This window comes from Semicossyphus pulcher, unplaced genomic scaffold (genome assembly GCF_022749685.1).
Source record: "Semicossyphus pulcher isolate SPU_LCO1_2020_fin unplaced genomic scaffold, fSemPul1.0.p SCAF_14, whole genome shotgun sequence".
Lineage (NCBI taxonomy): Eukaryota > Metazoa > Chordata > Actinopteri > Labriformes > Labridae > Semicossyphus > Semicossyphus pulcher.
The window spans coordinates 12,236,991-12,354,629 of NW_027211648.1; the positions used below are offsets into that span (position 1 = coordinate 12,236,991).

At 42.2% G+C, this 117,639-nt stretch overlaps 10 protein-coding genes across 13 annotated transcripts; 5 read left to right on the forward strand and 5 right to left on the reverse strand.

Moving 5' to 3' along the window:
• Window positions 1-5,510: 5,510 nt before the first annotated feature.
• Window positions 5,511-7,861, forward strand: LOC138591716 (uncharacterized). The gene is made up of 3 exons (XM_069662387.1): window positions 5,511-6,232; window positions 6,351-6,406; window positions 6,815-7,861. Exons 1-3 carry the CDS (start codon window positions 5,732-5,734, stop codon window positions 6,915-6,917), a joined length of 660 nt encoding a protein of 219 aa, XP_069518488.1. The 5' UTR covers window positions 5,511-5,731; the 3' UTR covers window positions 6,918-7,861.
• A 14,591-nt stretch (window positions 7,862-22,452) lies between these two features.
• Window positions 22,453-29,313, reverse strand: LOC138591481 (kelch domain-containing protein 1-like). The gene is made up of 14 exons (XM_069662096.1): window positions 29,228-29,313; window positions 28,754-28,867; window positions 27,155-27,225; window positions 26,767-26,884; window positions 26,165-26,277; window positions 25,311-25,398; window positions 25,101-25,184; window positions 24,942-25,022; window positions 24,754-24,812; window positions 24,535-24,644; window positions 24,375-24,447; window positions 24,181-24,265; window positions 23,208-23,260; window positions 22,453-22,805 (listed from the first exon to the last, which is right to left on the reverse strand). The coding sequence occupies exons 2-14, from the start codon at window positions 28,859-28,861 to the stop codon at window positions 22,667-22,669; spliced, it is 1,182 nt and encodes a 393-aa protein (XP_069518197.1). The 5' UTR covers window positions 28,862-28,867; window positions 29,228-29,313; the 3' UTR covers window positions 22,453-22,666.
• Window positions 29,314-30,206: 893 nt separating this feature from the next.
• Window positions 30,207-35,736, forward strand: pole2 (polymerase (DNA directed), epsilon 2). Its single transcript, XM_069662130.1, has 19 exons — window positions 30,207-30,288; window positions 30,794-30,894; window positions 31,020-31,095; window positions 31,271-31,348; window positions 32,104-32,197; window positions 32,298-32,372; window positions 32,474-32,557; window positions 32,639-32,695; window positions 32,798-32,846; window positions 33,216-33,288; window positions 33,895-34,067; window positions 34,169-34,258; window positions 34,343-34,397; window positions 34,501-34,560; window positions 34,652-34,729; window positions 34,846-34,954; window positions 35,089-35,265; window positions 35,419-35,486; window positions 35,595-35,736. Exons 1-19 carry the CDS (start codon window positions 30,218-30,220, stop codon window positions 35,611-35,613), a joined length of 1,587 nt encoding a protein of 528 aa, XP_069518231.1. The 5' UTR covers window positions 30,207-30,217; the 3' UTR covers window positions 35,614-35,736.
• Window positions 35,737-36,771: 1,035 nt separating this feature from the next.
• klhdc2 (kelch domain containing 2) lies at window positions 36,772-42,367 on the forward strand. The gene is made up of 14 exons (XM_069661408.1): window positions 36,772-36,832; window positions 37,473-37,791; window positions 37,885-37,964; window positions 38,058-38,175; window positions 38,302-38,414; window positions 38,931-39,015; window positions 39,122-39,205; window positions 39,404-39,484; window positions 39,667-39,725; window positions 39,896-40,005; window positions 40,095-40,167; window positions 40,776-40,863; window positions 40,957-41,009; window positions 41,093-42,367. The coding sequence occupies exons 2-14, from the start codon at window positions 37,507-37,509 to the stop codon at window positions 41,214-41,216; spliced, it is 1,353 nt and encodes a 450-aa protein (XP_069517509.1). The 5' UTR covers window positions 36,772-36,832; window positions 37,473-37,506; the 3' UTR covers window positions 41,217-42,367.
• A 31-nt stretch (window positions 42,368-42,398) lies between these two features.
• On the reverse strand, window positions 42,399-54,179 carry LOC138590960 (ribosome quality control complex subunit NEMF). Its single transcript, XM_069661409.1, has 31 exons — window positions 54,036-54,179; window positions 53,853-53,921; window positions 51,765-51,867; window positions 51,321-51,446; window positions 51,079-51,227; window positions 50,902-50,969; window positions 50,612-50,775; window positions 50,454-50,524; window positions 50,274-50,349; window positions 50,060-50,200; window positions 49,699-49,907; window positions 48,764-48,937; window positions 48,614-48,677; window positions 48,402-48,490; window positions 48,197-48,300; window positions 48,054-48,116; window positions 47,840-47,952; window positions 46,714-46,771; window positions 46,566-46,624; window positions 46,368-46,488; window positions 46,054-46,291; window positions 45,925-45,967; window positions 45,792-45,841; window positions 45,509-45,650; window positions 44,056-44,133; window positions 43,751-43,969; window positions 43,534-43,569; window positions 43,292-43,398; window positions 43,169-43,212; window positions 42,990-43,069; window positions 42,399-42,693 (listed from the first exon to the last, which is right to left on the reverse strand). The coding sequence occupies exons 1-31, from the start codon at window positions 54,092-54,094 to the stop codon at window positions 42,616-42,618; spliced, it is 3,195 nt and encodes a 1,064-aa protein (XP_069517510.1). The 5' UTR covers window positions 54,095-54,179; the 3' UTR covers window positions 42,399-42,615.
• Window positions 54,180-54,385: 206 nt separating this feature from the next.
• Window positions 54,386-60,657, forward strand: LOC138590963 (MAPK/MAK/MRK overlapping kinase-like). 2 transcript variants are annotated; one of them, XM_069661414.1, is made up of 12 exons: window positions 54,386-54,632; window positions 56,071-56,185; window positions 56,595-56,684; window positions 56,778-56,848; window positions 56,940-57,018; window positions 57,093-57,141; window positions 57,238-57,416; window positions 57,564-57,665; window positions 57,776-57,949; window positions 58,081-58,240; window positions 58,321-58,518; window positions 58,778-60,657. In XM_069661414.1, the coding sequence occupies exons 1-12, from the start codon at window positions 54,449-54,451 to the stop codon at window positions 58,853-58,855; spliced, it is 1,479 nt and encodes a 492-aa protein (XP_069517515.1). In that variant the 5' UTR covers window positions 54,386-54,448; the 3' UTR covers window positions 58,856-60,657. The 2 variants fall into 2 exon arrangements, with proteins under 2 accessions (XP_069517515.1, XP_069517514.1); XM_069661413.1 differs by having other exon boundaries at window positions 58,321-60,657.
• A 277-nt stretch (window positions 60,658-60,934) lies between these two features.
• Window positions 60,935-67,001, reverse strand: wdr20a (WD repeat domain 20a). The gene is made up of 4 exons (XM_069661412.1): window positions 66,738-67,001; window positions 64,560-64,742; window positions 62,734-64,074; window positions 60,935-61,756 (listed from the first exon to the last, which is right to left on the reverse strand). The coding sequence occupies exons 1-4, from the start codon at window positions 66,999-67,001 to the stop codon at window positions 61,703-61,705; spliced, it is 1,842 nt and encodes a 613-aa protein (XP_069517513.1). The 3' UTR covers window positions 60,935-61,702.
• Window positions 67,002-70,268: 3,267 nt separating this feature from the next.
• dync1h1 (dynein, cytoplasmic 1, heavy chain 1) lies at window positions 70,269-97,274 on the reverse strand. Its single transcript, XM_069662145.1, has 78 exons — window positions 96,985-97,274; window positions 95,770-95,857; window positions 95,433-95,606; window positions 95,063-95,318; window positions 94,768-94,954; window positions 94,407-94,678; window positions 94,076-94,303; window positions 93,324-93,977; window positions 92,789-93,211; window positions 92,516-92,695; window positions 92,272-92,421; window positions 92,002-92,148; window positions 91,771-91,911; window positions 91,444-91,620; window positions 91,156-91,266; window positions 90,899-91,018; window positions 90,556-90,795; window positions 90,275-90,430; window positions 90,048-90,161; window positions 89,841-89,951; window positions 89,540-89,749; window positions 89,297-89,443; window positions 89,047-89,213; window positions 88,777-88,950; window positions 88,331-88,685; window positions 88,043-88,237; window positions 87,671-87,953; window positions 87,472-87,572; window positions 87,184-87,343; window positions 86,852-87,092; window positions 86,580-86,763; window positions 86,265-86,477; window positions 85,905-86,143; window positions 85,656-85,812; window positions 85,348-85,572; window positions 85,023-85,253; window positions 84,779-84,919; window positions 84,401-84,634; window positions 84,022-84,228; window positions 83,800-83,921; window positions 83,535-83,700; window positions 83,267-83,430; window positions 82,995-83,124; window positions 82,747-82,880; window positions 82,547-82,661; window positions 82,295-82,456; window positions 81,986-82,200; window positions 81,701-81,905; window positions 81,410-81,583; window positions 81,205-81,324; window positions 80,284-80,404; window positions 79,867-80,062; window positions 79,074-79,191; window positions 78,045-78,260; window positions 77,747-77,959; window positions 77,423-77,550; window positions 77,171-77,324; window positions 76,915-77,061; window positions 76,636-76,786; window positions 76,254-76,507; window positions 76,027-76,161; window positions 75,842-75,936; window positions 75,577-75,751; window positions 75,382-75,457; window positions 75,104-75,264; window positions 74,910-75,021; window positions 74,506-74,566; window positions 74,298-74,421; window positions 74,109-74,222; window positions 73,827-73,997; window positions 73,486-73,703; window positions 73,274-73,377; window positions 72,048-72,256; window positions 71,691-71,844; window positions 71,415-71,557; window positions 71,159-71,327; window positions 70,893-71,017; window positions 70,269-70,733 (listed from the first exon to the last, which is right to left on the reverse strand). The coding sequence occupies exons 1-78, from the start codon at window positions 97,232-97,234 to the stop codon at window positions 70,605-70,607; spliced, it is 13,923 nt and encodes a 4,640-aa protein (XP_069518246.1). The 5' UTR covers window positions 97,235-97,274; the 3' UTR covers window positions 70,269-70,604.
• Window positions 97,275-98,059: 785 nt separating this feature from the next.
• Window positions 98,060-102,779, reverse strand: tmem30b (transmembrane protein 30B). Of its 2 annotated transcripts, none has more exons than XM_069662435.1 (8): window positions 102,728-102,779; window positions 101,828-102,027; window positions 101,436-101,543; window positions 101,211-101,318; window positions 100,896-100,983; window positions 100,673-100,810; window positions 100,232-100,438; window positions 98,060-99,190 (listed from the first exon to the last, which is right to left on the reverse strand). In XM_069662435.1, the coding sequence occupies exons 2-8, from the start codon at window positions 102,014-102,016 to the stop codon at window positions 99,012-99,014; spliced, it is 1,017 nt and encodes a 338-aa protein (XP_069518536.1). In that variant the 5' UTR covers window positions 102,017-102,027; window positions 102,728-102,779; the 3' UTR covers window positions 98,060-99,011. The 2 variants fall into 2 exon arrangements, with proteins under 2 accessions (XP_069518536.1, XP_069518535.1); XM_069662434.1 differs by lacking the exon at window positions 102,728-102,779 and adding an exon at window positions 102,478-102,713.
• A 135-nt stretch (window positions 102,780-102,914) lies between these two features.
• On the forward strand, window positions 102,915-115,684 carry kdm1a (lysine (K)-specific demethylase 1a). Of its 2 annotated transcripts, XM_069662231.1 has the most exons (22): window positions 102,915-102,965; window positions 103,720-103,756; window positions 104,309-104,599; window positions 104,915-105,080; window positions 105,376-105,509; window positions 105,612-105,690; window positions 105,802-105,894; window positions 106,014-106,120; window positions 106,410-106,491; window positions 106,847-106,941; window positions 107,878-107,895; window positions 108,012-108,154; window positions 108,260-108,350; window positions 109,457-109,591; window positions 111,139-111,212; window positions 111,725-111,836; window positions 112,004-112,136; window positions 112,249-112,436; window positions 113,327-113,441; window positions 113,545-113,672; window positions 114,181-114,327; window positions 114,667-115,684. In XM_069662231.1, exons 2-22 carry the CDS (start codon window positions 103,727-103,729, stop codon window positions 114,865-114,867), a joined length of 2,562 nt encoding a protein of 853 aa, XP_069518332.1. In that variant the 5' UTR covers window positions 102,915-102,965; window positions 103,720-103,726; the 3' UTR covers window positions 114,868-115,684. The 2 variants fall into 2 exon arrangements, with proteins under 2 accessions (XP_069518332.1, XP_069518333.1); XM_069662232.1 differs by lacking the exon at window positions 103,720-103,756.
• The last annotated feature ends 1,955 nt before the right edge of the window (window positions 115,685-117,639 follow it).

Genomic DNA, 117,639 nt, shown 5'->3' on the forward strand with positions numbered 1-117,639 from the left:
GCGTCATTGGAGGTCCAATATGCTCCATGATCCACCATTGGGTTGTGGCAACTCTCTCTCTATGGCTCTGAAAGTGCCGTCACTCACTCACTCACTCAGTTACTCAGTCAGTCACATACAGACCCGTGTACATGGCTGACCCTGGCGGTCAGCCAAAAATAGCCCATACATTCACCAACCACTACTCCTAATTAAAATCGTCGTAGTTATAAAAGTCAAGTACTTGTAATTTGCCTTAAACATGAGAAGTGGAAGTTAATGATTCTCAGGAAATTTTTCATCAAGATAAATTACAATCACTCATCCACAATGCTAGAATATAGTATTACGACCATGTGTGTATGTCTATCTCTCCCTCAGCTAAAGTCACAATTTTTTACAACCCTTATACGGCTCTCAGTGGCGATATTTTACCCCTTTAATTCTTCATATCCACACTTCAAGGTTTGAAGGACTCCTTGTTAACAATCAACCGTCTCTTTTTGACATGCTGTCTGAGGATGTATCTTAAAATGTTAGGGAAAATGTTTAAGAAACAGCACTAAACAAATGGTTTTTTAAAACAATGTGTTGAGAAAGCAGAACTATGTTAGCACCAGCCTGAGAGCAAACAGGTAAAATGAGCCTGAAAGAGAGAATTATAACGCCATATAAGTGAAGGAGAAGTTGATTAAATAGAATTGCCCTGAACAGACCGGACACCTCCAATCTCACACATTAGGATGCTGACAAACAAGCCAAGTATAATGCAAGGATTGATTGCTGCGAGTTCCTCTCCAAATGAAGCTTCTTACCTGGTAGGTAATTAGGAAGTGAGCAGATGCTGGTATCGAGTGCTTTGAGCGCCTGAGAGAGGCAGTAATTGTTTTCTGTTGATTACATGGCCCTTTGACAGAAAAGTGGGTCACAGCATGTAGTGACCACAGGCTGGGACGAGAAGACCTCCCAGTAAAAAGAGCAACAGCCAACACATGAGCATGACAAGGTGTGGGGAAGTGGGGAATTCACTGGGAAGGTGAGGGCAATCAGGCACAGGTGAGACTAATCAAGGAACAGGTGAAAACAAAAAGGGCGGGCACACAATCATACGAGCGGGAAACACACAAAGACAGGAGGTAAAGCAACATACACGAGAGGGACGGGTGAATGAATAAAACAGGAAAAGATAACTGAACACTTCAAACAAATCCAATACTTAACAGGGATGACACATGAAAGTAATTGCCTCTGTATAGGTGTATTTATAGCAAGTACCAGCTATTTGTTATTTTAGCTTTTCTCTGTTTTTGTTTCTTTTAAAATGCTCTTACAGCCCCGTGAACACGACCTGCTCAACATCAAACAGGAGACAGATAAAACTTTGCTGCTAGCTAGTTAAACATCAGAGCGTTCAGCCGCTGAAGAATCGGATATCTTCCTCAGGACTTGATAGACAGTGTTAAAGAGAGATAATATTGTATTAACACTGTCAGATGGTCAGAAACACAACTCTAAATGAACGCCAATGTTGCTGCATAACTGCAAGATGTGTGTAGAAGAAACTGATGGCTAACAAGTTAATCAACTTTAAACGTGATGATTGACTCTGCTGCCCCCAAGTGGCCAAAAATATATCTATTGCAGGTTTATAGTGACGCCTTTAAAGTAATAATCTGGAAGATTTTCATTTAAATAAATGTCTGTTAAGTCACTATCTATCGCCAAATGAGGTAACACAATGGTGATTGAGCCTATGGCCCACTCATGAAAGCCTTTGCATTTGCAGTATTATGGATTGGGTGTCTTGACGAAAAAATCACAAGCAGCGCCCAGTTAGCGACGTGTTTTCCATCACCCAGCAGTGGTTGGTCTGCCGGAGATGATAGGCAGAGCTAAGCGGCTGCTTTTCCGGTCTCTGCAAGTGTTAGCGAGTAAACAGTAATCTACTATGGCTGAACAAACAAAGAAAAGATCAATGACTACAGATACAACTTCAAAAATAAGTGAAAATCCAAAGAAAAAGAAACAAATTTCGACGCTCAGATGAAGGCAAACAGTCTAAAAAGGAAAGCGACCGTTGGTGAGGAATATCAAGAGTTAAAACCGGAGCCAACCGTGAACGTCACACACGCAACACTGTCTGGATATCTGGGAAGAGTGCTCCTTTATCGCCATGGGTGCCACCAAAGAGAACGGAACTGAGATGTTGGAGATGACCACTTTAAAGTGAAAATTAGTAACTTGCAAGAGAAAATATACCAATCTCCCTTTTGCAATTTTAATAGCACACACCTTTGCTCATTTAATACAGTCTCTGTCTCCTTTGTTACATCGTGATCAGTACTTTATCGTGGCTAATTTCCACGATGGAAATTTTAATTAAAACTAGAACTTTTGCTTTTGCTGTACAACAGACTGAGGCAGGTCGCTTTATGATTCCTTCTTACCTCTGTTACTGTCACTGTAGATGCCAGTTTTGGTCATAATGTCATCGAGCAAAAGTTGCATCTTTCTTTCCTAAAATGTGTGCTTTTGTGTTTGTCTTCCCTTGATTGCCAGTCCTCTTTGGCTTTTAATGGTTAACATATTCTTTCTTATAGTTCATTGTTGTAATGAATTATTTTGACCACAACAATTCAGATTATTATTTTACATACTGTACACTGTGTATTTTTAGTATTCAGAATACTGAGAAATACTATATTTTGACTTTTTTTTTTACAGTTGAAATGTTTCCTGCTTTGCAGAACATGGCCTGCACGTTAAACCTGAGGAACAAAGTGTGAGCTACAGTTGCCCTGTGCAATGACCCTTCAGTCACTGTCAGGATTCAGTAGTGCTTTTGTTGAATGCTGGCTCCATCTACTGGTTACAACCGTACCACTCCTTTTACATGTGCTGCTTTTGTAAAATGAACCAAATCATGAGATCTTTACAAAGGCTGCCGCCTCATCTTTTACAGCAAACTGTCAAAGAGAAATACACTAGGTACGTCAGGTTTGAGGTGAGCAGTGAAAAGATTTCCCACAGACCTTTTCCAGAGGTCAAGAGTTCATCATGGTGACGCACTTTCAACGTCAACACACCAGCAGGAGCCTTCATTTACATTTAGTAATGGAGCAGATTAAGAGGGATAGCTGAAAGACAAACAGGGCTGCTCCTGGTTCTCGTTACTATAGTTGAGCTCCTCTCGGCTGCGTTGACTGTTACCATGACAACCTTATGTCACCATGTCAGAGTTACAATATAACTCTGTTGAAGCTTTGCTCATCTGTTCAGTTGATTACGTGTGAGCTGCTTCGCGATGGATCTCCTGTCTTGAGTGTCTTATTGGACAACATGTCTCTTTTGGACTGATTATGTACATTTAAAATACTGTAAAGAGAAGGAATACGGCTGACTTGTGTTCTTAAGATAAATGTTATGTAAGAATATTTAATTTTGTGGGACAATAAATATAGATTCCTTCTAAAATTGTGAATCTGTCTTTGTGTTTTCCAGTCTTGAGTTTTGTCTGAGTGAAGCCTAATGATAACTTTTAAATGCTATAACAAACAGGAAAGCCTCAGAATAACAGCACAACAGGAAGCAGTGTGTGTACATCTTGTTGTGTAGCTCCTCTTCACCCTGTCATGTCCATGTTTATGTACCTGGTGGACTCAGAGGCCCAGACAGTTTTACTGGAATGCCTATCAGCAGGCAGCTGGCTTGTTAAATACTCTCTAGAGTTTTGCTTGCGCCAGACATATGGCACAAACGTTTCTTTGCCTCAAACATGACAACAATAGTGATGTTTGTTGCCCTTCAAATGGAGCAGTTGAGTCATAGTAATTAAAACTTCTCACACATGCTCTCCTGCTGTTGGAAGGGAACAAAGGTCCTTTGAGTGCACAGGCAGCTCAATGATCTTCAGATGTCTGGAAATCATTTCGTTTCACATATTTTTTAAGAGGATTTGATACACAGAGAGATGTAGAATTCAAAAGAAGAGTTTCCTTCTCGACTTGTAAGTCTCCATGTCGCAGGAGGAATATTGTTGGATCTCGGTGAAGTCAGAGAAGCCACAGCTATGCAGCGAGCTGGGCCTTGGCCTCCGTCTTGCGGTGGATCCTCCCCCCCTTGTCTGGAAGCTGTTGAGTTTTTCTCCAGATGTGGCCGCCTGACTTTTTTTAATGATACACTGGTGCAGGCAGGAGAACAGCAGAAATGGAGGTCGCAGAAAAACAACACAAACACGACTGTATGAAAAGCTTGTTTGTGTACTTTTGGGCCCTATCTTAAAAGAGGACTTCTTCTTTCAGTAAAGTCGTTTTTAATGACTGATAGGGCTTTTGCAGAGGAAAGACATACAGTATACATTTGTTGCACAATCACAAGAATGTTCCAGATTTAGTCTGAAGCTCTTTTCCCTGTCAGGCATTCTCTGAGAAGACCATCACATCTTCAAAAACCCTAAAACAGAGAAACACAGGAGAATCAGGATGTTGCATAGTGCTACTTTTTAACATTTTCAGCTTAAACATCCTACTTAGTAACATTTCAGTGAAGCACTCTTGTTTATCTTTCCCAAACATTTTAAATATGTTCCCTAAAAAATAAAGAAGTAAAGAAGGAATTTCCTCCTGTGGACATCTGGGACCTGCAGGCTGACTTCTTCTCTCCTCTGTCACGTTCACAGTTTGGAAAATGCCAGTTGCTTAAACAGCAGGTGTCTTTGACTTGGTCATCCTCCAGAGAGAACAGGTTGCACAGCTGTCTGGCACACACACATATGAGCACACACAAGCAAAAAAAGAAAAAGGAGAGAAAACGAGGCTCTTAATGAAAGATAGCAAACAACTTCTTTACTCGGCTGAACTCTGGGTTCTTGTCCGACAGCTCTGGCAGGGAGATGCTCCCGCTGGGTCTTTTGTATGTGCAAGTGGACCAAACAAAAGCTTAGTGAGGAATCTCTGGGAAGCCCAAGCTGTTGGAAAGGAATGCCCTTTCTCTCTTCTGGCCCGCTGCTCGAGTCCTAATCAGTCAGTGGAGGGGCTGGCTGTGTTGGGGGCCTCCGAGGCCCGCAGGCAGACAGGGACTCACTCACTCCTGACCTCACTTGCCTCAATAAAATCTATTAGCTGAACACAGACTAGCAAAAGGCGGCTGATGTGCTACAGATAAATCAAGGTAATTGGCCCTGTTAGGCTTTTCATGGTCATACTGTCCAAGTCCTTATGTAATCTCTGTGTCATCAAGGGAGTTACTTTACATGTATGTGAAGAAGTAGTTTCTTTTTTGATAATAAAGTGTTTAAATACTGTGACAAATACAGAAAAGTCAGCAGAGATTGAGTTTAAAAAGTATACGGGGTTTTTTTGCACATAAGGATTAATGGAAACATGAAGGGAGTGTGTTTGCCTCTATAAGAAGGCGGAGTTTTCTCCCAGGGGTCCTGAGCCAAACTGGTGTTATGTAACTGATCCTCATCCTGATGTGCAGTCAAACGAATGTGAAAACAAGCAGCGGGTCTGCAGTTTGGTCTAACTTCATCGGTGCGTCTGCAGATTTTTAGAAAGTTGGTATTTGGAGCTGGACTTTAGTCAAAGAACTGTCCTACACGCGTAAAACTAATTTAAAAGTGACATTAAAGACTGCCAACGATCTGGTCTTTGTTGGTTAATGTTCAACTCTGGAAGAAAGGAAGAAACGCCGGTGTGCAAGGAGGACATTTGGAAATGGGATTTAACATTTAGGTTTTAAAAGTACGGATATGGGCAGCGGGACAAGCCGAGGCAAGAGAGTTGCACCTGCGTGTGTCAGCGAGGTAAACGTGATCAAAACAGCCGGCACTTCACCCAAACAGGACAGCCGTCCCTTCAAGCCTCTCAAAATCCATGCAATTTTGCGCAACGCGCGCAACCGTGCGCAACCGGACAGCCACAGCGAGGGGCACGACTCTGACTTTTCCAGGGAGGACGATGACATCGATGCAGAGCTGGACACAGTTCTTGCGGAGTACGAGGAGCGGGACAGAGCGTCTGTGAAGAAAAACCCTCCCAAGAAGGCTGTCATCCGGTCCAAAACATACGGACTGTGTAACTTTAGTCAGGATGATGAAGAGGAGTTCAGCTCAGCTCCTCGGCCACGCGCGTCAGGAACAGACGAGGGGCCACGTTGCTCACACGGTGGATCGAGAGACGTAAACAAGAGGAGCAATAATGCTTTCATAAACTTTAAAAAACACACACCTGCGTCCCCAAATCAGCAAAATGTAAGCTCATTTATATTTCTTTTATTCAATGATTATATTTGCACAAGACAAGAATTATCTGCCAGTTTTTAACAGTGTTTCTTTTTGCTCTGGTTTATGTCCCCGGTCATCTTCTCAGGGCTTTTTGACAAGAGGGGCTCTGTTGGAAGCTGTCCCCACATCAGGACAACAATCGTAAGTAAACAACACTCATAAATATTTGATTTCCGAGCTCAGTGGAGTAGTAAAAGCCCGAGGAGAGCCAGATCCAATTCTCTTTTGAGAGATCGAAATACCAGCCCATTATTCTCAGGGCAGATCAGATTAGTCAGACGTCTGCAAGCAGGCCAGAAACAAACAAGTGTGCCTTGTTGCTGCCTTGTAGGAGTAGAGTGTGAAACCGGAAGCAGCTAAGAGTATGCTACATATTTTCATAACATGCCTTAAGCACAAAAATAAATGTTTTCCAATGTCAAATGTATTGTCAGTAAAGCAATAATATTTTTTTTGGTGTGGTTGTGGGTTAATTTATTCAAAACTTACTTAAAACATAAAATCACTTATACTTCCTGTTTTCTGTTACCTTGTTTCTCCTTTCCCCAGAACGTTTGGCAGCTGCCACAGCTCTTCTCTCACCATGCCAGTCATCCTGTACGATGGATCAGAAGAAGAGCTGATGGACACTATTGAGAGAGACTTTAGCTGACCCCAGCTGGGGATGCTGCTGCAAAGCTGCTGTCGTCTGACGCTACCTTTATATGAAGCATCGGCTTGCAGAAAACATTTTAAAAATAGAAAGGTAACCAGGGTTTCTCTTGACAATTTCCTGCTTTTAAGGAAGGCTTTTTTAGCTATATTTAAGCAGATTTTCCTGGATAAATTCAATGTTGTTTGCGTTGAACTGAAACTCCTGCACTCCAAGCCTTTGCATTTATCCAAGTCTTATTTAACAACATGAAGTAGTGTAATTGCAGAGTTATAACACCAACTTGAACAGGTGCCAGGAGGTTCTCCTTTACAGAGCAGATCTGTGAACTGACAGAGCCTCCTTGGTTTGTTATCTGCAGCGGTTAGGTGTCACTGTCACCTGGTCGATGCTGCCGACCTCCTGCTGAGCACACACACATACTTATTTGTCAATTATTACTTACTTTAACTTGTCTGTTAATAGGTTAAGAAGAGAACACAGACATTTCTACAGTTGCTTAAGCTCAGCAAGGCACATTCTTGAGGCTATAATATATGCAAAGAAAACATTTTCCACCAGGCATTCTGTGTGTGCAGCACAGAGTGGAGTTTTCTTTAAAGTGGTGTGCCAGCAAAGGTACGAGCAGGGATGTTTATTTAAGATTTCCTTCCTCACCACAGTTCCTGCATTTACTTCTCCGCCCTTAAGAAGAAGGAATGTGTGGTAACAGAGACTTTCATTCAGCCAGGCTCTGTCTGACCCAGCAGCTGCGTCTGAGCCTCGTTCAAACATAAAGGCCTGCTGCCCCCTAGTGGTGGAACGCAGTTATTGTGCATGTGAGCACAAGCTTGAACACTCATGTAAATACAGTATGTGGCAACAAAGTGCACTTATTAACAAAAAGTCATTTTCAAATGTAGAGGCAGGGTTTTGTAATTGTGTTTTATATTGCAAATTAAAATGTGCTGTTGCTTATTGACTTTTTATGGCCTTTTCATTTCTAGCACTGATTATTATTATATTATTTTTTGCATTGAAATTATGTGTCTTAACTTTTTGCCTCTGAATTCAACTCTTGTAATTTCAAAGCCTCAAATGGAACCAACATCCATGCAATTTGTTAGTTTGCTTTTGGATATACCGGCCATTTGAGTCTGTGCTTGATAAGTGTGGTTGTAAGTGCGCCTCAGAATCAGAATCAAGTTTATTGCCAAGTAGGTTTACACATACAAGGAATTGGACTTTGTGTTTAGGTGCAGGACAATAAACACAAGTAGAAAGAAAATAAGTGAAAGGCTATTTAACAGTAGTACTCCTGCTGTCAGTGAACTCAAGTAGAATAAGCAAAATTGACTATAAGAATAAGATATAAAAAAGCAATATGATACAAAATATGTACACCAGGTGTTATTAAAGAGCTGTAAGATATGCAGGTCTGTGCAAGATGATGATGCAAATGTTTATACAATTAAAAACAGTGCATGGAAACATACAGTGTGTAGTCCAGTGTGTGTTAATGGGCCACATAAATCTGAATTCAAGACTTAACATTAATGCGATGTTAAGTGAGGATGCAAGTCATAAAGGCTGTGTCTGGGTTGAGAGGGGTCAGCCACGATCTTACCTGCACGCCTCAGGGCCCTGGTGGTGTACAGGTCCTCCCTCTCTGCAGTTTGAGTTTGAGACAACTTTATTTATCCCAGAGGGCAATTCAGTTTTACAGCCTACAGAGTCACATAAAAACAAAACAATCTCAGCAGCATTCAGAAAACAACATAAACAACAACGTGTCAGTGACAACAGGTCAAGGATTGTGAACCAGAGCATGGCTGCAGACACACAGGTTGCTCAGAACAGTTTAAAACATAACACAAGTTTACGGGAACATTCCAAACGTCAATTACTGCTGTCAGCATTTAGCAGCCTGAAAGCGGAAGGGATAATGGAGTATCTGTTTGTTCCCCTAGGTGGGGCAAGATTGTGCCTCCCTGCGGGCATTAAAGAGAATTGAGATGACAGAATGTGGTCCGAGTGACTATGATGCTTTTGACTTTCTGGAGCACACGTTTCTTCCAGAGGAAACTCATTTAGTCATTTAGCTGGACTCGAGCAATCTTGGAGCAGGCTTTAACAATATCATTCATACTGTTCTTGTCCTTCCCAGACAACCCACTAAACCAGCAGGTAAAATAAAAGGTTAAAAGACTTTCAATAAAAGAAAAGGTTAAAAGCTAAATAATCTCAGAGACACTAAAAGAGTTCAGCTTCTGCATCCGATGAAGTCTTTGTTGTCAATGTAGCAGTGTGAATGATTCCACTTGCCATCACTTATCTTAACATACTGTCATTTGACACTAATTGTCTTTATTTTGTCAATACTGTGTTTTATGTTTTCCTAGTTTTCCACTGGGACTGGTATTTTGTGTTTCATGAGCGCACTCAAATGGGGCCCCTGCAGACTTGAGGGGTGCGCCCCTTGTGCTGTTGCCAGTCTGCTGTATCCTGTCCCAATGGTAGGTTGTTCCTAATAAGCTCCGCTAAAAGCATGCTTAAATCAGTATGCTTTTCTTTTAAAAGTGCTACATTTTCTCTTGTTATGTTTAAGAGTATCCCCAAATTAAATGTGTCATTATTTTGTGACGATATTTATGTGTTGCAGATTAATTTAAGTCCACCACGTTGTACTTGCCAGCTTGATTGTATCTGTATCTCAACCCTTACCTGAATGTAACATTTCGAAGTAAGTCATTGAGTCTGCAGTAGGAGATAAAAATAACATATCACATATCACTTAAAGATATTTTTCACAACCTGGGGCTCTCTGCATCAGCTGTGTGCTTGGCCAGCAAGTGGTATTTTAGACTTGACGTACTCCGGTGGTAACTCCGTTCATATCGACAGTAAATACAAATAACTTTTGTCTTGTCTAGAGAACCATCTAGCGGGGCTTTGAGGCTCAACTTGCCATTAAAAAGACCCTATTCTTTATCCATTTCTGCTCGAGGAAGTTTGTGTCTGCCTGCTAACAACAACATTACTGCTGCATTGCTTCCTGATTTGACAAATTATGGGGTGGGCAGAGGGTCGTGATAATAGAATGCGCGTGCATTAATTGCGCGTCAAAAATAAATAGTGGCGTTAAAGGGAATGTGTGTTAATGCGTTATTAACATGCTAACTTTGCCAGCCCTAATACTTATATACATCCACGTTTGACTCTGTGTTTTCACCAAACTTCAGAGAGTCAAACACTGTTCCTAGATACTTGTATGTATCTACTGAGAACGCAGCTAAAAACAACTAAAAACGCCTAGGTAGACTGCAGAGCAGGTGATACGCTGCAGCCTGCCCTTGTTCTTGGCAGTGGCAGCAGTATACCAGACGGTGATGGAGCAAGTAAGGATGGGCTCAATGATGGCGGTGTAGAAGTGCACCATCATTGTCTTTGGCAGGTTAAACTTCTTCAGCTGCTGCAGGAAGCACATCCTCTGCTGTCCCTTTTTGATGAGGGAGCCGAAGTTCAGCTCCCATTTGAGGTCCTGGCTGATGATGGTCCCCAGGGAGCAGAAAGACTCCAGAGTGGAAACAGTGGAGTCACTGATAGTGATGGGGGGTGGGTGTGGCTGCATTCCTCCTTAAAATCCACAACCATTTCCACTGTCTTTGGAGTATTAAGCTCTAGGTTGTTGTCAGCACACCAGGTCACCATATGGTCAATCTCCCACCTGTAGTGGTTATGTTAGCTAGGTCTATCTTACGACAAGAGCCAGCTATCAGCCAACATGACAATATTGCATTGGCTGCTAGCTAGCCATTCACTAAATACTAAATTAATGTTTATTAATCCATTCTCCATACCTCCATTCTAACTTTCAGTTATGTGTAGAATCAGTGTGTTATTCAGAACTATGTCTCATGAATATATATGATACTATCTATGCAATCTGTTGCAGAAGCTTGTTATTGCAGACAGCCAACATTAGCTAGCTTTGGTGAGTTGATTAAATATCAGCTTGTTATCCTATCTCTCCCAGACCATCTGAAGTATTCCTTTTTCCAGTACAGTCATTTCGCATTTTAACTGTGCAATACTACAGAAGATTCAAAAGTCCACACAATCCCCTCAGGAAATGGTCTCCAGTAAGCTCAATGGATAGAGCACCTCTCCCTCGCATCAGATATTGCTGGATTGATTCCTCTGAACCTCTGGCAACATTTCCAATTTCACCAGTGTCATGTATGAATACAATTATGCACAACTGAAATTATTTCAAACCACCAAATGAGGAACCTAAGGCAGGGCAAGCAGATAGCTAAATAGATAGAGCGCCTGACCCTTGAGTCAAAGGGCACATTAAGACCCGGGTTTGAATCCGACCACTGCCAACATTTCCCATTCCACCATAATTATTTAACAATACAATTATGCACAATTGAAATGGTTGCAAAACTCCAAATGAACCCATTGAGGCAGCGCAAGCAGATAGCTCAATGGGTAGAGCGCCTGCCCCGTGTATCAAAGCATGTGTTTGCACCCTCGTTCAAATGCAACCCTGGGCAAAACAAATAACAATATGGTTGGTGCATTTCTTTAAGTTATCATAATATGATGGAAATGAGATATACTTGAACAAATAAGTACTGCACAGAAACAGGGCAGGGGTGGTTATCAAATTCAGATTTTAGGGCGATTTTTGGTCAGTTTCTGACTTCAGTTTTTGACCCCGATTTTTCACAACATTGCCCGCCTCGCGGGGCTCCTCGTTCCGCGGGCGCATGGTTCTCAAATTCAGATTTCAGGTCGATTTCAGACTTCAGTTTTTGACCCCGATTTTTCACGTCAGGGCCGGGGGGTGGTTCTCAAATTTAGATTTCAGGTCAATTTCAGACTTCAGTTTTTGACCCCGATTTTTCACGATAGGGCCGGGTTGGTTCTCAAATTCAGATTTCAGGTCGAATTTTGGTAATTTCCTGACTTCAGTTTTTGACCCTGTTTTTTGACCACAGGGGGGGTGGTTACTCACATTCAGATTTCAGGTTGATTTCTGACTTCAGTTTTTGACCCCGATTTTTCACGACAGTGCCGGGTTGGTTCTCAAATTCAGATTTCAGGTCGAATTTTGGTAATTTCCTGACTTCAGTTTTTGACCCTGTTTTTTGACCACAGGGGGGGTGGTTACTCACATTCAGATTTCAGGTTGATTTCTGACTTCAGTTTTTGACCCCGATTTTTCACGACAGTGCCGGGGTGGTTCTCAAATACAGATTTCAGGTCGATTTTTGGTAATTTTCTGACTTCAGTTTTTGACTCTGTTTTTTGACCACAGGGGGGGTGGTTACTCACATTCAGATTTCAGGTTGATTTCTGACTTCAGTTTTTGACCCCGATTTTTCACGACAGGGGGGGTGGTTACTCAAATTCAGATTTCAGGTCGATTTCTGACTTCAGTTTTTGACCCCGATTTTTGAGGACAGGGGGGGTGGTCTCAAATACAGATTTCAGGTCTATTTTTGGTAAATTTCGGACTTCAGTTTTTGACCCTGTTTTTTGACGACGGGGGGATGGGGTGGTTTCTCAAATTCAGATTTCAGGTCGATTTCTGACTTCAGTTTTTGACCCCGATTTTTCACGACAGGGCCAGGGTGGTTCTCAAATACAGATTTCAGGTTGATTTTTGGTAATTTTCTGACTTCAGTTTTTGACCCTGTTTTTTGACGACAGGGGGGATGGGGTGGTTTCTCAAATTCAGATTTCAGGTCGATTTCTGACTTCAGTTTTTGACCCCGATTTTTCACGAGAGGGCCGAGGTGGTTCTCAAATTCAGATTTCAGGTCGATTTCTGACTTCAGTTTTTGACCCCGATTTTTGAGGACGGGGCCGGGGTGGTTCTCAAATACAGATTTCAGGTCGATTTTTGGTAATTTTCTGACTTCAGTTTTTGACCCTGTTTTTTGACGACGGGGGGGGTGGTTCTCAAATTCAGATTTCAGGTCGATTTCTGACTTCAGTTTTTGACCCTAATTTTTCACGACAGGGCCGGGGTGGTTCTCAAATACAGATTTCAGGTCGATTTTTGGTAATTTTCTGACTTCACTTTTTTAACCTGTTTTTCACGACAGGGCCGGGGTGGTTCTCAAATTGAGATTTCAGGTCGATTTCTGACTTCAGTTTTTGATCCCGATTTTTGAGGACAGGGCCGGGGTGGTTCTCAAATACAGATTTCAGGTCGATTTTTGGTAATTTTCTGACTTCAGTTTTTGACCCTGTTTTTTGACGACAGGGGGGGTGGTTTCTCAAATTCAGATTTCAGGTCGATTTCTGACTTCAGTTTTTGACCCAGAGTGTTCCCGACAGGGCCGGGGTGGTTCTCAAATTCAGATTTCAGGTCGATTTCTGACTTCAGTTTTTGACCCCGATTTTTGAGGACGGGGCCGGGGTGGTTCTCAAATACAGATTTCAGGTCGATTTTTTGTAATTTTCTGACTTCAGTTTTTGACCCCGATTTTTCACGAGAAGGCCGAGGTGGTTCTCAAATTCAGATTTCAGGTCGATTTCTGACTTCAGTTTTTGACCCCGATTTTTGAGGACATGGGGGTGGTTCTCAAATTCAGATTTCAGGTTGATTTCTGACTTCAGTTTTTGACCCAGAGTGTTCCCGACAGGGCCGGGGTGGTTCTCAAATTCAGATTTCAGGTCGATTTCTGACTTCAGTTTTTGACCCCGATTTTTGAGGACGGGGCCGGGGTGGTTCTCAAATACAGATTTCAGGTCGATTTTTTGTAATTTTCTGACTTCAGTTTTTGACCCCGATTTTTCACGAGAAGGCCGAGGTGGTTCTCAAATTCAGATTTCAGGTCGATTTCTGACTTCAGTTTTTGACCCCGATTTTTGAGGACAGGGGGGTGGTTCTCAAATTCAGATTTCAGGTCGATTTCTGACTTCAGTTTTTGACCCCAATATTTCACGAGAGGGCCAGGGTGGTTCTCAAATTCAGATTTCAGGTAGAATTTTGTTCGATTTCAGACTTGAGTTTTTGACCCGGATTTTTCACGACAGGGCCGGGGTGGTTCTCAAATTGAGATTTCAGGTCGATTTCTGACTTCAGTTTTTGACCCCGATTTTTGAGGACAGGGCCGGGGTGGTTCTCAAATACAGATTTCAGGTCGATTTTTGGTAATTTCCTGACTTCAGTTTTTGACCCTGTTTTTTGACGACAGGGGGGGTGGTTACTCACATTCAGATTTCAGGTCGATTTCTGACTTCAGTTTTTGACCCCGATTTTTGAGGACAGGGGGGGTGGTTCTCAAATACAGATTTCAGGTTGATTTTTGGTAATTTCCTGACTTCAGTTTTTGACCCTGTTTTTTGACGACAGGGGGGGTGGTTTCTCAAATTCAGATTTCAGGTCGATTTCTGACTTCAGTTTTTGACCCTGATTGTTCCCGACAGGGCCGGGGGTGGTTCTCAAATTCAGATTTCAGGTCGATTTCTGACTTCAGTTTTTGACCCTGTTTTTTGACGACAGGGGGGGTGGTTACTCAAATTCAGATTTCAGGTCGATTTCTGACTTCAGTTTTTGACCCCGATATTTGATGACAGGGCCGGGGTGGTTCTCAAATACAGATTTCAGGTCGATTTTTGGTAATTTTCTGACTTCAGTTTTTGACCCTGTTTTTTGACGACAGGGGGGGTGGTTCTCAAATTCAGATTTCAGGTCGATTTTTGGTAATTTTCTGACTTCACTTTTTGACCCTATTTTTTGACCACAGGGGGGGTGGTTACTCAAATTCAGATTTCAGGTCGATTTCTGACTTCAGTTTTTGACCCCGATATTTCACGACAGGGCCAGGGTGGTTCTCAAATACAGATTTCAGGTCGATTTTTGGTAATTTTCTGACTTCAGTTTTTGACCCTGTTTTTTGACGACAGGGGGGGTGGTTCTCAAATTCAGATTTCAGGTCGATTTTTGGTAATTTTCTGACTTCACTTTTTGACCCTATTTTTTGACGACAGGGGGGGTGGTTACTCAAATTCAGATTTCAGGTCGATTTCTGACTTCAGTTTTTGACCCCGATATTTCACGACAGGGCCAGGGTGGTTCTCAAATACAGATTTCAGGTCGATTTTTGGTAATTTTCTGACTTCAGTTTTTGACCCTGTTTTTTGACGACAGGGGGGGTGGTTTCTCACATTCAGATTTCAGGTCGATTTCTGACTTCAGTTTTTGACCCTGTTTTTTGACGACAGGGGGGTGGTTCTCAAATACAGATTTCAGGTCGATTTCTGACTTCAGTTTTTGACCCCGGTATTTCACGACAGGACCGGGGAGGTTCTCAAATACAGATCTCAGGTCGATTTTTGGTAATTTTCTGACTTCACTTTTTGACCCTGTTTTTTGACGACGGGGGGGGTGGTTCTCAAATTGAGATTTCAGGTCGATTTCTGACTTCAGTTTTTGACCCCGATTTTTGAGGACAGGGCCAGGGTGGTTCTCAAATACAGATTTCTGGTCGATTTTTGGTAATTTTCTGACTTCAGTTTTTGACCCTGTTTTTTGACGACAGGGGGGGGGTTACTCAAATTCAGATTTCAGGTCGATTTCTGACTTCAGTTTTTGACCCTGTTTTTTGACGACAGGGGGGGTGGTTCTCAAATTCAGATTTCAGGTCGATTTCTGACTTAAGTTTTTCAACCCGATTTTTGAGGACAGGGCCGGGTTGGTTCTCAAATACAGATTTCAGGTCGATTTTTGGTAATTTTCTGACTTCAGTTTTTGACCCTGTTTTTTGACGACGGGGGGGTGGTTTCTCAAATTCAGATTTCAGGTCGATTTCTGACTTCAGTTTTTGACCCCGACTTTTCACAACAGGGGGGGTGGTTTCTCAAACTCAGATTTCAGGTCGATTTCTGACTTCAGTTTTTGACCCTGTTTTTTGACGACAGGGGGGGTGGTTACTCAAATTCAGATTTCAGGTCGATTTCTGACTTCAGTTTTTGACCCCGATTTTTGAGGACAGGGCCGGGGTGGTTCTCACATTCAGATTTCAGGTCGATTTTTGGTAATTTTCTGACTTCAGTTTTTGACCCTGTTTTTTGACGACGGGGGGGTGGTTTCTCAAATTCAGATTTCAGGTCGATTTCTGACTTCAGTTTTTGACCCCGATATTTCACGACAGGGCCGGGGTGGTTCTCACATTCAGATTTCAGGTCGATTTTTGGTCATTTTCTGACTTCAGTGTTTGACCCTGTTTTTTGACGACAGGGGGGGTGGTTTCTCAAATTCAGATTTCAGGTTGATTTCTGACTTCAGTTTTTGACCCCGATTTTTCACGACAGGGCCGGGGTGTTTCTCAACCCTGCCTGTTCAGCCACCGTGTACAGAAGCTTAATGTAATAATGTAAAGATGCAACAAACCAACTATAACTCTCAACACGTCTAAAGGTTGGCTAAGCTATACCTGACTGATCAGCCAATTCCCTTTGGAAGGTGCTGGGTGCCAGAAATCCCGGTGTCATCAAGACACTCCGAGTCAGAGGTGCTAACCATTAAACCAGCCTGCTGCCCTGGAGTGTTTACACGGTTGGCTATATCAACCTTTCATCCCATAGTAATGACACAGTGAGACTGACACAGCGTGATTTCTTTGAGTGTTTCTTGCCAAGGCTGGACCCATCACATCACACAGATCTAAAAGAATGGTTCTGACTTCAGTCTTTGACCCCGATTTTTGAGGACAGGGCCAGGGTGGTTCTCAAATACAGATTTCAGTTCTATTTTTGGTAAATTTTGGACTTCAGTTTTTGACCCTGTTTTTTGACGACAGGGCCGGGTGGTTCTCACATTCAGATTTCAGGTCGATTTCTGACTTCAGTTTTTGACCCTGATTTTTCACGACAGGGCCGGGTGGTTCTCACATTCAGATTTCAGGTCGATTTCTGACTTCAGTTTTTGACCCTGATTTTTCACGACAGGGCCGGGTGGTTCTCACATTCAGATTTCAGGTTGTTTTTTGGTCATTTTCCGACTTCAGTTTTTGACCCTGTTTTTTGACGACAGGGGGGGTGGTTTCTCAAATTCAGATTTCAGGTCGATTTCTGACTTCAGTTTTTGACCCTGATTTTTCACGACAGGGCCGGGTGGTTCTCACATTCAGATTTCAGGTCGATTTTTGGTAATTTTCTGACTTCAGTTTTTGACTCTGTTTTTTGACGACAGGGGGGGTGGTTACTCAAATTGAGATTTCAGGTCGATTTCTGACTTCAGTTTTTGACCCTGATTCTTCACGACAGGGCCGGGGTGGTTCTCAATTACAGATTTCAGGTCGATTTTTGGTAATTTTCTGACTTAAGTTTTTGACCCTGTTTTTTGACGACGGGGGGGTGGTTCTCAAATACAGATTTCAGGTCCATTTCTGGTAAATTTCGGACTTCAGTTTTTGACCCTGTTTTTTGACGACGGGGGGGTGGTTACTCAAATTCAGATTTCAGGTCGATTTCTGACTTCAGTTTTTGAATCCGATTTTTGAGGACAGGGCCGGGGTGGTTCTCAAATACAGATTTCAGGTCTATTTTTGGTAATTTTCTGACTTCAGTTTTTGACCCTGTTTTTTGACGACAGGGGGGGTGGTTACTCAAATTCAGATTTCAGGTCGATTTCTGACTTCAGTTTTTGACCCCGATTTTTCACGACAGGGCCGGGGTGGTTCTCAAATTGAGATTTCAGGTCGATTTCTGACTTCAGTTTTTGACCCCGATTTTTCACGACAGGGCCGGGGTGTTTCTCAACCCTGCCTGTTCAGCCACCGTGTACAGAAGCTTAATGTAATAATATAAAGATGCAACAAACCAACTATAACTCTCAACACGTCTAAAGGTTGGCTAAGCTATACCTGACTGATCAGCCAATTCCCTTTGGAAGGTGCTGGGTGCCAGAAATCCCGGTGTCATCAAGACACTCCGAGTCAGAGGTGCTAACCATTAAACCAGCCTGCTGCCCTGGAGTGTTTACACGGTTGGCTATATCAACCTTTCATCCCATAGTAATGACACAGTGAGACTGACACAGCGTGATTTCTTCGAGTGTTTCTTGCCAAGGCTGGACCCATCGCATCACACAGATCTAAAAGAATGGTTCTGACTTCAGTCTTTGACCCCGATTTTTGAGGACAGGGCCAGGGTGGTACTCAAATACAGATTTCAGTTCTATTTTTGGTAAATTTTGGACTTCAGTTTTTGACCCTGTTTTTTGACGACAGGGCCGGGTGGTTCTCACATTCAGATTTCAGGTCGTTTTTTGGTAATTTTCTGACTTCAGTTTTTGACCCTGTTTTTTGACGACAGGGGGGTGGTTACTCAAATTCACATTTCAGGTTGATTTCTGACTTCAGTTTTTGACCCCGATATTTCATGACAGGGCCGGGGTGGTTCTCACATTCAGATTTCAGGTCGATTTTTGGTCATTTTCTGACTTCAGTTTTTGACCCTGTTTTTTGACGACAGGGGGGGTGGTTTCTCAAATTCAGATTTCAGGTCGATTTCTGACTTCAGTTTTTGACCCCGATTTTTCACGACAGGGCCGGGGTGTTTCTCAACCCTGCCTGTTCAGCCACCGTGTACAGAAGCTTAATGTAATAATATAAAGATGCAACAAACCAACTATAACTCTCAACACGTCTAAAGGTTGGCTAAGCTATACCTGACTGATCAGCCAATTCCCTTTGGAAGGTGCTGGGTGCCAGAAATCCCGGTGTCATCAAGACACTCCGAGTCAGAGGTGCTAACCATTAAACCAGCCTGCTGCCCTGGAGTGTTTACACGGTTGGCTATATCAACCTTTCATCCCATAGTAATGACACAGTGAGACTGACACAGCGTGATTTCTTCGAGTGTTTCTTGCCAAGGCTGGACCCATCGCATCACACAGATCTAAAAGAATGGTTCTGACTTCAGTCTTTGACCCCGATTTTTGAGGACAGGGCCAGGGTGGTACTCAAATACAGATTTCAGTTCTATTTTTGGTAAATTTTGGACTTCAGTTTTTGACCCTGTTTTTTGACGACAGGGCCGGGTGGTTCTCACATTCAGATTTCAGGTCGTTTTTTGGTAATTTTCTGACTTCAGTTTTTGACCCTGTTTTTTGACGACAGGGGGGTGGTTACTCAAATTCACATTTCAGGTTGATTTCTGACTTCAGTTTTTGACCCCGATATTTCATGACAGGGCCGGGGTGGTTCTCACATTCAGATTTCAGGTCGATTTTTGGTCATTTTCTGACTTCAGTTTTTGACCCTGTTTTTTGACGACAGGGGGGGTGGTTTCTCAAATTCAGATTTCAGGTCGATTTCTGACTTCAGTTTTTGACCCCGATTTTTCACGACAGGGCCGGGGTGTTTCTCAACCCTGCCTGTTCAGCCACCGTGTACAGAAGCTTAATGTAATAATATAAAGATGCAACAAACCAACTATAACTCTCAACACGTCTAAAGGTTGGCTAAGCTATACCTGACTGATCAGCCAATTCCCTTTGGAAGGTGCTGGGTGCCAGAAATCCCAGTGTCATCAAGACACTCCGAGTCAGAGGTGCTAACCATTAAACCAGCCTGCTGCCCTGGAGTGTTTACACGGTTGGCTATATCAACCTTTCATCCCATAGTAATGACACAGTGAGACTGACACAGCGTGATTTCTTCGAGTGTTTCTTGCCAAGGCTGGACCCATCACATCACACAGATCTAAAAGAATGGTTCTGACTTCAGTCTTTGACCCCGATTTTTGAGGACAGGGCCAGGGTGGTACTCAAATACAGATTTCAGTTCTATTTTTGGTAAATTTTGGACTTCAGTTTTTGACCCTGGTTTTTGACGACAGGGCCGGGTGGTTCTCACATTCAGATTTCAGGTCGCTTTTTGGTAATTTTCCGACTTCAGTTTTTGACCCTGCTTTTTGACGACAGGGGGGGTGGTTTCTCAAATTCAGATTTCAGGTCGATTTCTGACTTCAGTTTTTGACCCCGATATTTCACGACAGGGCCGGGTGGTTCTCACATTCAGATTTCAGGTCGATTTTTGGTCATTTTCTGACTTCAGTTTTTGACCCTGCTTTTTGACCACAGGGGGGGTGGTTTTTCACATTCAGATTTTAGGTCGATTTTTGGTAATTTTCTGACTTCAGTTTTTGACCCTGGTTTTTGACGACGGGGGGGTGGTTTCTCAAATACAGATTTCAGGTCGATTTTTGGTAATTTTCTGACTTCAGTGTTTGACCCTGTTTTTTGACGACAGGGGGGGTGGTTTCTCAAATTCAGATTTCAGGTCGATTTCTGACTTCAGTTTTTGACCCCGATTTTTCACGACAGGGCCGGGGTGTTTCTCAACCCTGCCTGTTCAGCCACCGTGTACAGAAGCTTAATGTAATAATGTAAAGATGCAACAAACCAACTATAACTCTCAACACGTCTAAAGGTTGGCTAAGCTATACCTGACTGATCAGCCAATTCCCTTTGGAAGGTGCTGGGTGCCAGAAATCCCAGTGTCATCAAGACACTCCGAGTCAGAGGTGCTAACCATTAAACCAGCCTGCTGCCCTGGAGTGTTTACACGGTTGGCTATATCAACCTTTCATCCCATAGTAATGACACAGTGAGACTGACACAGCGTGATTTCTTCGAGTGTTTCTTGCCAAGGCTGGACCCATCACATCACACAGATCTAAAAGAATGGTGCGTGGAAGTCGGAACTGGTTCATAAGCCACTTATCATCATTGGCCAGTAAATCATGCTGGTCTCTGAAAAATTCTCCCCCTCCATATTCTTCCCTTTGCTACATCTTCTAGTAGTGCCAAATCAGCCATTGTGTGTTGTGCATTGTGATGCATGCCTCTTTGTACCCATCCATTTGTTTGTGTTTGAGCTAGGTGTAGGAATTGCGCTGATTGTAAATGAAAGCCCCCAAATACAGGACTTCCATACATTAAAGTGTAGACTGGAAAAGTGTAGCAGAATTCTACTTTTCATTAATTCACAAATCCAATGTTTGTTACGATGCATGTTGTTTGTTTGTTTGTTTACCAGAGAAAGAATTAAAACAATATCTGATGACCCATGCTGACGTTGAATAGCATCAAACAAGCGATATAACAAATGAGTTATGTCTATAGTCTCCACTAGTACGTTCACAGTCCTTACCATTGCTCTGTGTCTTGTAGAGCTCTGGCCAGGGCAGACAGAGAGCAGTTGCTTGGCAAAAAATGGCAATATCCTGCAGCAAAATTCAGAACCCAAGCTTCAAGGTCCCCAGTCATCTCCATGGCAGCTCTGGCCAGCTGCCCACCTGCACGCACTCAACCTAACTATTGCTCAAGCTGTCTCTTAATACTTTTTCTCTTCTCTGAGCAGGTCAAAATACCCCTGGGAGTAGAATTTTAGAGAGGAAGATGGAGCAACCACAGCCTCACACAGTATAAACATAGTTTATAAGTTAATTCAAACTCCAGCTGACCAGTTAATGTTTTTCTTTTACATTGCAGTTACTGATATTTGAGATTTATCATGTTCTTTTAAGAAAACAAAAGCAGAGACGTCACATTCAGTGATAGCGATCAGTGATATGGCGAGTGTAGGATCCACTATTATAAAGCAAACTGTTTCTCACAATGGGCCTCATTCACTAATATCTGCGCAGAAATGTTCTTAGTACTTGCAGTATATTAAAGTACTTGCGCAAAATCACCGTCGGATTTATGACACGTGCGTACCGGCCAATTTTGTTCTCACCACCGTGCGTATGTTAGTAAATCAGAACATTTCTAAATTGACAGGCGCGTGTCCGCGATCTGCAATCAGCATACTGCCACGCCTCTATTTCTCTATATAAGGACATCTGTTTGGTGCCACATGGAGAGAGCGGTGTTACGGAGAAGCTGAAAGAACGTGAAAGATGGCCTCAAAAGGTAAAAAGAAAAATTTCACATCAGCAGAAATAGAAACAATTGTAACAAAAGTGTTACATTTCAATATGAACATTTTCATATGGTCTACTCTATTGTAAACTTAATAAACTAACTCAACTGCTATAATTGAAGATTTTAATTATATGACAATAAAATATGAGGATGACACGGCATTTACGTTTGGTCCATACATTAGTAAATTCAATTATTGTCTATTAAAGCCTTTTTTTCAATAAATGAAGTTTTAATATAGTATGCATGTAGTTAAAAGGGTGTGTGTTAACATTTCCTAGGACATTTCTTTCATCGTTTGTGCGTACACATGGTCTGAGGGAGTTCTACATTTGTTCGCAGAGTACGAAGAAATTTAGGTAAGAACAAATTGATGAATCCCAGATTTGTGCGTCAAACGTGCGTACGCACAGTTCAAGCACAGATTCGTGCGTACGTGCTGTTTGTAAATGAGGCCCAATGTCTCATACCTGTAGTTTCTGGGACAAAATGAATGTGCGTGTTTAAAATACCTTTCTAGTCTCATAATCAACATCAGACAAAAAAGTGTTAATATGCCATTTAATCACCACAATCATTAAAGTAACAGCTTGTAGTGTGTTTCAGCAGGCATTCTGTACAAATAAAACTTGAGTCTGTAAAACCATAAAATATAAGACCATAAAATATTTCACACATTATATATGTCAAACATAAAAAAACGCTGCCCCATAGTGTGTCTGAGATGTTCACACTGAAGGCAGTACAGTACTTTGATAAAACAGTATATGACAATAATTTGTTTTTGATTATAGAACTCTTTAAACTACTAATTTGGCTTCTTTGAAGGCCGGTAGAAAGACATCCTCCTCTCTACTGCCGTCAGTAGTTTGGGCGGCTGGAAAGGCAGCTGATTTCTGAGCACTTCAGAGTTCCTCACATTCTTTGCAATGTAATCCACACAGATCCTATCAGAAGAAAAGTCTGTGATTATTTTTCAGTTCTATTTTTGGGAAAGGGTAACATAAGCAAAGATATTTTTTAATCTGCCATAACAAGAAGAGCGCAGGATACACTGAACACATTAATGACAGCCTTTATCAGTGAGCCAGCACATTTGAATGCTATGCAGCCATCATTCGGTGCTGTTTTTAAAGCTGGGGTAGGCAACTCAGCAGAAAGCAACAAGAATAAGCTTGATCACATGCATAGTACTTAGACTGTCAGAGTTATTGATCTATTGATTACTGTCAGGACGTTTTCTATAAATGTAACAGAAATGCTTCCACGCTTATTCAACTGTTGACAAGCTTGTTGTGTGAAGCGCTAATTCATCTATTAAGTTACTTGTTATCTCTGTAAGTATTTACCTGAATAGAGGATATGGCTGCGTCTGGAAAACAAGCGCATCATTGCTGTGACCCTGAAAAGAAAATTTGCAGTTTGTAAAGGTCACTTTAGACGTTTTCTTTTGAGCATCAGATACGTTAACTCAAAGACGAGCATCCCTTATTCCTTCTTGCTCATTGTTTGGATTAAAGTAACTACTGTGAAATAAGCACACATACTGCTGATTAGTTTTGTGTGCCGCATACTTAAAATGTAATATCATGCAGGTTTTCTCTCATGTGTTATTCACTACTCTTTAGTAGAGGAAAGGGGACTTAATATCCTCTAGATAACTTTTTTATGGAGTTGAGAATCTTAACTTGTCTCTTAACATGGTTTAAGAGATCTTCCTGTTTCATGTACATTCAGGAGACTTTTAGTTTTTTTAAAGGGCCAGTTGGCCGACTTTCAACCTCAGTCGTATCATGCTATTAAGGGGAGCTAATGCCATTATGGTAGAAAAAAATACAATTCCGCTCTGTGCTTTTGGAAGACGCTATCCGCTTCTCCAATGGGCCCTGGAAAACCTCCACCAGACATCAGATGTTGCTGCATTAATTTGTCAGGATTGCTGCTGCGTTACAACAGTAAAGGGGGGGATGCACTTGATAACTGTAGACACTAGGTGGCAGCAGAGCGCTTGAATACTGATGACAGGATTTTCCTATATACCCCCTTTGACCACAATGCGGTCAGTAATGGCAGAGTGGCGTTGTCCGTATTTCCAGAGCTTGCTAAACTACACTTCCTTAATCTAGGACACCCACTCCAGCGGACAACTTTCTCCACAGTTATGGCGCCAATTTCAAATATTATTGCTTCTATCGATTACAGAGAACACCAGCTTTCACTGACAGTGGCTTTTTCCAGGGGCCCATTGCTCCTTTAAGTGAAAGATTTGTAATCTTAGAGTAGTCTTTTTTTCAGCCTCTAAAGTGTCTCTGCAATACTCACGGTGTCAACAAGGAGGATGTAGTCACAACTTCCACCAAACACAATCACATCAGAGTCTTTTGCTGGACAAGCGGTGTGCCATAACCTTGAGCATGAAAAAAAAAATGCTATTTAGAATTTTCACTTCTTCTAATCAGAACTCCAAAGCCTGAAACGTTCGGCTAAATATTTTGCAAACATCCACAAGTTGATACCTTGGCTTTGTCTTAAAGGGATGCTCCACTTCTCTCCACGTCTTTGTTTCAACATCAAGCAACCACCCGTCACCTGATTAAGAAAAAAAATATGGCATTGAACTATTAAAGAACATGACCAAAGCTGCAAGGAGAATAAAAGTAAAGAGTATTTTCTTACTCATCGGTTTACAGTCTACGCTAAGACCTCCAAACAGGAACAAGCTGTTGTCTGATACTTCAGTGAGTGTGTGCCATGATCTGCCCACTGGACCAGGGGACACTGGGACTCTGAAAGACAGAGTTGTCAAAAAGAAACCAGGAAAAAAGATTAGACCCATGGACTATATTTCTACACATTGAGAAAAGACAAATGACTTCCACAGATTTTAAGATTTACATTTCCGACCACATCAGTGATTCAAGGTCAAGGCAGAGAATGTCATTCGTCCTGGTTTCCTGCATAGAAAACAAGAGGAGAAAAAGTTACGAAAGGAACAAACTTTGTTTTGTTTGCTTTTGTCTTCCTGTTATCTACTTGTGAATCCGCTTATATAAAAAGTCCAGAAAAGCCCGTAGAGCTCTCACCATGACTCTTCCTCCACAAATGTATCCTCTACGTCCGCATGTAGCGCTGGCGTGAGCGGCCCTGGGGGCGGGAGCACGACCCTGCACACAGAAACCATCACTGTAAAATCATATGGGGGTTTTAATTAAGTGTATAAAAGTATGTTATATTTGGCTTACATGAGTCTGTGGTTGACTCCAGCTGGAATGCATGGGGTCAAATATGTGAACCTCGTTGTTCCATCCCCAGAAGATTCCTTCCACCTGAAAACAACAACAAACAAATTGAACTAAATATGTGTAACCGATGACTGTTTAGTAAATATCTTTGTTGCCTAAGCTGCATTAATGGAGACCTCATTTAGATTTATAATCAACAAAATGCATTACTGATGATGATTCGTCCACAATGAAGCTTCTGTTCCTGCTATCCACATCAGACTGTAGCTTGTGGCCATATCCTCCAAAGTAGATGATCCTGGCCAACATCAAACAAAGATTATCACAATTAATTCATGTCTCGCAAGTTGCAGATTATGGATTTAATTTGCAATAGACTGACAAAACTCACAAACAATGAGCTCTTATTTCTATTTAATCATGTAATCAGACACGTGCTTTCATTTGAGGGTGGATTTTTAGCAGTTGTCAAACAGAAGGTGAAAATCGAAACTTAAAGTCGAGCATAAACGGCATTTCGAGAGTATCTAGCTTCCGTATCGTGACGCATTTCCGAGTGAAACAGGATGTGCAGGCGGGACATATCATTAGAGGGATTTGATTTGACTGTTGAGAAGTGGGCGTAGACAGACGTTCTCCACAGCGCAGTAGCTAGCTAACTGACCGAACGTTCTTGGTGCCCTGCGGCTAAATGTTGCAGATTGATTGACAGGTGGATGTCATGATATTATTGGTTGAAATTGGTTGGTCCTAGCTTACGTAAGCATACGTGATATTTTGTTTTACAGGAAGAAAAAATGATCAGATTTTGATATAAGAATACGAAGAAATGGATTTTCTGTATTTTTTTGGCCTATATTGTCAAATAGATGCAAAATATTACCGGGGATGTGATCTAAAAGGATTAAAATGACATTTTTCATTTCACCTCGACTTTAATGATATATTTAAATGTTTAGTCATACCATTGTCAGCATGTGAAAGAAAAAAAGCAAAGAAGAACCAGTAATAATAAAGTTAAAGCTACAAATTGCAGTTTTTAAGTGCAGGAAAAAGCTACTCACCTTCCTTTGTAAACCCAGCAGGACAGTTTGTCTCGCGGTGACGGAGCAGAGGCGATCTCATTCACAATCTTCCTCCATGTGTATTTACCGTCTGTCAGGTTGACACAATAGATCTGTTTGAAGTCAAACACTGATCATTTCTTCATGTCAACTTTGTTCAACTCTTAATTTGACCTCAGGGTGCGTTCACACTGATCCCCTATGTCCATTCAGTTTTATTTGTTGCCTTTTTTTAATAAGCAATGTCCATTGCTTTTAAATGGTGGTGATGCATCTGCCTTTTTTAGAGGCAATCTTGATTGTCGCAAAAATTTAGGTAGTCAAAGGTAGACATTGATGCAGCTGTTGGAAATGTTTAATAATTTGTTGCAATGCATGCTGCTGCAACATCTGTATATTTTAAATTTTAACAACAACAGAGGAAAAAAAACAACTCAAAGATTTAAATAATGGATCAGTGTGCCCACACCCTTACAGCAGATTTGACATATACTTTAGTGTGAAAAAATGTGTTTAACTATACAAAAGTCAATCCAAAAACTTGATGTAGGACCAGAATTAAGGTGTCATAAACCGTGTGGATCATGAGTTTTCAGCCTCACCTCATTGGACTGTCCATAGTCATCACAACCTCCAAATATGTACATGTGTCCATCCAGGGAGCAGCCGCAGGTCCCAGACATCGGGGGAGGGACTTCCCCCGGCATGTGAAACACTTTCCTTAAAAAAAAACAGGGTTTTTAAAAATGTGAATAAACAACTTAAATTCCGTCATGATATATTTTACATTGACGACAAGACGGCAAAAGCTCCACAGTCCAAACATGTAGGACAAATATGACACGACTGGACTGTTAAAATCTGTAAACGCTTGACAGTTATTAGAAAGCAGGAGAAAAATTAAGATAGAAAGTGCAAATTCAAAACATGCATCATTCATCTTTGTTTTGTCAACAAACAGGCATAATTTAAATGAATCAATATTCTTACCATAAACCTTGTTCTAAGTCATACACCCAGATTTCATCATTGGGTAGGAAAACTTCATCATCACCAACTGACTGCAGAAAATACAACATGTCTATTACTATGAAAGAATGTGTACAAGGTATATTTCTTGTGTTTGTCATTGCTATGGAAAATGTCACACCAGCAATCATTTTAATGAACGTCAATTACATCATAGTTTTGCATAGTAAAACATTGTTTAAAAAATACACATAACTATTGTCTGCAGGATGTACTAAAAGTATACAATGTAAGTTCTCGTTATGGCACAATGGCTTCAGAAGATTATATTATAGTGATGGCAACTAGATTATTATTGATGTTGTAGTCTCCAGTCATTTTTTCAAGTCAAGTCAAGTCACTTTTTTTCCACCCATGATACAGCACCTGTACCTGTAGTATCCAGTCTTCATAAAGAGAAAAGACAAGGTATTGGTAGCTCTTCTGATAGTGATATTATTGGCCAATTTATATAACCTGTTCAAAAAGTATGACAATTAATTTTATCTGTATTATCTTGGCACAGACGCAGCCATGATGATGGTCTGCTCTGAGACCGTATTGATTAGTAATGAGTACGACTGATGAGGCTTCTCTTTGGGGAAAAAACATCAGGTAGCGGGGGGGCTTTGATGTTGCATGTTGCCATAGCGAGGAGTTTTACTGACAGCCAGTCATTCAATCATGACAATCACATACCGAGGAGCTTTATGAGTCGTCCAATTATGATTCCCAGTTTGCGCTGCATACAAACTTGATAGTTAGACAGAAACATGACAACATTGAATTATATCATTTTATATTTAACAGCTAACATTCAAACTTCTGAACACATGCAAGTCATCCGAGTCATCATGCCTCAAGTCAAGTCAAGTCTCAAGTCATTAACTTGCAAGTCCAAGTTGAGTCTCAAGTCATTTATTTTTTGTCAAGTCACAAGTCATCAAAACAGTGACTTGAGTCGACTCGAAATGTTGTAGCCAGTTGAGGTGTATAATTATGTTTACTGTACTTATTTTTTTTACTACCATATGTTGAGTAGTAAAATGTTCAAAAATGTTAAACAAAAATAATTGTCAGATAAATGTAGTGGATTAGAAAGTGCAATATTTCGCTAAATGTAATATAAAATATTAATATCTACGTACAAGTACATGTCTGTGCCCCTGCTTTGCATGTTTTAGTAACATTGTCTAATAATGCAGCACAATGTAGTATCATATAGTCAATATATTCATTAACATCATTATCTTTTGTTTTGTTGCAAATCCTGTATAACGAACCTCTGTGTTATGTTTAACTATAATAACTTTGTATTTTAAATTTTATAGTATGTTTTTAAGTTTGTTACGGTGACTACAGATGAAAAATAGCCTCTTGGCTAACTCTGGCACATTTAACTATTATAATTATAATAATGTATTAGTTTAGTATAAACAAAAAAAATTAACATTGCTTTAGCTACTACAGTACTTGAGTAATTACTGGTTTGTCATACAGTGTTGGACGCCGAAACTTGTGTCACAGACACACTGAAGACATGTTGAAAAACTCGTTTTTTTCTATATTTGTTTTTCTCACCATGTAACCCCCCCACACATACAGCAGGTTGTCCTCCACCACAGCCGTGTGTCCGCTCCTCTCCCTGGCCACCAGCTCCGAGTACTGCCTCTCAAAAGCGGAATCCATGGCTGACTGATATAAATAGAAAAAGGAAGACGTGCCTTTGAGCCTAAAATTAACAAATCTGTCTAAAAATGTCACCTACACTCTCAGCTTTAGTCTGGCTTTTAAACCTAGTAAAGGATGTCAACTTAACTCATATACGCATGACAGCAGTGCTGACACAAAAAAGCCTTTCAGTCCTTGGTGTTTTTACCATACGCTTAAAATACAAATCAGTAAATAACACGGTTTTTTTCATAACAAATTAGAAGTCTACGTTATACAAGGAGGGCTAACGTTACATAGTAGCTGCTGAAACAATTAACAAACGGTGTCAACAACACAGACACGTTTTAAAAAGATGTTCAGTTAATCACTTAAAATACTCACATGCTACAGCACAATTCACGATGTTCTCATGTTGTGGACATCAAAACAGAGCGGCCAAAAACGTCCCGTTCCTGTGTCATAATCACAGTTGCAACAGCTGCAAAATAAAATACAACTTCCGGTCCCTTCCTTTTGTCAAATAAAATACCCCATTTAACACTGTATGGAGACAAATTGCTTTTCTATAAATACATACTTATTATATGCGCTATTATTACTGAGTAATATTATAAATTCCATATTCAATTTTTTACTCACAATAATAGAGTTTATTGCAGGACATTTTTTTATTTCATGTAGTCTTGATTGATAGAAAAATAGTATGAATTACAAGATGTCATGACAAAAGTCATTAACAAAAACTGTGTTAAATATATAGTGGATAACTGAAATAAACACTACTGTAGTTGAATAAAGATAGCCTGCAATCAAATTTGTCATTGTTAAAATAAATGATGTGTTTATAACGTTTTGTAATACAAATGCTGTAAATAATAAAGGTTCGTGATATTTTTGATGTTGTATGACGTTTCTCAGTGGTAAATGTTTGTTTTTGCCACGGCAACATTATCGTATTACGACTTTTTTTCTTCTTCTCTGAAACAGGCAAAAACTTTCTCATTTGCTATTTATTCATTCACACATATATTCTTTACAGTCAACTCACTTATGGCAGAAGATGGTAAGCAAGTGCAAAATAAATATATATTTAATATATATATATATATATTTCACCTCACTGATTTAAAATACAGTAACATCTAAAAGTATACAGCTCTGAAACATAGTACTACTACAGAATTATAATAATAAACAAATTTAAGTAATTTAAGACATTAACATTTCCTAGATTAAAAAAAGGGTTTGCGTCTGTGACGTTTTCTTTGTTTTTGTCGGATGTATCGTAGCGCGTGAATCTTCAGCGGAAGTGATGCAATACAAGCGGAAGTGGGTATTTAGCGCCAAGTCTTGAGTTGGACAGTATCAGTCATGGATGTAGCTCGCAAAATAAAGACAAAAGTATCCGCTGGCTTCAAGATGCGGGGGCTGATACTACGGCCGTATGTATTTTAATAATGGTTAAACGTTGTGAAAACGTTTTTACTTATGTTGTGACGGTACTAACTTTCTCGCAGCTAAGTGCTAACGTTAACACAGTAACTGCATTATCTGTCACCCATTGACTGTATAAACTGGAGTTGGTCGATACTTTGTGATTCATTTTATACAATTTGAAACAGGAAATAAGATGTAATTACGTGTTTGTCTATGTAATATGTGGTTCGTGATGTATAACTTAGTTGCTGAACTCTTTTGCTTTCATCACATAAACAACGGACACCTCAACTCCAGTTGATATTTACACTTAAAGTTACAGTACATATCTTTTGTATACTTCCGCTGACAACCCAACACCTTAAGTGGTCCAGCAACAATTGTATCTGTATTGTTATAGTTAAAAAGCAGCAGTATTGTTATTGTTATTATAGTTAAAAAAGCTTTTTTTTGCATCTGTACGAGAAGACACATTAACAACCTATGCATGTCTGTCGTTTTGTGATCCAGTGAAGCCAGTAAATACTTGGTGGAGGTGCTTGAGTCTGTCAATGCTTCTGAACTTGATGACATTATTGAAAGGGTCCTGGATGCAGTGGAAAAGCAACCATGTAAGTACAGCACAACCAGTCTCTGTAGATCACTGTCTGGGTAGTGTACAATCAGCTGTGTAAAGCATTTGTATTTCTCTTAAGTGTGTTTGCAGGTTCTGACCCTAGTTTGTGTTTCCCTGCAGTGTCCTCTAGCATGATAGAGCTGACTGTGGTGGAAAGTGCTGTGCAGGATTGCACGCAGTCTTGTGATGAAACCATGTTAGTGTTTTTTTTGTTATTATTATTCCAATATGTTGTGTTTTAATTGTACTCTGAATACCTAAAATTAAACACTGATTTCTTTTAAATCATTACTTTTCTGCCAATGCACCAGTGTTAGCTTTACAGTTATATTGAATATTTTACTAATAACAGTTGTTTAAATATCTTCCAGAGATAATGTTTTCAACATCATTGGAGCCTTTGATGTGCCCAGATACATTTACAGTGTTGAACGGAAGAAATTTGTTCCGTAAGTATCAGTATAGTGACAGTTGTCATGGCAACTGAAAATCATTCCTCTCTAGGATCGGTGAGAATGGGTATTCAAATGCCACTCAGCACAATATTCCATTTGCTAAGTCAAATTTATTGCTGGCAAACAAGGGCCGTCCCTTAATGACTAAAGACTAACAGTTTAATCCCCTTCTTATAGCATTTTGAGGCAGTGGACATTAGGATTTTGACCAAACAACAGGATGCACATTATCACTCTCAAGATGTAATTTCAGCACTAGTGATTAGCCGGTGATTTAACTTTTCTTATCATACATCATTCTGCTCACATCCTGTGTATGTCACATGCTTATCGTCCTTAATCTCATCTCTTTGTTACAATATACAATGTAGCACTCACACAAAGGAAGCGGTTTCAATCCCCCATCCAGGCTAAACTTCTTTACAATTAACTGTCTTACTTACCATTAACTTACAACATAAACAAGGAATTGCAATTCTGAACACATCTCCTCAATAGTTAGGAATCAATTCTCAGCAAAGACAAGATCATATTGACACATGGTCATAGATCAAAAGTCATGTTTGATCACAGGAATTTCCCTCATACACTTTTTTTCTCCTTTGTGTCAAAATGAACCCGAAATATTTTCAAAAAGGATTGCTTTGGTGTCACAGAAATCTTACCTTTTGAGGCTGGTGTTGTACCTAAATAAATACTTACATGTACTGCTTGCAAAGTTTTAAAATTAGTTTTTGCGCTTTCTTCAGTATTAGTATGACGAGCCATTCAGCACCCAGCCTGTGTGGTTTGGCAAAAGACAAAGCTGAACTCTTCAGAGAGCGCTACACCATCTTACAACAGGTCAGTAACTCTGTTCATTATAGTAAAACTAACCCACTCATTTGCAGTATCTAGTCTGGGAGGCTTGCATGTTGTATTCATACAGACATATCTTATTTAGCGCACGCATCGCCATGAGCTCTTCACTCCACCTGCAATAGGAACTGCTGTTGAAGAGGGTCAAAACAAATTTCAGGTAACAAATCTTAAACGTCATTAAGGACCACCTTCATTACTACACAGCTGCTTTTATAGTTGGAGATCAACTATAAGGTTGTTATTGTCTATCTCTTTTAGCTCAAGACAATTGAAGCCCTGCTGGGTAGCACAGCTAAACTGGGAGAGGTGATTGTACTGGGGATGGTGACACAACTGAAAGAGGTTAGTTGTAGTGATAAACAGTTTTTTCACAAAAATGTATATTTCAAAATCGTTTCTGAATCATTTATTCATTTTCTTAAGGGTAAATATTACCTGGAGGACCTGACTGGAACAGTACAGCTGGACATGTCCAAAGCAATATCCTTTCATAGCTTTGTTGGAGCTGCTCAACAAAACGACTTAATATTGTACAATATCTTGTTGCTTATAAATATTGGCATTCCTTTACTGAGTTTTCACCAGTTTCATAATGGCCTGTACACAGAATCCTGCTTTGTACTAGCAGAGGGTAAGAAAACCATACCTCTTATCTCTGATGATTTAGCCCTGTACATGCTTAAGTGGTGATTTTTACTACTTTCTTTAACAGTCATACGTATCACTTACTTTAAATATTTGCCCTGGGAAATGTAAACAAAGGCAGCATGCAGTTAACTGCTTCGCCAGCAGTTTCAGGAATTAAAAATAACTATATAGAAATAATCAAACTTGTCGCTGATGGTCTGGTTTGCTTTCGTAGGTCATATAGAGTAATCAGAATACATTTCAGCCTGTTTCATAACCAGTGAAAAACTCCTCACAGGAGCTTTAAGAATAAAACAAAAATGTTTTTATTACAATCCCCCACGAGAATGTAAGTTTTGTCCTTTTTTCACAGGTTGGTACGAGGACTCGGTTTTCCATGTCAATGGCTTTGGGTTTCCACCAACAGAGCCGTCATCAGGCACAAGGTTAGTGGACTGAAGGAAAAGTGTTGGGATAAACTGTCGTTGATTGACAGACAGTGAGGTGTCAGTGTTGCAATACACTGTAAGCAACCTGACATTAATTGTTGGGGTACTTCTGTAGCTTTTGACATGTTAAAGAAACAGAAAAGGTCATTGCCATATATTCCTTAGTAAAGTTATTAAGTCAGATATCTTTGCCATTATAGCCCTGTGATTGACTGGCCATCAGTCCAGGGTGTACCCCAACTCTTGGCCAATGACGACTGGGATAGGCTCCAGCCCCCCTGCGAGCCTGAACAGGATAAGCGGTATAGATAATGGATGGATGGATCTTTGCCATTATGAACTACAGAGACACAGACTTGCAAACATGATCAACGTTTCTCCAATTACAATATAATATGTATTCATTTAAGAATATATTGTATTTAGTTTAGCATTAAGTTACCTTTTATAGGACACAGCATGAAGGACAGTTTCATATGAAAGAGTAAGTGGTTCCACGGGCACAGCTATAATTTCAATAATCCTCAGTATCGTGCACTATAATATGAACTCCATTGATACTTTTCCTGCACCCTAACATTTTGATCCTTGCTTTTTCGCCAGGGCATACTACGGCGATCTGAACTTCTTTGGCGGTCCGTCCACCACCTCGGTGAAGGCCTCAGCCAAGCTGAAGCAGCTGGAGGAGGAGAATGAGGATGCCATGTTTGTTATTGTTTCTGATGTGTGGCTGGACAACGTTGAAGTGATGGAAAAGATCAACTTAATGTTCTCAGGTCCAGTAAAGCGTTATAGTCTTGGAATTCACAAGGCGAGAATATTCAGTTTATGAGACAAATATAAGATTCAGCTCACCTTGTTTTTATTTTTTTTGCAGGCTATGCTTCAATGCCTCCGACATGTTTCATTTTTTGTGGTAACTTCTCTTCCGCACCCTATGGAAAAACTCAAATCAAATCACTCAAAGGTGAGCCCTCATCACTTTTAACGTACTGATTTTAACATGTAAATAGACCACATTTCAGAAGCTAATTAATGAATCTCTTTTTAGAGTCTTTGAAGGCTCTTGCTGATGCCATATGTGCATACCCCAGCATTCACAGCAGGTAAGATCAAACACAGTTGTGACACTAGTCTTTTCTGCTTTTTTCTATGTAACAATTCAAGTTTCAAGTATTTTATTCTAACATGTCCACCCCACACCTGCAGCAGTCGCTTTGTGTTTGTTCCTGGCCCTGAAGACCCTGGTCCAGGCACCATCCTGCCACGGTAAGCCTTCAGAGACATCTTCTATTAAACAGCATTATGTGTGTTATATTAAGCTGTTTAGAAAGACGTGAATGCTTATGTTTCCCCCCAGACCTCCCTTGGCAGACCACATCACAGAGGAGTTCAGACAGAGGGTGCCATTTTCTGTGTTCACTACTAACCCATGCAGGTAAAACATTAGGCTTTTTTTTGTATAAAAATGCTTGTGATGTAGAGTGATCAAGGTGTTCATCATTGTAACCAAGGATTATTTGTAAGCCTAAAGTGCAATGTTTCTCTTGCCAGGATCCAGTACTGCAGCCAGGAGATCGTCATTATCAGGGAAGACCTGGTCAACAAGATGTGCAGGAACTGCGTCAGGTTACCCAATAACAATCTTGACATTCCAAACCATGTGAGTTTGAGCTTCTGTGGACAGAATGTCATACTTATGGGAAACTCCTGTCATTAAAAAGTACTTTTAGTTTCTAATACAATTCTGATAAACTACAAATTGAAATGCCTGTCCTTTCCTCCACCTTTCCCCAGTTTGTAAAGACCATCCTGTCCCAGGGTCACTTGACTCCACTGCCTCTGTTTGTCAGTCCTGTATTCTGGGCATACGACTACGCCCTGCGTGTCTACCCCGTCCCTGATGTCATCGTCTTTGCAGACAAATACGACCCCTTCAGCATCACAAACACAGATTGCCTCTGTGTCAACCCGGTAAGAAACAAACTAAATCAAAGCAAAGGTGTTAAAAATTATCAAAAATAATAAACTGCGTTTAACCAGCTGTTCTTGGAAGATATAGCATAGACTTGACTCAATATGTACTCATGGGGTATATATTAATTTGTATATAATTTATTTCTGCAGGGCTCTTTCCCCAAAAGCGGCTTCACATTTAAAGTGTACTACCCATCCAACAGAACTGTTGAGGACAGGTAAGATATGTTCTTGAGGTTTCACTTTTCTCTCCATGTCATCCACCACAGATAACTACAGTATCACTTATATTAATACTGATCATTTGTGTTCTCATGTATTTACAGCAAACTTCAAGGACTCTAAAGAAAATCATGGATTAAGAATGAGTCATTTTGTACATTTCCTTTGTATGATAGTGTATGCTTAAAATGAATTAGTAATCAAACCACTGTAATGTTTTAATTTGTATGTATCTATATCTATGTTCTGGCCAGGCTAATAAAGGTTTTATTCTGCGTATTGAGCATTCCTGTATCTTTGTGAATGGACGTGTAATAGTTGGCTCAAGTTCCAGGCTTCTAGTTTCAGTTCTATGGTTTTCAATATCTTTTTTTTTTTTTACCAAATTGCAATGAAAGAGTGCAGAACTAGGATTTTTATAATTTATATTTGTAGGGATGCACAATATCATCGGCATGTTATCGGTATCTGCAGATTATGGCTTGATAATGACATATCGGCATCGGCAGATATGTCATCTTTCTGCTGATATATAAAATAAATAAATAAGATAAAACAACACTTTAATCATGCCTAAATGCTTAATTCCCCAAAAAAGCTTGAAGTAATGCTACAACATTAACTGCACGAGTGTGTCTTCCATCAAGCGTGAACAGGGGTGCAAGATATCTGCAGTATGGCAGTTAAAGTTTCCAGAACGGACAGCAAGGTCGCTATTTGCAATGGTTGCTCAGCATCGGTCATGCAAGGAGGTGCCAAATCTCATTAATTCAACACTACAAATTTAATCACCCATCTCAAGAATCTGCCAGTGGGCCACTACAATAAGAGTAGGCATGATATCAATTCCACTACAGGGGAGACTTGGTGGTCTCTTCAATTAGGTGGAAAAAAACATGCCTAATATATCGGTATCAAAATCGGCAAAAAGGGTTAAAATATCGGCATAAATTTCCAATATCGTGCATCCCTACATATTTTCAAATATCGGATAATTACTCCATATTGGATGAAAGCTGTTTAAAAAGTATGAATATTTTCTTTGAACGTAACTGGTGTCGCCTGAGAATATTTTTTGGGGGCACTAAATGGATGACTAGTGGATGGATGGAATAGTGTATGTTTGTCTTATATGAGAGTTGACAACCTGCGAGGTCTTCAAAACCACCTAGAAGAACATAAAAGTGAAAAATCATGGTTCTTTCTTTCATTCTTACCTTATCAAGATGGCGGATTTAAGAAGTCAACAACTTCCGGCCGTGCCCCCAGAATGCTTGTGATGACCTTCCATAAATGGCGTACTACTTTTGAAATTTGCAGAAAACAACAAACCTCTTAAAAGGTAAGTTCAACGACAGAGACAAATCAATTTTAGCAAGGACTGTAGGTTAGCTTCGACACAAATATGGCTGATATATATATATACATATTGTAAAAATTGTTAGACAAACGGTTTGCAACGTTCGCTAACTGCCATAGGAACACCAACCGACGAACAGCTGTTATGCCCTCGATAGCTTGGTGACATGCCTGCCTATTAATGTAGAGTATTTAAACCAATACACCAGTTTATTCCCGCCTGTAACAAATATTCTATGTAAGAACAAAGCTAAGCTAGCAGCTAACGTTGAGTTAGTAACCTTAGTAGTTAAGCTATCAAAGTAGGTCAGCAGTAATTGTGCTGCAAGCTAACGCTATCGGGTCTGAATTTAACGTTCACTACTCTCGCTAGTAAAGTGACGTTGACGAAAAGTTGTAGGGAATGTATGCATCTAACTAACGTTATGTAGTAACTTTTCTGTATCTTAAAATGTTTTGTTTTGTGTCCTATTCTTTTGTTACTTCCTGAAATCAATTTCTTACATCCGGTGTTTTGGTCGTGGGTTGTTTTTCCTCCCTATTTTTAGATGATTGGGGGAAACAAATCAGTTAACAGAATAATCCTATCAGCTTTAACCTAGCTAGATAATTTCTCTTTCTAGCTCAGTGCCCTGAAAGGAGACAAGAGACACTGTCATGGCAGAGAGAGGGGAAGAGATGGAGGAAGGCATGGGAGATGTCCCAGCTGGACAGGATGACAATGACTCAGACGGAGATGAAGATGACGGACTGTTTGCATGGATGGTAAACGATGACATGGATGAGGACGAGGACGATGATGTAGAGGAGGAGGAGGTGGAAGATGAACAGCCTTTGGACACTGAAGCATCCGAGTCGTTTGAGTTGGACTCCCCTGCTGAGCGCAGTGGTCATATAGCAGTAATTGACAGAAACATCATGTATGTGTGGGGTGGATACAAGGTAAGGAGTTTTTTAGGTGTAGGCTGTAAAAGTTTCCATTTTATGATCTCTATGGAACTCCTTTAAATTACATTTATCCTCTCTCTGTACAAGAATGCTCAAAACCACGGATTCTTTGACTTATATCTGCCAAGAAATGAGATATGGACGTACAACATGGAGTCAGGAGTATGGTAATAACTTATATTTCAGTTGTATTTTGATACCAGCACTATTTTGATTTGCTTTCAAACAATGTAGATATATAAGAGTTCAAATGTTCACAGGACAAAGCATGTAACTGGAGGAAACCTGCACACATCCATGTCAGGCAGCTGTGGGGTGTGTGTTGATGGAATCCTCTACCTATTTGGAGGTCATCATGCCAGGGGAAACACAAACAGGGTACAGTTTTTGTGCTAAATCCAGCTTAACACACACTGTGTTTAAAATGAATGCATCATGTTTAAACATAAGACCTTGAGGTGGTGAATCCTGCTGAATTCTTGTATACTGCACTGTGCTTTGCAGATCTACCGGCTGCCCCTGAGAGCCCCCAGTCTCGTTTGGGAGGAAATGAGGGATCTTAAAGGACTGCCTCCATCCTGCAAGGACAAGCTAGGGTGCTGGGTTCAGAAGAACAGGTAAATGAAGACTGTGTTTTAATTCCTGGATTTTGATTTTAAGTTAACATTGGTGTGCTAACTAAATATAGAAATTGCAATGTATAATACAATTGATTTTCACTTGATGTGCTTGGGAAAGTGGTAGAATGGTAATGATGTCAGTCTTTATTAATTTACCCTCCCAGATCCCCAATAGGGAGCTGCAAGATCCCAATTCAAAAAGCTGTTTTTCAATATGATTATGTGGCTAATTAGTCCATGAGCCAGGGGGTTGGTCGTGCCAATTTGGAGGGACAATGTCTCATAGTGATTTTTTTGAAATAATGACAACATAATGAAACTTGGCCTGAAATTATTGTGTCTTAAATGAACTGAAGCTTGTTTCTTGAATGTTCTGTTCTGGCACACTTCAGAACGAATGTTGAGGTGGCAGTAAAGAAAGTCACCAATGTCATCTTGTAAACCATAATTGGGCTGATTAATATACAACAATAGAAGAATAAGAGTAATCACACATTGATATTGTTTCCACAGACTTATATTCTTTGGAGGTTATGGCTACGCTGCACAAGGATGTCATCGAGGGACTTTTGAATATGATGAATCGTCCTCCCTTGTGGTCTGTAAACCAAAATTCTACCATCTGTGATCAGCATCTTTAATTATGTATTATTTTGTTTTAGTTAAAAATAAATATATTTGTCTTTGTTCTTTTGCTGCCGCAGTGGGACAGTCCTGGGCGAGGCTGGAACAACCATATCCATATCCTTGATCTTGAAACATCCACATGGAGCCAGCCAGTCACCACGGTAACCACCTTCACCTTTCATATTGATCACATACACGCACAAAAATGTTTAGACCCAGCATCCTGCTTATACCCAACAAAAGCCTGATCTGCTTTGACCAAACAAACAGCCTCTCCCTTTTCTCCTCCATTGTCCCAAACAACACTGAAAAAAATCTGACATTGTCCATTTCCTTTCTTGTGGTGTGGCCTGATGCAGGGGAACACCCCATCGCCCAGAGCAGCTCATGCCTGTGCCACAGTTGGTAACAGAGGCTATGTGTTTGGGGGACGATACAAGGTAAGGAAAATAAAGCCTCAAGAGGTGGAGGTGTTTATCCTTTTTGTAGTGAATTTCTGACAAGTGGTCGATATTGCTGTTTATTTAAAAGTGTTTTCACAGATTTGGAAATAATCCAAGATAAGAATTCATGTTTTTGTTGTCTGATTCCAACTCCCATGTCTGTGTCCACCGGTCTACAGAACTACAGGCTAAATGACCTGTACTACATTGACCTGGACACATGGGAGTGGCATGAAATGTAAGTGTTTTTTCATTTATAGAAGTCTCACTACAAAATGATTTACAAGGTGATAGTAAAAAAAATCTCTAATATAAATCAAAAGTAATCCATCTTCTTTTTTTCTGTTGGAACATGCCCACCCTTTCTTGCTTTAATATTCCCCTATGACCCTCCTTGCCTGTTTGTAGGAGCGTTCCCCAGACGGGTCCAGTGGGCCGCTCTTGGCATTCCTTCACTCCTGTGTCCCCAGACCACATCTTCTTATTCGGGGGTTTCACCACAGAAAGAGAGACGCTGAGTGAGTCTGATGCTTGTTCTGTAGCGGCATGAAATCTTAGCCACCATAAAATGATCACTTCTCTTAAGTAGACGATTTCTGTTTTTTAGGTGACGCGTGGCTGTACTACGTGAGCAAAAATGAATGGAAGCAATTCAAACACAGTCACACAGAGAGACCAAGGTGATTTGTTTGCATATTTGTAAACATTAAAGGTATAATAAGTAGGATTTTTCCTTGCATTTTGTCAACAACACATTCAAATTGGGCCCCTTCTCCTGGGCTCTTCGTCACCAGAAGCTCACTCTCACTCTCTCGCACGAGAACACACCCACCCCACCGTGCCAACACCAACAGCATCACGTTTACCTTTGTGCCGGTTAGCTTTTTCTACCCAGTTTGAGGCACCTGCTTGTCCAACAGAAAGAAGGCCAACTCTGCATCGCTCTTTCACCATGTTCGCCGGTCTGAATGGGGCCCAGTTGCTCATTTGAACCACTCCCACACTCACCTATATGCTGTGATTGGCTCAGGGAACCACAACAGCTCCCCTCCTGAAAACATCCTGTGCAAAGCAAAACAACAGAATAGATGCAGAGGGAAGGGTCTCACAAGGGTCTGCACACACACTCACCAACACACATAAGTGAGGTCCATAAGTGATGATTTAATATTATATTTGTAAAAGTCTATATTTTATTTTTCAAGGAAAATCCTACTTATTATACCTTTAACGTTTGTGTGCTTGTAGATTAAGTTTAAGCAAAGTGACACTGTGCTGTGCATTTCAGGCTGTGGCACACAGCGTGCTCCGGTCCAGACGGGGAGGTGTTTGTGTTTGGAGGATGTGCCAACAACCTGCTGTCTCATCAAAGAGCTGTAAGTTTCAAGCCCCAATTAGTGTAACACTACTTCTATACATTAAAAGCTTTTCTTCTGACCTCCTTTACCTCCCTGTTTTTAACTTGACAGGCTCACAGCAATGAGTTACTGGTGTTCAACGTACAGCCAAAATCACTAGTGAGGTAAGTGTGTGCATAAGCAATAGTCAACATTATTCATTTATTGTTTTATTTTGTGTTCATATTTTCCTGTCCCCACCCTCCAGGTTCTGCATGGAGGCCGTTCTGCAGCACAGGGATCGTTTGTCTGGTTACTGGGACTGCTTACCTAAACACCTCCTGCACAGCCTCAAACTGAGGATGTCACGTGTCAACACACTGGGCTCCTAGGCATTACTCTAGTGCAGAGGATTACAAAAACAATGTGTATGTATGGACAAGAAACGCCACTTTCAAAGCAGGTAGTCCATTTAGAGCATTAGCTTCATGTGTGTGGACACTTGCATACATTTAAAAAAAATCTCAAAGCAATAGTCAACAGCAGTGAAACTGTTGGAAATGGGTCCTGACTGGCACACTGAGGTTCACAGGCATCTTCAAAGCTGTTTGTTCCTTTTTTTCTATTTGTTATATTATAGCCAGAGCTCTTCAAAGCCTGTTAAACCTTTTAAGTGGAGTAGCATACAGGTGGTGCAAAGCATAAAAGGGAGAGCAGAAGTCCCAAATGACTTTCAGGTTTGTTTTTGTTCCACCTTTCAAGCTAAAATATAAGCAGAAACCCCCTTTTATATTTCTGCTTTTCAAGAAGACTACTGAAAGAGAGGATGCATTTCCTTATGGAAGCTAGTGGGGAAAAATGATAGTGTGGTAAGGGGGCAGGACTTCAGCTTTGTGTGTTTTCCCGGCCTCACTTCTCCACAGGATTATGGTACATCCTGGTGGTCTGCAGTCAACGAGAGTTAATACGCCAGTCACTTGCTAAATTCGTGGTTTTCACTGGTTTTCCTCAAACATTTTGCCAACTTTAAATGTCGAATGTCTTAACACTAAATGCAAAGGTGCTAGGCTGAACAGGTTCGCTTTGTTGGTGCATATTTGTTTTCGTTTTTTTAGTTTGTTGCTTTATTGATTCCTTAAACTATTCGGCACCATCTTGATGACTTGATGCTAGATCTAAGAGGGTTTAAGTACTCACAGACCTAAAACTAGTGCTTTGTGACGTAAGACTATCTACTCTGAAGCCACAAAATGTTGATTTTTACTTTTATTTATATATAGTAATTTATATATTTGTGAGGAAATGTGACTTCTTTGTTCCTGGGGAGGCTTTTAAAGCCTTTTAACTTGTCGTGAGTGGCTCCTGTAGCATTTGTTAATTAAATTAATCAATACCTTACAATGCGAGTGTTTTGGATGTGGAGCCACGTTGCACTGAAATGCCTAATGTCAGTAGGGCTTTGTTTGTATTTGCCTGGTTTGCACAATGTTCCCTTGGTGTTTTTTATCGTAGAATATGATGTGTACTGTTACTTTGTACTCAAAAAATAAACATGTACTACAAGTTGTGTTCACTTCAGCTTTGTTAATTTACAAGTTTTCATTTCAAACAAATTGTTGGTCAACAAATACAATCAGTCTTGAGAATAAAATTATTCAGAATCACACAGGAGAGCTGTGCTGGGACGAAGTGTTAGAATGTAGATGAAGTCAGAGTCCCATTGAGCTGCAGGTCTGTGTTGATGAAATGCTGTAAACTACACTTGTTGTCTGCTCCGTGTTCATCAGTCCCTCATTTCTTCTTGGCAGCCAGCAGGTTTGGAGCGGACACTTTAACTTTGCCCGGCATGTTTCTGGATAGATCAGTGTCCTGCAACAAAGGGTGATATTAAAGGGACCACAACATTAGGACTGAAACTAATTACTTGTTCACAGATCATCTACATTAAAAAACAGTGAATCTTGTCCTCCCACCAGTAAAATCTCTATAGATATTTTTTAACATTTCAATACTTCTTTTTTTCTTTCTAAATTGTTGATTTCAAGAGTGCAATCAGTGTTCTAGATGTAAGTCAACACTAATGAGATTTCCCAATAAATCCTAAGCACTACAAATTATTGAAAACACTTAAAAAAATTAGGCAACAGAAGTGTTAACTCTCTTACCTTGACACTGCGGAACAGGTCTTTTTCTCTGGTTGAGGTGTCTTTGGTTTTCATAAAGCTGAGAACTGCAGTGCGAGCAGCTACAAAGAGAAAAAAAAACATATTTGAAAAGCAAACTTCTTCACTGTACAAACGTTGAGAAAATCTGTAATTATATTAGAGTGCATCACTGTTCTTACCTTTGCCTTTCTTCTGAGAACCCGGTGTCAGCTTCACTTTGTGTCTGTGGAATACAAACGACTCATTTAGCCTGCGCACGCTTCACTTTGTCTTTTACCCACAAAACGTTCGTGTGCACGTACTTGTAGTTTGTGAGGGCGGTGTATGGAGCGCAGACGGGCACGGCAAACATCAGCACATCTTCAGCATGAGGCTGGCCTGTCAGAGAGGTGAGCAGGTTCTCTGCTTCCTGTAGACGGCACACAGGAACACTAAAGTCAGACTAATGCAGAAGTGAACTCGCCAAAATATGCTTTGAATTATTCATAACATAAAAAGGAATAATAACTATTTATACAAATGACATGTTTATAATGAAACTTACCTCTGCTCCAGGGTTGTCCTGGTCCTGCTCATCTTCCTAAGACAGGACAGCATTGATGATGAGTAAACATACCAAATAAAGCACATATAAAGGTTTCAAGAGTAAATTAGATTCAGTGTTTTAATTAACACAACTAGTATAGTTCAGTATCAAATTAAACACAAAAACAGGTCTGACATGAGATAAAAGGACATTTCAAAGGTTTTCCATCATGCACCTTTTCCTCCTGTTCAGCAGGTTCTCCCCCCTCTGCTGGTTGTTTCTCCTCATTCTCCTCCCCTCCTCCTGTCTGCTCTGCCTTCTTCACTGCAGTCTCCACATTACGAGGTTTCTGGGGTTGTTTCTGAGGGGCTGGTTTCCTGAAGGGTTCGTCTTTCCCCTTTCCCTTCTTTCCTTTCTTCCCCTTGTCCTTTTCCTCCTTGGTGGAGCCAGCTGACTGAAGAAAGTAAGACGGTTATACTGTTATTTTTGTGCCAGGTTGAGTCACTACTTGTCTCCTTACAGGACATAGTAAGGACTCACCCCGAGCAGCTGCATCATCAGCTCCCTGTCCTCCTCATCCTGGTCTTTGTACTTCTCTTTGATCTTCTTTAACTTGTTCTGTGGTGACAACAGCAAAGAAATACACAGAAATCAGCACAGACTGATGCGTCAAATAAACATTCTGATTGTTTAGAAAAAATATGAACTTTATCTGCAAAGTTACAGCCTTCTTTAAGTTACGTTACTACTGATGGTTTGATAATTATACTGATGTTGTTTGCACTATTCCTTCTCTTTTTTAGCCTTGAATTCTACCATTTTTTGTATTGATGGAATAGCTAACAGCAAAAAGCGGATATAGACAGGCTAGACAACATAGGGCAACATGAAAAAAATGTGTGTGTCGGTAATATATGCGTGTGTGTGCACTTAGTCATTGTGGGAGATGTTTCTTGTCATATTATTTGTACTGCATCTCCTTTAAAGCTACAGCAGGCAACATCATTTCATAAGAATTTGGTCAGTTTTGCTCATTGCATTTCCCTAACACTATAAAATTGAAAAGATGTTGATGGCTGATCTGTGACTGTGAGCGCCCGCCCCTTTGTATTTAGTTTGTTAAAAAATGTGTCGGGTCTGAATCAAACAACCAATCAGGGTTAGCTTGCCGCGTAACTAGCCAATCACAGCGACTCTGTACAAACTAGCGTCTTCCGGCTTCCACGTGTCTTGCGGTAAATTTCCCGTACCTCGTTTGCCGACAACGGCATACACAGCTAAAGAAGCAAAAAGAAGGAAGACCTTAGAGGAGAATAAAACTACAAAGAGAGCCCTAAATAAAAGGATCAGACGAGTGGGAGTGTAAGGGGCTGAAGAGCGAAGTGATGCAGAGGTTTCCCTGCTCCTTTACAGGTAACAGTAGCTCTTATGGTAACAGCTAAGCTCCAACACCTAGCGGTAAAAAGGTGGTCTACACCAAGAATCACAACTATCATGATAACTTTAGTAGTATTTGAACATTTTGCCAGTAATAAAGTGTACTTTAAGGAATAAACAGCATCTCTCCTCTCTCTCTCGTGGCCTCAGTGCTGCAGGGAGACTCACCACACAGCGGTTGCGCGGCACACACCAGTTGCAAAATGAGTGTGCATGTTTGGTGTAGCGGAGTAATACAGAGAGGCAGAATGTTTTTCCATTGGATTGTTCATGTTGCTTACTTCCACTTTAAATTGTATATTTGCAAAGACATGTAAATTACAGCACCATGCACTGTTGAAAGCACTATCACTTGCTAAGTTCTGCTCATGGTGCATTCATGTTGGACCTCTCTCTAAATAATATAAAAAAAGAGTACGGTCTCGAACTGCTCTTTTTGTAAAGTGTCCTGAGATAACTCTGTTTGTGATTTGGCGTTATACTAATACAATTTGATTAACTGACTTTGTATTAGATAAGTTTCGAAGAGCAGAACATCTTATCTTTAAACTCTTACCTTTTGACCTCTCTTCAGAGGCTGCTGGGAGGGGCCTCCTCCACCTTTGGATCCCTGATCGACTGCTGATCCAGCAGATGAAGTCTCAGTCTTCTCCTCAGTGTCACAACCTTCATTCTTCTGCTTCTTCTTCTTGTCTTCTCTAGTGGCAAAAGACAAAAACAAGGATCAAATTAGATACATAAAATAGATGTTCTTTGTATCACACTGGTTGCTGAAAGCTTGTTTATTTTGTTGTATAAGAAGAACATTATAAATGTTGTATTTCATTCCATTCTCTCACCTTCTCTGCTTGGCAGTCATGTGTTTCTTGCCCTGTGAGTCGACCTCAACCTGAAGAGAAATCAGTTAAATAGTGTTAAACCTTATGATTTAACTTAGATTAAAGTTTCAGTGTTAAAGATGTAACTAATTACCTGGGTGGTCACTTCCTTTTTGAAACCAGGGTTCTGAGTGCTCCTGGAAATAAGCAGAGACCGTTTCATAGAGTAAAATTCATTCACATCTGCAATGATCTGTTTGTAGCGGTAGTACCATCAGGTTACCTGCTGGGCTGTAAATGTGAGAGAGAGATGGTCGTATCTGGAAAGCTGAATTCTTCACTTTCCTCATTCTTTATCTCCTCTTCCTCCTCGCTGTCTTCCTCCATGTCGTCCTCCTCGGGAACAGCAGCATCTCCACTCGCAGCATCATCTCCCTCCGCCTCATTTTTTATCTTCTTTTCCGTCTCTCCATCTCCTGCTGCTCCGTCTTCACCCTGATCTTCGTTACTGCTTTCATCACCTGAAGAGGCAACATAATCAGTCACTACCTCTGCATTTGGTGGTTCCAAGCACGTCAATAATTCTGTGTCTGCTACCTGTCAGCTCTTCTCCCTCCTCTAACAGCTCAGCGGTTGTGGACGTCACCTCCTCCATGTCTTCCTCTAAAGTCTTCACCTTCCTCTCCCCCCGGTGCCGAAGCACACCCTCATCATCGACCTGCACAGAGGCGAGCATGAAACTTTATTTTCTGAGGATGACAAAGAGTAAGAAATGTGCTGTCGGTGGTATTTTACCTTGAAGAGGAATCCAAAGCCCATAATCAAGTAGGAAGGTGGCAGAAAGTTTTTCTTCCCTGATGACAAACGTTAGACATCACCACATCAGTTACACTTTTGTTTTGTGCCTTTAAATGTACACACCATACATTTTAGCATGTCATACCTCTGATCATGAAACTTCCAGTGGTCAGGTACTCTCCAGTGGGAGCTGTCTTAGACACCTGAACAAAAATAATAGAAACAGCACTGATATTTAACAATAAATAATGCCAACATTTCTATTATAACAATGCTTTTTTTTTTAATTTTTACTTGTCTGAATCTGTAAGTTAAAGTTACCTTTAAAAGTTAGTATTGAGTTTTAGAGATGGTCCTGTTTTGTTTGTTGTTTGACGCCAAAGAAAGTAACAATGCACCAGCAAATGTAAGAAAGAAGAAGACTGCAAGCTAACTACACACAATTTTAAATGTTTTAATATAACAACTAGCTATGCAAATATTTGATGTAGAAGGATGTGCAATAAAGCGTATGTTGGGTCTCAATGATGTTGCATGGTGGTGCAGTGGTTAGCGTTAGTGTTAGGTTCCTGGTTTGAATCCTAGTTTGCATGCAGTGGGCCTTTCTGTGTGGAGTTTGCGTGAGTGAATTCCCTCCGGGTACTCCGGCTTCCTCCCACAGTCCAAAGACATGCTCGTAAGGTTAACTGGTGACTCTAAAATTGCCCCTAAGTGTGAATGTGAGCGTGAAAAGTTGTCTGTGTCTATGTGTCAGCTCTGTGATTGACTGGCGATCACTTCAGGGTGTACCCCGCCCCTCGCCCCAATGACAGCTGGGATTGGCTCCAGCCCGCTACAACCCTGAACAGTCGTAAGAACCCTTAAGTCGTATAGATAATGGATGGATGGGTCTCAATGATACCATGCATTTGGTCAGAAACACTGAATGTGATTATATCACTTTAAAAACCACAGGGTATTCAACTCACTAATATAAATATTTCAAAGTGTAGTTTGCTTTTTGGCTTTCAGCGGTTAAATCAGCAGCCCATGTACAGAGGCCATAGTCCTCCATGCAGCAGCCCTGGGCTCGACTTCCACCCTCGGCCCCTTGCTGCGTGTCATTCTCTATTCTCTCTTCCCCTGTTTCCAACACTACCCACTGTCTCAATAATAAAGACATAAAAGGCCCTAAAAATAATCTTTGCTGAATCAGTATTTAGTATGTGAGAATACAAATGTGTAGATAAACAAGATAAGCTTAGGAATATAGTCTTATGCTGATGACTCACCTGATGATGATGAACCCACCAAGCGCTGGTGATGATCTTGGCATCCCAGGCAGCGCTGTAGCACACAGCCATGGTGCCAGCTTCTGTCAGGGTGCGGGGAGGGATGGGGTCACCTGCAGCAGGAAGATAGGAAAGCAGAAGAGGGTAGAGTGTGAACGTAACATTCAGAATCCAAACAGATGAAATAAGTCAAACAGTGGAGGAGAAGCATCACCTGAGGGGTTCTTGATGACACAACTGGTCGCTCCATGGAGGTCAGCGTGAACATACACGTCACCTATCAAAGAGAAGGTAACCAGTTTTATATTTCTTACATACTTTTTAAGGTAAGTGAGTGTGTGGAATTGTATTCATTACCTGCACGGAGGTAGCGTTTAACGATCATCTCGTTCTGCTGCTGATCCCTTCCTGCGATGACGAGATAATTCTCCGAGCTGATGAACCATAAGAACTTCTCAAACCTGCAGCAAGAGGAGAAATGATTGAGAGGATAAAAGTCTCCACAGCTTGTCTCATACATATATTAAACATGTTTGGGTACTTGTTATAATGTTTGTCTCACCAGTAGACTTTCCTGGCCTTCTGAATGGTGGTCACAGTCTGGACCTCTTTTAGTGTTTTCTGGGTTTTTTTCTCCGCTGATTTCATCGCCTTGAATGGCATGAAAACAGAAGAACATTCAACACTCGATATGGCAAAAGCTGAGCTCTTGTTTGAAATAACTTACAAGTGGTTTTAAGCTATATTGTAGAAGAACTAATACAGCTCTCATACCTTATCTGCAGCTTCAATTGTTTTATGTTCCTTCTTTTCCGCGCTTCGTTTGAAGTCATAGTACCTAAATAAGCATGAAAAATCGTATTCAACTGACTTCCCCTACGTTGTGCACAAATTCAATGTCCCAAGAATGATGTGTAAACCTACTTTTTGGCATTGGCATAAGCAGACAGTCCAAGGTCCACATCCACCAACATGGGCTTGTTCCTTTGCAGCTTCTTGTTCTGTCCTTTGTCTTTGTTTTTGTTCTTCTTCCCTTTCTCCTCCACCACTTCTTTTTTCTCTTCCTCTTCCTGGTCTTCCTCAGAAATATATGGATTCCTAGAGGGCGAAAGACACACATGAGCCAGAGTGGTCTTTTGTACTTAAGTTTCTGTATCATTATTAAAGGGCCAGTTTGCCGACTTTCAACCTCAGTCCATTATGCTCTTATGGGGAGCTAATGCCATTATGGTAGGAAAAAAAATGCAATTTCTCTCTGTGCCTTTGCAGGACGCTATCCGCTTCTCCAATGGGCCCGGAAAACCACAGCCAGGGAGCATGCTAGACTACACTTCCTCAAAATAGGACGCCCGCCTCTGATGTCTGCAGTGTTTAGTTGGAGAAACCACATACTGTAAAATGTAATCATTTTTTCTGAGAGGTGCTTTGAAACGCTGCCTGCTCTCCTGTTTTCCCTCACAGACATTCCACATTTATGATATATTTATAAAATCGTCAGGTTTGAAATTAAACTGAAGTCCCAAAGTTTTTATAGACAATCCACCAGTATATTCTCGTTGTATTTCGGATTCTGTACCGCTCTGAGCCATTGCCTGCAGCGATCGATGTCCCTGACTGGTAAACAGTAGTATTTCACTCCAGCGTATCTCGCTGGGTCGTTCCATTCAGAGGGAGGGGGCGCAATGCACGCTGGGTGTTGTAGGAATGTAGAATGGGCGAAACCACAAGCTGTTTGTACAACTTTCTCCACAGCTATGGCGCAATTTTCAAATATGATTGCTTCTATCGATTACAGAGAACACCAGCTTTGACTGACAGTGGCTTTTTCTAGGGGCCAATTGCTACTTTCATGGTCTTACTTTAAAAGCATGGTGATGTGGTTGGTCTGGAGCTTCAGCTCCTTGATGGCGCAGGCCACAGGGTCTCCAGCAGCCTGGGCTTCTTTGACGAGTATGCCGATCTCAGTCCAGTCCACCTGATTGGCCAGTGCACTGCGCACCACCTGCAGCGCCCTCTCTACCACGGGCAGGTTCATCTCCACCAGCTCACCCTTTACTCTGTCCACCTCCTGCAACACAAAACATAAGATTTACCCTTGAAGATGTTTTTAAGCAATCTTAAGATATTTTTAAAAGTAGCTAATTAAAAATATGGAAAAGCAGGAGCCATTATATGCAGCAGCTAAAGCAGACAAGGCTAAAATCTGACTGCAATGCTGACCTGTGCTTGGTGCAAGGCCTCCAGTCTCTGCTCATGGTCCTTCTTAACATTTTCCAACTTCTTCATAGCCTGTTTCTCCTGCTGCAGGGCCTTCATGTCAATCTTCTGACTCTCCATCTTAGAGAAGAACTCGTCCACTGCCTGAGTGAGAGGGGAGTGTTTGATTCACATCACATGCAGAGACAGAAGTAGAAGTAGCCTTTCTCATACTTACCTTATCGAATGTCTCAAACTCCAGATAAGGGCTCTTTGCATGCTGGGCGAAAAGGAAAGGGTGGAATTCATCGTATCTGTAAGTGGACATAATTAACCACTTATTAATTAACTGTAATATAAATAGCTAGCTTAAAATATTTGTGTTGTATTCTCCATCATTTCAACAATCAGAGCATACGTGAGCAGTTCTTCACTGGGTTTTCCAGGAGTTAAGCTTGGTTTCTTCTCACTCTTTTGAATGATGTAGCCCTTGAATTTAAAAAAGCAGAGTGAAAATATGACATCGATTACAACACTCCTCCTCAATATAAGGACTGCTTATGAAAAACCTCTTACTTTGCCACTGAAGTTCTCCGTTTTTTCCATGTATGTTTCTGCAATCTGCAGGGCTTCCAGGATTTTAGGTGCAGCTTGGGCAGCATCAACCTGGTTGTTGACTTTGGCAGAGCCTGGCAGACCGGCCTCGATTAAACTGTGTTCTATCAGCGTGGCTCCATAGGCTGGAGAGGTTTTTGCAAAGGACACAAACAAGCTCAGTCTGTTTATAAAAATCATAGAAGAATTTCATGACATTTAAAACTTAAGTGAAACTTCTGCAATTCAGAGCTGGGTCCCTGGCTACTTACGAAGGTGAGGGTTCAGCACTCTTTTCACCTGATCTCCATTAGACGCTTTGCTGAGGATTTCAGTGAGTCTACATAAAAAAGCAATAAGAGGTCATTCGTTTTTACTCATGTAGGAATTATATATATTTACTAAATTCAGTCCTCAAACTCAGCCAGTACACATAAAGATGTGGTTACCGCTCTAAACTGATGAGAGGTTCAGGGGGTCGGGCGCTCTCTACAGGGTACCGCTCTCTCACAGCGATCTTAACATCTTCTGCCTCCGCTGTACGAAACCGCAGCAGATTGAGGATGGTGTACTCATGGTCTGCTAGAATGACGTTACCCTGAAAAGACACACACAGACATACATTAATGTCAACATCTGGTTCAGTGCTGAGGCCTGAGCAGCACAGGGTGTTGGTACAGTGTATTCTCACCCTGTCATAGAGTTCAATAATCAAGTGGTAGGCAGCCTCATCTGACCCAAACTGGATGTCAACAATCCTGTCAATCCCAAGCTGCTTAACTTGGGTCAACCGCCGTGTCTTCAGGTGTTTACGACACTATGGAGGAATTTGGTTCAAACGTGAGTTTCATCAAAACAAATATGCAAATAATCAAATACAGATGTGATGTGGGATTTGTGAGGAAAAAAGCAAAGACACAATAATGAGAAGACTGACAGTGACATAAATATCAAATCTATATTTTGAATCATTTTTATCAAATCTATCAGGGATAGAAAAAACATGTCATATATGCAGCTGTCTGGTTGCTGTTCAATCTGGCATGAATCACAAATTATACAAGGCACAAATACGGCTCAAATGATGTAAAGAATTACTTAATAAGTGTCATATTTATTAAAAATAAGAGCTTACTTTCATTGCAAAGCCTGAGGGCATCATGTTCTTGGGCCATTCAAAGTCTGTGGAGTGAATACGAGTCCCAGACTCAATCAGGAGAACAGCTTTGCTGTCAGGCCTAAGACAACAAAATGACACTTAATTAAACACAGTTGGCTGAAAGTGCTGGATTGTGACAGGGAGCCCTCTACCATAGCGTGAGAACATGATTCATGAGCCGCAGGCAATTGTTCTTTTTTGTATTCAGTTCAGCGCCACCCTAACCTACTATATCATCCTGAATGAGTCTGTTGTTTTACATGTGGCTCACATTTAAATGTTTTTTTTCATTTGTGTTGTGAAAACATAATTTTCACACAATCACAGTAAAAAAACAAACTGTGCATCCTGCTCATATACTGTTATAAATCCCACCGCATCAAGGAGTTGCTCTTCTGCTGGGATACGGACAGCACTGTCAGCCAAAGGGTCAAGGGTCAAACACAGTGGATGTCAGCAGAGCAGGTGGTGACGTAGCGGTACCGTCGTTTGGTTCATAAGTGGTTTAGCTGACTTTAATGAAAGTCATCACCGGAGAAGACTAAAAGGTCCAATTAAGTCACAGTTTCCTGACGTTTAAGCACCACGAAGTGTTTAAGAAGCGCCAACCACTGTTTATTAAAGAGTAACTGCACACTTGTGCTTACAAACATGTTTTTTGAGCTGTAATCTAAATTATATTGCTGTACTGTGATAAAACACATCAATGCTGGTGTTAATGTTGACAATTCTTAGCAAATTTATAAAAATCTGCATTTCATGGCTTGAAAATGGCTCAACACGCCATCTACGGTTTTAAATCGGCCCTAGACAATGCCAGCCGATGGTGACGCAGACATGACTGTTTGGGACAAAATTACATAATGAAATGTATTTTTAAAAAAGGAACGTTAATGCCTGTCTGTGCATGCGCGGTCGGTGCATGCGCACTTGCATTGCCTCGGCTCGGAAAGCTCCAGCTTCAGGCATTAGTGGGACTGGAGCCAACAGCTCGAACTGATAGGGCTCGGGACCACCACGGTCCTCCACCACACTAAAGTGCTCTTCAGGGGACTCTGGAGGGGAGAAGTCCTCCACCTCAAAAGAGCCCTCTGTTGCATATGTGCCCTGTGACTCTATGTCGCTCTCCTCTTTTCTCTGGCCAGGGGAGGGGACGTCACTGAGCTGCTGGACACACCCACCCCCCTCTCAGCCCCTTGCCCACTTTGAGCATTTTTCTAAATAGTGCAGTGGGTGGAGTTAAGGTCTGACCTGTGGGTCCAGTTACACTTTAAACACCACCAAACACTTGAACATTTTTTATCTTAATATATTATCTGCACTTTGGGATGTAGATATACATTTCTATACAATTTTTTATGATATTTATTAGTGCTGCAGTATGGCTTCGTAATACAATTTTGTAATACTGATTTTCTCTATGTATCTTTCCAATATATTGTAATTAGATTGTTTATTGTTTTTTGGTTTTCACTTTACGGGTTAGATGGTTCATCACACCTGCCATCAAGAGCTTATAAGCCTGGTGTGCAAAATGTATATACGTGTTTGTTTTAACTTGCCAAAGATCAAAGAAGGAAAAAAAGGGTTTTGATGGTTTTATAGTTTTTCGTGGCATGGACTAAGTGAAAGGGGTTGCCTTTTTCATTGAAGCTGTTGCTCTGATTGTCCTGCAATTACGTACATCCTTCAAGATACTGCATCAAAGACAATTTACAGACAGATTTTATATACAAAACAAATGGTGAGCTAAACAGTATGATGCCTTGCTTTGTATTAAACTTTACAAATGTCTTACACAAGCTGAACGCATTTCTAACTATAACAAAATAATACTTAATAATTAAACACTGAGGGAGCAGTTTTAATACTTAAATCATGCATCACTAATGCATTCTTACTTAACTAATTACGTAACTAAATAATTCTTATCACAATTTTGAAAGCAGGATTTTTATTTTCATGGAGCTTTGCTCCTTAACTTAAAGAGCTTCCTGTCATATAAACACCAATAAAACACCAATACAGTGAACCTGTAGGGGCAAGTTTTCAAACTGTCCTTACTTTTGCAGACGAATGAGATACGTCTTATTGTCGATGTCATACACGTTGTTGACTCTCATGCCAATGTAGCTGTGAAAGAATGAGACACAATAAATGAATGGTTGATCAACATCTGTAGACAACTTCACATTAACGATGGTTAGCCTAGCAGCCAAGCTAGAGGAAATAATACATATCACCTACTTGGCGTCGATTTCGGCAATAACTGCCCTGATGTCCACAGTGCCGAATCTTGTTTTCATGATGACCGAACTGTTGACAACGATTAAAAAACAGAAATGTAAACACTGGGCCGAAATAGTCACATTTCAAGTGCAACATCAGCAAGGAAAACATGCAGGGAATTACTGAACATGCGCACAAGTGACAAATGGTTTGTACGGAAGCCGAAGTGGAGCACAAATGAGCAGCTCCACGCCTTTTAACCACACCAGACGTTAGTGAATAGAATGCATTGATTGTGTATGGGATGCACTGGTGCCTGGTGGCCTTCTGCTATGACATGAATGTAGTGGACCCGCCGCTGTGCTCTTGCAGGGACTTTTTCTAGATAAAATTAAGCTAATGGTAGGCTTTTTGGAATTAGTTGTGCATTAATGATGCACTACTCAAGCTGGCTTATTGGCGTGAAAAACAGGGCAAGCCTTCGAAATGCATGCAAAACACCACCTAACACCGACTGGAACAATAGGGGAAATGTTGTGGAGGTGCAGAACAACAGTCCGCTGCCTAATGAAAAGACATCCGAGCAGAACATCACAAACCACCTCTGGAAAAAAGGTAAGGAGTTAAATTATACAGCTGCAAAGACATAGTCATGTCAAATATATGGGCCTGCAGCCGATAATTCTGCTAGACAGGCATTTTTTCGTACATGGCAGAGCATATTCAGCTGCGTTTTGCCATTAATTTCGAATATTTTCAGCGGAGCGGCAGAGAGAGTCAAACATTCAGCAGGAGTTTCCTCCTCGGGTCAGAGTGGAGGGCGAAGGCGTGCTCCGTTACCAAGGCGACGGTCAGCTAACAGGGCATGCTAGCGGGGCTAGGCTAGCGCTCGTAAGACGAGTTTTGTGTTCTTTAGACCTCGTTGCGCTAAAAAAAAACAAAAACCCATACATTTCAAACCTCATATTGAAATGTATTGTCCACATACATCTGTTATGGATAACCGACTTACATGCGGCGACTAAGACTCAAAGGGAATGCATTGTAAGTTGAAAGTTAACGGCTGAGCAGAGCGATGACAGGTCTGATAGGTGGCCGCATATCGCCCTCTAAAGATTTAGTTCTTATGTTTGCAAGCTGTCTTAAATTTAGCGTCAGTTTTGGCTTTATTGTATCTCGCGGACAAATAACTAGAATTTTTTTTGCCGTATAATAATGTTTTTTTCTTTTAGCGTTTTGTGGCTTGTGTTTTTGGGGCATTGTTTCAAACGGCTCTTTAGTAGATGTTACGGAAAATGGTGACAAGTTTGATCTCACTGAACTGGCTGCTCGTGCTCTGACCCTACGTGAACGTCAGACAGCTAACCGAGATAAAAGAATAAAACCGTTACAGTGTCTATGGCAGATATATTCGTTAACATTCAGAGGCATAATTCACTTTACAAGACCAATTATGTTTTGCTTTTTCAACGCCTTTGAACACCTAAAACATCAAAATTCAAACAAATGTCTCCCTAAAACGGAAGTCAGAGCATAAAGATGCAGTCGTCTTGTATGATTTCACACTGTACTGCGGCTTTTAATAATTAAATGCTGGAAAGAAGATTAGCCCATCAGTCGATACTTGAGCAGAAAGAATTTGATAGCTGAATTATTTATTAGGTTAGTTTTCATGCAAACATTTTCTGAAGTGCTCATTTCTTGGACAGAACAAGAAAACAAAAAGCATTTAACTAAAGTTGTAGCGACTCTAAACTGCTGGCTCGAAGTTGTAGTCTTTTATGATAGTAATCAGAATTTTTTTGAGTATCGGAGTTTTTTCTGTCATTTTAAAAACTAGATTGGCAGATTAGTTGCAGATGAACATAATTAATTGCACCCCTTCTAGCTATGAATCAGAAAATCTTGATTCCCCATCCTTATAAAAGTATCATGGGTATTAATGTCCAATGGGGCTGTTCCCGTTTTTACTGTCTATGGAACACATGATTTCCCCATAGAATATGTTTTGTCTAATATTCAGCTACACAACTGATATTTGATTGTTGTGCAGGCTACAAAATAATAAAGAAAATCGGAGAGGGCACGTTTTCAGAGGTGGTGAAAACTCAGAGCCTGAAAGATGGAAAGTTCTACGCATGTAAAACCATGAAGCAGACGATAAACAGGTATGTATTCTGCAACAAAACTTTTTACCAGACTCTGTTGTGTAGACCCTTGAAACTTGAGTTAGCAGCCTGACACCCAGTTTGCTTTAAGTACCCTATTAGATGTCAGCTTACTCTGCCTTTGACCTTGCAGTGATGAGGTAACAATAGATGTTAGTTTTTGACATGCGAGTTGTCAGTGCACTGGTTTTAACAAAGCAGTGCCCTTTAAATCTGTGCAACCTTTTTTATCGTACATGTGCATAATGTGACTGCTGTATAAGCTGTAACAATTGACCCATTGTTTCTTATTCTCACTGCACAATGTTTCAGGTATAGTAATCTTACATACAACTTACTATTAATGATTATAATATGTATACAGCTTTCAAATTAACTGTACAAATGTCATCTGCTCTCTGTTATCAAGTCTGGAGCAGGCCAACAACCTGCGGGAAGTCCAAGCTATGAAGAGACTGAGCCCGCATGCAAATATCATCCAGCTTCATGAACTGATTTTGTGAGTACTGGAGTGTTGAATGTTCTGAAGTTATTGCATTGACCTAAGCTAGTTTTATGTGGCAAGGCATATTAACCTAATGTAATATTCCAGTGACAAGGAAACTGGAACTGTGTCTTTGATCTGTGAGCTGATGGAGATGAACATCTTTGAATTCATTCAAGGTAAATCCATAAGTATGACAGAATAAAAGCATGTAGTGAATAATTAGAAGGGTGAACTGGAACTTCAAGATATTTGTTTTATACATTGCAGGGAGAGAAACGCTACTGCCTGACCACACAGTAAAGAACTACATGTACCAGCTTTGCAAGTCGCTTGAACATATGCACAGGTAGTTATTGAATGCTTCAATCCACATGAAAGAGTAAAATAAAAAACAAAATTCATACTGATCTTTTTTTTCAGCTGTGGGATCTTTCACAGAGATGTGAAGCCAGAAAACATCCTCATCAAAGTGAGATGCATCATTATTATACTTTTCTTTACAGAAACAGTAATAATCGAGTTTAGTGTAACACACATTTTAAAAATTATTTTGTGCAACTTGCAGCAAAATGGTCTGAAACTCGGTGACTTCGGCTCCTGTCGGAGTGTGTACTCCAAGCCCCCGCATACCGAGTACATCTCCACGCGCTGGTACAGAGCCCCCGAGTGCCTCCTTACCGACGGCTACTATAGCTTAAAGATGGACATGTGGAGCGTTGGTTGTGTCTTCTTTGAGATCATGAGGTACGTCTGCTGGGGAAGGACACATCATTTAATCTGTAGTACCTAAACAGTTCGAGAGTTCATTATTTGTGTGCCACAACAATCACAAACAAATGTCATGTAAAAGGCTTTGTTGTAGGAGTCTGATGTCATACCTGTGTGTTTCAGTTTGAATCCTCTCTTCCCTGGAACCAATGAGTTGGATCAGGTTGCCAAGATCCACGATGTGTTGGGGACTCCAGAGCAAAGTATCCTCAAAAAATTCAAGCAGTAGGTCTTGCTCCTCTTTTTTTTTTTTTTAGGGGTGTGTGTCTTTTTATTTTAAAACTATACATATACTTTGAATACAAGACTTTTCATGGTTTCTCAATGTCTGGCAGGTCAAGAGCGATGCACTTCAACTTCCCCCCTAAAAAAGGCAGCGGTATCTCGCGGTTAGTCCCTAACTGCCCGGCTCCAGCTCTGTCGCTGCTCTATCAGATGCTCGCCTATGACCCAGATGAACGCATCACTGCAGAAACAGCCCTGCGGCACACGTACTTTAGGGAAATCAGGTAAACAATGGCAATAAAAAACTAGTCATTCAACTCTTTTTTTTTTAAGCAAATTTGCACACCAGATTTGTTGCTTATTGTATCCTGTCTTTTGTAAAAGAAGTCTCACTTTCTCTTGCTTTTTCTCCCAGGCTGGCAGAGAAGAAAGCAGAAACTCTTCACAGACTTTCTGGGACTATGGATGGATTACAGGGCAGTGGGACGCTCAACTCCTTAGACCACATCTGGCGCTCCACCAGACTTGGCAAACAGCTGAGGGGAAGACACACAAGGCAAACACCTTTAATGAGCGTAAGTCTGTTAAATTCAACTGAAGTAAAATGTCAACAAGTCTCCATCTGGCACCATCTGATTGTTTTCTCCCTCTACAGCACAACATGAAGCATGTAGCAGAGCCCCTCATCAGAAGGAACGTCCCTCATTATCCCACAGAGCTGCCCAAGCTCAACATGGTTGTTCCAGGACCGCAGATCTCCTTCCCAGTCTCCACTATGCCTGCATTCACCGTCACCCACCGAGGCACACTGCCAAACATCACCTCGAAAAAGTGCCTGTCAAGGTTGGCCAAGGTAACCACAGGAGAGCTACATAGTCATCAGGCTTTCTACATTTCCAAATCATTCAGTCATTCAGGCCTCCTGGGAGTTGCATCAACCAGAAGCACTGAGCAGATCAAGTAGACACAGCTGACACGTTGTTTTTTTGCGTGCTAGGTTCTATCAAGGAAAAAAAGAGGAACGTCATCCTAATAGAATATAACAAGTGCTTTGGCAGGGCTTTCTTAAGGGCTTTCATTTGGCATTCAGGCTGCATTTCCTCTCTCCACAGCCCCGGGATGAGTCACACCGCGCTGCTTTCAAGACCTACTGCATGCCACCGCTGGATAGGAAACATGGAGGCTACTGAGAGCCAAAAACAGGGTTTGGCTAAAATTGGCCTCTCAAAAAACAGGATAAACCAGAAACACAGATTGTTGAGAGGACAATGTTTGGACAGGCTTGACGCTGTAATCTGTAAAGAAACACGCTTGAGAAAAAAAAACACAATCAAGACGGCCAAGCCTGTCAGCTTACCAGTTAGGATGCTACATGAAACTGTCGAACGCTCGATCACTGTAATGAATTCTACATAAACAATATTAGAGCCGGTCATATTACTTTGGCTTGACAGTATGTAGTTTAATTATGACCTCAGTTTTACTTGACCAGGTCAGGTGTTACATGTTTACAACTATTTAGAAATCTACTTCAGTCTTGATCACAAGAGACGAGCAATAAGATGTTTGACAAGTGAACAGCTGTTTAGCAGAGGTGAATTAGATGGTGTAACTTTTGTGATGAGAAACTAAGAAAATAAGAGAGATCCTTTAAAAAGTAGTCGCACCCCTTGAACTCATACTAGTAGTATTATTACTCTCCAAACTGGTTTGAGTTATGTGCAGATACAAAAATACGTGCAAGTATTAATCATTCTTTGCTGTGACGCACATTAAATATCACATAAATATTTTTTAAGTTTAATTGAGATCACCTGTATGTAAATGTAGCCAAATGTGATAACACATTTCAAACAACAAACCCTAATAAGAGAATTGAAGAGGAAAAAAAGGCTATTTGAAACAATACTAGGGTGTCCTGGAAGGCCCAAATTGTCCCAACCTAGATCCAGACTACTACTACACACTCTGAAATGATCGAAAACAACACATAGCAGCTTTACTTCAAAGTTAACATAAGAGCTGGGTTGATTACTTTTTATAGGCACCGTCTCTCTTTACAGTAGCTGTGAATTAACCTTCTGATTTAAAAAGGACAAAAGTCTTCCTGAACAAACGTGCTTCAGAATTATTGTAAGCCACAGCATTGTATTGGCAGAAGTCTTTAAAAGGCATAAACCATGATCCAACTTCAAAACACAGGACTGGAGCAGTTAATAGCAAAACATGCCGGATCTTTCGAATAATTTATTGATAGGATGTAGCTTGGCCAGTACCCTTCTGAAGCACCGTGGCTTAAATATCTTCATTCAGAGCTGTGAGCTCTTTAAATAGACTGTGACTCTGCTTAGCTTTATCGTGTTGGTTATTGTAATGCATATTTGGAGAAAAAAAGTTGAGTGTCATTTGTATGATGTTATTAAACCTGCATAACAAGTACCTTAAATTTCTTACATGTCTGTATAAACTCCTGACACAAAAATGTTAAGACAATTTCATGAGAATCATGATCTTTTTTTAATGAATAATAAAGTGGGAAATGTAAAATGTTATCCACTTAAAAATAGATTTGCTTCACCAACTAGTGTAGGGGTCACCGGACCCTTCCTGGCATCAACAATGATCACACAAAAATAAAGTACATGAATACTTCGGAAGTGTCAAAAGGTAAAGGCTCTTTCTTTTGTCATGTGATCTGTGAAGTTTTTGTCAAATCTCTCTAAAAGAGGATTTAATAGTTCCCTGTTTCATTATCAAACTTTTTTTTTTGGTAACTGAGGCATAAAAGAGAGTGTGTATCAAGGTCAAGAGTCTTTTGAGATTCAGTCTTCGTCTGCCAGACTTCCTGAGCTTCTTAGGCCTCCATTCATACTGCAACTTTGGCACTTTTTTTTTTTAACAATGTCAGCAATTCTCACACCAGAGGCATCACAGCTTTGTTATGTAAATACAGTACATCAGGGTGAACACAAAAAACTGAACAGAAAACAGTGTATTCAAGATTATTTTAATATTATTAATATGTATACTTTAGGCTTTAGAAATATAACTATCATTGACAAAACTTCCACTGGAGTAATGGTAGTTTGCTTAGGCCCCCATCAAATCAATTAATTACAATATACACATTATGATACAGAGCAGATTTGAATCTGAAATAATATTAAAATAAATGCTCAATAGATAAAGGTTTTAATAGTTTTTTATCATTTTCTTCGCCTACTGTATTAGCCATCTGTGAGTTCTGAGCACACCCAAAAATGTAAAGCCATTTTCTTCTAATAAACTAATTTAAGTGCAAACAATTTTTTTTTCTTTAAAAAAAGACTATGATTGCAGCATCCAGCTTCAGAGATTCAGATTTCAAGACTGAGGATGTTAAAGCCGAGTCTAACAAGGCAGTCCTCAACCCTCATTTTTTTTTTGTTCCATTAGAGAGGTTATAAAAACAAACAACGAAATAACTAACAAAATCAGTGCAAAGTCGTTGAGATGGGGAGATTCTACTCGAGAAGAGACAGAGGTGGCGGGTGAATGTGGATGGATGCAAAATTTTCAGATGCCAACGCACTTGGTTATAAAAGGATAGTTCACCCAATGTTCAAATTTTTGTCAGTAACCCTGAGCCATTAACTGGGCTACAACAGAAGGTTATAAAAAATTAAATGAACTATCCCTTTAATCTCAAGCCACAACTGTCTGGTATGCATCTAAGGAAGCCAAGCTTTATTTCCAGAGGGGACAACAGTCTGATAAGATTTGACATGAAAGAGAGATTTCTTTTTAAAATCTAACGTGTTAAAACTCCAGAGAACATAATAGCACATTAGTCCACAATTGCACCACACCTTTTCTTGCTTCATTCCTCCACTAGGCCAAGTGAGTGATATAAAAGAAACAGAAAAGCCATTAACAGAAATCAGGGGGGGGAGGGAGGGGAGGGGTATAAAAGAAAAGGAAAACTTGCAATGCTTGCAGGGTGAAGAGCAGCATCAGACTCTGGGTTGCAGGGTTCTTTAGCAGCAGAAATATTGTGGCTATACTACTGTTCCACTGGGAGAGCTGGCTTGGTTTTGGGATGACAATAAACCCTGGAAAAAGGAAAACAAGGAGATTTGCATTGGGAAAGTTCACAAACTGTAGCAAAAAAAATCAAGCAACAAATAGCTCATTAAAAATTAGCCTGTAGCCTCGTCTTCCCGTATCACGGTCCCCTGCACTTAATTAAAAGCCTGCGCAGCAGCAGTCAAAGTGGGTGAGAAGTGTACAGTGCAACACTAATGGTGTCTTTGAGAGGTTTGCTCGATCAAGGCACTTCTTATGTACATGGCCAAACAAGTTTTTAAGAAAGCTTTTTTAACCTCATGTCCTGACCTTCAAGGACATTTTTTTCTATACTTCTTTTCACACTATTGCCTTAACCATACAAAATAAGATGTGGGTTAGTTTTGCCTGACTTCTTCAAACTGCCTGCATGTTCCAGATCCAAACTATCATGTGCCTCGTTCTGGCAAAATCTCTCAAAACACAGACAAAAGGGAAGTAGACAAGGGTGGATTCACATATTAAGCTGTAAGCACGTGAGACACTGCAGACATTCCTCGGGCAGATACAAAGCCATTAAGCTGGAATATGAGTGTATGCAGATGACTTCTTGGCTAGGCTGCTATGCATTGTGGGATGATTATGATGAACCAATGAACATATGGATTAAGGTCTTCTTTCCCCTCACAGGCCTACACAGAAAATCCTCCTTAGCAGAATGTATAAAATAAGTAGGCTGTCATATTTTCATAGCATTGGTAATATTTTAAACTTAAGCATTATAGGTCTTTGATCAGAAAGTAGGTGTAAATTAAACAAAGTCTGATATGTTTCTTGCCTTCCTGCAGTTTAACAACCTGACTACAAAAGCTAAAAATGCTTTTCCAAATGTCCAGAGTTTATTTTATGCTCCCTATATCTGGGTTTTACAGCGCACAAGCTGATTTTAGGACAGCAAAACGTTGACAGACGTCATGTTTTCACTTTAATTCTCCCCACATTTCCTACGTTAAAAAGAACTTACCACTTTGCCTGGCCTCGCCCATGTGCAAATAAATCCCTCCTGACAAGCAGTCACTAAACAGTCCTCTAAAAATATGAGTACAGTCAGTCTCTCGTGTGCTATCTTTTTACAGATGAGGGGCTCAAGGAGGGGCACATCCTCCATGCGCGGGCACAGCAGAGTGCCAAGAGTCTTAGCAGGGTCTGTTTTGGTTTTTGTCAGCAGGTTGAGCTTGTCGCTGCTTTTGCTGCTGATGTGCCCCATGCTGTGGTTGCGTTTGTGGTCCTTCTCGTGGTGGCGCTCCTTCCGGTCATGGAGTGACAGTGTGGCAAACTTACTCACACCTGTAGCGATGGCACTGTCCATAATACCACTGCCGATGCCGCCACCACTTCCAGCCTTGTTGGTATTGTTTGCTGTTGCTGTGGTGGCGGCTGAATGGGGAAGGCTGTTGGAGCGTGGTAATGTAGTAGAGAGGGAGTTTATACCAGGAGTATTGGCACCACTGTTGTTGCCATTAGTAGTGTTACTAGAGGTGTTAGTGATTATTGTAGCACCAGCAGGAGGGCTGGTAGCATTCATCACATTAGTGTGAGTTCGTGTCCGTGAGAGCGGAAGATGGGGGAAAAGGATGTCCTCTGTGAGGTCCCATAGGCACAGTTGAGTGTCCTGACCCACTGAGCCGAACCGGTACGTTACGCTAACCGGCCGGCTGTCCGTGGAGTTGCGCTTGGAGAGTCGAGACTGTGTACTGTTGGCCCGGTCTCGTCCAAAGTGGATCATCTGATCCTGGAAGTCCTCATCGCTGCCGCTGAACTCCATTGGGTCGCTCTCTTCCACGCTGGTGGTGTAGTGGTCAAATGCCACGACACTCACCCATGACTTGTGCCCATGACCTCGAGCAATGACTCTGCAGTCCAAGAACGACCACACAGTCACTAGATCGTCCTCTCCACCTGCAACTATGTACTTTCCATCAGGGCTCCAGCACACACACAACAAGCCACCAAAGTAGCTCTTCATGGTGCCATGAAGCTCAACCGCGTCGAAGTTAAAGACCCGTAGGAAGCCATCTTGGCTAACGCAGGCTAGGAACTTCCCATCTGGAGAGAAGGCAAACTCGTTCAGAGCACCCTCCCCCACTGTCCATTTAAGGAGAGGGTTCCTTGTGGATTTACTCTTACAAGTGTGTACAGAGTAGTTCTCTCCCTGCTTAAGCAGCTGGTAGTGAGGTGCTGTGGTGCCACAAGTATGCTCCACGTTGTACAGGTACATATTCCCACTGGCATGAGAGACCAGAAACAGGCTCTCAGAGCCTGGTACCCATTTCACACACGTCACTCTGGACTTGTCTATTAGTCTCTGGCAGGAGGGAGGGTTGATGAGGTTTGTGAGGCAGATGGGGTGGGGAGAGGAGAGAGTTGAAGGAGAAGGAGAGAGGGAAAGAAATGATGTCAGTACAGTTTCATCAGAAAATCAATATTCTGAACATGTTGGACGTCTTACAATTTCACACAGAATTCTTTATACTTTGGGAAATGGGGAAAACAAAAAGTAGCACAAAGTACAAGAAAAGCTTTGTGAGATCCTTTGAAGATAATAAACACTGTTCATTCAGAGGATTACATTTCTCTACATAAGACAATGGAAAAGGATACATAGACAAATTACGCTACAGTTCAGGACAATTATTGCAACACAATAAGACCTTATAAGATTTATAAAACATATCCATTTAATGTCAATTGGTACACCTGTGGTTAATTTATTTAGATGTCTGACAACAACGCAACACATTAACAGCACAACATGAATACAGTGAAAAATGAGTAGAAAAAAAGTCTTACCTCCTCATTAAAGAGCTTGCTAGTCTCCTTCTTAATGGGGTCAATAAGCTGTACCTGTCCTGCTGAAAACCCCACCAGCAAGGACACACTCTCTGCTGTGGCTGTGAGGTGGTTGAAATCATGACAGGTGGGCTGCGTTCCCTTGTAGATGCGTTTGTCTATGGGCTTGCTCAGGTCAGCAGCCTGAACAGAAAAAAAGTATGAAAGCACATTAAGTGAGTGCAGTAACCTTTAAATATCAAACATGTGTTCATGCCCTTTTGAGCAGAAAAAAGGCTATTGTTGGTCAAACTGTCTGTGAGAAACTCTGAGTAGTTTTTTCCCCTCTGTTCTTTAACTGAAAAACACACAACAAATTCAGAGGAGCTAAAATTCCACTCAATAACTTTATAGAACTCTTAGATTTCTATTGAATATCTTGTAAACCAAACAACCTTTAGCAACACAACAAACAGCTAACTTTCCCTGAACATTAATGAGGAAGTTATCTCTGTAGATGGATATATGCTTGTCATCATGCTGTTTGATATACATTATTTTACTGCTAGACACCTAGAAGATATACTGTAGATAACCTTCATAACAATTTGTCCATTTGTTAATGATTAACAGTTTACACTACTTGTTAAATGGAAAACTCTGAGTGTAAGATGATGACTCAGTTGTTCATTTGCCACTGTTAGTAGTAGACATTGACTGTTTCTATCTTGCCTTAGAGAGTCTACATGTCAAACCAAGTCTTTTGAGTAGTTCAAATCAAGAATCCAGTAAAAACGCAGCTCATATATCATGCACAATATTAGGCAGTGCTTGAATGATTGACATTACCAGCAAAAAAAGACTATGTTTAAGTAAGGAAGTTACAGATACATACATACATACATAGTTGCTTGATTTGTTAGGTGTTTTTTCCCCCACAAAAAAACATTCTTACTATTTTTGCTTTAAACCTGTTGCCTTGTATCTGCTACAGCAACTCACAACATTGGACTAAAACTGCCAGTATCTTTTAGATGCGCCATTCAGAATGGCACAAATAATGGGTGATGTAATGTGAGCATTCTCTGATATCAGGTTTTTTTTTTTTTAATCTAGGGTATATGACTAATTTGCTTGTGCTGTATCTTCCTGTTTTACCCGTTCTGTCAAAATTAAGTTGTCAAGTTTGAACAGACTAAGATTACTATTACACAAATTTTTTTCTTTACTCCCCCCCTAGAACAGAACCATTGTTAAAGTTATTAACACCTTTGCTTTTCCTCCTGTTAAAGGTCAAAATGTCTGCTGTGAAAAAAGCCCATTGGCGATTAATATAAGAATGGCTACGACACATAACTACTTCCAGTTAGAAATTAGCGGTTTCCTATCAACCTATGATGTGAAGGCAGCTGTTTGCTAAAAAAAAAAACGACCTTTACGCTGTGAAAACAAATTGTAGGCAAAATTTCGCGCTAGACAGTGAGTATCAACCGTCTTCAAAGACGTGTTACTGATGTTATTACGTGTTGTTTACCTGAGTAGATCATAAATACCTTACGTTAAGAATTCCCTAAAAGCAAAGCAGGTCGGCTTGGTTTGATAAGGTCATAGATTTTGTCCAGACACGTCCCACACTAACAGCTCAGTGTCATTACAACAATGATGAAGGGAGCTTTGTATCCCAATAACTATTCATACAATAAGTTGCTATCACTGGAATTTCTAACAGCTGGCGATCAAACAGCGCTGACAGGTGTTATGGTGTGTCAACGTAGAGCTGTCACAGTCATCAAAAACTACAATCGTTACAGAAGCAATGTCAACCCTGACAACTTCTATCACATCAAAAGGTCAACTTTACCCGAGCGGTCATTATCTAACCTGACCAACTCTTCCATAAAGATAAACTTCAACAGAGTGACAGACTTCAGGGGACGGAGTTCACCCCCTCGGCCTCGAAGTGTAGACTGGTTTGCTAACGTTAGCTACTTGCGTTAGCTAGCAAACTAGTAGGCTAGCTTCATCATAGCTTCAAGCTAACTAGCGCCCAGCTAATTTCAAAGTCAAGCACCTGCCAGAGTTCTTAAATACAACCAACACAAGTCTAAAGTTCGGCCATGCTCAGGAAGCAGTGATGTTTTCTAACAGTATCTGCAGTATCACGGATGTCCGTTGACATTAGCCGCGTTAGCACGCTACCTTTCTAACGCCTTTGTAGATGTAGAAGTAGAGCTCGCGGCCCACATTGAAGCAGATCCTGTCGCCGTTGCCCGACTGGTCGTTGACGTTCACGAAGGAGACCTTGACGGGGTTGGAGCCCTGCGAGTTGAAAGGCACCCTGTTAGGACGGCTGTATTCGGAGTGAGTGAGGAGTTTATAGACGCCTTCTCGAGTGGTGAACTGAGTTTTAATTTCGTTCATCTCCTTCCCTCCTCCCTCCGCCGCCATCTTTGAAATTAACATTCATCCCTTTCCCCCAGGCCGGATCTTACGCACGGAGGGGAGCGGGCCACGGAGCGGGCATTCCGACTCTCCCGTTCCCCCCAACGGTTCACCGGGGAACTGGTGGATGAGTGTGCGGTTATAGCTAGTTAAAAATAGCTAAGTTGTCACAACTCTGCATCTCTTTAAAATGTTGAAGCATTTACAAATTTTTATAACATATCTTCCATTTAGAAAAACAAATTAACCCATAACAAATACATTTCACATAAAAGTTAACGTTATATGAATGTTTATTAGACAGTATTTTGTTATTTGCCTTCACTGAATTGAATAGCACTTAAATTGCGTTTTGCAAAATATATATTTTATCAACTAAGAAAAAATGGTTTTATTTTGAAAAAACAAAGACAAAACAAAAAACACCGGACGTTTTATTTTGTTAAATTCTTGAAGTTGAGCCAACTTCGACGTTTTCGACTCGTTTTCCTGCTGATTATCGTGTGCAGCAGACTGCTCACCTGTGGCCACACATGGTTGCATCACATCGAAGGCACCTGGTTCATTAATTTACGACCTTATTTACTACACAACAAGGACTTGTAAGTGTTTTACTTTATCGCGGTCAAAAAGTTATAACGGTACTACCTGCCAAATGTCATGGCATATAGGAGAGGACAACAACTCTCACTTCCAGGTATCTATTCTTAAATTTAATTTTTGCTAAATATAAAGTTTACGACACGAACGTTAATTTTTGTCATGTGCACTGGATGGCACCCTTTTATGTGTTTTCTTAAACATGTTAGTCTACTGCTCCTGACTGTGTATATAGGTAGCTTTTTCTACATATTTGTTTTTTCAAACAAAAATTATACATTTGTGTATTTATTTTTGGTGTATTTGTTTCACTGCATTTCTGCAAAATATATTCTTTTTGTTTTTCTCAAATTAGATCAAAGTGAGAGACATGCACCCAACAACATGGACCAGTTTGCTCTCAAATACATGGTGAGATTGGTGAGCCACATGTCATCCCCATATTAAGAGTGCTCTGGACTCTTTTCAGTAAAAAAAAGAAGCATAAAATTAACTGTTCTGACATATAAATGTAGACTGGAGTGACGTCTGTTTTCTGTCAGGAGATGTGTAAAGTGGAGTCCAGCACCGATTCTGAATCCGAGATCAGTCCAAGATGGTCGGACACCAGCACTATGGTATTGCTTTATTTCTAAATTTGAATGTTGCACACAAAGCACAAATGTGTGCAAAAGAGATAATGCAGACTTCTACAGTATGATAGATTTATCTAGTCCTAGACTTTGGAAGTGCAAATCTCAATGAATGTTATTTCAAATCAGCATCAAACTGGCTCCACATGCCCATTAAACACTGTACACCTTGCTAAATCCACAGTCTTCCTTTTTGGTCTTGGCAACACTATTTTGCAGGGGCACACAGGGGCAGGAGCCTTTTAGTTTGTCTTTACACAACAATCACTAAATTGCTCACTGCAGGGATGTGCCAGCAGTGCACCAGAGATTCGGACTTTTCGGAGGACATTACCAATAACACACAGTTATTCTTTGGTAAGCATTCTCCTTACTCTAATCCAGCAAATTCTGCTGCAAAAGCACCTAGCTGTGCTCTGCATTTATTAACGAATACATGTGTGCTTTTAATTGTAGTTTTTGGACCCATACGATGGGAGCTCTGAGGATTCTGACGAGTCAAATGTCGATGGGGGTGTCTTCAGCAGGCGAACAAGGGGGCAGGGAAGAGGTGGGGGAGGGAGTCGTTTTTTGTGCAGGAACAGGAGATTTAACCTTCATCACCCTGCCTCTGTTGCCGTCAGAGAAGTGGTGAAAAATGGGATGAGAAATCCTGTGACAGAGCAGCAACTTCTTTTGGATGTCCAGATGAAATGTAAGAGTGACTCCGAGCTGTGGGTCTGTGAGCTTGACAGTGACAGGGATGACTGTGGAAATCTCAAGGATGAAATGGACAATGATTCAGCAATGCACGCCCAAGCCATGGATATAGAGTTACATCACAGTTTTGATGATTCAGGTTTGCACGCAACAAGCTCCTCCACACCTCAAACGTCTGGACCTGTAACCGAGGTGGAAAGGAGCTCGTCCCAGATGCCCGAGAGCTCCTCTGAGAGGTCCCCCAGCCCCTGTAAGCTCAGATCTCTTTACAAGAGAAAGCTAGGATTCCTCGGAGTGGAGGTGGTGGAGCCGGGGCAAAGAAAGAGGCAGTGTGTTATCAACATGGAGGACTCTGCATCTGAACCATGTGCTGCAGCCATATGCAGTGCCTCAGAGCATTAAATGTAGAATGAAATGCTGTTAAGTCACTTGGAAAGGCACTTTATTTTCTCATGTATAAAGAAATTAATTGAGCAACATGAGGGTTTATTTTTCTATTTTGGGTGTCTCAAAGGTGTGACATATTTTGTTGATTGTTTCTTTGGTCAATTAATCTTTTGATGACCAACCAAAGTAAAACATACTGTATGTACTGATAATGAAGCAACTGTTCATTTCCCATAAACAAATAAAATAGCTTCTGAAAGAACACAAATAAAGGATACTTTTTTCCCTACTGCTACATAAGATGATAAAGTTAGTCCCTCCTGATATTCATGATACATTTCCTACTTTAGAGCCTAACTTGTAAGCCATTCATGTGTCGCTTAGGCAACAACCAAAATTATATATCCTTGTTAGCTTGCAGATTTATTAAGTTTCACTTCCTTGTATTTTTTTTTGTATTTGCGCTAGCCTACAAGTTGATTCCTCCAACCAGCAGGGGGCAGTAATACACTGAAAAGTAACAATTTTACATCATATCAGTAAAAACCTTCTCTATCTTTACATTAAGGGTTTAGATGATACGCTGTCAATATTTTTTAACTGTCAAAGACAGTAACAGGGCAGGAACTTATTGTGGATGTATTGATCATTTAAGTTCCTCTCTTGGTCAGCAAATGTGTAATTTGGTTCAAGGTTTTTATCAAGAAGTCTGACAGTTAAAACAGACTAAAACAGGAAATAACTAAAGTCTTCAATACATGAAATCTGAATCAGCCAATCAGGATATTCAAAATCCCATATTTAAGAATTCTTTTTTTTTTTTTTTTTTTTTTTTTAAATCGTTTACGTGGACACATTTGCAGGTTCTCTTTTTCGTTTCTTAGTAAAAATAGGACAGTAAATGCTACAAATAATACTGGCTACAAATAAATCATTGACTAGTACACAAAGACCACGCTCAAGTCATTAATGCAGTTGTATTCAGTTCAGGAGGCTTTATTCAATCTAAAAACATACAGGTTCCTTCATAAAAACATTTTTCTTTCAACTTTCCTTTGCCTTCACTTTTAATCCTCTCATCATCTGCCATCTGACAACATTCCCTTGACCTTCTGACACTTTCCAAAACACTAAGAATGAGTACATGTTTGTTACTGCTCCACAAATGCTCCAAACTACGTTTTATATTGGAATGCAACAAGCTACAAACTACTTTTTAAATGGTGGTTAATAAGCAACTAATGTAAGTGATTAAATGAAGTTTAATAATGAAGACTGTTGTCTTTAGGAATGACTCGTTCATCATCTACTCGGTGCACAGGACAGCAACTCCACGCTCGTAGAAGCTGTGGGGATCTTCCTTGGTGGCGATGTCAAAGTCGACGGTGAAGATGAGGTCGGACCTGGTGAAGTTCAGGTACACGGGCAGAGTCACCTGCAAAGAGAGGGAAAGCGGAGTGTGAAGAGAGTTTCTGCACGGACATTTAAAGCCAACGCGAAAGCTGAATTTAACAGCATCAATAGGTATTTTTTTCAATCAATATTTGACAGAAATATGAGTTGTTTGTATTGTGTACGCATGTCTTATTCATACCGTGTGTCTCTTCTCAGCGCTGCATTGTTTGATCCAGCGGAGCTGAGTGAGAGGCAGCTCAGTGGAGATGGAAGTGGACAGAGACAGCTTGTTGTTGCCACAAGTAGCTCCCTGCAGTTTCAGACCTGGTAGAAACAGTGAACATATTCAACATCAGAACCCTTTGTGGCTACATTTTACAAACCTACAATATATTCAAGCAAACTACAGACTGCGGCATGTATTGTAATCTTGTTTTGCATTTTGCCCCATGCTGCTCGTCTGACCTTTAATGCCGAAGCTGCAGGCATCCAGTGCGGCACCCTGGGCGGTGGTCACATTGACCTCTAGGAATAACTCTTCCAGAGACCAGCTGTTGGCCTGGGCCACATACTGGCGGGTGGCGGTAATGTAAGCCTCTGGGACAAACAGGCTGCCGAGACACACGTGGATGTTCTGGAGGAAGAGAGAAAATAACCGTACTGTGAGTGGCTCCGTCGATTTTACATTGATGCCGCACTCATTTTTCTAAGCAAACAGTACCTTCAGTTCCTTTGCACCTCCGCTGGCTGCTCCCTGGGAGATCTGCTGCAGCTGTTTGATTCTGTCACTGAAGTCTGCCACCCACTGGATCACAGTCATTGAGGTGGGAACGGTGTAGCGGCACCAGCTGCGAGGGAGGATGCCTGGGGAGAGGAAAACAGGTGTTCCTCAGTAATCTGTATTTAGTATTATCTGCTCAAAGACAGTGTGTTGGTCTTAGTTTAAACACGCAAGCTAAACCTTTAAAACAAAGTGAGTGACAGAGAAATATCCTACCTTTAACCAGGTCGCTGATGAGCGTGCGTAGGTAGTTGGTCTGCTTCTTCTTGCCCTCGCACACCTGCACCACATCGGACAGATCCTGACGGACTTCCTGCAGCATCTTGCCACCCATCTTCACCTCACGCTCGAAGAAACGGAACAGTGGGTCCTATTTTTTGTGTTAGGATGAAGAAGAAATTAAATCAAATACAGAAGTTTTGCAGATGCATCGTTGAGGCGATGTCGATTTTACCTTAAGTCATGGTGAGTCAAGCACAAACATGAAAAATATAACCACACAACTGATCAATATAACAGCCAAGGATGTTGTACAGACTCCTCTGTGCTTGCCCCTCTCCTCTCTGCCATTACCTTGATGTTCTCCACTGTGCGTTTGAGTGGATTGACTGTTTGCGGCATGAGCTGCAGCCAGTTGCAGGCAGTGGTGTGGAGGGTCCTCATCCAGGCCGGCTGGGTGTCAGACGTGGATGCAGTGCGCTCCTTCTTCTCCGTCTCATAGGCAAGGTCATCCTCATCCTCCAACATCTGCATTTTCAGCATCTTACCCATCATGTCAGTGCCTGCGCAGCCCGACGGAGGGAGCGAGTGAGCGGGGGGAAGGGAGGTGGAAGACAAGGCCATGGTGGGAGGTAAGGGGAGAAGAAATTAACAGTGGAACAAAGAAACAAACAGCTTACCTCGAGGGTGTGTTAATATTGTAAGGTTGTTTTATCATTAAAAAAAGGGAGTGCGAGACAGTTAAATTAGGACGACATTGGGAAGGAGGAAAGACAAACAAGGCTTCAGGCAACACTTCAATCAAATACAACATTCAACATTGTTCCCAAGTGGGTAAATAAACGGCATTCTTGGCTGACTGGATCTGTAAAAGAAATTAACATAACAAATGTAGGGTAACAGGTTTAAGGGAGAAACTAAAGGGTGGGAGTGAGGATGAAGGAAAGGGGGAGTGTGGTAGGTGGTTCAAGGGGCGGATGCTTGGATTATGGAAGTTTGGAGGAGGCGTGAAAATCATGAACAAAATAGGGAGGGAAGTTTGAGTGGTTTCGGGAGGTGGATGGCTGATTTGAAACCTAATCTGAGGGAGGGGTGGGGATGGTATTTAAGCAAAGCGACATGATGGCTGTGAAATACAGCTGCTGGAGGGTGAGGACGCGCACACCCTTCCTTTGGGCAGAGCACCTTTTAAAGTGTGATGGCTATGTAAACAACTAGGCTACAACTACACAGCTAAAATGTATGACTATGTACACGACTGGAACTAGGAGGTACTCATGAAAACATAAAAAGCTAACAGCGAAGTGAACACATGAGAAGATGAAAGATTAGCAGAGTTAGCACCATTAGCATATCTGCCACCACACACACACAGTATTCTGCCCAAAGCAGACGAAAAAGTAAAAGACCATGTTGCACTGCGACGCCCTGTCAAAATAAAAGTAAAGACACTAGGATAGAAAGAGAGATGGTTAATGATCTGCTTTGTGAAGACGTGAACTGATGGATTGAAGAGTTAAGATGCGTTGTGCTCCAGAACACCAGAGGACAGATGATCAAGAGGACCGGCTGTGTCGTACCCTGAGTGGTGAGCAAGACCTTCTCAGCATTGCTAGGCAACCCAAGCCAGGATGGAGTCTGAGTGTCGGGAAGCATCTCTACCCAGTGCATGAACTCCTCGCGCCTGCAACAAATCAAAATCACAAACAGGTTGAGGAAATCAGGAAAACATGATTTCAATATTATAAACCAAGCTCATTTTAAGAGCTGGAAAAAATACGACACCACTGACCGAATGCCGTCGGGCATCTTGATGTCCTTGTGCCCGTCAACCTTGAGAGCCAGTTTGAACTCGCTGTCGAAGCTTCCCTTGGTGAAGATGCGGTCCAGGAAGGTGTTGAGCAGACGCTGGTCGAACTCGTTGTCAATGCGGCCGCCATAGATGGACAGAGCCATCAGGGTTTTCAGAGCCGCCCAGGGGATCTTATCAGGAGCAATATTCTGACGACCCTGTATGTGTGAAGAGGCATAGTGTTCATACATTTGTAGGGTAGGAACCGTATGATTATTTGGGTTGTTGATGTAATTTTGTATTGGCAAAAAAATTTAATGATTTCTAAAATGACATCCAACCTTTGCAGTGTCGTCCAGCCAGGTGTCAACTGTGTCACAGGCAGAGCGGAGGTCAGACTCTCCAAACTCATATTTCTTGGACCATCCCAGCGGTGCATAGCGCAGACGCTCCTGAATGACTGCATGGAACCAAGCCAGCAGGAAATAGAGGCGAGCACGCTCGTTGGGAGCCTGTGGACACATGGAAAAATGGATTTTAGATGGTAAATGTGGGGAATGTTTGCAGACAGCTTTAATGGTAATAATTAACCTTTTGATGTTATGAAGTCAAGCCTAAGTTACCTTGCACATGCGAGCCACAGGGATGCTGCTGAATGTTCGGAGCATGTTGGCCTTGACACCAGGGGGAGGCTCAAACACGAAGATACGACCAGCACGAAGCAGATTCACAGGAACCTGTCAGAAGACACAGAACTTAGACTCTGGGGAGCTTTGGACTAAAGACATTTTGTCATGAGTTATGTGGTATACCTTGGGGTTGATCTCCATTGTCAGGAAAAGCCTGAAGCTGGCATGAGGCTGCATGGAGTGGAGCTTCTTTTCCAGCTGCATCAGCCAAGCAGGGGCCAGGTGGACATTCTCCAACATCACCCACCTGCAGGACCGAAACTGTTAGCATACCAGTGCAATAAAACAAAGTCTCAATGCCAAGAAAAAACACAGAAAATGTATGATTTACCTGCCAGACTTGACAGCAGTGTTGATATCTCTGTCTGCCTTATTGAAGCCCTCAGCGGAACCTGTCGACAGACACAAAAACATGTATCAACAATATCCTCACTATACTTCTCTCTTGAGGATCTTGGCCACTGGAAAAAAAAAAAAATTAAGGTCCAATAATTTTTTTTTTTCTCTAAAGGTCCAATAAAAAAATCTTTTAATTTTTATTCTGAGAAAAAAAGTCAGAATTCCGAGAGAAAAGTCAGAATTTTGACTTTAATCTCAGAATTCTGACTTTTTTTCTTCGAATAAAAAACACAAATTTTTTTTATCTGACCTTAATTTTTTTTTTTTTCCAGTGGCCCTAATCCTCTTGCGTATATCAGTTAGTTAGTCAAGAGAATAAGCTTATTCTCTCCTTACCAATAGAGATGGATGTGATTTGTTTGTTCTCCTCAGCAGCCAGATCTCTGACCAGGCCGCTGGCATCATAACCTGGTACAGAACACATCAGCACTGGAGTGCTGGGCTTCACCTGCAGACATGAGAGAGGAATGTCAGCAACACATTCAACAGCTCTGACAATAACAAACTAATGAAGAAATATTGGTTCATACCTCCATTTCCACGATGTTAGCCAGGTCAAGCGGCTGCTCGATGATGTTCATGAAGGACTCGCCGAGCACCTTTGAGACCAGAATGTGCGACATGGCCAGCATACGGTCGGGGCGGAAGGCCTGGATCAGCAGCAGCTGGTGCACTGCCTGGCCAATGGGAGCTGAACATGACAGGTGCACACACAGACGTGTTAACATCAATTTAAGAAGCAATACTTGTATCAATATCTTCTTTGCTTCTATAAACATTTGTAAAATATGCAAGGTCTATTACTCACTAGACTGCTTCTCCTCAGACCACAGATAGGGAACAGAAAGATCTGGAGTGTTGCTCTCAATCCACATGAAGAATTGCTAAAGTAAGAAAAAGAGACAATGCTCACAGAGTCAGATCAAATCAAGTATTTTATTAGGAGGTATTCTTAGAAATAAAATGTGTTCAAATGAGATGAACTGTATAGGTCAATGCTTACCTCATCAGCTTCAACTTTGGACACCAAGTCGCTGAATGCCGGCATGCGGCTGAGGCGGACCATGGCCTCACTCTGGTCGGTGGTCAGACCTTTAACTTTGGGCACCGACATGCCAGTCAACACAATCTCCTTACCGCGCAGGAAGTGCTGGAACTCTGCATCATAGGAGGGCTCGCTGGGAAAGAGAGTGGATTGAAATGATTAAGATTTAATTTGTTTTGTGTTAAACAGCTGGAAGTATATTGGTGTTATACTGGACATTTACCTGGTCATGCCCTTCAGGCTGATCTTAGCCAGCAGCATGGCAAAAGTGATGTGATCCAAGTGCAGCATACCTCTGGCTGCTCTGTTGAAAGCCACCTACATCCAAATAAATAGGCAGATTAATGTATGTCACAATCATACAATTAAAGAAAAGGAGTCTTATATTTTTTTAAATGTGGTTTAAACCTGGAAGAGGTCCTTGGTGATGACAGCGAGTCTCTGGGAATGATCGCTGATGCCTTTGAGGTTGGGGTTCTCATAGAGCACAGTGTGGTAAGTATCCAGGAAGAAGTGCAGAGAGTACTGGTACAGGAAGTGCATCTGGAGCAAAATACAAAGAACATGATTAGTTTCTGATAAGTTTAAGGACAGCTTCTAAAATACTAATAAGATGGCGTGAGATGTGCCCAGACCTGGTTGAGAGCCTCCATGGTGAAGTAGATGCTGCTGCAGGCTGAGGACAGGGACAGGTATTGCTGTGACACTGCCTCCACCTCTGCCATGACGATATCAGTCTCCTCCACCTTTCTGGTCACCTCAGCTGCCTCCTTCTTCAAGTTCTCCAGCGTGGTGATGATGGTGTCGTCATCAAGGATGCGGCCTTTAACCTCGTTGAGGGCCTGCAGCAGAGATTTTTCAAGCTGGCGCAGACGCAGCTGGAACTCACCTACGAGAGGCAGGAGGACAATAGTTGATTGGCTTTTGAGTTAACTTGCATCCCCGTTAGCGTTCATCATCATCATGCCAAGCTCTGCCCTGTCATTGTGTCAGTAAATGTTCCCTTTTCTGTCTCACCCTGCAGTTTGAGGAGGTCCGAGCGTTTCTCATCCACGTCAGGCCTCTCAGCCTTTAGGACCTCGTTGAGACACTGGCTCTGAAGGCTGCTGCGTGTCACAGTGAAGTTCACAAACGTAACACGAGAACACAAGTCTGGTGGGAACTCGACCTGCACACACAAGGAGGTACATATAACACAGATTCACTTCTTGGTACAATCGTTCTACTGAGGAAAGTGCTCCATTTTCTTTACGCTGTACATATCCATAGATGAAACCTAATCGACTTTCTGCTCACCGTTGGATCTCGAGTAGAAAGGAAGATGACGAACGATGGCGACAGATCGATGTCCTGGTCGCCCAGGGTGATGAGGACACGTCCTCCAGTCCTGCGGACCTCTCTGTTCAGCACCGGGTTTAGGATGGGGTCGTAACTTTCTACATCCTTAAAGGCAAAAAAAGAATATATCACTATAAATGATCAAACCCCTGATGACGACAAGGAACTTTTACAGTAGCAAGCGGACAATAAAATTAGAAGTAGACGTTTGTACCTGGACCAACAGTGGGTTTCCAAAACGCAGGGCACTCTCCAGGTTCTTCCTGAAGGCATCATCCAGGAAGCTGGTTCTGGTGATCTTGCGTTCTTTGTACTCATTCATTATGAACTCAGTGGCTTGGCCGGATGGATCGATGATTAGCGGGTACCTAAAAAAAAGGGCAATGAATGGATGTTCATCAATGCTTAGTATACTCACAACAGTAATTAAACCTTCAAGGATTACAATGCCAGAACAGATACCGACCTGTTGAACCTCTTGAGCATGATGGCGTTCTCAGTGCAGAGGTCATCTGCTGGGAGGGAGTTGGCTTGCCAGCGCAGCCTCTCATCAGCGTTGGACAGGTACTCAGTTCTGGCAATATCCGTACGGAACTGGGGGGACAAAATATATGGGAGTTCAGATTAAAGAAAAAACCCCAAAACTACTCCTAACTCTCAATGACCATAGGGACCTCTGTAACAAAAAGTAGATCCTACATGTTACTAGTCGTAGTTGTGGGTGAGGCTAGGTTTTGTAGGTGTGATGATGAATAATGACTCCAGCCCTCTCTATCAGAGCTGTAGCTACCTGAATGTTGGCCTGCTGCAGGTGATGAGACCAGGTAGTGAAGAGGTTCTGTCTCATCTGCTGTTCAAAGTAGCCGGCATAGGTAATGAAGGCTGCAGAGAGCAGACAGTCTCCAGCGATGGTGGACATCTGGTTCTTGAAGGTCTCACTGGTCTTCTCCCAGCGGTCCCTCTCAGCCGACAGACTCTTCAGCAGGGCTGTGCTACGATTCACCTGTGGGAGAAAAGAACTCAAACTGAAGACTCTGACTGAAGCATTTTTCTAAGAGACAGATCCAGAGGGGACCAAGCATCGTTACCTTAGCCTCAACAGCTGCCAGGTCGGCCTTGATGGCCTGGGCCTCCGAGATGAGGACGGCGTACTCCTCCTTGTAGCGAGCGATGCTGGCCTCCAGGTCTCTGATCATCTGCTCCACCTCCTCTGCCTTTGTCTTGTTGTCCGTGGCGTCATCCTCAAGCTTCTGCAGTTCGTTACGCAGAGGCTCCACGCGCTTCAGCATGTCAGCATAATTGAGCTAAGGGAGTGAAAGCAGATGGTTAAAGCATTTCTTTCTTTACCCAGTTACTGTCTTTATTTACCGTAAAATTTGGTGTATAAGACGCACTTTTAATGCTTTTTTTTCTCCATCTAAAAAGTGGGCTGCATCCTATACACCAGTGCGACCAATATACCAGTATAAATTGAATTATAGAGAAGCAAGTTATTGTGTTACGGTAATTACTCAGATGATGGTGCTATCCGGTTGTTAAGTGGTGACGTTACATTAAACTGTTCCGGGTCGCAGCCGCTACAACGTCTCCTATTTACAATATGCCGCAGTGCTGTTTTCCTCGCTGTTTTAAACTGACTAACTTCGTCACTGACATGCACCGTCATGACAGCCATTGCAGCCTCCACCCTCACAACAATCAACGTTACCATAGGCTGCCAGCTAGCAGGATTGCAAACTCAACATGGTGAAAACAGATGGTAGGCTGTAATTTGTGTGTGTTTTGAACATGTTTTAAATGAAAATAAACTGAAATACAAATAACTTGGATACACTTTTTATCCATAAATAGCTATAGAATATATTTTTTCCTCTGGGATACCCCCCAAAAACTACGGAAGAGGATTAGGGCCACGAAAAAAAAAAAAAAAAAAATGAAGGTCCAACAAAAATTTTTTTTTTACTTTTATTCGGAAAAAAAGTCAGAATTCTGACTTTTTTCTCAGAATTCTGACTTTGGACCTTAATTTTTTTTTTCCAGTGGCCCTAATCCTCTTCCGTAAAAAACTGCGTCTAATATTCCAGATTTTACGGTACATAACCTTTAGGCATCCTTACCTGAGCAATGGCCCATTTCACCATAGGTCCACAGGCCAGAGAGGCCCTGTTGACCTGGTCGTAGTTGTAGCTTGGGTTGGACATGTAGTTCTTCTTCATCTTCTCGCGGATGGAGTCGCTGGATAAAGTAAAAAACAGCCAAAGAAGTAAGAATACAGCTGCTCTTCAAACAGACAAATACTTCAATGTAAAATGAATCACAGGAAATTAATATTTCACTGCTTCATTTAGATTTTGTTTGGGGTGGGGGTGGGGTCAATTTCTTAAAAAAAAAAAAGCAAAATCATGACTAACAGGAAGAGTTGTTACCATCAGCTCATTTTCTGATCAGCAGAATCAACTCATTAGGAACCTAAAATCAAATTCTGATCGCAGGAGTCACTTGATTAATGTGTCAATTGATTCATTCCAATTTGTGAGTCTATCAAAAGACTAGACGGACGTTCTGACGCTGGTACCTCATTTCCTCAGAGGAAAAGTTGACTATGCTGCTGATGAAATTGTCCCTGATAATAACTTGTCTGATTTTTTTCCAGTCATTGGTCTCCTCGCCCAGCAAAAGGCAGATAGACTCCAGGGCCAGCTTGACCGCAGCTGGGGGATTGGTCATGGCCCGCACTTCTACAAGGTGCTGCCGCTTTATAGAGCTCACGGCTAGTTCGGTGGAGGAATGTGTTTGAAAGAAGGAAGAAGTCAGAGGAGAGGGAGCGAGAGAAGGGAGAGATTTAAAAGCAGAGAGAGAGGGAGAGAGCTTTAGTGAACAAGTGCAGAATACATCCTCTCTTTATTTCACCTGATCTCTTCAGCAGAGAAGTTTACAATAGTGGGGATGAAGTTCTCCCTCATGATGATGGAGCGGATCTGCTTCCAGTCAGTGGTGCTCTCTCCCAGGAGCAAGCAGATGGACTCGAGGGCCAGCTTCACGGCCGCGGGTGGATTGGCCATGGAACGCACCTCCACCAGGTGCTGCTTCTTAATGGACTTAACAGCTATCGACATCGGGTGAACAAGGATGCGGATTATGACAAGGAAGGGGCAGTGATGAAGGGAGGATGCAGGTAAATATCAAGCTGTTAACCGGATGTCCTCGCATTACAAGTGACTAGCTGAATACATTGAGAGAAAACATTTGACAAAAGGCAGGAACAGAGGTGCACTAGATGTAAATATTTATATTATATCAGCTCCTTTAAAACATATGCTACCGTACCATTCTGAGCCTCAATGACAGCAGGCTCCACTTGGTCCAAGTCCTCTTTGACACTCAGCTGTTTGTCCTTGATCACCTCCTGCTGCTTGTACACAGACTCCTGGATCTCCTGGCTCATCACCTGGAATCATAGTAGTAACAGAATAAGAGTACAGTTCTACACAATCACAGCAGTATACAAGTGTTTCTAGTGCTAAATCAAGGTTCCTACACCATTTTCTAAATCTAATTCAATGCTTTTGAGAGCTTTTCAAGACCTCAACAAGTATATTTTAAGTCCCAGGGATCGCTGCAAATATTTATGCTTAAAATATGTTCACATTGTAGAAAATGTAATGAATATTTCCCTCTAATTATTTCACTGACCGCAACCCAACAGATAGGAATGTTACATTTTATTACCTGGACCAAAGGTATGGATTATTGGCGGATATAACTGCAATTCATGGATCACAAATACACACAAAAGCACCCATAAACAAACACACACATTTTTTTACGATACTCTTTTCTTGGAGAGTGTGAACTTTCAGGTCTGCTACCTGCAAACAACGCAGGCATAGCCACACTACCACTAGCTGCTGCTGCGTACGAGATACTATGTGGGATTCAACAGCTGGTCCTTGATGAGAATGTCTTTCGGCATAAGGTCGGACCTTGCGTCGTAGCTTCTAGCTTGCGACAACCACCTCCAAAACCTCCCTCCTTTCACTCATTTTTCGTTAAACCTGCATCTCGACATCTTAGCTCATCTGTGTTTAGCCACAGATCATGACTGACATCAACGGGACGATGTCACAAAGCCAGGTATCACCGTTTGTAGCTAGCAAATTTCTGTCCTTAAATTCCTTGATTTTAATTCAAGACCTTTTAAGACTTTTTAAGAACCCGAGGGAACCCTGTAAATTCCTCCCTGTGTACCTTTTTCTTTTCAGCCTCCTGCTGGTCTTTCACCATCTTCTTCAGCTTGTCATTGGCAGCAGCGTTCTTCGCCTCCAACTCCTGGCTCTTGATTCTCAGGTCACGACGAAGCTCCTCCACCTTGATGAGGATGCATAAGTACAATCAAGCACTCGCAAAAATGATACGGGCTTGATCTCTGGAGAACAACCGTTATCAAATATACCTGATCGACAGTCTCCTTGATCTTGCGGAGACCAACGTTGAGGTGCATCTGCTGCTCCTCCAGCTCGCTGCGTTTCTCGTTGAAGAGGTTGGCGTACTGGTTGATAAAGTCCAGGTAGTGGCGAGGTGTGATGGCCATCGTGTGACCTCCGCGCTTAGCCAGACGGTTGTTAGCCTGGGTGAGATTCACAACAACATATGAAGCATGCATTATGAAGCATGCACTGGCAAACTGTTTAAGGTACTTGGTTTTACTATAGTTTCAATTGCTTGAACTAGGAGACATCCCTACCTGGTGAAGTGTCTGGTGTACAAACACGCAGCCATTGACAATAGCCTCGCGGTGAGATGGTGGCTGGGGCAGCTTGTCGTAGACGATGGGCATGTAGTCTGGCACCTTGTAGTTTGGTTTCTCCAGATCCATCTTGCTGGTGAACTCCTTACCCACCTGGTAAAGAGCCTCTGTGGACCAGTCTCCAAACCAGTTCAGCACACACCTAACACAAAAGGAAAGTCAATTCCATGCTGCTTTTTTCTATCTATTCCCTTCCCTGCTTCTCATCGTGCGTCTCTGTACCTGTTGAAGAGGGCAGGAGATGTGGCAGCCCGGTCCTTCAGCCCCTCTGAGGACGGGTTCATGGTGAAAACAACGTGGAGGTTCCTGATAACCTGGCTGGTGAACCACTTGTACAGCTCCTCGTGCGTGTCGAGCATCAGGCCTTCTTTCTGGGCTCCCTCCTTACACTGAGTCATCAGGGTGGCATACTCATCTCCCTCAAACAGGCCAGGAACCTACAAAGAACAGGAACGACCAGATAATTAGGTGGGCACAATTTAAACAGATATCTTACTTTAGAATCTGAAAAGGCAGAGTTGTCATAGTTACCTCTCCGTTGGCCAGCAGTGTGTTCATCCTCTCAAGGAAGCCAGAATCCAGCACGTTGGACTCGTCCATGATGAAGGCAATCTTCTCGTTCTTACAACCCGAGCGACGCAGCACTGTACGCAGGTCCTCATCAAAGTCCTCCCCAGTGTATTTCCTGTGTACCTGAAGACACACGCAAAACCCACAAAGATCAATAATTGCAGACAATTGTAGTTACATGGCTTCAAATATCTTCACACATGTGACACCAACCTTGATCTGGTACACACTGAGTCCGTTCATCCAGGCTACGAAGCGAGACAGAGTAGTCTTTCCCGCTCCGCTCACACCGATCAGCAGGAGATGGCCCTGAGGCTGACGGAAGATTCTGGAAGAGAATTTTATTGTTTTTATTAAACCTGAAATTTTCATTCCTTGATGATTTGTGAAGAACTGAAGACCCAGTTACTCACCGGTCAATTCTGAGGACGTGGTCCAGCACCTCATTGAAGAGCACCAGCGGGACGTCCAGCTCCTCTTCGTAGAAGACCTTCAGACGGGCCTTCACGTAGTCCCTCAGCTCCTCCTGCTCCACTGGGATGTAGTCCTGCAGCCGCAAAGAATAAGCTCAGTGACTATGGAAATTATTGCTGAAGACAATATGTCAGCATCTTTACCAGAGAAGGACAATCAAACAATGCTCAACACATTTCAAGTTTACCTTGGAGAGCCAGTTGCTGTAGAGGATGGGCCTGTTGAGAGCCTTCTCCTTATCGATGTTGGGGAAGTGTTTGAGGGCGACCATGTCGATGTTTTCATCTGTCCACCTTCTCTCTTCATCACCAACCAGCCTGGAAACAGGTTAAAGAGTAATCATACTATCAGATTTACATTTATATAAATATATAAAGTTTTGTAACCGTGAGAATCCCTTAAACCAGATCAGATAAGAACAGACTTTTCTTCAAGTCTCTCCTCAGAACTTCAACTCACCTGTCCTGGAAGAGACGGAGAGCTTCGTGGGCCCAGATGCGGATGAGCCCTTCCACAGGTAGAGTCTCCAGAGGCCGCAGAGCTTCAAAGATGCCCCTCACCCAGCGGGTCATCTCTCTGGGAGAGTAGATGTAGTGAGGTTGGGTGTCCTGGGTGAACCGCTCCTAAAAAGGGAAAAGAGATTGAAACGAGGTATGCAGCGAGTTGATGATAAAGTGAATGAAAGGACATTAAACTTTCAATATAGATACTTAGTAATCTTCTTTACCTGTGACATGGTGTAGAACTCCACCATAGCAGCCGTAAGAGGCTCGGCGTAGGTGCGCAGAGAGGGGATGAGGCGCAGCATGGCACGGTTGAAGGTTCCATAAATCTGGGTCAGAGAGGCGGGACCTGGATAGTCCACGTACACCACAGGAACATGACGCAGGAATCTAGAGAGAGCAAAGCACAACATGGTCAGTTTTTTTCTGTTAATCTGGGTATTTTTTTAAATAATTGTTATAATCAGGTGTGAAGTCTGGCTACCGTACCTGTGTGTGAGAGGCTTTCTGCCGGGGTCAGTGGGAGGATTACAAGCTCCGACAAACTGGATCCTCTCCAGTTTGACCCAAGTCTGGTCTGAGGTGCGGTAGAAACCTCCATGTTCCACCATCTATGAAGAGAACACAACAGAGGTGGCTTTATTATACAAGTTTTATGATACTATGATGCAGTTTAAAGAATAAGATGTTACTACAAACAAGATATCGTACCTGTCTGAGGAATGAGATGACTCTCTGTGTGCCGTACTTGTCCATGTCGGGCAGATTGATCTCATCACAGAACAACACCAGCCACTTGCCCAGCTGGACGGGGGCGAGGACCACACCGTTGGGAGTACGGCGGTACTCACAGTAATGATCGAAGGTCTTCAGCAGCAGCTCTGGGGTGGTGGCGCTGGAGAAATTCAGACCCACAACCTGGTGGAGAGTGGGTGAAAAAAATGATGTCAATAAAACCTTTTCCTCATTTTAACCTGGTAAACATCTTTATTCAGCAGTTGAGAATATGTTTAATTCAGATGTGGAAGAACATGTGATAAAAAAAGGATGAGAGAATGTATTTTAAATCTTTATTATTTTAGACTCTTACCTCCATGTCAGGCAGCGCTCTGAGGGCGCTGAACAGAGTCATGGTTTTTCCTGAGCCAGGAGGTCCACACAGCACCAGAGGTTTGTGCTCAGCCAGCCACGTGTAAAGCAGAGCCTCATGGCGGACGGTATCCAGGGTGGGAACCACGACATCGGGGGAGGCCACCTTGTGGGTCTCCACCTCAATCTGGGGCACCTTGCCCTGCCAGGACTGCCACTCACCCGTGATGCACACCTGCACAACACAAAGGTAATGACAGTGATTATTCTGAAAGTAAAAGACTGCTGCAGTTTTGGTTTGATTTAAGTGGCTCACAGTCTTAGAACAGTTATTAATTGTTCTCTTAGGGGGAAAAAAAGTTTTTAACAACAAGAGTACCTCGTAGTCGATGATCGGGACATTAGGAGCAGAGGGGAGTGGTACGGTGGTGATGCGACGTATGTATTCTCCAAGCTCAGCCCTCATCTTCAGCCGTCCATCACCAGAGAAGGACCACAGCACAGCGTAGATCAGATATTTCTGTGAAAAGACATTTTGCAGAGAATAAGTTCCACGTTGATGTAAAATGATAGGACATGTACGCTTCTTTTACTTCATTGGAGAGCAGAAAGCAGAACCATACCTGCATGTATTTCTCGAGCTGATCGATGGGCATGGGGAAGTCGGGGTGGTTGTTGTTGTAGAGGGCCACATTTCTGCAGGCCTGGTGCAGCATTGAGAAGAGAGAACCCAAGCAGCGCAGGCGGGTGAAGTCCATGATGTGCTCCATCTTAGAGGCGTGCTCGATGGCCTTGATCACCAGGCCTGTGGAGGTGAAGTAGGGCTGCAGGATAGCTGCGGCATCACGCTGGATCTAGTAAAAAAAAAAAAATCACAGTAGGACATGAGTAAAACAGGAAAAAAATTGCTGCACATTTTCCTTGGTTGACAGTCTTCCCTGTAATTACCTGCAGCATAGGTGATGCAGTCTCTTCCTCGTCATCAGTGCCCTTCCTCTGGCGCAGAGCTTCATCCTCTCCCTCGTCCAGTGGGATGCTGCGTATGCGAGCCAGGAAGTGGTTAAAGATCATGTCAGTGCTGAGGACGTCCTCACTGAACCAGACCATGCCACAGCGAGACACAGTGGCCAGGGTGGCATATTTTAAGTCCTGTACTTCAAACATTACACGCACCTGGAAAGGGAGGAAATAGTTAAAACTACAGCACACTTTCCCAATGAGACAAAAACATGTGGTTTGAAGTGCTGCGCCCTTACGTTTGGTGGCAGGCTGAGACGCTCTCCGTTGGGCAGCGTGAGCAGCTTGTTGTCATCCAGGACTGAGTTAAGATTTTCAACCCACTCAGGGTCAACATCACCGTCGAAGATGATCCACTGACGCTTCTGCAGCTCACCTCGGACATTATCAATGATCCTGAAATTGAATCACAACATATTTTATATTCCGGTCACATTTCAGACGTCCTATGAGCCAGATGAAGAGGAGTTGTGTGTTTGAAAACTCACTTCCTGAGGATGTGTGTGAACAAGCCATCGGTCCATTCACGGGTGTTGGGGTCCAGGGTTCCGTACAGGTGGTCCTTGCTGATGGCCTTGGGGTCAATGATGTGGGCCACGCCCTCAAGGCCCTCCAGCCTCTCCAGGGCCTTGAGCAGCACCCTCCACGCCAAGGTCTTCCCGCTACCTGAGGGTCCCACCATCATCAGGCCATGGTTGATCTGTGTGATCTGGTACAACTGGAGCACCTGGAAGAGAATGAATGACAAGTCTATTGTGAAACTGCTTGCATATCGAGTAATGTGATTTGTGTGTCTTTAATATTAGCCCTCTTTATAAAATCTATGCTAATGTCATTTAGCCACATACCTTCTCCACCCACATGCTGCCCACATCGTCACCGTCTCCGTAGGTGAGGTACATCTCCGCGCAGACTTTCTTCAGCTCCTCCCTCAGAGCGGTCATTTCTCCACGGTGGTACTGGACTCCTGGGAAGACGTCTGACAGCAGGCTGAACAGCAGAGGGATGTCCTCCGCCACCAGCTTAGGAACCATCGTCTCGCACACACTCTGGATCAGGATCTAGGGTAAAAAGCCACAGATGTGGTGAGATAACCATTTCAACTCAAAAAATGTGTAGATGGAGTCCAACCACAGATTGTTCAGAGCCTCAGTTTTCTATACCTCCTGTTCAGGAAGGTTCTCAGCGATGTCATTCTCATCAACAACCTCTCCACGCTCCAGCTTCTCCCTCTTGATCCTCTGGATGCGCTCGCGCTTGACATTTCCAGCGCTGATCAGCACGCTCTTGAGAGCTCGGAGGCCGAAGTCGTAGTGACTCTGGGATGACAGCTGCTCGTCACAGAGCCTGAAATAAGGTCAAAAATGACATTTAAAAGAGGAAAGACTTCAAAGTTATTTCAAAGCCAGGACCGTTTATCTTTAACAGCACATACTTGAAGAAGGGCACGATCTTTTTGGCGAGGATCTCGGCTGTGCGGAAGCCCTGAGAGTACAGCATGACCTGGGCGATGAGCTGCCGGTCGGGCTTGGTCATGGCCAAGCTGCGGAATAGCTTCTTCAGATTGTCAGGCAGGTTGGAGCGGCCAGCGTAGCCAGGATTCATGGTGATGAAGATGGCCATGTCTGGACTCACCTTCACCTGCTTGTTCAGGAGCTCCGTGGTGACTGGCACACCTGAGGAAGGGACAGATGTGCACTTATTGACAACGGCATTCATTTTTTTAATAAGGGGGAAAAGATTTGCTGCCACAGATATAAAACATACTCCTGTCTCTCTTGGGGTTGCTGTGCTCCCTCAAGGCCACCTGGATGTATTGGACCTGCTGGGAGACGGCAGAGAGCATCCTCTCCTCCAGACGGTTGAACTCGTCGAAGCAGCCCCAGGCTCCCACCTGGCACAGACCCACGAAGATACGACCCATGGCCTACAAAGACACAGAAAATTTAAGTTTTAAGTCAAATGACCAAAAAACAATTGGAATGATAATCACATGAATGTTTTTCTGATCTCATGTGTTCGGCTTAGAAGAAGTATCTGAATGCAGTTCTGTACCTGGAAGTCAAATGTCTCATCACAGTTGAAAACAAGGACAAAGCGTCCCAGCTGGTGACCAAGAGCTTTCACTGATTCAGTCTTTCCTGTGCCAGCAGGACCTAGAAAGACAAAAAAATTAATGTTTGTTTAATATGTTTACCTATAATTTTCTGTAATTTACCATCTTCTCATGTGCATAAAAATTAATTTTCCGTACCAAATGGTGACCCTCCAAGGCGGGCCTCCAGAGCCTGGGTCATGGTGAGATAGCAGCGGTCCGTCAGAGGCGTCTGGACTAGCTTGTCCTGGACACCCAAGTACTCGAACCCATAGTTAAACTTGGCGTTGGCCATCTGAATGGACAGCTGCTGCAGGACGTCGGTCTGCTTGGGGTCGAAGTAGAAGCGCATCTGGCTGAGCCACTCAAAGGACTTGGGGTTGTCGATCTTGTTCTTGATAAGGGTCCTGGTCACATCACGTTGGTGCACCAGCTCGGTGATCTGAGAAGGAAGACAAGAAAGATTTCAGACTCCTCATTGGATAATATTCTTTAAAAAAAAATTACTTCTAAAAAGAAAATCCCTCTTACCAGGTGTTCCAGTTTCCTCCTGCGCAGAGGAGGCTGCTCCATCAGCACGGTGTCAGCCAACACGTTGAGGGTGGCCTCTACGTTTGACTGCACTCCCTGCATAGGTGACATGTCCCCACCGCCAGAGATGGTGGTCAGGGCGGACTCGACGTTCTCAGACCAGGCAATCTGAGTGGACAGGACCACCAGCTGGGCCTGTGAAAAAGGAAACAAATAAGTTAGTTAGCACATTGCATGATTTCCATATATGTTGAAAAACAAAGGGTGTAAAATGCTCTGAAGACCAACCTGGTACCGATCGATCCAGTCGATGTACTGACTCAGGTCCACTGCTGTGCCCTTGTTGAAGCCTGTGACCTCTGTGACGGACTCGGCCAGCAGCTTGGCCAGCGTCACCCTCATCTCCTTCTCCACCAGCGTCAGCCACTCGTTGATCTTGGGGTGCTTTGTGATGGAGACCGGTGTCTTGTAGAGAATCTCCTCGCCCTCGCGGGAGGAGATTCCCAGCACCTCGGTGTTGTCCTCGTTGAGCAGGATGCTGGAAACACCAGCGAACATCTTCTTGAAGTGCTTCTGCAGTTTGGCCACGTTCTTGCTGTTGCCAATGATTTCGAGCAGGTCCTCGTCTCCCACGAAGTAGAACCTGATAGCAAAGAAAGTGTGATTTTTAACATAAACCTTGAGCTTTTTTTTTTTTCTACGCATCGTCAGCTCATCCCTCGTCACCTTCTTACCTGGGGAATGAGGATCTTTCTCTCTCCAGGTATTCTCCAAGAGCTTTCTGGATTTTGCCCAGCAGGTCAGCCAGTCTCTCCAGAGACCTCTGAACTCCCTGTATGTTCAGCACATCCATCACCAGAGGAGACTTTGACACCTTCTTCATCAGTGCCAAGAACTCTGTGCTGATACTGCAGAATAAAGACAGATAAGCATATAAAGGTAGGTTCTGTTACAGTAGTCATTTCTTGGGGCTTTTTTTGCAAAAACAAGGGTCCTTTATTTACCTCTGGAATCTCTGAGTTTCCACAGGCAGCAGATGTTTGATGTCAGCGCTGCCGGTGAAGATGCCCTCCAGGTAGACCCAGCGACGCTGGACATCAATCCAAACATCAAACAGAGCCATGATGCGGTTCAGCTTGTCCTCCCAGCTCAGAGCGTCTTCCTCAAACACCTGGGAGGCAAAAACAACTTTGTCTTGATGCAGTTCAGAAAACTTTTTCAGTATTTGTAAAATCTAGATAAACACAACTTTACCTTGTAGTATGGGGACAGCTTCATGGCAGACACGCTGTTAATGTGTTCTTTGACCTTGTTGAAGAGGTCATCCCAGCCTCTGATCAGACGACACTTGTTCTGGTAGTTCACCAGGTCCAGCTCGTATGAGTTCCATACCTCACGGATCTGAGGACCAAAAAAGAGAATTAATATTCTTCAACATTTGAATTTAAGCTTACAGAAAATAATAATGTCATCTCTCTATATTCCCGTCCTCTTTACCTGCTTGAGGAACTCCTCCAAAGCCATCTCTCCCTGGGCTACAAGGAGAACATCCTTCACCACCATCTCATTCTTCTGCAGATCCACATCCCAGATCTGTCCCAGGGTCAGCTCTGACGGGACCCAGTTCACATGCAAACGCTTCATCAGCTGCTTCCAGTGACGGTCCTTCAGAGCCTCTGATTTCAGCTCAATGACCAGCATGTTCACCTGGAGAGGGGAAGGAAAAGTAGAATCATTTAATAAATGTTTTTCTTGAAAGGCAAAAATTGTGCTTAGTGGGAAAAACTAGTCGTCTGACCTTCAGGTATCCTTTGAGCAGCCTCTGGACATACTCGTAGGAAGCGTACTGTCTCAGTCTTGCTTGGAAGTTCTTCAGCTGGTTCAGAAGAGCATCCAGACTCTGACGGAGCTACGAACACATAACAACAACCAGGGAATAGTTACATGCCAAGAAACTCACACATAAAGCACAAAGATTTAATGATATCAATAATAAATGTGTTACCTTGCGAGGCTGGACAGACACCCATGGCTGCTCTTTCATCTGGTCGATCTGCTCCCAGACCTTCGACAGCTCGGACCACACCTCTTTCAGGTCATGCAGCTCCTCTAGCGCCACCTACATCATCAAGTGGTCAGAAATTAGTCAATTTAAACGTGTTTCTTTTGTGGCATTGCTTTGGTTTTTGTAGAAAAACAACTTCTGAATGTGTGTATTTTTGCTAGCATTACCTGCACCCTCTCTTCGCTACCGCTGAGCAGACCAGTGTCGGTGAGCTCCAGGGCTTCTTTGGCTCTGGCACACTTTTCTCTTTCATCCTTCAGACGGCCAAAGTTGCCCTCATAGATGGTCAGAGACTGAAGAGCCTCCTCTGGACGCAGGTTACCCTGATGACACAGATTAAAAGTGTATTATATTTACAACAGCAAATACATCTGCTGTGCAAATCTAACAGTCAATTATACATCAACAGAAAGCGAGAGTTAGAGGGACATGACTGAATTTCTCTTACAGCAACTGGTTTGGTCTTCTCCCACTCGTTGAGCAAGTCAGTGGTGCGGTTCTCCACAGCTTTGTCCTCCTGGACGATCTTCATCTGCAGGTTGGCCACCTGCTGCTGGATAGCAGTGTCTTTACGCTTCATTATGTCACTGAAGGCACCCCATTCACCTTCGATGTTGTCGATGTAGAGCCAAGATGGAGGGAACTGGAATCTCTGCTTCTCCAGCAAACGCTGTCCATTACGGAACAACTGGGGGTGAAAGGAGGGACAAGCTGATTAGAACCCTTAACTTAAAGCAGGCAGTGATACAGAAGAATGAAGAAAAGGAAGCTGAATGTTTTAGAGTACTTACGTCCACATTTTTCTCAAACTGTTTGATCTTGCGCTTCAGAGTCTGGACATATGTTATGAAGTTGACAGCATCCGAGGTGCTAGCTGTGTCCACAGAGTGCTGCTCCAGTTCTTGGCGGGACTATTAAAGAAACAAAAAAAAAAGAGGTGTTAAGAAAACTCTCCAGTTACTAGAATAATCTTCTGACCAGTGTCTCTTCCAAATCAATGTTTCTAAGCTGGTACAAATTATTTTTTCTCTATCATATAATGCATTACCTTGGAGATCTGGGCATGGAAGTCCTGCATGTTATTGCCAAGCATCTGGCCGAACTTGCTGAGCACTTCTTTATGCCAGGAGTCATACTTCAAGTTCACCTTGGACTGCACCTGTTGTCAGAGACAAATATAAACATTCAGTGAAAAAGCCTATAGACACACAAAAGCATTTTAAATGTAATCAATGGAGCAGCAAAATGAGAGACTCCCTCCTGCTCAGCTTGAGCTCTCACATGTCATTTAAGAATTGTTTTTTCAAACGCAGCACCTAGATCTATCAATTCTTACCTTGCCATAGTCGATGACCACAGGTCCGAACTCTTTGCGTGTTTCTGCATTGTCAAAGGTTCCACGTGCCTTGCGGATCTGGACCAGCAGGGCCTGCCACTTGGTGAGGTCTTCACCCAGACGGTTGTAGATGTTTTCAGCTTGCATGTCCCACAAGCACTGGTACTGCAGCCACACCTGGACAGGGGCGAAAGGGAAAAGAGACGGATACTTACAAACTAATAATGTGTTATAAGACATAAGACATATACGTTTTTCTTTGTACAATATACACAATATTATTTAATCAGCAGTAAACCTAAAGTATGTGCTACGAACGACTCTTACCTTGACATACTGCTCCACCTCATTGACAATGTCTTCCACTGCATTGTAGGCCTCCTCTAAAGCTGCAGGGCCATCTGGCATCCTGGTCAGAGCATTTCTGTAGAACTTCTCCTCCTCTGAGAGCTCGTAGTGGACTCCAACCTGGTGAGGAGCAGCATAAAACACACATTAGAAAAGCATTCTTATCATTGTTTTCTGCTTTGAGTCTTACGACTCTTCAAACATCCCTACCTGGTATCTCTGGCTCTGGATCCTGGGAAGGGAAAGGATGACCATCTTCCAGGAAAACATCTCCTGGTAGAGCTTGTAGCGGCAGTCCTCGATCGGTGGGTTCAGGTAGATCACCTGGTTAGTGATCCTCAGCTCATGGATAACGTTCTGGGAAAAGGAAATAACAGTTACAGTTAGTTAAAGCATGTAGTCCGCTGCGTCCAATAATCTAAGGTTGTAATAAAAACACGGCATAAGGCAACACGCAATCACTTCAGTCGTATTGTCTACCTTGATCTTAGGCTCCCCTCCAGGTTTGTGGCTGGCTTGTGGAGCCTCTGTGTCCATGTCCACATCAGCTTTGTCCTCCACCTGGCCGCGGAGCACCTGGGTCCAGGCCTTAAGGCCAGCCTGCAGGCGCACTCCCAGGATGCGTTCAATCTATGAAAAGAAAAGAAAAATCAACCTGTGAGAAAAACATTCAGACAGCCACGTGTAAAAAAAAACGTTACAGTCTAAATGTTAGGTTGCTTACCTCAATGTCGAGCTTGTTGACCCAGATGGGCAGGTTGGAATAGGAGTGGAGATTGAGGTCGTCCACAGCCTTCTGGACTCGGTTGAGGATGTCAGAGAAGGTCTTGTTGTCGAACATGCAAGTGTCCAGAGAGCGAACCTCAAGATCTATTTTCTCCTCAATCAATAGGAGGTCGTCCACCTGGAAACAAAATCATGATTGGGGCAATTAAACACTAGTACTTTTTTTTATTCAGGGTATTTGTAACCATAGTGACAGCTCCTACACACTGACCTTCTCCTGGAAGTTGAAGACAGTCTCAGCCAGCCTCTGGACGTAGGGATCCAGCTTGTAGGACTCCCAGACCAGAGTGATGCCTTCAGTGACAAGAGCCTGAACCTCTTTCTTAAGGCCGGCAACCAGCAGGGAGATGGAGGACCTCTCCTCCACCTTCTCACATGTGCGCTCGTAGGTGCGAACGCTCTCGATCAAAGAGATGGCGAATGGGTACAGCTGGTTGGCCTGGTGGGCTTTGTTGACGATGGCCAAAGGAACACGGAAGCTCAGCCACTTGAGGTTGCGGACCTCTTTGGACAAGGTGATGATCTCTGGGAGGAAGTTGACTTTGAGCTTGAGCATGTTTCCGGTACGTCCACGGGCACGGGTGCTCTCAATCGTGAAGATGCGGCCGGACACGCCGAGGTTACGCTGCTGCACCTGGTTTAACAAAAGGGAGAAGATGAAAAAATATTAAATCAGAAGAAGAGCCAAATTTACACACAATTTTAAAAACACCATACTATATTGAAGTCTTTTATAAGCTCCATACCTTGCGAGCCCAGTCATCAAAAATCTCTTGGGTATTGAGTTTGGCCCTGAAGCTATCACCATCCTGCTTCAGCTTCAGCCCCTCCACATGGTTCTCCCAGCCTTTCCCCAGAACATCCTCCACTCTCTTCATGTACGCAGTCAGCTGACGGTCGATCTGCTTGGCCCAGATGATGGAGCCGGACACAGGTGGCAGGTCTCGGACATGGCTCATCTTGCAGGCCTGGCTCTGAGGATACTGCACTTTGAACTTGTCGTGCAGCGACTCGATGTCGTCTTTCACGCGCTGGATGAGCTGCGTCTGATACTCTCGGATGGCGCCGCGGATGTGGGGACGCACAAAGAGAGCATTGAAGCGGGAGAAGATGCGGAACATCTCGTTGGCGTTCTTGGCGGTTCCCAGCTGATCGCGCAGGCGGGCGGTGATACGGGTCTCCACGCGGTCGATGCGCTCGTCGTAACGCTTCATGGCGGCTTCCCAGGCTTCCAGGCCTTCCTTAGACACATCCAGGCCATCGACCTCTTTGACATTCTCGTATGCCAGGTTGACCTCCTCGATGGCGTTGGCATCAGCAGCATCAAAGAGAACTCCAGCCACCTTCATGTCTTGAGGCTCAACGGTCTCTCCAGGGGCATGTTGTGGCACTGCAGACACCTGGAGACAAGAAAATAAAAGATCCAATTTCATTCAAGACAACTACATTAAATTAATTAGGAGTTCAACTTTGGTTATAACACATGATGATTTTTTACCTGAGGCCTCAGCACACGGACGATGACGGCCCTCAGCTGCTCGTGCTGCCTTCTGAAGCGTCTCATGTGATCCAGACGAGACTGGAGCTTCCTGTGTGCGGGGCTTAAACGCCACACCATCTTCAGGTTCTCCTCTCTCTTTCTCTTCACAAGGTCCCTCAAGAGCACCTGTAGTTTCTCATACTCATCCTCCCAGGTCTGGAACACCTCGAAGCACGCCACCATCACCTGAACAGAGGTTTAAAGGACATTTAGAAAGATGTATCATATGTCGAGTCCTAAGTAAGAGTGAACTTCTGGATGATAAAAATACAGACCCAACGACACCCACCTTTTCAAATTCCTCATAGGCAACGTGCATGAGCTTCCTGGTGCCCAACACCTTGAGGAGCTGGGAGCTCAAGTCCCTGGAGATGGCCTCTACCAGACGCAGTGCTCTCTGGATAGGGTACTTGGTGTTCCTAATCTTTTTCAAGTGAGTGAAGATGGCCATCAGGGCCTGACGGATCTTATCGAGCTCTGAGGCAGAGAGCAGGTCATTGAGAGGGAAGTCCTTCATCAGGGGATTGTAGTCGTTGACGGTTTCCACAGCCTGTTTCAGACCTGCGAGAGGCAGAGAAAGGATAAAGACTTAGTCATGCTGTATTAAAAAAGGGGTTAGGGTTAGGGAGCAGAAAAGAAAAACCACTCACCGGTGTCGGTGTCAAAGCTGACAGTAGCATGGAAACGTTTGCCGTGCTTGAGGATTTCCAGTGTGAGCAGAACCTCGGGGCTCTCTCTCTTCTCCTGGATCCTGTTCAGGGCTCTCTCCAAGTTCAGCCAGAAGCTGATCTCCTGCAAGGCTGTGCCCGAGGCTGGGTCACGATCCAGCTTTGTCACCTGATAGGAGAGGAGGTGGAGGACACAAATAAACCCATTGACAGGTAAATGAATGAAAATTCCTCATACCGCTGTCATTACCTGACATATAACAGTTGTTTAATTTACCTTTTGGATCTCCCTGATCCAGCGGTTGACTCCAGATTGCAGCTGGTTAAGGAAAGTGGGGTCCTCAACTTTGTCGCCAAAGTCGGTGACTTTTGGCTTTTCCCCACGCTCGTAGAACTGCTTGGCGATGTTTGTGATGATGGGGTTGATGAGCAGGCTGATCTCAGGAATCTCAATGTTCTGCTGCAGGTGGAGAAGGCCCATCTCCAGCTCAGCAATCTTTTTCTCCACAGAGGGAGCCATCTTATCCCCATCTCTGGAGGGTTAGGACAAATTAAAGGTCAGATGAATTCTCCTGCTCTGTAACTTTATTCACCTGTGCTTAGTTCAGAATCCAGTTAACAAGATGAAGACAAATTCAGATGATTACCTGTCTGCTTTGCCAGACTCCCGGATGTAGGACTTGAAGAAAGGAGCAACGGCATTGCTGATGAAGGAGTGGAGAGTCTCGTAGGGGGAATCCTCACTCAAAGTCAGAACTCGAACTTGAGTTGATATGGGCTTGTCTGCATCAATGACACCCGTCCTCTTGATCAAAGCCAAGCTGCAAGGGGAGAACAGGGTGAAAATATTTATAGTTTTGAATTAACAGAACTTAAAATGTAAAGGAAGTGCTGTGCAGTACATCATAAAGAATGTTTTATAGAGAACAGGATGTATTTCACAAAAAGAAGACCTCTGATCAGTTGATTAGATTCATTATTTACCTGTTAGACTTGATCCCGTAGTGTATGTCGATGCTGACGTTGTAAGTGATGCACTCCTTCTCCTCCTCTCCTTCATCTCCAACATCCTCTGTGAGAATAATGAATGAAATCTGAGTCTCATCTGAAGTTACACAACCAGCTCAGGAAATCCTTCTACACACATTATAAGTTAACGATCCTAAGTGTTTCTCAAAGGATATTTCAACATAAATATCAAGGCATTAAGAAATAATAAAATAATAATAAAAGCCATGTTACAGGATGACCCTGCAGTCCGTCACTTCATCTACTTCCATCCATCTATATATTTCCTGCAAATGAGCTCACTGCTCGTGGGATGAGTTAGCCATTTTCAGAAACTGCACTCCCTGCATTGCAGCATCAGTATTTTTAGAGCAAAAACATTTACAGACTGGGGCAGGGAGTCAAAAAAAACCCTACAGGCTCAGATTTAGCAGCTGGTCATGTGCAAAATCAAGGGATCAGGGTTCAGCACTCTTAAAACATTAGTAAGGGCAAGCGGCTCAGGAATAATTTGCCTGGAGGAAACTGAAGATAATGTGTCCTTTGACACAAGCTGATTCACATGATAAACCGCAGTAAGGTGCACACAACATGACTCAGGAATTACAGAGGATTCATTCTCTTATAAGTGCAGTGATTTTGTTGCTGGTGTTGTTTATTTTATTCATATTATTATTTGAAACCTTTGCTTTCATTAGCATTGTGCGTTTGTACCATTTGCTTTTGCACAGCACTGTTGTAAACAGCGAAAATCCAATTCAATGTGAGTTACGAATTAAATGCCCTTAAAAATTTACATAACATTCTACATTCCCAAAATACTTATTAATTGTAAAAGCAGCCTAAGTGAACCAGTAATTGACCTCAGTAAAATAGCTGACACTGAGCACCTTCACTGGTCTACATTGTGTTGTCATAAGCTCTGTTCTCTTCCCCACCCAGTCAGTGTGGCGCAGTTAGCTCACAATTTAGCAGTGTCATGGATGGAGACAGCAAGCCGGGTTATCATTGTTAGCCGGCTGCCAAATAATAACTGTACAAACTATTAAACCACATATATACATAAGGTTATTTGGCTAGTAACGAATTAAGGTTATTGGTTGCAGACATGTTGCGTTCATATTAAAACTGATCAGACAGTCCTGATATTAAAGTCAAATTACACATATGAACGTTTCTGGCTAAATGTACCTTTGAGGGCACTTCTCTCGACCAGGATGGTGTGAAGTTGGGGATCGGCCAGAAATTTCCTCATCTGCTCCACGGCGCTCTTCTCCTCCAGGGCGGTCTCCAGTGAGGCCGGGGCCTCGCCGCCATCTTCCAGGAGCAGCGGTACCAATTTCCTAATGTGCTTCTGCAGTACCGAAGTATCAGCGACGGTCTGCACAGCCGACACCTCCATAGTGCCGGAGTTTTCCTCCGTCCCCCCGGCGTCGGACATCCTGTGAAGCCGTCAGAGACGACCGGTCGCGGCTTGAAAGTGAACAAAGAAACAAGGCTGACGTTATCTGTCCGGCTACAGTATCTACCGAGTTGGTCAGAGGCTGACTGCTGCTGTCAAAACGCCGCAACCGTGCCCGTCAGATTTATTAGCGCAAAGGATTGTGGTACTTGTCGTTCTAGAGATGAGCATTACGCTGGTTTATATTGGCCAAAAACTACAATACCCACAATGCAGCTGAATTAATCTTTTATTTTTTCTCTTTTTGTTTTAACGTGAATGACAGATAGGGGGAGAAAGGGAGTTGTCTCCAAAGTTCTGGAAATCCTGCTGAGCAATTGTTCAGCTTTAACGAAGATGTTAAAACGAAAGTGAAAAAAATAAGATAATATAATTGCTTTAAACTAATGACAACATTTGTCACAATTTGACTTGATAAGTGCAATGTTGCTAACTCTTTCTATGAAGAATAAACGAAATTTATAACTTATGGTTTATGTATTTCTAGATGAATTAATAAACCCGGACATCCAGACCCATGAAAATTAAAGCAGTACTTTGAGCTTGGACTTGTGGCACCTGGGAAGGCAGACCTACAAAGACTAGAAAAGTTAACCATAGAGCTCTAGCATTAAACAGGTAGGACCCTGTGAAAATATGATTCACTAAGATATACTGTTGGCTTCTGGATACGGTGCTTATTGGGCTTTTAGTGAAGGAAATTGAAAACCTCTGAAGCTTAAACTGATACAATTTTGTAAAAATTTCACAACACGGTTGCCTGGAAATCTAAATGGCTGAATAAGACAGATAGGCACATGAAGCTAGGGTTTGGATTGTGTTTTATTAAATAAATATCAAGAAATAAAATCTCAAACAAAAGCAAAAGTTAAAACTATTCAAAGTAATAAAGGACACCACACCAAATCCCTGAGTTTGAAGAAAATGATTCCCATATTTTACAGCATTATTTCCAATCTAACATCAACGACAAATGTAACTTTCTGTCCAGCATCAAATAGCTTATCAAATCATTTATGGCTTTGATATTATTACTGACCTAAAATGAGGAGGTGGCTCATTTTGTAACAGTGATAGCACATATTTTTAAAAATGCAGTATTAAAAGTTTGAGAGACACCCTGCCATAATCAAGTATCGAAAAATAAAGTACAGCATAAACTGACTAAACAAGAGCACACATAGGCTCCTCCTTAAGTCTACCAGTTATTAGCCTGCACACAGCCTTTATCATGGTCCCTATAAGGAAGTAAAGACGTATTTACAACAGAATTGACCTACATTGCTATCATGTGTGTGGACTTGGCTTGTGAGCAAAGGAGCTTTCTTGATGTTCACTATTTTAAGATAACAAGAGATACCTCAAACAGCTGTTCTACTAGTAATGAATTGCAACTGACTTTGATGCCATTTTAGTCTCAGAGGAGCCTTACTACATAAAGGTGCTAGCAGACAAGTATATGTACCAATACGGTAAATCATCCCAGAGTCCAAAAAGCCAGATGCTATTTTGCTGCCACTTGGGAAAATCATTGTCAATACCTGCAACTCAAATGAAACCAGGCCTCCTCTGTACATCTTATTGGGACCAATCACACATGATTTCAGTTCATTGGTCGATTCCAGCTATACAATGCTCCTTGTCTAGTCCCTGCAAAGCGCTTTCACCACCCCATTGACTAAAATGGAAAAAAAGAAGAGAACAATGGCTGTAGGGGAGATAAACTGCTTGCAGATCACAGGCCATGACAAAGAACTCAGTCTTCCTCAGGAAACTTGAATTTAGCGTAGACGATGAGCATGACAAGCGACATGAAGATACACAATGAACCGATCACGAGGTAGGCAATGCCCAGGAACTCGTTCTTTCCGCCCATCCAGGACACGTTGCTGAGCACCACCTTCTTTCTCCCGTCAAAGCTCAGCACTGGGTAGTCTGTGGGACAAAATGTTAAGGATATACAGCAAAAAATGGAAATAACTAAATATTAGTTTACCAAATATATTGACCTATAAAGCATTATTTTTATGACTTATTGCAGTGCAGACTTTTCAAAGCAATGTGCTTCTTAGCTCATCAAAAATGTAGCACTGACAAAATTCTGAACCTGATGTGTCCACTGTGATGGATTACACAAATGAACTAAGTGTTAGTAAATAGGAATGAATTGATTTGCAACATGCTTACATGAAAGACTACAAAAGTTTACATGTACTTAAAGAATGAAAAATTAGACACACAGTGGTAGGGAGGGACCTTTACGCAAAAGTGTCTGAGGTATTTAAATAGGCCCACAAAAGCTTCAGGTAGACGGCGATCAATCATGTGAATGATTATTTGCCTAGCTTATTTACTTATGACCGAACATTTGCCTGTTTTTTTTCTTCATCTCAAAAAAGTCCTATGTCACTGTGTTCACTCTGCCCTGGTAAAAAAAAAATAGAACCGCACCCAACCTGTAAAACAAGTTAAACCGAAGCTGCTGTTGTTGTAACTTGACACAAAACATGAGGACTATTCCATGGCTGACCCCTTTAGGTAGATCTGAAGCTATTTATATCGTCTTGCATGGATTAAACAATAACTGAAAACTCCTTCAAGAAAACATATATTGTTTTAAGTGTAACACCTTGATTAAAAGGCTTATGATCCAGACTAACTGTGCATGTTGTATTGTGTCCCATATACAAAACCAATCGGCACGAGTACCCGACAACAATGTTAAATAAGTAACACATAAAACAGTGATGCATCTAAATAACTTTACTTACATTACTTGTGAATATTTTCCTTATCAGAATAAGTTATTTTTCTCATACAAATTCTTGATTTATCCTTGCCTTGCTTTCGTTTAAAGTTTGATGGTACCTTGTCTACTGTCTTAGCATCAACCTACATGCATCAGTGAAACATGCAGGAAACCGAATATGACACACAGTACCATCATCCTGGACTATGTAACAAGTGTAAGGATACTGTAGGCAATTTCAAGGGAGTAGTTTCCAGCTGGCAGACCCTTTGCGTAATCACCGTCTGTGATCCGTCGATACAGCTTTCTGAAATCTGGCAGGGCTGCTCTCCTCATCCACACCAGGAAATCTTGATTGATGAAGCCGTTGTTGGCAGGGTCTTTGGTGTCCAACTCGTAAGCAGGCCTGGGCCAAAATAGGGGTTTCACAGTACCTAGAATAACATTTATTATGATTTTCACACATTATATCGACTACATAGTATTATTGTATATATATATATATATATATATATATATATATATTATAAAATGTAATGTCACCTAAAAGCATGCCTTGCAGCCCACTATTTGTCTGATGCAGACTCAGAACTCCTCATTAACAGAATAAATATGCGATCCTACTTAACATAGTAACAAGTTACATTAAATTCAACTTGAGTTACTACCATTGAATGCGTTCTTCAGAGGTGTGACAGAAGGATTCCTGTATTTGATATTGTAGTCTGTCCACCAAGCAATCCCTTTTCCATCGAATTGCACCTCCTTCCTTTTCCCTTGGACGATGTGGAACAGCTTGAAGGTGTCTTTACAAAATGCAAACAAAAAAGAATTAGATAGAGAAAAATAACTTCCACATTCCTTATGGTCATTTTAAATGTCCTTACATACCATTGAACATGCTGTTTGCTACTGATCCACATGGTACAATTGGTTTGTTTTTGTCATACCGGTAGGGAAAACAGGATTCACTGGGAGTCTGCAAGAGAGACAAAAAGGTAAATAGTCTCTGATCATTGTATTACAGATAGATCAAGCTATGAGGGACCACTAATGAAACTGTGGGTATGGTTCATTCTTCAAAAATGTACACTGACAAAATTATAAAAGTTGCCTATATGTTTACCAAGGTGAAAAGCACATACTGCCTATTCATACTTAATTCAGCACACCATTTATCCCATCAAGTAACTTATTCTAACTCACCTTAAAGTTATCCAGGTCTCCAGTCAGTTGGTCATCATCTTTGGACACACCATACTTTCTCTGGTTCTGGAAGTAGTTGGACAAACCATAATAAAAGAACAATGGCCCCTGTGGAGGAAAGGAGAATCACAAAAACACAGCCATGGGTCAGAAGCAGCAGTTAGACATAATTAAAAACATGCTGTTTGTAGGCGTGAATGTGTTTATGCAAGGCTCCATTACAACCTCAAATAGCTTGTCGAGGTCGAAGTCCAGATTGCACTTGCAGTTCTCGACATTTGGATCTGAGCACTTGAAGCAGGGTGAGGTCTGTTCAACCCCAGTGTAGTCTAACTGCGTAGGAAAGAACAGCAAAGGTTATCATTCATTATTGATGGCTACAACACCGCCATTGAGTGTTACAGACACCCCACCTATTTCAAATCAAGAGTAGGATATCACCTACAAGAGTATAGTTCGTGAGTGGGTAGAAGAGGAACTATTTTGGACATGCTGTTTTCTCTAAATAAACTGATTTCACTTCCTTCCTGTATTTTCTACTCTCTACCTCTCTCTCTTTTTTCACTGATGACATTTGACACCTGACTGATTTGTATTTTCAATGGTCACAGTCATACCTCCAACACTTGGATGCTCTGAGAAGTGACAAAGAGAGCGACACCAATGCCGATGAATGCCAGGCCGATGATGACAAACCCCGGGATGACGATACCAGCAGAGAGCATGGGCTGCCATGCCGGAAGCCTCTGCTGAGTGTAGGCAGTGTTGTCAGGCCGGTTGGCTAACTCCTTCTCTTCCTTCACCATTTTATTTGGTTCTGTTGGATACATTGATATTCAGCTCACAAGTTTGCAGCATGTCTTTAATTAAGTATACTATATGATAAACAAGAAAAACATATAAAACACTACATACATTTCTGAATGAGCCCACTTTTCCCTGTTTTGACACTAAAGACTTAAACGTGTGTTTAACTTTAAGTCGTCTCTCCCATTTAGAGATAAGGTCGGACGCGGTAGACACTGGTTATAATTAAAATACTGTACATTATTATATTTGCAACCCAGTCTAGGCCAGCCACCATCCACTTCAAGGTTTCATATCATACGCAAAATCTTAACAGTAGCAATACTAGCCGAGACCAAACACAGACAACAGGATTGACTTTTAGCTGATATTAAGACTATCCTGTAAAGAGATATATTGTTAAAGGGAGGCACAAACATATATATTCACGATATTAATCAGAATTTTAGGTGCTACTTACACACCGCCGCCTCAAAATGGAGAAACAAAGGAGTCAACCAAACATCGGTATGCTTCCCTGAGTAGTAGGTGCGACGGAGAAGCTCACCTATACCTGTCTACCCCCACCTTCCCTGCCCATCCTGTTCTTCTCACAGGTTAACGTCAGTTTGTTTGCAGAGCTGGAATCAGTTTTGTCCTCCTCCATGAACTGTAAACGTAAAATAAACAGGGCAACTGTATCCCAAGTTTTTAAAAACTTAAAAAATTACCTGACAATATCCCAGATATGTGTTTGAAAAGCACTGTGAACGACAAAACTCAAAAAAGTAGATCCAATGCAGCGCAGCAATAAGTCTCCGCCCCTTTTTGGATTGACACTTGCTTTGACCAATCGTTTCACTGAGTGGATTTGCGTAATATATTCGATCCACCAATCACAAAGGAGTTCATTGAAAGGAGACCTGCAACTGTGCCGTCTTTGTGTTGACATCTTCGGAGGTTTGAGAGGTAATATTAATATTTTCAATATTAAATGCCTACACATATCTCCTTAATCAATGCTTCCGTTAGTAGGGAAGTTTACTTACATTTTCACAGACGGTTTATCAACTCAGATCCCTTAGCTATCGAAGCCGGCGCTTTCTTTTTCACTCGCACCTGCTACTGTGCCTCTGTTGGTGATAGCTAGGTCTCATTGTTAGCTTAGTTAGCTAACATAGCATGGTTTCCCAAGATACATTTAAACGGAAAAAGGTTTAGAAAACGATAAAAATCTATTTTCGCGGTAGAACTTGTTTTGCAATGATATTGAAGGGGCCTGTATATTCATACTTGCATAGGCAGGCCGCTGTCCAGAGCAAAACTACCGCTAGTTAACACAAGCTAACGTTCATAGCCTGCTGCTAGCTCTGCAGTTAGCTTACTCGCTAACGTTTGTCCATTTGGTCAGGATGGAAATCACAAAGCGTCAAAAGTCTAGGCAACACAAATGTTTCTGGCTTAAGGCTGTCTTTAATCAAATATCAGGGTTTTTGCTGATACACGTTAAGCCTTTTCAGGGCCTCTCAGTTTGGTATTCTTTATTTATCTTAGTATCATAATAGTCTTTAGCTAACGGTACATTGAAACATTTTATTTCGTTGTTTAGTATTATCAGTACATAATGTTCACATGTTTGTTTAATGTAATTTAAAAGGCCAGCGGTTTTAGCTTAGTTAATCCTGTTCGTAATCATATTTCTGGTTCTGTCTTCGTCTCTTAGTGTTTGAATGGATATTACCAGGTGCACGGAGAAATGGGTAAAACAAGACAAGATTACTGTAATCATGGAACTCTCATTTCATAAATCATGACATTCATGCACAATTGACGTTTTACCTAAATCATCCATTGATAGAGATGGGACACTTTCGGGTGAAGCATCTCCCAAAGCCCGACAATGTATGGTGGTTTTGTAGCAGGTGCATTCACTGCCCCCAACAACAGAGTGACTAAAAACAGGGATTTTAGCAAATCTATGTAGAAGGAATTATTTGTTTTTAAACCATTAATAAAAAAAATAGCAATTTTATACGTTTTATGTCTAACTGAAAAATGTTTAATTTTTATACAGTGTGATATTCTTATTGGAAGTTCTTTAACAGAGGACACAAACTTAACTTTTTGGTTGTTTGTTTTGAGCACGCACTACCCACATTTCATCACTTCCATGTTTCCTTTAAGAAATATTTCGTCATTAAAAAAAAAAAATTGCACTGGTTTGTGCATTGAGGTTTCAACTATTTCAGTTAAACGATTCTATCTTGGGCTGTTGAATGTTTCATTTTGATTTCATTCCTTTTTTTGTTTAGGAGAGGCCTCCAACATCCTCCATGATGCTGTCTAGCAAAAAGTCAGAAGCTGGCTCCTCCTCCTCCTCCTCATCTTCAGCAGGAGCAGCGGGAGGTGAAAGGGCCCCAGTTTCTGATGCCCAGACTGGTCCCTCAGCCTCAGCTGCAGGCCCTATGGATGTAAAGAAGAAGGAAAGGTCATCCCCTAGTGGGGAACCAGGTGGAGCCCCTTTGCCCCATCAGGGAGGCCCTGGTGGGGCAGATCAAGATTCAGCAGAAGTTCGCAGAACGAGTCGTCGAAAGCGAGCAAAAGTAAATATTTAAGGGTTTGTCTCCTCCCTCTAGGCTTAGGGAGGAAAAGCTGCTGATGAGGGAAAACTGAGATGAAAAATAATTTCTATCTGTCAGGAATTTCTGTATTTTATGATCATTTATTTGATTCACTGTGTCAACACATACATCATCATTTAAACTAATTTCTCATTGTCTTTGCAGTGTAAAGTTCACGGTATTTGCGCCTTACTCCAAGGAAGGTTTTAACACGTTGAAGTGACTTGTGAGTACAACAGACGATCAGTGTCGTTAATGCTGGTTTTAATGATGCTTTTATTGTGCCTACCGTTGCAGGTGGAGTACCGCGAGATGGACGAAAGCCTGGCTAATCTGTCGGAAGACGAATATTACTCTGAGGAGGAGAGGAACGCCAAGGCGGAGAAAGAGAGGAAGCAGGTCATCCCTCCTCCAGCTCCACCAGTAGAGGAGGAGAATGACAGTGAACCAGAGGAACCATCAGGTGAGTCCGAAACTCAAATCACCACAGCAATGATATAAAACTCATTTTTTATGAAGGAAAGGAACTTGAAATGTCATATTTAAACCAGGTAAAAAGCCTGATATTTTAAATTTTGCAAGAATGCAGATATCCTTCTTTACTATCAAGAATCCTTCACACTCTGATCCTTTACCCAGTGATTGATATACATACACAGCTCGCAGCACAATACTGCTCATCCTTTTGATCTACAGTTGACCTTAAATGAAACCAAATGCTGTCATAAGAGTAGTTATTATGTATGTTTATTTTTTAGGTGTGGAAGGAGCTGCCTTTCAGAGCCGCCTTCCTCATGACCGTATGACATCCCAGGAGGCAGCCTGCTTTCCCGACATCATCAGCGGGCCCCAGCAGACTCAGAAGGTCTTCCTCTACATCCGTAACCGTACAGTAAGTGCCACTGTAAACACAATACTTTGTGTTCAAATACCAAGGAGTATGTTTTTGTTTTTTTTGTTATACTACATCTAAAATCATATCAATCTCATCCAGCTCCAACTGTGGCTGGACAACCCTAAGATCCAGCTGACCTTTGAAGCCACAGCGCAGCAGCTTGAAGCTCCATACAACAGTAGGGCACATTTTTTCTTCTATTTTTCTATACTTCAATATAAATCTTCTTTATCAGGGTGATAGCAGCCATAGAGCTGAGAGATATGATGTGCTTTTGTTCTCCTTTCAGGTGATGCTGTACTGGTCCACAGGATACACAGCTATTTAGAAAGGCACGGTCTCATTAACTTTGGCATTTACAAGAGGGTCAAGCCTTTACCCAGTGAGTTTACTTGATTCATTGCACTAAGAACACGACACCAAATGTTGACACCATTGATGTATCCTACAAGCCAAGTTTGCTGGCATTATCAATGATAAACCCTTTGCTCGTTGTTGCAGCTAAGAAGACCGGAAAGGTTATAGTCATTGGAGGAGGTGTGTCGGGCCTTGCTGCAGCCAGGCAGCTGCAGAGCTTTGGGATGGATGTTACAGTATTAGAGGCCAGGGTAGGTCGCCAAGGTTTCTATTCATCTGTTGTTTCAGGTTTATTGTGATTGTGAAAAGAACAAACAAACTGAAGCTATAAATCAAGTCAGGATTTTTTATTATTTAAAGCATTGTGAGATTAGTGCCACATTACATCATGTAATATGTTATGCATATGTTTTCTTAGGGTTGAGATGATAACCAATCAAGAGATTCTAACTTCCAAATTTGCTGTTTTACTTTAAAAGTTTTTACTTGCCACTGTGTTGTTGTGTTACTCTAGAAAGTTTACATAATCTTTCCACGCAGGACCGTGTTGGAGGCAGAGTGGCCACATTTAGGAAGGGCAACTATGTTGCTGACCTGGGGGCCATGGTGGTGACAGGGCTGGGTAAGCAAGAGACCCATTTTTGTGAATTCTGAAGTCGGTACCGACATTTACTTTTAATAACCTTTTAACCTCAAGTGTCTAATAATGTACTCTCAGGATGCAAATAAATTTCATTCCACACTTAAGCACATCAACTGGTTTCAGTGCCACCTGAATATTACTTCTTAATTAGCCTGCACTTAATTGTCATTAACACATGATTTGAGGCTGATGCTTTAAACAAACCTGGATTATAGTTTTCTCCCCAAAAAGGGACACGTTGTCTGCAGTTCCTGAAATCACATGTAGAGGGTGTTGTTGTCCATGCTTATGCTGCCGTAGTCAATTGTTTGTGTGTGTGTGTGTTCTTTTTCAGGAGGGAATCCCATGGCAGTGATCAGTAAGCAGGTTAACATGGAGCTGGCTAAGATCAAGCAGAAGTGTCCACTGTATGAAGCCAATGGACAGGCTGTGAGTATGATAACAAACTCTTAATCAGCATCAGCATATCGTCCTGCAATTGCCAAGCTTGTTTTAGTGTTCCTATAATAAATAACTGAATGCAGGGTTACCCTATGAGTGACTCAATATGTCTTTGTTAAAATGTTAAACTTTCTGTCAATTGATTGTTCAGGTTTCTGCGTAAAGCAAAGATATTACTTCACAGCTTGGTAGATGGCAAGAGGACTGATGTTTTAAGCTTTGCATTAGATTCAAGTACAAACAGCTAACCTCAAGAAAACTCATCAGTCACAGCAGTGCAGCTACAGCCGCATTATTTAAGTCTATCTAAAATACATTTTTAGAAAACCTGGACCTTGTGTTGTTTCCTTCCTGTAATAGAACACGTTTATGGATGCACGAGAGTTCTCTGCTGGCGTAGAAGTGCTCTGTGTCTGGGTTTATAGCTATTCTTAAAGCCTGTTGTTGTCCTGAGGCGGTAATCTGGCTTTCCATGAGCCACAAAAACACAATGAATGGTGGATTCATTTAACTGCTTGCCCTTGCGTGTCATCAACAACAGCTCCAGTTCCTCTTAGAACGGACCAGAAAAGAAAACGGATAAAACCGTAATGTAATTGAAATTTGAAATAAACAGTGTTTTTCCCCCTCTCCTTTTTGTTCAGTCACTCAAGTGGCAGCAACAGTAGTAGGATGTTTAGGTTCACGTTCAGGGCACTTCCACTGAATTAGAGACCAGCCAGCAGGGCTCCTGAAGCATCCGCATCATGTGTAAATGGTTTCCTATGCTGCAGGAAAAGGCAAATTAGATGTACATGGTTTACTTTAGTTCAAACCTGTTTGAGGTTAAAGTTGTGATTACTTAATATGTTTTCTGTCTCTCTCCCCCGTCCTGTCTTGTCTTTTCAATGCTCTCCGTTTTCATCTTTTGGTGGACCTCTAAAGGGAGAACGGTGCACCAGTGTATGTATCATTTATTCTTCTGCTTATGTTGGATAATAAATATCATAACTACATTCCCCAGCAAGAAACATTGTGTCTTATTGTCCTTGTTCTGTGCTTGTGCCGTGTGTGTCCAGGTGCCCAAAGAAAAGGACGAGATGGTAGAGCAAGAGTTCAACAGATTGCTGGAGGCCACCTCCTACCTCAGCCACCAGCTGGACTTTAACTTCCTCAACAACAAACCTGTGTCTCTGGGACAGGCCCTGGAGGTGGTCATTCAGTGAGTATGATGCACACTACAGGAGATGGTTACAGAAATATCCTGCACATGTGTGTACAGATACAAACAAACTCTCTAATCCTAATCTTGGGTTTGTGTGTGTAGACTGCAGGAGAAGCATGTCAAAGACGAGCAGATAGAACACTGGAAGAAGATTGTGAAGACTCAGGAGGATCTCAGGGATCTCCTCAACAAGGTGAGCGCAAGATCAGCAGTTTTATAACACCACACATGACTTGTAACAGTCCTTTTTACTATCCCTCAAAATTAAACATTTCATAAAAGAGGGGGTATTTTGCTTTTTCACATCTTTAAGACACACATAAAATGTTATAATGTTAGATGTCCAGACTAAACGTGGGTGAAGTTTCAAACCTGTTGGTAAAAGTATGTTGGAGTAACCCCCGGCTTCAGCTCAGTCTGCAGGCTGCTGTGAACGCCAGGTTTCACACAGTTATTTATACACGCTGCACTTTCTGACGTCACAGAAGTCCCTTTTACACTGCCAGTTCAAGGCGGGATTATTACGCCGCGGTTACATTGCATCTTCCATGTAAAACGCACAGGGGCAGAATGGTGGGATATAGTCGTTCCGCCCCACTCCCCCGTGCACACATCGTGCACGTTTTGCTTCCGCAACACCAGAACGCTATTTAAAAACACACACTGGGTCGGCTTTACACCGCCGTTGCTTGGTCCAATGTAAAATGACAAAGGTGGCATGAGGACAGGGCTTCGTTACAGCGCTGAGGCGGAACTGCAGTAAAAAAAAAGGCTAAAGTGTGCAGCCTCAGCAGGCTTCGGAGATCTGGCCAATCAGAAGAGAGCAGGCTTGTAGGGGCGGGTTTTTTTAAAGCGACAGAGCTGACTGAGTCGTTTCAGGCTGAGGCTGTATGAGGGCCTGCACAGAGCACCAGTGTGAGTTAAATCAGAGTGAAATTTTGAAGCTTGAAATTAGCATAATACCCCCCTTTATAGTATTACTTATTAAGACTTCTTAAAGGGATGCCTTGGAAAGTGCTGAAGAAGCTTTTATTTTGCCATGTTTGTAGGAACAAGTGAACGGAAAAATTATACTCTTTAATTACAGTAGAAAAAATCCCTCTCAAATTTGGGAAACATCTATCAATTTGCGTGTCAATTTTTTAAACTAAGAGAGTGAAGAGCGAGTACACCTTGAATGAGCCATTAGAGGGATGAATTTGAACATCATTTTTTCGATCATAATGACCACACTGAGCAATATCCCCCACTCTTTTCCTCATCTCTTCTTCTTTTTCTTTTTCTTTTTACCGTTTATAGATGGTGACCACGAAGGAACGAGTCAAGGAGCTCCATCAGCAGTATAAAGAGGCCAGTGAAGTCAAACCACCCAGAGACATCACAGCTGAGTTCCTGGTGAAGAGCAAGCACCGGGACCTCACCGCACTCTGCAAGGTGAGCTCAAACCCAAAAAGCTGTGACATAGAAGATACTCAGAATAGCACACTAACATCTCCTTAGACTTCCTTCAGATATTTACAGGCTGTTGGCAGTTATCTAGAATGATTGTGTCCTGTCTGACACTTTCATTACATTACTCTGATCTTTTTTAGTTGTGCAGAAATCAGGCTGCAGGACTTAACATAATTTAATCAAAGCAGTTTAGTTTAAATGCTAACTATTTCCAACCGTGTTTCTGGTGCTTGTTATGTGTTTTCAGTTGCTGTAGTGTAAACTGCTTTGAAGCAATATTAGATTTCCTGGGGTGATCATTAGGTGTACCTGCAGCTCAGTGGGTTGTGACTATGTTTTTTTCTAAGGGAGGATGACAAGAAAAGATGAAATAATTTGTAACTAAATTACTATCCTAAAAAATGGATGTACTATGGACTACTAGGTCAGGCTGGATTCCTCAGAATTTAACGGTGTGCGATCCAAGTAAACCAGACAGACAGGCTGTGTTTAAGTGGTTTAATGCGACGATGGGGTGTATTATTAGAGTGAGTGCTGCTGTTTTATTCTTGGTGCAGATAAATCACCTCCACGGCTGCGATGTGTGTATTTTAGAAGGGGGGGTTTAGTTGGTTTAAACACAGCTGGTGTCTGAACTGGATTCGTCTGCTACCCATCCGCTTACTGAGAAACCACTTCAAGGCTTTGAATCACGCTCTGATTGTCTTTATGTCTGCGGATGTACACACACATTCAGCGAGACAGAATGAGAATTTAAACAGCGTGTGTGTGTGCGCTCATGGCGTGCATGACTACACCATGAAACAAGCTTTAAGGCCCAGAAAAGGGATGGCTGCTTCAGGTTTTTTTTGCTGGGATACTTTCCAGTACCATTTTTAGTATTTTCCCATGTCAGCTTGCTCTCTTCAGGGCGTAATTAGGATGTATAATGTTGTAGACTTGACTCAGTGTAGCTGTGTCCTGGGGCCTGACGTGGTAGGTGGTATTACCAGACTCTTCGCTGCTGTCGTTGTTGGTTCTATTGTGGTGAAGTGATGTGAAGTGAACAGGTTGAGTCAGCCCTTTCTGTCAAGACTGCTTGTCCTTTCCACATGACCTGAAACCCTCTGGGTGTGTACCTTGAACACACACGCAACACACGTTTAACAAGTCAGAGACACCAGCTCCTAAAGTCAGACACCCATTTCACAATTTAGCATACAACATTACAACATCAAAGCTGGTGTGCTCTGTAATCGATAGAATATATATATATATTTGAAATTGGCACCATAGCTGTGGAGAAAGTTGAACAGCTCGTTGTTTTGCCCATTCTACATTCCTACAACACCCAGCATGCATTGCGCCCCTCCCAAAGCGTCCTCCAAAGGCACATGCATTTTTTTCCCTGCCATAATGGCATTAGCTCCCCATAATAGCATGATAGGACTGAGGTTGAAAATCGGCAAACGGGCTCTTTAAGTGATATAATATGGATGAAATTAAAATGTGTGTTCACATCTCCTTGCTGTCTGCCTTGTCCTGTGTAGGAGTATGACGAGCTGGTGGAGATGCAGGTCAAGCTGGAGGAGAAGCTGCAGGAGCTGGAGGCCAATCCACCGAGGTAGCCAATCATTGTGACTGTTCATCATAATCTACTCAACAGCTACTTGTTATCACATCCTCTGATGACAACTCACAGTCAGAGAGGGATGAGGGTGTGGTTGCAAGATATAACTTTGTCTCTATCAAACAATATACCTCCACTGTAAATAAGTACCTTACATTAGTCAAGTTGCACCATACTAGCTCCTAGCTCTAGCTCCTGATCAGGAACTATCTCGGTCAAGTGCGTCCTTAATGTAGGCAGTTGTTAAAGGTTATGTAAATAACGTTGGAGCTCATTGGAGCCCTGCAGCCCTTAGAGACACATGTTTACCTTTTGTTGGTCCTTTGGCACTTTGCCTATTTCTTTTGTTTTCAGTTTATGTAATTGTGTTCAAATATGTATTGATTCGTTTGCACCAGTATGACTTGAGCTTCTCCAGTTTGTGCATGAGTAAACACGTCTCTGTGATGTTTAAATAGCTGTCAGTATACATCAACACGTATGTTTCCTTCCCTTCTTTCCCACAGTGATGTTTACCTGTCATCCAGGGATCGGCAGATCCTCGACTGGCACTTTGCCAACTTGGAGTTCGCCAACGCTACGCCCCTCTCCACCCTTTCTCTCAAGCACTGGGATCAGGTATACACATGCACACATTGTAAACTGACATTGGTCTTTCATTCTAATGACCCTCAGGCCTCTTACAGTCCCATATGTGTAATGGATTATTGCTTTAACTGTGAACTACTTCTGCCTTAGGAAATTCATAGTGCTGCTGGGATTACACTGTATTAATTTGTCCACAGGATGATGACTTTGAGTTCACCGGGAGCCACCTGACAGTCAGAAACGGGTACTCTTGTGTTCCTGTGGCTCTGGCTGAAGGCTTGGACATCAAACTGAACACAGCGGTGCGGCAGGTTCGATACACTGCTTCAGGTAGGTGCACAAGACCCTGCTGGGAGGTCACAAACTCCTCTAATGATCTCTTAACTGATGTTTGTCTGGATTGGCGAAGAACTAATTCATCATTCATCTGTTCATTTTCCAGGCTGTGAAGTGATAGCAGTCAACACTCGCTCCACAACACAGACCTTCATATACAAGTGCGATGCCGTGCTGTGCACCCTGCCTCTCGGCGTGTTGAAGCAGCAGCCCCCCGCTGTGCAGTTTGTTCCCCCGCTGCCTGAGTGGAAGACATCTGCCATACAGAGGATGGGCTTTGGCAACCTCAACAAGGTTGTACTTCTGAATAAGCACATGTTGCTTCCTTCCTTTTATCCTGTCATTCTTAACCAGGCTTCAAACATACAGAATGTCATTGTGATTTTTGCCCATTTTAGTTGTAAAACTTGTCTGTATTTGATTGTCACACTGTGCCCAAATCCTCTCACATTTAAATATGAGGCCAGAAAATATCTGCTAATTGTCATACGCCACATTTTGTACAGACAAACTCCACTCTCTGAAAATGAGCCGTCATGTTTAAACCAGAGGTCTTAAATCATGTATTGTGTTTCCAGCAGCAGTGAGTTCTTTAGGGAGACCTCCTGCTGCAGTGTCCTTATACCAGGAATTTGACCTTCAGCAGTAGAGGGCCAAAAAAAAACGAGTTTTCAGGATTTGGTTTTGTTCCTGCAGGTCCATAAATCATCCAGCATGAACACTGCACCTTCCTTAGATCCTCAGATATAGGATGTGTGGCACAAGCAATGTGTCTGCTAAGTATGGGAGGGGAGAGGCAGACACCGCCTGTTAGCGTGCGAATGAAAGATGCTCATTGCCAGTATGTTTGTAATCCGATCAGAGTGCTCATCCTGCGTCACTCCTGACCCACCAGCTCTCGCAGCCTCTCTGTGTTGCCGAGCATCATCTGCAGCCGAGTACTTTATCTTCTAATTCTACTGCAGCACAGAGGAGAGGACTGCATTATTATGCAATGTGCTACTGATGCTGTGCGTCCAGCAGAGGGCGCTCTGCCATCCACACAGTCATAACACACATTTATAACTCTGAGTGAATGTGCTGATGCTGAACTTCACAGGCAATTTGATTAACATAAGCTATGTGACTGATTGTTTTTCTTTCTGTGTGTGTGTGTGTGTGTGTGTGTTCCTCCCTGTCTGAAGGTGGTGTTGTGTTTCGACCGTGTGTTCTGGGATCCCAGTGTCAACCTGTTTGGTCATGTCGGCTCCACCACAGCGAGTCGGGGCGAACTCTTCCTTTTCTGGAACCTTTACAAAGGTAAAAAGAGAACCCCTTTTAGTTTCACACTGTTGTTGTCGATGATTTTATGCAGAAAGTGAGAAAAATCTGTGTCATCAATTATGCCCTTTTCTCCTTTTAGCTCCGATCTTACTCGCTCTGATGGCCGGCGAGGCCGCTGGCATCATGGAGAACATCAGCGACGATGTGATTGTCGGACGCTGCCTGGCCATTCTTAAAGGGATATTTGGAAGCAGCGCTGTGCCACAGGTATGACGTTTGTTTGTCTGTCTTTCTCTGCATGAGCCTTTCACTTTGATTACTTCTTTAACTTAAACCCCAGTCCGCATACCAAATATTTATTCCTCTCGAACATGATGCTTACATATTTTAAAGGGCTGGCAGTTTCGTCCAAACACAACTTCATTATGTTTGTTGTTTACAGAAAAGTACTGGTGGCTTATGCGTTTAAAGCTCCATCATTAGCGTCTGCTCTGGTTTTTCCACTACTTTATGTGGAATGTCAAATTCGTTCTTGAATTGACCCCCATAACCAGCACGACTTTACACAGCGAGCACATGTGAAAGGCACTCGCAACCCGAGTCGTGTCCAAACCACCCGTCATTATAAATCATTTGCTTTTGGTTTCAAATGGGATAAAATCACATGCATGGAGGCCAGTGCGTGGAACTGTTTGCCATCCAGCTGTTTACAGGTTCCTCAAATATCATCACGGAAACTCCTAAAAGTATGTGTTGTTGTTTGTTGTCATGGCAGCCAAAGGAAACTGTGGTCACACGTTGGCGAGCCGACCCCTGGGCGCGTGGATCCTACTCGTACGTCGCGGCAGGTTCCTCGGGGAACGACTACGACCTGATGGCACAACCCATCACGCCTGGACCTGCTATTCCAGGAGCTTCACAGGTAAACACACACACACACTTTAAAAAACATCCCTAGTGTTTGGATTGTGTTTGTATGTGTGTGAGAAAGCGAGGGAGAGAGGGCATGCCAGCCTGACCACAATATTTAACCAAACCAAAGCGGAGCACTTCATTCCCTACACAGATGTTTTTTTGGCTGTTTTGATGTCGGCATGCTGACTGATGTGAACAAGTCATACTTACTTGCGCTGACTGATGAGTTTTGGCGGTTTACTACCACACTTTTTCCTTTCACCAATCCCTCCTTCTCTTTTATTTCCTTACTATGTCGGAACAACTCAACATCGATCTAAATGTGGTTTCTCTGTTTTCCTCTCAGCCCGTCCCTCGTCTCTTCTTCTCCGGGGAGCACACCATCAGGAATTACCCGGCTACAGTCCACGGCGCCCTGCTCAGCGGGCTCCGCGAGGCCGGACGCATCGCGGATCAGTTCCTGGGTGCCATGTACACGCTCCCCCGACAGGCCACTCCCACAGCCGCCAGCAACCCTCCGCAAGCTCAGCCGACACCAAGCGTGTGAAAGATGCCTCTCTCAGTTCCTGCCAACTCTGGACTGTCAAACCAACATTTTTTGAGAAGTTTACCCAAAAACTGTTGATATTTCTAAATGTGAAAAAAGTCCAACACATAACTTTGCATCGTTGCCCTTACTTAAGTAACACACTTTGAGTATTGTGTGGAGCTGACATTCCTTAATTGAGCTACTCAGACTTTTATTTTGGAATGTTAGTGGCTGATGAAACCTACTACAAAGACTGGGCTCTGCTATAAACGATGAATAAATCCTTTAATGTACTGACTCATCTAAGACTTTATAAATATGTGATTCACAGTCTTAAGAGCAGATGAATGGCATTACATTTGGTACTAGGAGTGATTCATTGTCTTGAAATCCATGTAGAGCATGTTTGCAAAACCAGACATCTATTTATGTGCCCCTATCTAAATACTTAATGTACACAACCTCCTAGCAGATATCATATAAGGCAAATGACATAGTTCCACAACGTTCATCCACTAACACTGTTCTGCTTATCAAAGCAAAAGACATTTCCCTCCGGTGTCGTTCTTGAGGCCTTGTCTTGTTTGTCTTAAGGCGTAAAACATTGCTATGTACTGTTGCCGTTTGCCTCCTGAGCTTTCTGTCTATCCTTTAGGTTGCAGAGTGTAGTGAACATAGTTTGTATTAAAGGTTTAAAAAAAAAAAAAAGACATATGTTGAAAGAATTGTGAATGTTTTTGTTGCAATAGCAGTTTTAAGTATTTTATTATGGTTGTCATCACATACTTTTTTATATTGTCAATTGTTTTGTTATTAAAAGAAGAGAGAAATTACACCTTTGAATCAGTGTGTTTCTTCTTTAAAGTTACAAAAGAAGTTACAGAGAGCAAAGTATGTATTGTCCTACTATCCCCTGAAGATGTGTTGTTTTTGTCCTTGTACATGCAAAACCAACATGTCTGCTTATACCGTGACCCTCCAATGACCCTCCTTTATTGCACGTTTTGGCTGCCTCCCAGAGTCTGTGTTACTGTGTGTGTGTGTGAGGGCGAGATGAGGGTCCCTGGCAGCAGCTCCACATAGTGGGGGATCTGATGAATGAGGGGGGGAGATTAAAATGGTCAACCATGAGCTATGAGCCTTTCTGCGGAGTTGTATTTCAGGGCTCTGTGCCCCTCTGTTTCCATGCACGCTCGAGCGTCACGGGCCTTGTTTTCCCCCCAGAGATGCGGTTATTATTATCGTGACCAAAGGAGATGTTTGATGTAACAACCGTAATTTGAGCTGGGGTTTTGGACGGCAGCACTCGGGTATTTTCACCTCCCTGGTAAACCATAGGCTCGGAGCAGTGTGTGACTGTTGACTGGCGAGGTTATTATTCATAATAGCTTTAAGCCCACATCAACTGATTACTTGCTGGAGAGGCGGAGGCATAAAGAGTGTGATGGGGAGTAATAAAAGTCCTTTGGATGAGACCACAGCGTGTCTGAGCACATCTCGTGATCCGTAGGTGTGGGGTGGAATGTACACTCATACAGGTACAAACACCTCCCACACATGCTGTTATGTGTGTTTTGGACATCATCCACGACAACAATCTAGAAATTATATAATCACTGTAAAATTGTTGGCTTATTGTTTAACTTTTGTTAATAAGTACATTGAGCCATTCTAGTAGCATTGCTCTATGGACGGCAACTTTGGTCAGTCAGTCCATGAATTTGATCTATCATAACTTATTTAATTAATTTTTTACAAGCATTAATGGTACCAGAGGATGAGTCAGACTGTCTTCCATGATCCCGGGACGTTTCCTGTAGTCCCACAAAGAGGTTGACTTTTATGTTTATTTAGAGAGTTGTCTCGCGACTGTTAAATTTATTGCTAAGGAAGTCCTTGTGGAACTTTATACACTTTTATCTAACGCCATAATCAGGCAAAAACTTCACTTGTACTATGATGGAATATCTGCAAAACTTAGCTAAGCCTTCCTTTAGCTGTAGCCTACTTTGTGTTTACTGCTACTTTTAGCTAACATGCTAAACTATGATGCCGAATATGTTATACAGTATCCCGCATGTTAGCATTTTGATTATGAGCATGTTAGCGTGCTTATGTTAGCATATAGCACAAAGGATAGCTGTGACAAAGTTCAAAACAAAGTGTTACTAGCATAGCTGTAGACTGATGTTTACAGTGTGAATCAGTTTTCTAAATGACATTAAAAGTTCTTCAACACTCGCCTCGACCTCAGTGACCCTTACATCATCATCCCTCTCGGTGTTTCCTATGACACCTGTCGTAGGCAGCGAAGCCTCTTCCTCACTCCTCCGTCGTCCTCCTCCTACATAGGCCTGGAGTGCCACTGAGTCATTTCTATGGTTGACTTCACAGCGCTAATTTGGGTCAGGCATCAGCGCTGAGGCTCAGGACCAGGGTCCAAACAGGCAGCTCTGTGTGTTAGGGTAGCACCTCCCTGCTTGTGAACTTAGGACAGATTAAACCACACAGGCAGGAGACACACTGTTAACCCCTGACTACAACCAGTTTGACTCATGACACCACATAAACAACCTGAGGCCTACTGTTAACTCACATTGACAGAACTAAATGATAAACTGTATGTTTTTCTTTTCTTGCATTGCAAATACAACAAAGTACAGCAGTAAAAACTCACCTAAAGCATTGTGTTTTTAAGCCGAAAATGAATGCTTATTTTCCATTTCTACATTGTGAAATATTCAATTAAGTGCCTCTATAAGTTATAAAATTATGCACACTATTACAACA

Coding starts and splice junctions, on each gene's coding strand:
- LOC138591716 (XM_069662387.1), top strand. CDS start 5,732: ATGGGCAGCGGGACAAGCCGAGGCAAGAGAGTTGCACCTGCGTGTGTC. Junction 6,233..6,350: donor CGTCCCCAAATCAGCAAAAT/GTAAGCTCATTT, acceptor TCATCTTCTCAG/GGCTTTTTGACAAGAGGGGC. Junction 6,407..6,814: donor CCCACATCAGGACAACAATC/GTAAGTAAACAA, acceptor TCCTTTCCCCAG/AACGTTTGGCAGCTGCCACA.
- LOC138591481 (XM_069662096.1), bottom strand. CDS start 28,861: ATGGATTCCGCTTTTGAGAGGCAGTACTCGGAGCTGGTGGCCAGGGAG. Junction 25,399..26,164: donor TGCTGGGTTTACAAAGGAAG/GTGAGTAGCTTT, acceptor GATGTTGGCCAG/GATCATCTACTTTGGAGGAT. Junction 24,266..24,374: donor CCCTTTAAGACAAAGCCAAG/GTATCAACTTGT, acceptor TTCATGCTCAAG/GTTATGGCACACCGCTTGTC.
- pole2 (XM_069662130.1), top strand. CDS start 30,218: ATGGATGTAGCTCGCAAAATAAAGACAAAAGTATCCGCTGGCTTCAAG. Junction 31,349..32,103: donor GAACGGAAGAAATTTGTTCC/GTAAGTATCAGT, acceptor CGCTTTCTTCAG/TATTAGTATGACGAGCCATT. Junction 34,955..35,088: donor ATCTTGACATTCCAAACCAT/GTGAGTTTGAGC, acceptor ACCTTTCCCCAG/TTTGTAAAGACCATCCTGTC.
- klhdc2 (XM_069661408.1), top strand. CDS start 37,507: ATGGCAGAGAGAGGGGAAGAGATGGAGGAAGGCATGGGAGATGTCCCA. Junction 38,176..38,301: donor CCAGGGGAAACACAAACAGG/GTACAGTTTTTG, acceptor TGTGCTTTGCAG/ATCTACCGGCTGCCCCTGAG. Junction 39,206..39,403: donor GGAGCCAGCCAGTCACCACG/GTAACCACCTTC, acceptor GGCCTGATGCAG/GGGAACACCCCATCGCCCAG.
- LOC138590960 (XM_069661409.1), bottom strand. CDS start 54,094: ATGAAAACAAGATTCGGCACTGTGGACATCAGGGCAGTTATTGCCGAA. Junction 46,625..46,713: donor TGGAAGTTTCATGATCAGAG/GTATGACATGCT, acceptor GTTTGTCATCAG/GGAAGAAAAACTTTCTGCCA. Junction 45,968..46,053: donor TCACATTTACAGCCCAGCAG/GTAACCTGATGG, acceptor GCTTATTTCCAG/GAGCACTCAGAACCCTGGTT.
- LOC138590963 (XM_069661413.1), top strand. CDS start 54,449: ATGATGCACTACTCAAGCTGGCTTATTGGCGTGAAAAACAGGGCAAGC. Junction 57,417..57,563: donor GTCTTCTTTGAGATCATGAG/GTACGTCTGCTG, acceptor TGTGTGTTTCAG/TTTGAATCCTCTCTTCCCTG. Junction 57,666..57,775: donor ATCCTCAAAAAATTCAAGCA/GTAGGTCTTGCT, acceptor AATGTCTGGCAG/GTCAAGAGCGATGCACTTCA.
- wdr20a (XM_069661412.1), bottom strand. CDS start 67,001: ATGTTAATTTCAAAGATGGCGGCGGAGGGAGGAGGGAAGGAGATGAAC. Junction 64,743..66,737: donor TCTACAAAGGCGTTAGAAAG/GTAGCGTGCTAA, acceptor TTTTCTGTTCAG/GCTGCTGACCTGAGCAAGCC. Junction 64,075..64,559: donor GCAAGCTCTTTAATGAGGAG/GTAAGACTTTTT, acceptor CCCTCCTGCCAG/AGACTAATAGACAAGTCCAG.
- dync1h1 (XM_069662145.1), bottom strand. CDS start 97,234: ATGTCCGACGCCGGGGGGACGGAGGAAAACTCCGGCACTATGGAGGTG. Junction 88,686..88,776: donor GAAAGATCCTCATTCCCCAG/GTAAGAAGGTGA, acceptor CTTTGCTATCAG/GTTCTACTTCGTGGGAGACG. Junction 75,022..75,103: donor CTAACATCGTGGAAATGGAG/GTATGAACCAAT, acceptor TCATGTCTGCAG/GTGAAGCCCAGCACTCCAGT.
- tmem30b (XM_069662435.1), bottom strand. CDS start 102,016: ATGGTGAAGGAAGAGAAGGAGTTAGCCAACCGGCCTGACAACACTGCC. Junction 101,544..101,827: donor AGAGCATCCAAGTGTTGGAG/GTATGACTGTGA, acceptor TTTCCTACGCAG/TTAGACTACACTGGGGTTGA. Junction 101,319..101,435: donor ACCTCGACAAGCTATTTGAG/GTTGTAATGGAG, acceptor TTTCCTCCACAG/GGGCCATTGTTCTTTTATTA.
- kdm1a (XM_069662231.1), top strand. CDS start 103,727: ATGGATATTACCAGGTGCACGGAGAAATGG. Junction 108,155..108,259: donor GCCCTGGAGGTGGTCATTCA/GTGAGTATGATG, acceptor TTGTGTGTGTAG/ACTGCAGGAGAAGCATGTCA. Junction 108,351..109,456: donor TCAGGGATCTCCTCAACAAG/GTGAGCGCAAGA, acceptor TACCGTTTATAG/ATGGTGACCACGAAGGAACG.